This window comes from Vanellus vanellus (assembly GCF_965231255.1).
Source record: "Vanellus vanellus genome assembly, chromosome: 8".
In the NCBI taxonomy this organism is placed as follows: Eukaryota; Metazoa; Chordata; class Aves; order Charadriiformes; family Charadriidae; genus Vanellus; species Vanellus vanellus.
In genome coordinates, this window is record NC_138913.1 from 12,330,509 (window position 1) to 12,466,157 (window position 135,649).

Genomic DNA, 135,649 nt, shown 5'->3' on the forward strand with positions numbered 1-135,649 from the left:
CTTTGATTGATCATATTTTTTCTTCTTTTTCACCTCCATTCTTGCAGAAGTCCCCTTCCAGCAGGCAGGCAAGGCTGCTGTGCACACATGGCCTTGCACAGGCTTTGCCTTACTCCTAAGGTACTTGGGCGGAGACACCTTTTCAGGGAGGTGCTGCCCAGGGTTGAACACCCACCTGCTGGCCAGAACCTGAGAAACGCAAAGCTTGTGCCTCAAACCTGGAGAGTGGGACTCTACTTCCCTGCATGTCCAAGGGAGGACATTGATCATCACCTGGGGCATCACCCCAGCTCCATCATTTAGGTTTTTTCTTGGGGCAGGTGTCACTGCCACCTCTGCTGAGGGCTGAGCATTCCTGTGGCTGGGCCACCGACTCTGCCAGCTGCAGGTCCCGAGCTGGATCATAACCTGTTGCTTAATTGAAAAACAGAAGGCTGTTCTCTGTGCCCAAGTGGAAGATTTTGCAGGAAATGTCTTCTTGCAGTAGCCTTTCCAAGTGGCTGCATTAAAAATAAAAGCAAGCAGGCAAGAGGGGAACATTTTTCAAAGCTTAAACATCCTGTTATTTTGCAAGACAAACTTCAGCTTTTAGTTGCCAAAAAAGATTTCAGTTTGGATTTTCAATGAATACTTTGAAGGAGCATTTTGGCAATAAATAAATAAGAAGTCATTTGAGTTTTTAGTTGATGACATGTTATTGTTGGTTGGGTTGGAGTACGAACTGGCTCCTACTGGGACTGACTGGGGGGCAGTGGGGTTTGCTTGGACCAACGTCCTGCGCTCGGGCAGGGCACTTCCCGAGCAGCTCAGATGCTGCTCACATACCGAATTACACAGCAATGCTTCCCCAGAGCCCTCTGCAAGGAAAACCTAGGCAATGGAATTGCGAAACCTCTCTGCTTTCCCCAGCATCAGGCTATCATAAAGCTGCTCTGTCTGCCTTGGACGGGGCTTGTTTAGCTGCTGCTGAGCCTCGAGTTTCACCTCTCCCAAGAAGGATGTGGTCAGCCCCGTGCCAGGCTATTTATATGCAGACCCTTCTCCAGTAATTTCCTGTAACCAAAGTCCCTGACCAGGAAAGGCACAACAGAGACTTTGATTTTTTTGCCATGGGATGCATGAAGAAGGCGACAGGGTGAACTCAGCTCTCCTTGAGATCCAGAAGCCTCTTGGCCTGCTCAACGCAGAGCACGGGGAGGGGAGAGACTGGCTGTTGGGTCCTCAAAAAGCTCCTTCCAGCCCCATTGCAAAGTAGTGAAGGAGGCTCCCAGGCAAGTTGCACTCCAGTGTGGAAGGAGCCAGAGCTTTCTCCTCCCAGCTTTTCTGCTCCCTCCCAGCAGGACTTTGCAGATGAGGACAGGAGCATCCAAGGCCTCAACCTACCGCCTTGCAATGTCAGCCCCCCATGTCCCTCAAGTCCCCACCTGGAGAGGAGATGCTGCTTTCTCCAGCCTCTACAAAACCTTCTTGCTGCTGCCACCACCCAGGCTGGAGGAAGGAGAGAGTCCTCCAGCACATTCTCTGCTCCTCTGTCCCAGTAGATCAGCCCATGGTGCCTTTCCAGCCGTGGCAGAGATCACCTTCAGAGATCCCTACAGGGACAGAGGTGACAACCAGGAGAGACTGGCTGCCTTTGTGGAGCTGGGGGTGCCTCCGTGGGGGATGACAGCAGCTCAATGCCCCAGGCCCAAACAGGGCCCCAGCTGGGCTTTCTGGCATGTGCTCATCTAAGACATGTGTCATTAAGCCCCCTACCAAGGTGGACATCAATACGTGAGAGGTCTTGGCTTGCAGTAATGGCAAGGCTTTCCAGACAAAAATGTCAGGAGTCTGGGAGGAGGGAAGAGCTAGAGATGCTCCATTAAAAAAAAATATATATGGAGAAAATAGCCTGGGAAACCGAGTGCACAGAAACAGCAGGGCAGAGGGCTTCATCGTCAGGAGAAACATCCCCAGTTCCAGTGACAGCCCCAGGGAGCCTTTCTGCCTTCATCACATGGGCACAACTTTGATGCTGCCACCAACACAGACTGGTGGCAGGCTGTCCCGCACCACCAACACAGACAAATGGCCACTTGCCTGATCACTCAGGGACAAACTACAAAACCTCCAGGCCTGCAAAGAGGAGCAAGCAGCAGGTTTCATCTATGAATGAGCCCATGAACTCTGCTATCCAATGTAAACGTTTCCAGCAGATTGTTTTCAGCTGCTTCTTGTTCATCCCTGAACCCCAGATTTCATGCTTAAGCTAAAAATAAAAAAGATCTCTGTGTGAAGTTACAGTAAACAGAGAATTTGCCCAGCCCTACAGGAGCTATCTCAGCTTCTCTGGGAGGACATGGTGGGGAAACAAAAAGTTAATCCATCTTGGTTGTCATTGACAAGGAATGGAGAAAAACAATTAAATGGGAGAGACAGCCTAAAGCTGAGAACAATGACACCACACCAATATTTCAGGTCTTTTTCCTTCAATCTGAAGGGGAAAAAATTGCTTCACACTTCATCCCTTGCAGGTTATCTTTGGAGGAACAATGTCCCCATAATTTCTGCTGACAATTAACCTTGCCTGTGCAGCAATTCTTCTCTGGGTCACCAAAGCAGCTATTTATACCCTTAGCCAGGGATGCTGTTGCCACCAAATGATTGCCTTTAGCCAGCCCTGCACCAAGGCTGCAGGCAGCGAGCCCCAAGGTGTCCCCCATGCACCCTGCCCTGCTCAGCAGGACCTGCTTCACCTGGACCCTTACAGTATGGACTCTCCACCATCCATTTTCTGCTCATGCTTTGTGACCATAATGAAAAAAAAATAAAATACATGTGTCACTTAAACACATGCATGAACATGGGTGTGAGGTAGCAGGTCCATCAGACCAAGCCCACAGGGTTGGGATGTCTGGGGTTCGTGATCTCCAGGACCTCTGATTAGCTGCTTTCCAAAGGACTTGGGCAGAAACAGGATCACCTCTCTGCAATATGTGGCTAACACAGATTCCTCTGTATGCTGGAAGAGACATTGATGACTTACCTGACCACCTGCACAGTAGTACTCTGAGCAAAAAGCAGATCTTCAGTTGGGCGGCCAATGCCAGGAACCCACACAGAGCAGGATTTCAGAGACCGAGTCAAGCCAGTCCTGAGATGGAGCCTAACAGCAGGGGCTGGGGCAGCTTCTCCTCCCAAGCCACAGATCATGGGCCAGCCCAGTCCTGCCAGTGCTGAAGGAAAACATTGAACAAGGTATGCCAAAACCAGTGATCGTCACTGAGGGAGCAAAGAGCCTTGCTCTCATATGAAGCCACCATGGGGAAAGATCAGCATCCTTGGGTGAAGGCCTTCAGACTAGTCCCATCAGAGGCTGCAAGTAAATATGACAAGCTTTGCACAGTCCTGAGATGTCTGTGCTGCCCATCTCCCCAATCCTGCCACTGCTATGGAGTTAAGGTGTGCCCAAAGCTGGGCTGAAAACCCAGCCTATGACCAACACCGAGAGCAGCTGCAGGGGAAGAGCCTGGGGCAGGCCGGGGTCTGGCAGGGGCAAGGGTGGGGGATGCTCCAGCCTCCAGGATGCAGGGAGATAAATGGTCAACATCATCATTATCAGCGGCGCCCAACCTTCATGTTGAATGATGGGGAGGAAGAACTTTGCCTGGCCCTGGAAGGAAAGGGAGCGATAGGCAGGGCGGCACCGCTGTGATGGTAAGAGGTGGGAGAACGAGACCTCCTGAGTGCCCACCAGGGCAGAGGAGCAACGCCGGGGGACTGCTGGCCTCCTCCTTGAAGACTCCTTGCCCTGGGACCTTTACCTCCAACATCTCCATCCCCACTTCTGTCCCCAGCATGGTGCCAAGCAGGGGGCTTGTACCTGAGTTAACGAGTGGAAAGGGGAGACTAAGGACATGTCCAGGGCCTCCTGGAGAGACTGTGGGATCTGTCGGAAGCGGCATGCTTTTGAAGTTATTTATTTCTCACCAGGGTTAAGGGGGACCAGGCCCATTAGTCAGGAGGGACAGAAGCATGCTTCCTGCCACCTCAGCCTCTCCCTCCGGCAAACCCAGGAGCATTAGGTCCAATTAGCCCCTGGCAAACACCCCAGGGGTGGGTCCCTCTGCAGCATCCCCAGACAGGCCCAGGAGAGCTGCACTTCCTAAGAAATCAACGCTCAGGAGTCACTGTGGCTAAATGACATTATTTAAAGCAGTAGCAAAAGTTTCCAGACTCCCGCCATGCCTTCTCCAAACTGGAGATCAGAAAGCCAGCGGTGGTCTCAGTCCCCTAAACACAGCACTGAGACAGTCCCAATAGTGACTGGCCCCATCTGTCCCCAGGGAATGCAGTCAGACATCTCAGCATGGGGACAGGATCCAGCCCAGAAGGCTTTCCAGAGTCTGTCCAGAGGTTTTCTAGCACCTTTCCAGAAGATTTCTGGAGGATTTCTTCCCATTCCCTTGATTTTTTTTTTTCCCTAGTCTTTCTAGAGGTTTTCTGCTGCATCTCCAGAACATTTCTAGACTCTTCCTAGAGGTTTAATTGACCTCTCCTCAGCCAGTCACCATGCGACACTTCAGGTGGTCCCAAAGCAGCATCTTCAGCTGCCTGATCGGTAAACTGAAGAAATATGTAGAGGTTAGAAAAAAAAATAATGTACGTATGGGATCATTCTAGTCAGGACACGTTGTTTTGTACCACAAACTCTCAAAAACTCCCCATGGGAGCACCTCTTGTCCTTGTGCTGTCTGGAGTGTTTTAAGTGGTGTCCCCATGCGAAGCCAGCCTGAGCTAGATGCACTTCTCACTAAGGCACGGCATCAGCATCCCCCTCAAACTGCAGTGTGGGTGGAAGAGCTTTATCCGTTAGGAACTTACAGGGCCACAGCACACACAGGGGCTGCTCACTGCGTGGGAAGCTGGGAAGGACCTGGGCGCTGCGTGGCAGAGCAGGCTCCAACTGCAGAGAGCTCAGCTGAGGAAGTTCCCAAAGGAAACCCCCATCTACTGATACCAAATGCAGGAGCGATCAACGAGCCGGTCACTGCGTGCACAGCCTTCTCTTCAAAAAGGTGCAAACAGGCTGAAATCCCTGGAAGCGACTTACTGTAGGTACTCCTGACCAAGAGAGGAGCCACTTCTCAATCATCAGCCCTCTGGCGAAAGGTCGATTTGCACTTGCTAGAAAATGCTCATGTTTGCTCTGTCCAGAGGAGAAACATATCTTCCCCTTGAGCACCATCCCACCGAGCTGCCCCTTCCCACTCCCCCCTGAGGTCACAGCAACTCAGATTTGCTGTGTGGCCATCACCTCTCCTCCTTCACGCTGCTTATCCATTTGCTCTGCTCTTTAACCAGCAGCCACCTCTATGGATGCTCCTCCAGCCTCTCTCCCCCCTCCCCTGGACTCCTGTCCAGGACACTCTCCCAAGCAGGAAAACGTGGAGCAGCAGAGGGAGAAAGCCAAGACAGTGGAAGCTCTTCTGTGTGTGATCTCTCTGCCGTGTCAATCCGAAACCATGCAGTTCCCACCTGTGTTTACACAGTGAAGACAAAACACAGCAAGCGGCAGAGCCTGGGAAGCGAGGACAGGCCAATTCCCAAATGTCCCTCCTGGCATTCCCAGCCTGGCAAACAGTGCCTTTTTCTTCCACAGCCACCAAAAGCTCCTCTAAAAATCTCACTGCCCGAGTGTAACCTTACCACATGGCCCCAGAGTAGCAGCTCAGAAATCAGTTTGGGGCTATCTGAGGTTTTTACAGTTGCTTGTGCCAAGGGAGCTCTGGGAAACCTCACTGCCAGAGGCAGGAGTTATCTTACAGGCACAAGAAAATCATTTAGCACAAGAATCCAATCTCCTGCATGGTGCCCCAGGCAGTACATGGCTCAGTGGGAACTGCTCTGTGCATACAGATTTACACAGCCACACTGAGAACCAAACCTGTAGCGAGCGCCAGGAATATACCAGTGACCCTGAAACATGTTATAGTATGAAAAGCTCAGCAAAAAGTCCTGCGAATAGAAGCAGACTGTTCACAGCTTGGCCAAGGTATCGATATAGGATTTCAGGTCTAAGCCCACTATTCCCAGCATTTCTACTTGGACTCTAGAAACCTCCCAGCAATATCTGGCTGTCCAGCAGGTTGCTGAATGACCCAAAATTATTTTTTTTCCCCTCCTCCCTATGTCCTCCCTGCAGCATGGTATTTTGTGAGATCACACAAGGCATTACTAAGAAATTACCTGAAAACCACCACATACCACACTGGCTGCCATCAGCAGAACATGCAGGAGGTAAGGGATACAGGTACCCATTCCAAGGGAAGGCATTCCAGCACCAGAAAGACTCAAACAATGTACATTTGTCCAACTTGTGTTTCTTACACTGCAATACCAGGTCTCACTTTGAACAACCATGGGATTGGAACAGTGATTCCCTCTTTGTTTCCAGTTTTACTGGCAGTAACGTCTGTAGCCATTTCAGGTTCATTCTTGGCTCTGCTGCATGGGAGAACGATCTGGATCATGCTGAGAACTGCGAGCTCCGACCAGCACCCTTACTGAGACAGCATTTCATCTTCAGGGACTTCTGAAGCCTAGGCCTCTAAAATTGGCTTTCAGTCCCATACCTCTGCTCTGTATTGCTAAAGCTTTGCAGAGAACAAAGGCAGACTATTCTATTGCTATAGTAACATTCACCAAAATAAACCATCTGCTGGAAAAGCTCCCAGGCGCTACATGCAAGATTTGTCTTCCATTATTACTGATGCACATGAGCTTGTGGTATGTTCACATGGAGCAAAACACTCCCAACATACATAGAATAAAAACCTCATTCCGTTTCAGTGCTGTTTCAAATGATGGAGCTTTCCCCAGCATTTGGCTTACAGCTGACCAGGGCCGCAGTCTCTGACTCGCCGGTGATGCACCCTTTGAAGCGTTACAGCCCAACAGGTGAAGGGCCAGCAGCGGTCAAGCCGCATTCTTTCCTTCTGACTGCTGCTCATTCCATACCCCTGACTGTAAATCCCCCCTTGGCTAATGATGCACATCAGTGTAACAACTTGCATGTCTGGATTCACCCCATCTAGGCCTGTAACGTATTTCCAGCTGCCTGCTCGCATCAGCTATTATGCTCATATTTGGTGAAAGCGCCGAAAGTACACAGGAAAAAAACCACAGAGATTCTGTGAAACTAAGAGAAACATGCCCCGTTTCCCCATCACTAACACCCAGAGCCCTTCTGTCAGCCTCACACTGTCACACGAATACCAGGATGAGCAAGGGGGAAAAAAATCACTGCGAAGTCAGTATCACAGAGGTAATTTGGAAGCAGACCTCATCTGGACAGCTGCCGGCAAGTAGAGACCTGCCCTCTCTGTAGCATCAACACTATGGCTGGGCCAGAATGGAGTTGGTAATCTCGCTCAGCCTAAACAAGTGCTGGAGAAAAGAGATGTGCACGGATCCCAATGACTCTACAGAGGAAGAGAGTCAGTCAAGCTTTGCTGGAGAAAGATGCACGACTTGGGCCTAGGTTTTAACATTTGGGGTGAGCGGAAAAGAAGTTTTTTAGGCTTCCTTTTTTTTTTTTTTAAAGCAGCAAGTTTTCTGTCAAGAATTTTTAATATATTTATTTGAAAACAAGGTTTTGTGAAAGAGTACACTAAATAGCATATATCTGTTCTTCAGCCATAAAACACGGACTATCAGCTTTAGCTCAGCACAGATTGGGGCTGCATGCACTGAACAGCAGATCTCGATAGGAAGGTCTTCATGTCTGTCTTTCTGATATCAAGCATAGTGTCTTCTTTAGAGGACATGATCCTGGAGGAAGGGGAGAGAGAAACCAGAAATACAAATGTATTTAACTAAGGCTTCTTGTGGTTGGCCCCACACACTCACCCGAGCCTGCCACTGACGCAACATTTACAGATTTTAGCAAGGAGTTTGTTTTCCTGCCCATCCACCAATTCAAGTGCATAATCTTTGCTCTTGGGAGCACTGGGACATGCCAGCCCATATTTGGAAATAAAGCAACTGAGTTTCTGCCTCTCAGTGAGAAACTTACACATCAGTTCAGGCACTTTAACCAAAGAACCTGAGAACCGCACCATTCATTGCCTGGAACAGATCTACAGGTATCCTTATGTTGAGCTCAGAGAGCACCACAAAGCTGAAGTGTCTTTAAATTCTGCTCAGAACTGCTGTGAAGACAAGACAACCCCAGAAAGCAGAGCAGTTGTCTTTCGACCAATCCTGCCACACTGAGGTCAAGTAGATGACAGCTTTGTTACATAAACCACTTGCCCCTCTGGGACCATCTTTCATGAGCTGATTATTCCCAGCTCAGCTGTTGCCTGTGACCCCATGCACTGCTCTAACTCTGCCCAGCACAGCTCTACTCAAGAGCAGCCAAGCATGAGAGATTAGAAACCAGATCCAGTACGACTGGGTCAGACCTGATCCGGAAGAGTGGGTTTCTCTTTTATTGCTGCCAAACTCTTCAAATCGGGACAGGGCATGTTTCTGAATCTGGCACAGAAGCCATCAAAGAGCTAAAACAAGACTGCTGGGTGCTGGTAACTGCTTCAGTTGATCCAAAGAGGCTTTTTCTTCATTGGGACTAACAAAGATGACTCTGCACACCACACTGTACCTCAGGTCTTAATCATCAATGTACTCGAAGGGCTCTGGTGGTTCAGGTTCCTGCTCCTCTTCCTCGATCTTTGGACCGTGAGCTGCCACAGGTTCAACCAGCTCCTCCATATCCTCACTGGTGTCCTTCAGTATGATGATGCCTCCGATGGAAAGCTGCAAGACAAGTGCAGTGAGCATTAGAGCTGCTCACCTCTGCTTCATGATGCAGTGTTGGTAGCCACAGTGTCTATCCTAGGCCATACAAGACACCTCAGCTGGAGTGAGTTGCAGAGAGCAAAGCGTCTGACGCCCACCCGGATCCCTGCCTGATAAGGGAACAGAAAGAGCCCATCCAGGCTACCTTTTGTATTTCCACTATCTAAGTCTCAGTTTGATAGAAAATGGCATCTGGATTCACAGCTTTACCTCAGTCCCAGTCTGGGGCTTTCCACATGAAAACTAATTGAACCATAATTGCTTTATAAGGCTCATCTTTTCAGAGCAACAAAGCTTAGTGAAGCCTCTCTGTGTAGCCACCTCCCAGGAGGCTATCTGAAACAGAGACTAATCTGATCACCAGCTTCCAACAACTGAAGAATCCTATTAGCAGAACCTCATAAAACAAAGGGGAATTAATTACAAAGATCACAACCACACATCCTGGCAGACTAAAGCAAATCGGTGCATCTAGGACTGAAACACAAGGTGCGAAGCGGCACTGCTGTGTCATGCCTGGCTGGGATCAGAGCTTTGACCACAGCAGGATTCCAGGCTATAAACAGCATTTCAAAGAAGCCTTTTACTCTGGCATTCCCCAAAGCAGAGCAAAGCTCCAGAACAGCTCCATTTCGAGAGCCTCCCTAGTTACACAACCTAAATAACAGCAAAAAACTTGTGCCGTTCTGTTCTCTTAAAAATCTTTTTATGGGGGGGTTATGGCAGGAAACTACACTCCCCTCACCAAGGACTCGGCTTCTTTTGAAACTGAAGCAAACAGCTGCGTATGTCCACATTTCACCTGTGTAAGTGGACACTTACTGGACCACAGAGCAGATCTTCCCAATCCAAATACCAGTTGGGTCACGTCTGCTTTTTAAAAGGGTAGAAACTGAAAAATCCTTCCGCAGCTTTGCTAAAGGAGATGTTTCAAAAGGGCATGATGCATAGAGAATTCCAATGTGCTGATGGAATTCCAGGAAATCCATTTATTAAAAACATGACTATTTTCCTGGAAAAAAATATTACTACTTCTGAACACCGTTTCCCCATGCATAATCCTGCAAATGGGGAAAGTCAAGGGTGTCATTTCTTGACCAAAAATAAAGGCCAGGAGAATTTGACTCGGGAGGTTTAGAAGTCAGGAGCAAGCTTATTAAGCTTTGCAATATATTTGAGCGTCTCACAGAAAAGTTAGTTACCCCTTGGGCTAATGCTAAAAGGTCTTTTTCATTCTCCATCTGACAGTCATATGCTATCTCTTCTGTAGGTTAACGGGAGATGAAGGCACTTTTCTAAGGTCAGATGTAACTGAATAAGAAATCTGTTTAATGAAAAAAAATGCCCCATTTCCATATAAATGCCACTGCAGAATAACAAAGCCTCAGCAGAAGTCCTAATGTATTTCATTGCTTTGACGACGAGCCTGTACAACTTCTCACTGTAAAGATCATGGCTCAGTCTTTATGTCCTCAGCTATGTCATTAATGCACAGAGCATGTCTGGTTGACTTCCATGTTGCAGCATTTGGCATATGTAGAAAAAGAAAGAGAAAGAAAGCAGCATTAACATGGAGAAAAAGTTTGCAGTAGCTCTGCCTTCCCCCCAACTAGAACTGCATGTGATCATTTGGAGAGAGGGACATTAAAAAGCAAATATGACAACAGTGAAGTTGCAGATCTCTAAACCACATTGCAGTGATGCACCAGCTGTAAGTGGCATTCTCATGCACACAGAACTTCTGGGTCCTTATGCACATGCTCAGCTCTGGGAACGTTCTGGAAGTGCACTGACTAGGAAGGTAACACTTACTGGTTTGAAAGGCTGATATCGGCAGCTCTCTGTCATAGTGAGAACTTTGAGCTGAGCAGGCATGACTCTGGCTGGGTTGTCCAGAAGCTGGAAGTTGGGTTCTGGCTCCTTTTTCTTTTCTTTTTCATCCTTCTTTTCAGTCTCATCCTGTGGAAGGGAAGGAGAACATCAATATGATTTTAACAGTTGTCACAGGCAATGCCAGTGTGGATCTAAGGACTCTCATCATGGCAATGCCTCGCTCTCAGCTGTAGGTGAAAAAAGTTCAACAGGTAGCAGCGGAACAGTTTACCTCTGGCTTCCCTTTCCCTTTCTAATACTTCCTCTGTAAACTCACCGCTTTTTGTTCAGAACTGAATATTCTTTAATACCATTACTAAGCATATGAAAACTGCCAAAAGCTGCCCTTGTATTTTCGCAGCTATACAGCCATCACTGACAGCAACTCAACCAAAATGACTCGACCTCAGTGACTCCCTAGGGAATTGCAGTTAAAACCTCCTTTACCAATGACTCAGCAGCTGAAGGCAAAACCTCAGAAGGAAAAAACATAGCATCCTTCACATACTTAAGAACATGGATCATGTTTTCCCTCTTGCCCAGGAACATCTGAGTTGCAAACAAAAAAGACTGCAGAAAAATGGAACAACCAATAGGAAACGATCAGGAACACCGCTAAATACACAGCACCTCCTGTAACAGCAGACAGGACTTTCTCTGGCACAGTGACTGCTCGTCGCTGTGCAGATCTCTTGGAAACTATGGATTACTAGTCGTATAATGGGCATAAAAGAAAAAGAAGAAAACAATTATACCTCTAAAACATTAGGACAACGGCAAAACACACGACTCAAACACAGCAGGTGGCAGCAAGCTCCCTTTTTACTATCCTCATTTTTTTTGCTCGATTCAGCCAAGATGACTTCTCAGACATATGAAGCATACACACACACACACAAACAGGATATGTGAATCCCTTCTAATATATTGCTTCCTCTTAACACCTGTATTTAGCTGTAGGTTGTAGCAACTTTGATGAAATGTGCATCTGTTCAGCACATTTTGCTTAGTATATAGTGCTGCAAGAACAATTCAAAGAAAAGGCAATGTTTGATGACAAGGAAACATTGATAAAGGAGCAAAAAGACAAAAACAGAGATTCCACCTTGCATGCATGAGATGATTGTTTTTCTGGGCCAACTATATAAAGTTTGGTGCCTACAACATGGCTGCATTTAAGTAGGTCTAGGGAGGTTATTTTACACATACACCACCCTCCTTTCACATATCATTTGTGTGTTCCTTTTTAAAATTACAGAGGCCAAAAATTCCCTGACCACGCTGCTTTTCTCACATCAACGTTAAAGTGGAATCAGAAAGATTACTACTGCGCTTGTCAGCATAATGCATTTTCAGTTTACAGTTGTTCTTGGTGTATTTGCACCTGTGAGCAGAGCCCAAAAGGAAGGGCCCTTTGTCAGGGTACAGCGAGAATTTTAGCTGCTATATATTTTCCAAAGTACAGCAGCCACCAAGAATTCATTATCTGACCATTTGTCTATCCCTCCACTTGCTGCAGGATGACACATTATTCACAGATGAGGATGACAAGTTCCAGTGTCAGGTCTATGAGCTGCAAGAAATTATCAGAGGACCAAGCAATCACCGTAACTACTGAGCAGTTGATGGATCCTGTACTCAAAGCTCAGCTGGTTCTGCACTGGGTGTGGATAAATGTTTGGCATTTTGATAGATGGACAAAGCACATAAGAGATTGCTGCCAAAAAGGTGAACGTTTCAGAATAGGGGGTTAAGCATATGCAAACCCAGAAAGTTTAAACTCTTCAGCGCTCTCAACTGAATTAGATACCACCAAGCAACCACTACAACGCTGAGTCCTTTTTAAAAGGTCAGAGTTACCAAGAACATGAAATTAAGACTTTTTCCACATTAATAAGAAAAGTACACGGATAAGAGATAAAACTCCCTTGGTCTAAAGACAGCAGGCAATGAAGTAACGCACAAAAGGTTCATGCAGTTAAAGGCAAACAAATTTGTCAAAACAAGCTCCTGCCTTTGAGAAAGTCAGTTACTTAACAGTATCAAGGAAGATTTATTTCTCAGAAATAATGGATGCACAAATATTACCACCTCTCGCTTTTCACAGCACAGACAAACACAGAGTAAAGAAGCTAACCAGTGTATGCAGTATACCAAAACGTGTGTTAATGCTTTGCTCAGAACTAACATAGGTGGCAGGGGGGACACCGTTAAGTGGGTGCCAGCTTTCGTGACACACCTTCCACATTTATAAGGGGGGGAAGAAGACATTTAAATGTCAACGTTTGCACCCACCACTTCCATTTTCTCCTCTTCCTTCTTCTCTTTCTCCTTCTCCTTTTCCTTCTTCTTGGCTTTTGCAGTGATGGACAGCACAGCAGTGGAAACCTAGATATGTCAACAGAGGAGGCATTCAGTGTGACTGCAGCACTCTACACTGCACTTCAGCTCCCCAGGCAGGGGAACAAAGGGCAATCAGTCTTAGGTCAGTTCGCAGTGCAGATGTCAGTAAGATCAATTCCACTTCCTACCCACTGCTCTGTTTAAGAGACAAATACACCATCATCAAAGCAAACAAATGGCACAGATGGGACAAAAAAAATGCCATGAATGCAGACTGGGTCCAGCCACATATGCAGAAGGAGAGTAAATTTCCTAATTTACAGAGACCCAGAGAGTAATGATTAATCTCTATGAGAGGTTTATTTTTAACAGAGCAACAAACTGAATTCTTATTACAGAAAAACCCATTGCCAGAGTCCCCAAGGTAAAGAAACATGTATATGGATACTCTTCAGAATGACCTAAAGCTGTTCCACCGTCCTAATCAGACAGTTGTATTTTTCATTGATCTAAAGAAGTGGATATGCAAAATGCCCTATGGAGGCTTTGGCACTCCTGAGCCAGAAAGTACCCAGAAGCAACACTCGCATACAAGAATTCAGCCCGTCTCCCTTCCAGTGAGCACATCTCTCTATCCACAGTAACTGTCTCTATATGGCAATTAATCAGAGGGACAGGGAACAACCGCATTTATCACATTGCTAGTGAGGCTTTCTAGGCTACATATGGGCTCACAGCACATTTTCATTTTTGCCAGGGAAGTTGAAAAGAGGAAAGGTTTGCCCAATTCCCATCCTATTCCAAAGGTGAGAAAGCTATGAGCAGTGAGCTTTGTCTTTTATCAGAGTTCACTTCTGGGTTCCTCAGTGGCTTGGAAATCTGTCCTGTGCAGCATTCAATTCTGGTAAAATGTTTTACAGTTTTCACACAATGTCATTCATCAGCATGACAGGCCTGAGGTCTCCACTGCTGCAATTGCTCCCCAAGGGCTGCTCTGCCTGCTGCTGTGGTCTGCTCAACAGCTTTTACCATCTTCTGCCAGGAGACAAATTGCTTCCACTATTGTCCTGCTTGTCATCCCAGAGGTCTCATCTCTTGCTTTTCAATACCTAGATATTCTCAGTTCCACACTAACCTTTTTTGCAATCTATGGGCCTGACAGCTATTATTCTAGCACATGGCCCCACTGCCCTGAGCCCAGGTACACTTCTGTCATTCCATACGGGACTATTTGAGAAGTGTCCCACCTAATATTCTCAATGTTTGTACTGCAGTAGCATTTTGAAACCCAAGTCATGAACAAGGACCCCACTGTGCTAGGTGCTGCACAAAGACAATACACGTACAAATCAGTAGGGCATGGAAAACAGTTTTATTAATCAATGCTTCTGCTTGATCACTGGAGATAAGGGAGGTTCCAGCGACTCAGTAGCACAGCAGTTGTATGCCATGATCAGCAACAGTCCAAGGCACAGCAGGAAAAAATAGCTAGAATTCTCTTTCAGAGACAATAGCGCCTGCCAGTTTTTCTTTTGCTCTTTAGATTCCCTGTTAGTGCCACCAAAGTCAATGTTTATACTAGGAGGGAGAAGGGGTTAGTCTTTACACCACAGAAAGCTAGCCCAAATACCTTTTCTTTCTCCTTTTCCTTTGGTACCTCAAGAGGTGGGGGGTAGGCAAATGTGGACGGCTTACAGTTGGACTTGTACTGGACTTTTGGCATCTAAGACAAACAGTTTAAAAAAACAAAACAAAACAAAACACATTAGAGACGAGAAAAGCAGGGGAAAAAAATGCACAGCAGAATAATTGCTTTAGCTTCATTTTCCTTCCAGCAGAGACAAACACAGATCCTCTAAAGAATACAAGCTTCCCCTTCTCCCCCTCCGGAAGCTGAGAAACTGTTATCAGTGGCAACAGTTCAACTAGAACAATGTTATTTAATTATTCTATAATTTGACTCTGGCAAGCTCTCCTAGCCTTCTCCATACACTCCACACTATTCACACCATGCTTTGTTTTCATTGTTTCGAAGCTTTTGTGGTTTTGATGTTGTTGCTGTGCCTGCTCATATTAACACAAAATTGGTTTAAGATCTAAGTGAAGATCTGCTCTGTCAACGCACGCTAGGACAAACCAAACACCGCCTGACATTCACCTCTTGCAAAAGGACAGTACATTTTGGGGGTGGGTTACCAATTTCACATATTCTCTTACTCTTGGCTACTTAAGCAAGGGCAGAAAGAATCTTTTGACAGCCAATCCAAATTCTTAAACTGAATTTCTGCAGTATCTCAAGTCTCTCCCTTTGTGACACATCACAGAGCAACAAGAGAACAGGGACTGCTCTGAGGAAGTGAGGTGGGTGTGGTGCAGCCCATAATATACATCCATCCTGTAGCTGGTTTAAGTATGCAAGCACACCCCTGCACTGCCACATTCAGAAGTTTTTTTTGTGGAAGTTACTAGCCCAGTTTTTCAGCACAGGAGACCCAACATGGTACGCAGCTTGAAGGGGCCATACCACAGCTGATCAGCTGGAAGAACAGATGCATAAGAAAAGTGCAGTACCCATGACTGCTTGGTTTAATGTTGACTCCCCAAGGAATCCAAACAAACCCTGCTTTCCCATCGCTAGCTTTCCTAGGGGAGAATATCACATAATTTATTTGGGAGCAACACTTTTTTTTTTTTTTAAAATAACCTTGACCTTCTGGAATCCTAACAGGGTTGTCTCTGCCCGCATATACTGACTATAGTTCCTTTCTTTCTAAGCTACTTTGAAGTAAAGGGGTCAAAGTCTGCTCTCTACATTTTTCTTGTCCCTATTCCCACCACCAGCCCTGCAATTTAAGCCTGCTTTTCAGACTTCTCCCAGTTAGCGCCCTTTCTGGCACAAACAAGCTCAAAACATACAAAGAAAACCAGCAAAAATCCATGCAAACCCCTCCCAGGCCACTCCAGTCTTCCAAGCAGCTATCAGCACTTCTCCTCTCTGCTTGTTACGTACCTTAAGATCCTTGTTAAGGCCAATGACACAGGTTGGGGTGAAAGCCAGCGACAAGAAGTGTGACAGGGGGAACCAGAACCAGAACTGGGTGAAGACCAGAACCCCCACCACGGAAGGCATGTGAGTATGTCCCGTCCTCGACTGCAGCGAAATGGTTACGTTATGGCCCCCTGTAAGGAATCATAAATGAAACAAGTTAGTTAATGCATTCCTGGGAACTCCACAAAGACACCTGAGCAATGCATCTCTGAAACAGCTGCTGTGAAGAGGGCTACACAGCACAAGCCAGGCCATGATGCTGTCGGCTTTCTCCTCTGGAATACATCTTCCTCCGTCATTCTGACCTCTGCTTACACAGCAAAACAAACGGGCAGCGTAACAACCAAACTGTTCCATCTGCTAGATATTACCCAAACATCATCAACGAATACAGCCCTTCCACACTCATTTTGCCAGGATACAGGTTAAATAAAAGTAGAATGCAGAAGGCAGGGAGAGGGGGAGAAAAAGGCAAACCTTTGTCATAAGTAGTTTTAAAACAGAGCATATAGACGATCCATAAGACAAGACTCACACGGAAAACAGTGCATATAAAGCAGTGTATACAGAAACTTTTCTTTCTGTGGCTGCGTCCCTGAACTGTCAGTTATTCAGAAGAAATATGCCTAGGTTTTTATCCTACACCATCTCAGTAGAAAAAAATGTAAACAGTAGCAACTTCAGAAGTTGCTTCTAGAGGTTATCAATCTAAGCAGCAACGAGACAAGCTCCTGCAGTCTTTGCAGCAAAATTACATCTCTGCGAGACAACCAAGTCTTAGCTTTGTACTTGCAAAGCAGAGACCAAAACAACTCCGTATGTTGATGTAGCGCAGAAACATCCAGCTAGAAACCAAACTGAAAGATCTGGTTTGCAGACAGAGTGAGAAAGTGTTAATCTGATCTTCAGTCTTCTGATGAACACAATGAATTGAGTTGAAGAGAGCACCAGGCAAGTCCATTACTGCTGACAAGACGAAGTGCGGGAGGTTAACTTTGTTAAAATACAAACTCCCCCTAGTTGCAAACTCGGGGGGCTTTGTAGGCAAAAATCCCAGACTAGAGTACCATTCTCCTGCCTCAAACAAACAGCCACCTCAATAGGGCCAGGCAGCAATAGAGCTGTCTCTGAGTTTTCAAGACAAGCAAAATTAATTTTTGCTGCCAGAACTAATGAAAGCCCTGAATGAAGCAGTAAACTCATTTTAGGCATCTGTCAGTGTTAGTCCCAGGAGAAGCAGTGGAAGATGGAGGATTTTGATGCCCTCCTATAGGATACATACTATCTCCTTGCTTTTCCTTTTGTGGTAGCAATAGATCTCCGGCTGTTTGACAAGAAAACTACTTCTAGCCGCCTCTTTGAAGAAAGGCAATGATATGGTCTCATCTTTTACTACTGATAGGTCTGCTCTGCTTCTCATTATTTTCTCTGATACTAATCTCTTGCTCTTATACTTGAATTTGCCTCAGCATTAAGGAGGGACTGCCTGAGGTCTTGTCCTATCCTTAAACATGTCAAACTGCACACTCAAATTTCTGGTCTTCTCCCCCCTCTTTACTTTAAACTTTTCTTCACTGCATCAGTGTATAAGGGCCAGGTTAGTGATCTGCAGATATGCTGGATTAAGCAGCCCAGTGAATGTTGCACAAGCAGCTTAACTAGACTTTATCAAACTTTTGGACTTTAATTTTCAGAATTTATTTTAACCTTTAGAATTATATTATCCACTCTATGGAATTTCCTGGATGAGTAACAGATTTCATATTCAAAAGATGCTGTCATGCTACTTCTTTCTGTTGTTTGACACCCCCACACAGCCCACCCTCGCTCCCAGCATTCTGCAGGGAGCAGGAAAGGTGGGGAGACATGATATTGCACAACTGTGATTTATCTTCATGATTAAGTAGCAGCCCTGACAACCTGGAAGGGAACACATTCCAGATCTTTAGCTGGATGGATGAAAGCTGTGACATGATGCCTGGAAAAAAAAATTCAAAAAACACACAAGAAAAATTTTCAGGGTTCCTTGGGTAGTACTATAAGGTCCATCCCCCACAGTTCAAACTGCCACTGTGGCAAGGTTTGCTGGAATTAAAGTGGCTATTCTGAAGGCTATGAAGATTTGCTGGTTCAAAGTTTAATGTCAGTTAATAAGAGGGGGAGTGCAGCAAGCAGATTCCGATGATTTCTATACTTTGATGAACTCACTCTTTATGTAGTAATTGTGATACTTCGTAATACTCCATCAGCATAGCCCAGGCCAATACACCAGCACAACAGTCATTCGATAAAGATGCTTTGTGGATCTTAGAAATTAGTTTCCAATCCTTGCCTAGGCAGCATCCCATTTTCAGACAATATCATACTGTTTCTTTCTCTATCAGTAAAGATTTATAATTTGCTTCATCTACTCAGTAAACAAAGATGACCTGAACTCTTAGCAGCAGTACAGAAAAGTCAAAATCCCACAGGATGAGCCATCAAAACCCTGGCAGAGTTGATTTCGGCATGTGCTAGTGACCTGATTCATGTGGACAATGAAACACAAGGTAGCTCTAATCTAATGGACAAAAACATTAGCATAGGAGAATGGCTTTTTTCCTAATTACCAGAGAGCTAGACCCAACTTTACATGAAGGGCACATGAACAGGGACAGGCAGGAGAAAGGTAGGAAACAGTAGCGCCGAATTCAACATGTCGGAGGGAAGACCTTCCGCATCAAAGTTTATTTTTTGTACTAAAGTCTTTAACATCCAAAATACAACACATCATGCGAGACCCATATTTGGAGAGACAGCAATGAAGAGATAGGCAATTGTTTCCTCTGTAATTTGGATGACGCTTTCTTTTTCGTAACTCATAACAAACGTCTCCACACTGTGGGAATCCAATACGTTCACCATCAGGTTCTAAACAGCACTGGGCAGTGCAAACTGTAGCCAAAGAAGCTACACCCTGTCCCCTGCCCATTGCACTGCTCAGCCCACCCAAACCTTTCCTACATATCCAGAAAAGGACTTTCCACATATACTTATTAGGTATTTGTGTAATGACTGCTGCTCCTTTTTTCTCACAGAGTGAGAAATGTGGCATTAAGAACCAGAGAAGATACCTAGAGTCCAGAGGGCAAATTAGTTTTCAAGCACGTAAAATGCTGACATCTAATTAGATTAGTATATCCCTTTTGTAGCTCACATTTACAAATACATACTCCAGAAAATAAAGCATATTGATTTTTCCAAAAAAAAGAAAGGGGGTCAGCAGCCTGGAACAAGAGAGCACGTTCGTACATGAAAGGTGAGCATTATAAAAGTTCAGAGGCTTTGGGGGAAAAAATATCTCTAAGCTAAATTTAGAGTGTCTACATTTTTCTTATTTTATTAAAGAAGTAAAACTGTAGTTGCTGAGGCCTAACAATTAGACTACGACCAAATGCTTCATTTCCACTTCAGTGCTTCCAAGGTACCCTGCTCCTTCCATAAAACCACCTCCATCTAACGACTGCCTCATTGTTAGAGCAAAAAAACCCACCTCCAGTGCATCATTTCCCAGTTGCACACTGGAAATCTTGTACTTTTGATCAAAGCCTGTCATTCCAAGAGAATTATACTTTTGTCTTTCCCCCACCAAAAAAAAAAAAAAAAGAAAAGAAAAGAAAAACCAAACTTAATTGCCCCAACTGTGGCAGATGACACAAAGAACCTTTTCTTCCTGGTAGTGATAATTGAATTCTATAGCTCATTGTTTCAGATAAGCATTTGTAGTTGTACGGGAGAGATAAAAAGAATTTATTCTTTTAAGAGAATCTAATGAAAGTGACAATAGGTTAAGAAAGGGAAGTTCACAGCCTTCCCCCAGCTGCTCAGCAAGAAACAGAGAGGTTAAAGTTGGCACAAATTCACATGTAGTTTATTAAAATTGAATGCTTCTGGTTTCCAAGTCATTATACAATACATGAGTGACACAGGAAGCAAATAAGGTTTTAGCTGCATTTTTATGATTTAATCTTAAAGGTAGGAATTTGAAGCAGGTCTGTACTGCTGACAGAAAAATCTCTTTGAGCTGGGATCTGGCTTCCCAGCAACACAGTATGAGTATGGGAATGACCAAAATTACCGTAACAGTCTTGTGCCAAGAGTACTGCTTAGGCTGAGCTCCAGGAGGGGCACCGGGGAGGCAAGAAAGATAAAGGAGGTGGTTCTTGTTGCTTCCTTCTCTGAGTAGCCCTAGTCATAGAGCACAGCCCAGCCCGACTGCCACGTGCTCACCAGGAAGAGAGCTTTTTCAACATGTTTCCATGCTGATAGGTGCAGGCAGCCCTAACTTTTTCTCCCTCCACCACATGGCTTGGATATGTAGTAATTTCACACAGACGCTGTGTAATCGCAGTGCATGTTGCTGTGCTTAAGCGATGCCACAAAGACAAATAGATGAGACTTCTTTGCTTATGTGACTTCAGGACTAACCCGAATCTCAGAGCACCGGGAAAACCAGCTTGTTTCTACCTACCACAGGGAATAAGGAGGTGCAAGAAAAGGCCACAGGATGAGAGACCAGATGGGAGAAACTGTGTTTGGAAACTTGGAAAGGGGGTGTTATTGACACACACAGCACTGTACAAGTCTTAACTCCAGCAGAAGGAAAAATTAAAAACAAAACAATGCCTGTCCTCTTTCCTCACAGAAACCTTACTTAATAGGCCCTGCAATTCAGTCCTGGTGAATGCTAATGTCTTTAGAGAATCCTACGCTTGGCTCAACATTTAGTCATTCATACTCATGAGATGATGTTCCCTACGCTAGAAAAAGGTAGTAGCCTGTGAAATCAAGTCTTCTGATGTAACACTGATGCAGATAATTGTGCTTCCCTCTTTATGCAACACCTCACAATAATCAGGAAAGAGGCAAAACTTAGTTATTAAAGAACATATTTAATACATACCTATATATTCTTTTAAAAACTGGTTATGTCAGATTTTAACAGAAGCAGCAAAATATGAGGACTAGATACCACAAAGTTTCCAAATTTCTGGAGCAGTAGCTTACTTTGAAAAATAAAGAAACAACCTATTGTGCTATAAATCAACATTCAGGGTGACAAAACAGACAGAGAAAAAAAAACATATTTGTCTTAACTTCTGGACAAGAATTCTGCTCCAATGACTGTGTTGAGTCTCTCCTAACAGAAGCACACTGATATAAGCTGAAACTATAAAACGGGGTTTATGTCTTTAATTAGATAAAATGACTTGAAATAAGTGATTTCTCGCTACTATTACCCGACAGGCACAAAGTCAGCACCTCATCTCCCAAATGAAATTTGCTATTGTAGCCAAAAAAGTTTAAGAAATGTTGACTGCTTTAAATGTTTGAGGAATTACCTGCATCCAAAATGCCTTGTGCCAGGATTGCTCCAAACTTTGCCATAACATCATCATGCTTATCATTGATCACTTTGGAATAGAGCTGTCTGAACTGGCTGACCTGTATAAAAAATAAAAATAAAAAAAGAGAGAGATTATAAAACTGACTGCATGAGTCTAATATTCTGTCTTTACTGGAAGCATCCTGGATTTCTGCATCCTACGACAACATTCATCTTTTCAATGGCTTTAGTCACTGGTGTCACAAGTCATACACTAATAATTAATTACAGAGGTTTTCCCCACTTGAAGATACCCATATAGCGATTTTAGAATAGTCAGGATGGATGCACATTTCCAAACCACATTTTGCAGGCCTTACAGGAACAGCCTGAGAATCTCTGGAGGGAAGAAAAGACCAACTGATGAGTTTGTAGGAAGAACTACTATATGTTCTTAGGTGCGTGACACTGCACTTTATTAAATTTCCTCCGATTCCTACTGCTGAAAACTTCAAACCTATTCTGTTTTTCCTCTACAATATTTCTGCTGTATTGATAATGCCCCTATGGTGCGTCATCAGCAAATTTTGCTACTGTGCTCCTACCTTGTAAGTGAAAATCATTATTGAAAATATTTAATAAAGTAATAGCTTATGCCACTGTATGTTCACCACAGTATCTTAAGCACGCATTAGTAAGGGAAATTGCCCAACCTTTGCTTCTATCACCATCATTGCTTCAAAGAGCTTCACCTTTCACTGGTTCACCAAGTGTTGATGACACAGAACTGTACCACATCCAGCAATATCTAAGGCTTTATCACAAATTAATAACTGCTGTCTTTTAATATATACAGTGGAGCAACAATACAGCTCAAGTAGTTTTTATAACTGAAAAAGCAGACAAGGATATAGCAATCTGCAACTCAGTCAAAACCTGGGAAGCTGCATTCCATCGAAAGCATGTCTCGAAGACTCTTTTATTCCTTTTTCCTAAATTAATTTTAATCCAGATTTCCATACGACATTTTGTTTTCATAATAAGCCTTCAGTTGAAATTTCTTCACTGAAAGGGTTATCAAGCATTGGAACAGGCTGCCCAGGGAAGCAGTTGTCACCATCCCTGAAGGTATTTAAAAGATGTGTAGATGTGGCACTTAGGGACGTGGTTTAGTGGTAGACTTGGCAGTGTTAGGTTAATGATTGGACTTGATCTTAAAGGTCTTTTCCAACCTAAATGATTCTATGATTCTAGGCTCAAAAGCAAAGGAGGTCTTTTCAAAAAGGCTCATTCCAAGACGTCTTGAACAAGCTTCTCCCCATTACTGGCCCACTTTGTTGCTGGTATCCCGAGTCCTATTCCTACATCTGCAGGCACAGATGAGAGGACAAACTTCTAGCTCAAGGCAGCAGGGCCAGACACAGCCACCAGAGACACAGAGCAGTTCTTAGTATTGCAAATGCAGTTAAAGTTTCCAAGAATAAAACCCTAATAGGAGACAACCCCCTAACCACTTTTTCTTATCCAAAGAACGTATGCCTCTCCAGGGACGTCAGTGATATTTGCTCAGTGACAAGCGTCTGAAGAAAGGTCCTACCTTTCCATTGTAAAACACACTCGGCATCTGCTGTAGGCAAAGACCACAACAAAGAACGTACTCTTGCACAGCCTCTGATGCTCCCAGCACCTAACTGTTTCAGTGAAGGAGGCTTAAACGCTAACTACAACACTCAGGAGGTTGTTCTGGCTGATAACAGCACCCAGCGAACAGTCGGTACCCCATCCATGCAGGACACCACAAGCTCCAGAGCTGGGCTAAGGGTGGGCACCACTGAGCAACAGGAGCAGCCTTCAGAGGCATCATTCCTAGCACATGTGGCCTGTCTTGGGGTGCGCTGGGGAATCTCAAAGTGCTTACAGAGAGTTTTCGCACCCGTGAAAAAAGCAATCATTCATATGACTGAGTCAGTGACATGAGAAACATACTGAGAATAACATTTTGTTAAACTGGGATTCATCAAGGTAAAAAAAAAAAAAAATGAAAACAGAACGAAGAGCTGCCTCAGGGCAGTAAATCAAACTGCAGGGGTTTCTCAGCAAAGCATGAGATCAGATTCTCCAGTAAAAGCACATCAGAGCCATGACGTAATCCTGCAGCCAAGGTAATGCTAGCAATAAATTTCACCACATTTTATGTGTGAATTTTTGACCAAAGACAGTAAGAAGTTGAGACTCTACCTTTGAGAGATTATGTCCAATGTCTGGGATGGAAAGAAGACAGAGGTTGCCTCTCCATCCCACAAGCATTATACCCAAGAGCCACAAAGCTGCTTGGCAGACCTACACACTCAGTGAACAGTTAGATTAAGACCATATGTTTTCTGCAAAATAGCTCTCAATGCACGTTAACTCATCACTCCACTTAATACACAGGTGCCCCGAAGGAGCAGACACTCTCTGGTTGATACCTTTCCTGCCTTCACTCTTCCAGCCACTAACCCAGCCGTACTACTTGTTACCTCAACTCCTTCAGCACTGATGGCATCTACCCTGATGAGACTTAAACCAGTCTGTGACCATGGAATACACTAACATTCATACGAGTAATTCATGACCTGCTGAACACGACTGTATTAAAATTACTTTATTTGTTTCACACAAATGGACAGTCTCACAACCATGAAGCACCAGAGCAGCCAGCCACTTCTAAACATGAGCAGCGAAGCTGAACAAAACAACACTTCTCCGGTAGAGCAGGAGGCATTTATTAAAACTGACAGGGGAAAAACAGCAGCTATTTCCATTTTTTGGTCTAAGTAAGTCCAACAATTTGTGCGGTAATACTAGCTCTGTATTCACCAATTCCCCTTTGCATTAAAAAGTTTTTAGTTCCTAGTCCCTGTCCCCAAAAGGAGGTGACTTAAATTTCCTTGAATTTATTAAAGCTAAGAAAAAGGAGCAACGTACGTTTTTGGGGCAGCCACACAGACAGATGTGTGGCAGGGAGATACTGCACACACAATACAGGTTTTATTCTGGATATACTGACCAAACTCTGCTCTTGCTTCACTCCATTTATGCTTTTTCACGCTCTCCCGATTTTTATTTATAAAAGCTTACACTGAGGTTTACACATTTAATATAAATAGTTTGTTTCTTACGCCTGACCTCTTGCACACTGGAAAAATACCTTAGTTTGCATTTGCAGCCTGGAACGGGGCCTCGTGCAGTATCAAGGGCAACCACATGCAGACTAGGTGAACCAAAGCCGCCAGATATCATTTAGGACAGACACACAGAGACACAGAAGTAACGTGTAAAACTATTCCTCTGGTTGCGAGCTAAGCAGTAGGATTCCAGTGCCTCTGTTTAAAGCACATCATTCCTGTGACTCTGGGCTCAGCTTCTGGCTTTGGAATATTTATAAAAACAGACGGATGTTACAAAGCTCGTTTGGTGGACTGTAATCTGGAATTTACACCGTAATCAAATCTTCAGAGAACAAACCCCTGGGTGAAGCGAGAAGACATTCAGCAGAACTGCTAATGTTCACGCTGACATCCGAAGTCTGATGGGGCAGCACCTCAGACCAGAGGGCAGGAACGCTCAGCAAAGGTAAGGTAGGGCTAGCAGAGGCTAGGTCATCCACCTTCCCTGTCCGTGGTGTGCTGCCCCTGGGAGCACCCTTTCCCTAATATGCCTTCCATTAGCTCCTACTCACATATACATTAGTCCAGAGCAAATGAACAAAACACCTGGGCAACAAGCCCACCAGGAATCCACCAGCTGTGGCACCAGGACACCGCACAGGGCGGCGAGCTAACTGGGCCACTGACAACTGGCAGGGACCAAGGGACAGAAACCTGGCTGCTAAACCTGAGCAGATCAGTTGCCACCTCTCCAGGCAACGTGGACAGGTTACGGCAGCTGAGAGCAGGCGTTCAATGAACAAGTGCTGAACAGCTACAATAAGAAAGAGTCCTTATACCCTCTACTTCTTAAAATACAAAATATGTAGTGCCATAGCAAGAGTGTTCTGCTTTCAGATTAATTCTGCATACCTGTGCATCGTGAGCCATGGACCACTGCCAGCCCTAGAAAATGTATTGACACTGCCCTTTTCAAAGTTTTACTTTAACATCAGCGGAAGCAAAATTGTTCTATGAAAGCGTAAGACCACCCCGCTTGGCCTTAAGAACCAGGTAAAGTGAGATCAAAGGACTGCCTCAAGACTGAAATGCACGGGAGGCCTGTACGCTGATTCCGGCTGTTCCTATAAAGCACATGCTGCACAGGAGTGGATTTTTGACTGGATCAGGTCCCAGATGTAAAATCATCTTTGCTGCTGGGGAAAGCCTGCTTTGGCAGCTCTAGCTGTAGTGGTTCAGGAAGGTATCATCCTCACATGGAGCCATTGCTCCATCTCTTTGGAGAAAGCAAAAGCGGTACAGACAAAAAATTCGGTTCTGCCTTTGCTATTGGGGCACTCGCCTTCTACAGAATAGAGCAAAATGCCAACAGACAGCTTAATTTCTTAAGCTGTTGAAGCAAAATCTGCCAGAGTTTGTCTAGCAGGGCCCTTTAATCTGCTACTATTTTTTCTTCAAACCACAGCAACAAGCACATCCCAGACTACTGAATAGGTCTATTTAATACGTTATGAAACCCACAAGCTCTGTTTCTCCGTTGAAATCTTCAAGCACTTTAAAAATTTTATAGCATTTGGAAATGCTATCAAGAAATTTATTTGGGTGACTTCCAGGAGGAACACTAAAACGTAGGCAGTGACTCATGTCATCTTTACTAACAATACACACACCCCATTCTGATAATTAGTGCTGGCCAAAATTACATGCCACTGATCTCAGACGAAGCCAAACACGCAACCTTGGAAACACTGAGGAAACAACACAGGCTTTAAGACATGAGAATGATACAGCACCATTTCCTACCACAAACCCAAGGGGCTGTCATTTATTGTTTATAAGGCTGTTTACCACTTCTCCCTCCACCAGTCAACATTCATGCACATGAAGCCCATGAGATTGTTAAGAATAAGACTTAATAAACAGTTAACTAAGGAAAAGAAGGCCAACCGTATCCTTGGCTGCATCAGAAGTGTGGCCAGCAGGTCAAAGGAGGTGATTCTGCCCCTCTGCTCCACTCTCATCAGACCCCACCTGGAGTACTGCATCCAGCTGTGGAGTCCCCAACATAAGAAGGACATGGACCTGCTGGAGCGTGTCCAGAGGAGAGCTACAAGGATGATACGAGGGCTGGAGCACCTCTCCTATGAGGAGAGGCTGAGAGAATTGGGGCTGTTCAGCCTGGAAAAGAGAAGGTTCCAGGAAGATCTTATTGCAGCCTTCCAGTACCTAAGGGGGGCCTACAGGAGAGCTGGGGAAGGACATTTTGCTAGGGCATGTAGTGCTAGGACGAGGGGGAATGGCTTCAAATTGGAAGAGGGCAGGTTTAGATTAAACATTAGGTAGAAATTTTTCACTCTGAGGGTGGTAAGGCACTGGAACAGGTTGCCCAGAGAAGTTGTTGAGGCCCCATCCCTGGAGGTGTTCCAAGGCCAGGCTGGACGTGGCCTTGGGCAACCTGGTCTAGTGGGAGGTGTCCCTGCCTATGGCAGGGGGGTTGGAACTCGATGATCTTCAAGGTCCCTTCCAACCTAAACCATTCTATGAAAACAGTGGCAGGTCATGTGCATGATGCTTTTTGCAAATGCAAGTTCTTAAGAACAAGAGTATTTAGGAATCTGTTTTTAATAAAACAGGTTTTAGACAGAGCATGCAAACAGTTTTTCTTTAAAAGTTGAAGTTATTCTGCATATGCATGCTCTCTTGAAAGAGCATACAGGATGCAGAAGCATCTAACAGTAACAGGCTTTGCACAGGTGCTACTAGAATATTGCAAAAATCATTCTTGCATCCTACCAAGACCAAGCGTTTCATCTAATTAGGGCAGGGGGGAAGAGCAATCTGGTCCTGGTTTCTTCACCACATCTTAAAGATAATAGGCTAGGATGAATGAAGGAGAATGGAGGAAAAGCCTTGACCTTGCTTATTATCTTCTCATTTTCCAAGACGACTATCCTAACACAAAACCAGGAAAAAGTAAATTCAATTCAAGATGTTAGACGTGTAGTTTGTCTCCAGAATTGCTGTCTTAATTGTCCTGCAGGTCACAAATGCATAATGAAGTTGTCATTGATTTCTGTTACAACGATCTCATCACATCTATAATTTAGGATTCCATTTCACGAAATAAACTTGTTATTGTTCTATATCCTGCACTAATAGGGTTCTTAAATGTATCAGCAGAGGTCAGGAAAAATCATGCTGGCTGCACATGGAGGAATTGTGTTTCTACTCCAAAAGAGGCCAAATTAGCTTTACACAAGATTTGCTACCCCTTTTGGCACTGAAGCAACTTGCAGTTCAAGGGACCTCCATATCATGACAATTCTTTAGTTAAACTCTATTTAAATTTAAACTCTTTAAATTATTTGTTTAAATAAAGAGCGAGCACAACAAAAAGGAAGATGAATACAAAGGAAAGAAGACAGCAAAAGTGATTCAGAGACATAGATCTACATCTTCTCACAACAGAAATGGTTTCTTTTAAACTGAAATACTTTGATCCTTAAATCAAATCACACAAATACAGATTGTGGGATATGAAATCTATCATGCTCCTCTCACTAGCTGTTTATCCAGCAATGCAAACACTCACATCAGGTTAGACACTTTGGCACGCAGTGCGCCAGCATGCCATTTAGGAATCTAATCAGATCAAAATATGTCACTGTAATCCAAAAATGGCTATTTTCTGAACTCCACCCTGTCACATCAGGGTAAAATAATTTTTCTTCAGACTGGCAGAGAGCTCCAAAAAAAGTTTCCCATGGATAATAAATAACTTCATCAGCACTATATTCCTCAAAATATTCCTTTTACTTTTGAGCAAGAAACTATGATGGTTCTAAGTTTTGGGGCGTTGAAACAAGTAAAATCGATATATTCTATATGTAGTTCCTAAATTAGCAGACTATTTCAGGGACGCCTTATTTGTTCATAATATGTTGTTTTTTGAGGGATTTTCTGTTTGTTTTTTAATATCTACAGTGCTTCTATGACTGGGTAATGAAATGCCTTCTATATTATGTAACACCACACAAATTTTGGCTCAAAGAGGGCTTTGGCATAAAGCTTTTTCAGATCCTCTCCCCATTTTTAAACTATACATTTCATCACCCAATTAACAAGCCCAGGTACTACACGTACCTCTGAACTCACGGTTACCAGGCCTGCTTGGGGAAAGAGATCTGACTTATTACACACTTCAAATAATCTGTATTTTTGCTAGCTGATTTCCTGTTTGCACTTTTCTTTAGGACACACAGATTAGTTCACCAATCATCTCAAAAGGACTGAAACTCCAAAAGACAAACTCGGCAAGTAATTCACAACAGTCTCGGTTGTCTGACTGATTCAGAGCAGCCTGCAGTTCTTACCCCAAGAAGATCATGGTGCTTTACAAACTAAAATTGATTTATTCTCATAATGTCATTTCATAGAAGAAAGTATCATCCTTATTTCTTTCAGGTGGGAAAACTGAGGCACAGGAGCGCTACACAATTTGCCCAACATCAGAGGAGTGAAGAATGATTAAACTTGATCGCCTATACTGAGGGCTGGCATTCCAAGCACCTGACCAGGGACGAAACGATAAAAAACAAGCAATTTCTTTCCACAGAAAGATAATTCAACTTCACATTACTGAGACTTCATATCTTGCAAGATCGGGGGATGCGACAGAACTCTAGTGTTCTTCACTTGCTTATTCAGTTGCACTAAAATTTGGATAATATAAACAACACTCCCAGATTCTGCTCAGTGAAAACTGTTTTTTTGTTTTGTTTTGTTTTTAAATAATTCAAAGGAACAAACTGTCTGCCAGCAAATCTTCAAGTTCCATGACTTGGAAATACCCAAACACCTGTGTTTGTAGATTTCCTTCACTGACTTTCCCAAGTAAAATTTTCCACTGGACAAAGAGGTTTTTTTTCATTTCTCCCCATCCAAATGCAGTAAAAAAGTGGCTGTTTTTATCACAGTTCAACTTCTAAAGTGACATCAATAAAAGCAACACATATATGACAGATGAGTAGCAAAGTACCAGCTACTGCTCTGCCTCAGCGCTTACCAGCACAGATGAAATGTGGAACCTCAGACCTTCTATTAATGCAGACTTTTAGTCTGTACAAATGTTTGCATATCATCATCTGTCATATATTCACAGGGCAATCTGTTTTTAAAAACTAAACACAGCATATGCAATCCTTTTTGCCTTCTGAGCAGAAAGTAAAACTCCATTAAAAAAAAAAAAATGTATTTGATATAAAGCCACTAAGCCATTTCTGACAGCAGAAACTATTTCACCTGAAAGGTGTAAGACTAGCTACTAAAGAAACATAGCTATAACAGGACTTCCCTGCACAGTGACCACATCCAAAACTAAGTTTACTATCACAAAACCCAACTTCTTTATTAAATCGTGAGCATACAGTACATGTTAGCGGAAGACAGTCACTTTCATGTCATTACAAGATGCTTTTAGACCTTTTCAGAAAGAGTATTTATTTTTGTAACACCTAGAGTTAAAATGCTGCGATCTACGAGGCATGTTTTGATCAGCGTGCATCGCTCCCCTATTCCAAAGTGCACACTCTCAGCCTGCTGTGCATTCAGCTCGGGCTCTTTACAAGGCACGTACACTCTCACGCCAATACTTACGTCCAGTGCCAAGCACTAAAAATTTGGCATCCAAGACCATTTTTCCACCTAACAAGCGGTATGCAAGGTATGCCACTTTACCTTTGGGCAGGTAATCTCAGTCTGCTGGATCATGATAAGGGCAGATGCAATCAGAGCTCCTTGACGTACATAATTCACAGGATCATTTGTCATTGGCTCAAGCAAATTAATTGCTTCCTAAAAAAAAAAAAGCAAGAAATAAGCAGTCACAAAGTTAATAGTATTATTTTTAGTAACCCGGGATTCAGGACTCTAATGGAAGGTTATCAGATTCATGCTATCAGATATACTTTTTAATGTATTTTGCCTGTTCCTGGTAAATTAATCGGAAATCTGCATATCTGTGGATTTTCAATCAGGACAAAAAAAAATACAAAAAAGAAGTGATGGATGGAACGAGATCTATCTGCAGAAACATGGCAACAAATAAACAACAGCTGTTTTAAGCAACAGATGCATTCAGCACATTAGAACTACTGACATGTCTTAAATAGTACATGTAAATTATTCATACACTTTATTTGCCATTCTTTCCAACAAAATACATCAGCATTACTTTCATTTTCTGCGTAAGGAACAAATGAACCAGAGATGTCAAACAAACCAGAGATGTCAAACAACATGTTGGAGGTTATAAAACAAGATGGTAAACCAATCCAGGTCCCAAATTCTTGGCTTTACACTTTATTGTTAGAACCTGCAACATTCAGCATTACATGAAAGCACTCATTTCAAAACTACATCAAGTGAGACTGCCTCTGAACACCCACATAGTAAACCTAGGTTTTTAAAACATTTCAAAATGCTCTATTGCTTCTTCAAATTCAGTAACTTCCCAGCTAAGCGCAACAGGAACATGACCCATGATGATCATTGAAAGCAGTCCTTTCAACGCAGTCGTAGATTATGAAAAGCTATAAGAGAGTCTATTGTAAAAAAATGCTTAGATGTACCCAAGACCAGCATGTGCAATTTGCAGGCACCTCAGACTCAATCATTTCTTTAGGCACATTTTTTTAATTTCCGTTTACAGTTCTGCCACGTTGAAAGTCTAGGTATGACTTAAACATATATAGAATAATCACAGACACAAACTAATTTCTAACCATACAAGGTCCTCAGCACATTACACAAGACTGAACTCACCTAAACTCACCCCTGCCAAAACGAGATCCCCCTCCTTCCTCAATTTCCCTTCAGCTATCCAGTCTCTCCCCTTTCCCTGTGCTAGCTGCAGCCCTTGTCTCATCTCTCAATGAGCTTTTCAAGCTCGACAATTCAACAGAGAACTGTTCCCTTATTTTGTTGTTATCTGGGTCAGTTTTCTGTGAGTTTGTGTCTGAATCAGCTCACTAGGGAGCTGGACATGAGATAAAGCAAAAGGTGTCAAGAAGGACCAAGACTACCTGTTTCAACTGCAGCAAGTCATTAGTGGGCTCAGCTGGCCTTCACCAACCTCTTCAGATCTAAGTGGAATAAACCTTTGTCCTGGTTTGACGTAAAACAGAACCAATTTTCCATTCAGTAATTTTACTTTTTAGCTGGGCCTCTTCTAACTACTGAAATTAACAGCATATTGTGCAGAAACTGTTTGCTCTCTCAGAGTGTAAGACCTATATTTATAGGTGATGCCCAGGCATGGTATGCAGAGAGGCTCTTGCTTATACTTATTGCCATAACCCCCAAGGCCAACCAACTTTGTTATTTGCCCTGTTGGGGGGTCAGAAGCAGAAAAGCATAGTGGAGTCCCACCTGCAGGGAGGAGTGGACAGGACAGGTGACCCAAAACTGACCAACAGGGTATTCCATCCCATCTGCCTCATGCTCAGTGTAAAAGCTGAGGGATCAAAGGGTCAGCCCTCTTTCTTCAATGGCCAACGACTGAGGAGGACCCTGTCTGTTCATCTGCCTTTGATCCTGATCCCTGCATTCCTGAATCCAGATCTGGAATACAGTCCAGTCTGGGACTTTCCCCGTGCCTGCCAGTGATGTGACTGTCATCCTGGAAGCTTGGTAGGCTTTTGTATACATTTCATTATTTCCTTTTTATTATTTTATTATTAATGTTTCATTAAAGTAGTTTAGTTCCTTCTAAATTCATAAGTCTCTCTCTCTGCCCCCCCCACCTTTGGAGAGAGAGGTAGGGGAGAGCATCTATCGTTTCTTATGTACAGCCACGGGCTGCACAGATAAATTTGGTCTGCAGCAATGCAGGGGCTTTCTAAAAGCATGTGAAGCAAGCTGTTAGACAGCCTTTGGAACAGGAGAGGTAAGAGTCAGACATCCACCCTAAGAAGCTCAACGGGCTCTTTTAATCTATTATGTGATCTTCTGATTACAGAAGTCAGACAGAATCACTTGGCAATCTCTTGCATGGAACTCTCTCCTGTCCATACTTAAATGGAGGACATGAGCAAACGCAGCTGAGTGCATGAGTCTCGCAGCACAGACTCCTCTTGGTGTTACTTCTGTCAGGGTGAGGCTTTATAAAACAAGCTGATTTCATAAAAAGACTATTTCTAAGAACCAATTCTAGAATCATATCATGCCTTCACTTAGACCACTTTTGGCAATTGAGCTATTTTGGAGGCTGTGCTTCTCCACCTGAAGGTGACTCACTCATTATTTGGCATGCATTCAATACCGTGTATGGAACATCCAGTATGATAAGAAGCTGAACCTTCTGATCTTGAAAGCTGAATATATTTGGGCCTTCAAAACCTATTAATATAAGCTCTAGAAGACATGTCTGCATATAATCAAATGGTTTAGGTCTTTATCACATGGTGTATCTGGAAATAAAACAGACTTCTTTGTGCAACTAAAAGCATTTCCACTTAAATCAACTTGTCAGATGCAGCAGGTTAAAAATAATTAGCTCCTTGATTCCACCTTCCACTTGAGAATAAAGCAACCTGGATAAAAATAGGACTTTCAGTTTGCTTTCAAGTCTGCATGCTTTAGATACTAAAGATTGCAGGTGGCACATGGCAGCATTCCGTGCATTTCGCAACACAAGTGACATGCTGGGAAGCCCTCACTTGCAAAAGCCACAGACCAAGTGTTTAATACTAGCTGAGGAAGGGATACAGATAAGTGTGAGATTTATCAAAGACTCGGAAGGATGAAATATTACTTCCGCATAGACTGTGCACCTGTTTTGAAACTGTGATTCAGTATCAGTACAGATTATATACACATGTGGGTGAAGTAGAGGAAGCTTATCCCCAAGTTTACTTGCTGCTTGTCCCAAAGAGCACTCACTTCCCACAGCAGAAGTGGGAATACTTCCACTCTAAAAAGTCTCTGATATCATCTGTGAGAATTATCCTTCACCGACACTTAAACAGTGAGAATAAAATTTACTGGCTGTGAATTACACACCTGAAACTACAGTGAATTTCATCAAATTTCATTGCACTTGGCTTTTACTACATGGACCTTCCATGAATTGTGTTGCACAGGAAAGAAGAAAGGAGCTAGAAGTTATGCAAGACACATGCTGTTTTCCTGTCATTGGTAGCCCCTTGCTCCCCCTAAAGCAATCTGTAAAAGATCAACTCAAAGGGAGAAGGAGTATTGCTTTAGGAATGCTGAACATACATTTGAAGTTCAGTGGAAACTTGACAGTAAGAAAACTCTAAGAAAAGTTTGAAGACAAAATTCCAAGAATCTGGCAATAATGCATAAAAACATTCTTCTACTTTTATCTATTCTGTACAAGGAGGAAAAGAATCTCTATGCCCAGGACAGCTGAAGAATTTAAAGAAGTACTGCTCTGCTCCAGCTGGCCAGCAGCGTATGTGTGTAAGAAATCTGATCTGTGCGTGTGTGATGTTTCCACACAAATGTCTCTGTGGCAGGAGAAAGCAGAAACAGTCTTGGCAACGGATGGTTCTGGTCCTCACCTTGTTTCCAGTGCCCGCACAGCAGATACCCAAAGCCATGGCAGCCCCATAACGCACATGGGGATTGTAGCTCTCTGACAGCAAAGAAACCACACTCGGACACTGCTCAGGAGTCCTAAAGAAAGGCAAAAAAAGAATGTTGTTTATTATTATTGTTCTTCAAAATATGGAGACTTCACTCATTTCATACTGTAAAATTTAAAGCTGTCCTTCCACACCGCATGTTTTGCATTTCTCAAAATGCAACCAGAGGGGTGGAACAAATGGACTAAGGAGAATGGGGAAGTGCACAAATGAATAAACTTCCCTATCACTGCAGATATCACACACAGTTCCCGCTAAAGTCTTCCTTTTTAGCGCATATTTTCTGCCTTTAAAAGATTACCCAGCCGAATGACATATCTGTTGAGATCTTTATGTGTAGAAATTGTGCTGTTGTGACAGACTTTGCACCAGCAGAGGTTTACTCTCCATGAGACATACAGTACTCAATCTCCCATCAGCAGACACAAACCCCAACTCCAGTATTCAATCAACCTTCATGGTTGGGGGGTCCCAAACTCCCTTTCACAACCACTGCTTCTGCTGATTCCTCCTCACCCCCACCTACTGCTGTAAACCAAAGTGCGTGAGGAAATGATGATACAACACACACTTCCAATCAGTTCATCAGCAATGTCTGCTGTTGCCTCCTTACAAGACAATACCATGCTGTGATGTCGCTGCCTTTAAGAGATCTGAAATGAGAGTATATGCTCCATGCCTCGCGAGCTGGGAACCAGTGTCCTGTTGGTCATTACAGCAACAGAACTTCTAGCCCAGTGTGGGGTAGATGAAAGGGAACCCTTCATTTCCTACAGCAAGAAGCACATGTTGCTAATGCACACAGTCTCGTGAATATTGAGTATTTCTGAAGCAGGGCAGAACTCACAGGTGTGGATATATTCATTTCCCTCCTGTCTTTGTAGTGACATTTATCACTCCATTAATTTTGGTGACACACAAACCACTTCATAATATCGTACACTGCCAATTTCAGCATTTCTAATGCAGCAAAAGCAAAATTATTTGTAAAACAAGCATCTCTGCATCAGACAAGTCTGCATTCTGAACTCATAGGCATCGCAAGCACATCCATCACAGCTAATCTATTAAATTTACCCAATCTCATGACACCACGAACACAAGAGTGATGCAGGACTGTAGTTGCCAAGTACATGCTCATGAAAAAGAAAGATGGGAAACTACAAATTGCAAGTGGTTTAATTATATCTGTTTTCAAAGTGCACATCATCTGGTTATCCACTCCATCTCACCCTGTCTTGCAGCCCAGACTAGCTTTTTAATTGTCACATTCACAATCCTAAAAGCAGTCTTGCAAGCCATTTACTTTGACTATAAATTGATTTCAGAATGAAATGTACAAAGGAAAAGACAAGAATACCTTAGTTTTAGCTTCCCTTCTTACATTTGCTATACTGAAAGATGGAGGTTAGAGGGCAGCAGCAGTACCCATTGTACGCAGGAATTAGAGCATCATGTAGGATTCATTAAATGTCTATCAAAGCACTCAACAACTCAAGAGGTAGAAAAACCATTATAGAGTACACTCCAGCATTGGTTTTATTTAAATGAATACCTGAATCGTAGAAAATAGAAGTAAAAAAGAGCTTAAGCAATAATCTACTTCATTCTCTCATTGTCACTGAGGACAGAAGACATGCTCATATAAGCACACGCACATCAGTTATACTGTACACATAAAATCAGTTAATTTCTACTCTAGCTATTATCTCATCCCATTTCAATACTTTCCCATAGACTCCTCTGATATATAGTCCTAACCTCCTCTTTACACTTCTCTCTCCTGCTCCAGTTCATCACAGACAGGCAGCACCACCACAGACAGGCAGCACCACCACAGACAGGCAGCACCACCACACAGGCTCCAGTCCTCCTCCAGAATTGCTGAAGGGACCCGAAGGCACACAGGTTTCAGAGGGTACTCAACCCCTCAGCAGTAACGGCAGCAAGTACCCAGATCTCCTACCTCACCCTTGCTTCCAACAGTCTGTTTCTTTATGAGTTTTCCTAAAACATCTGCATGGGGAAACAGTACCATCTACCACCATCACCACCTTACAAAAAAATCCCCATCCAAACACAAGCAAGAAAAAAAACACACACATGAAAGAAGAGAGGAACAAACACAAAGTTGCTGGAAACTCTGCTGCCTCTGAGATGCAGGTGGGATGACAAATGTCAAAAAAGGGGGAAGAGCTGGGAAATTGAACGATTCTGTTCTGCAAGCAAGCTGTAGAAGTGAAGACTATAAACTAAATGACACATTTAAAACTACCTGTCAGTCTCTTGCTCAAGTAACAGCTTGGATGCTGATGATGTTTTGTTGTTGTGGTTTTTTTTTTGGGTTGGTTTTTTTTTTTTTTTTTCAAAATGAGCTGATGTGGAGACCAGGAAACACAAATCCTATAATAAATGAGCCCAAGCATTCAGCTGCACAGAAGACTTCAGCTTTAGCACGAAGACTCTTAACACCTTTGTGTTTGCTTTACTTCAGCAAATGTTAATCAGGCAGATTGTGAGCCAAAGAAGAGAAAAGCATCTTCTGGCAAAGATGTGATTATCCACTTCGAAGCATTAATTATTAAATTCCTCTTCAGAAAGCTGGATTTTATAGAATCATTAAATTGGACACATCTTTGTGTCTGAAGGCTCAGAAGTTCCAACACAGTTTTTATTATACAATCAGGATTAATGTACACTAATTGATTTTGGAATTCTTAGCCAGATTTACATTACTCGTGGCCATTATTTTAAACACACTTATCTCCATTCTATCCATAAAATGGTCAAATATTTTGATGGGGGTGCTCTGTAAATTGACTTTGAGAGGTAAAGCTACTTAAGGTGTCCACCACTTTCCCCAGTAATACAATATTCTCGAACCCACAGTCTTCAAGAATTGTCTTCCCATCTAATAGAGAACTAGAAGACAGAACCACAAGTGGGTTGAGGAAGCAAGAGTCTTGTAAAAATGCTTATCAGAGGAACAGGACTTCAGTACACAAGAGCATTGTTGGCATCAATGCTTAAGCAATAACATTTGCTTGCTCCTTTACTGCTGAGGCACTTTACAAAGTCCTACACACTGTTGCCAAAGGTTAGCCTGTATAAATCCAAACCCACACTTCATAAAAATCCATAAAACGCAAAACAATTCTGTCAAGTAATCAAAAGAAAAATTTAAAAGCCCTCTTAAGCAGTTACAGGCTGCAATCGTGCTCCCACGGCATTACTTCCAACTGCTAATCCACTTAGGGAATATGTTTAAAACATGACCACGTTCTCCTCCCCCTGGCCCAAGGCTTTCACCCTTCACTAAGGGCACAGCTGCATGAGCTGCTGACTTGACATTCAACACAATGGAGGGGCAAGTCCTGCTCCTGACCGAGGAAAGCTTCCACTTCAACTGCTACCAAGCCCCATGCCGGTTCCCAAGTCAAGTCCACCCCTCTGGCTCCCTGCTGGAGACCTCCACCACTCCATTGTGCTGATGGCTGAATCAATGCGGTTACTGAGTAGAAAAACCTCTGGTGGGAGAGGGAGAGAAGTAACGAAGAGTGTGAGAAAACTTAAAAACAGTACTAAAGAAAGATAAATGGCTTAGCAGAAGCCACACTCAGCAACTGGCTACTCTTAGTCCTAATACGGACATCTGTCATTACTACAAGTTAAACACAGAAGATAACATCACATGAAATACCACGATAACATCTGGAGATTTCATGAGCAGAAGTTTCATCTCCAGACACGATTTCCCCCCACCCTCTTAAAAGTCATAGTCTAAACCTGGAGTATATTTAATATATTTTGAGGCCAGAAGCAACATACCATAGTCCTGTAGTCTGACCTTCCCATAACACAGTCCAGTAATTTCATCTAAACATTCCTACATTAAAGACCAAAGCACGTCTCTGAACTGGGATGTGTATCTTAGAAAGATAGGCAATGTCTATTTTTAAAAAAAACAAATTATCTTTAATGCACTGGTTCCTTCCTTTTTTCCTAACACTGGTTTTGCTCAAGTAGTTTGATTTTGCTATTACATTTTACTACAACAGCAAAATGACAACAAAAGAATGGCCTGATTATTTCCTTCATTTTCATCTGAAAATTGCTCAACTGCTCCTACATAAGCCATCAAAACACAGATGTCAGTGAACCCAGACCCATAGACAAAAACCCAACATCACAACTAGCTTCAACTTTGTTCTGTTACCAGGAAACTAAATGAATTAAGAAGCCAAAAAAGCCTGAAAGTTTCTTCTATAGGACTTCAACACATTAGTCAGCTACAGCTTTGTTTCCACCCTACACCATGATAAGTTCTACTGTTGGGATATATGGGCTGCAGACAAAGGACTTCCTCCAAGATCCAGTTTGGTTTGTTTCAAAGTCATAAACAAAACCATAAAGAAAAATAAAGATGCACCAAGACAGCAACGAGAGATTCTCAACAAAACATAATAGCTAGAATTTTATTAGTTTTACTCACCAAATGGTTGCTCTCAAAACTTCCACGAGAAACAAACACCCTATGCAGCTAAGGATTTTGATCTTCATGGAAACTGGAACCATAGAGAACACAAAGGAGCTGCCTAACTCTTGCCCCATTCCTGGGGATGTTCATCTCCTGGATATAATTAAATATAAGTGATGTATTTATATACATATGAACGTTATATTGTCTACATAAAAGCTTGTTACATGTCTTAGAATTTCTGTGAAACCAAAGAAAGTTTTGGATTCTTCAATTACTTCCACAGGAGAGGAAAGAAAGCTTTTCTTAAGCCTCCAGTGCAAAAATTGGCAAAATAAAAACCCAAGATGTCCATGTCAACATGGATTAATATGAACACATGCACCCAGATCAGCTGGACACAGAAGGTGAACAGTTTTCCTTTCAATCCATGATGTTGACCATGGAAGGTTCTCCATAGTTTGAAGAGAACCTTGAAATTGAATTTCCTTTTCACCACAAAACATTTCTTACAGCAGCATTATTAGGAATCTGTAAGGGACCTAAACTGGTTCTTTTTTTTCTGAAGCTAATTACAACTGCAACATCTGCAGATGCTGTAATTCTTAGTAGGCTTTGCCTACAAGAGCCTTATTGGGCTACTGTAAGTTGAGGAACGCTGTTAGGCACATTGACTGTTCAATAATCCATTTTAATCTTTTTTTCCCCAAGAGGCATGCAACAACACCACAAGACAAAAAGCTTCGATTGCCCTATCTTGAAGCATATTGCACTTATTTTCTCAGATCACAGCCCAGTTAGAATCACATTTGTGCAGTTTATCTCCAATTCTGTAAGTTGCACATCTTGAAGGTTAGAGAACTATTGCTATTTCTCTTTATATTTCAGCAATATTTAAATATGAAACCCTGTATATGTATAAGGTAGCATCAATAAGTAAATAAACAGAATTCTGAAAATAAACCATCACACTGGTCTTGTGATTGAGACTAAAAATGGAAGCATCTGAAGCATCACTAACATACACTTTTTAGTCTAAATATTTAAGGACTTTACAACTCATTGAAAAATGAAACGTCAGAGACTTAAAGAACAATGTCAAATATATACTTTAAATTCCTCATTAAGTCTTCCCAGTCATATTTCAAAAGATTCTAAATATTTATGACTTTCTAAACTATTGGACATGAATTAATCATTCGATACAGAACTATTTCCACAAGTTGCTTTGGTAGTGCAGTGACAGATAAAAAAAGAAAAGCTTAACAGAAGTTTCTTTTCATCCATGAATGAGTTAATAAAGGAGGAATGCAGATATCTAATTGCACAATTTGCAGTGATTTCTGGAGGGGGCGAGAGAATGTGTGTAGCAGAGGAGGGAAAATACAGAAGATGGAAAACTTGCAGAGAAAAACACAAGAAACTGACATATTTTGGTTTAGACTAAGCATGGGTGTAAATCCCATCTCTTTCTCTCTCAACAAGAAGAATCTGAGCTGTTCCCTTGCCAGGAATTCACTGCAACTATCTCATGTGCAACACAGCCTCCTTCTCCACAATGTTCTTCTCTGAAGTGCCTCCTGGTTGCCTAAAGCAAGTCTTGCTAAAGAATGAGAACTTCTAGGAGGTCGCACACTGTGAGGAGGGCGAGGCTGAGCGCTGCCAAGAGGCACAGCAGATGAACTTGAGGGATGAGCACCAACCAAACAACACTGTCAGCAATGTCAGCTCATGTCTAATGCAGACATGGCTCCATTCAAATGGAATAGTATTGGCAACTGAAAACCAGAAATGACAGCAAGGGGTGGGGAAGAAAAAAATAATATCTATGCATAGTCCAAATATTCTGGTTCTGGTGGACCAGGAGTTGGGTCTAACAAGGTTTATCATCATTAACACAGGAGTGGAGCTGGACACCGGGCAGAACAGAGGCCTGCACAAAAAGTCTGGCCAGAAGCATGCAGTGAAGAACCTGTTGCAGATCTGTAATAGATATACAGGAGGATGTGTTTCTCAAAAATTATTCAAAGTTGGGAAAGTTGAAAAAAACATCACAAAATGCAGGTAAGTTTTCTAGCCATCTGAAATGAAACAATGCACCAATGCAGTATATATGCTATGCAAGCCTACATGCAACTAAACTCGTATCATCTTCCTCTGTAAGTTCCTAAGAAAACTCTGTTTTCATCTGTATTTAAAAAAAATAATTTCCTTTTCAATTAGATATGAGTGCATTTATACAGCTTTCATCAAAACAATTTGCAGGCAACAGTACAGCCTTCAGCTGGTGCTTCATCAAGGTGCCTCCCCCCCAATTTATTTAATTTAGCCATTCCAGTAGCTAAAGAGATGATTTTGTCATATAAATGACATTATAGCATCCACTGAGGCATTCCAGAGAAGTGGGAACGCTTGATTTTCACTTTGACCAAAGCAACTCTTTACTGCAGTAGCCAACAGTGATGCTTCTCAGACTGTAAGATCTGTGAAGAAAATTTACAAAGAGGTAATACAGAACTCAAGTTGACAAAATTACACTTCTGTAACTCTGATACTTCCCCCCTCCCCCCCACTGAAGTGATTGAGGGAAAGTGTCTACTGCACTATTAAAGAGAAAATGTGAAAAAATAAAAAAAAAAACAACCACCAAACCTCTTTCAAGATAACGCTTCAGCTCCAACATAGGCTTGCATCAGTAACTGATGCTGATGATTAACAGATGGCTCTGATAGATGCATTGTCTATTTTTTTCCCCAGAAGTTTTAATTATCTTCTTCAAATTCAGAAATGTGACATGAAGATCTGCACATAGCATACACCCACAAGTACACCACTGAAGTTAAAGGATTAATCTATCTTTTACTATACTTTGGTGGTTTTACTCTGGAACATTTTTTTTCCATTTATGATGCAGACATACTGCCAATAGCTCCATTTCCATAAAGCAGTAATAATTCCAGCCACCTTTCAACAAGGAAAAAAATAGCTCAAGTGTCAATGATGAAGGAAAACAAGCTTCATCTGTACAATCAGAAAGAGTGAACACTGGCTGCGTTTAATCCAATGGAAATTTTGGTAAAGACTTCAAGTACAGTTAGCTTAATGCCCAGAGAGCCTTTGAGATTTATAAAATAAAACAGAAGTTAATAAGACATAGTTGAACTTAGGGAAACTGAGTCCAAATGCTCATTAGCCCCATACAGTATTGTCCTCTCTTGATTTCTACCTTTTGTATGTTTTCATGTGCTCTACTCTCCCAGTACCGTCAGGGGTGACAATGGGGAGGTGGCTAGACAAGGAAGCAGAATTACCATAGCTGGATTACGTAATATATAGCTTTCTGAAGAAGAAAAGCTATCAAAAAGTCAATTGCAAATGAATACAGCATGGAATCTTACCGAAGGTTTCCTTTAAACAGGAAAAATAAGGAACAAGTGAAAATTACTTTGCTGGAAGTTATATTGTATAATCTGAACACAGTTTAAGTCAAGTATTTCTATTAATTTCTGGTAGTAGCTTTCTCTTTTTGACCCCAAAGTAGCTATAACCTGAAGATATGAATGCTTTTTTTATTTTTTTAAACAAATATAAATTGATTCACTGTTCACCGAGGGCCCAATTCCCAGCTCAAGCCTTGTAAGCACTAGTAATTCATGGAATGTAATGGCCAGTGACATATAGGGGTCAGACCATAATCTCACGGTCTCTTCTGCTCTTAAACTCAAGGTCTCTATTACACAGTTGTCCAGCTAATGTCCTTGCAAGTGAACTCTATTTCCATTTTAATGTGGATCTATAAGACGTACACACATCTGACTAAAAGTTGGAAGGTAACAGAAGAGAACACTCATGATAATAAAAAGCAGCTGCATGAAGCAAGATTTAAAGTAACAGCGCACACGCTTAAAATAATGTGCCAGACAATACTTTCATAAAGTTAGTAAAGAAGAGAATTGGTATGTTTACAGGGCAGCAGAACTTTTTAGGGTTAACTGTGCTTCCACCCAGAGAGCGTGCGAGCGAGCAAGAGAGAGCGAGCGCGCAGGCATACACACACGCTATGGTGCATATAGCTACAATATTGTAGCGTGAAGGGTCGTTTGCAGGATCCGCACAATCCCGATACAGCTACAAGGCGCACACATTATAGTACTGGAGCACTGAGTCAATTAACCTTCTCTGGCTCTTTTCCAGCCAAACCCCGACTCATTTACTTCCCTGCTTTTCAAGCACTGAAGCTGGATATACTGGAATGAGTCAATCAACAAACACGGGCAACCGCAGACTGCAAGCTTTGCTAACGAACAAAGAGAAAACTGCACAAGGACTCTGCTAATCACTTAAGTAAAATCATCGAAAGAATGGAAGAGAAAGGACAGAAAAAAAAAAAGAACACAACCTTATTTCTATCTTTTTTCAATGTGGCAAGAAAAATTCTTCTCCTCCATTCAAGAGCTGGAGAAAATACCTGGGTAAGAAATACAGTTTTCCCAAAATAGAAATTCTTAATCTTGGTGTTAGAAGAAATATAACTGCTAAACAAAAGCATACAAAGAGACAAGCTTTAGAAAAATTATAAAAACCAAAACCAAATGAACAACTTGTTATCCCGAAAGCAGTGAAAAATCTTATCTTAAAATCCACCAGGTGATGAAAAAGAAAATTACAAAGGATCTTCCTGGATGCAAAGTGAATTCTACTAAAATGCAAGAGAAAGAGGTAAGGCTTTCTTCACCTGAAAATTGCAACACATCAAATCTTCTCAGTAACTGACTGTTCATTCAGCTTAACGCTGTGACAGCTGTGTTAGTCTCTGCTTGAAGGGCGAAACGTAAGTGTTAAAGTCTTCAGCAGAGTTGAGAAAGAAAGAGAAAGAGAGAGGGAGAGAAAAGGCTGCGCTTAATAAAAGCCCTGCTCAGATTACAAAAACAAGTGGTTTACTCACCCACCCACCCCTCCAAGTAATGGGTAAATTTAGATGGCTCCGTTCCATAAATCTTTACGGTCGCCTTGAGACTGTCACTGGTGTTTTATTGTCTACAGCTTCCCGACTTTCACCTGATAAATTAGGAACTGTAGACATTGAAACGGAAACCTCATACATCATTTCTGGAGATATTTTTGGGGTCACCCTCTGTGGAGAAATAAGATTCTTAATAAGGGGAAATATGGGAACTGCCGTCTGCCTACGCACACACTGCTGGAGACTAGATACTCAGGAGAGGAGGAGTTGCATACACACAACGCGAGCATCTGCCTTTGCATCAGTTTGTACTTACAAAGAGCAAATCTACGTACACTGTATCTAAAGGGAACCACCTGGCATCCAAATTCATCTAGCACTTTTTACTGCTGTAGAAACAAACAAACAAAAAAAAGGAAGCTCATGCACCGCTTGTTTTTCACAGCTATTGAACTGTCTCCTATAATCTTCTGAAACCTGAACCTCGCTATAAAGGGGAGACCAGACCACTGAATCCTAGCTACCAGCGATGGACACAAGACAGGACTTTCATTTTTAAGGCTTAATTTCGCCCAGCCAGGCACAGGATAAAAAATTTGGATACCACCTTGGACATGGTTACTGTATCTCAAAATAGCAGATGACCAGTCTACCATACTGACCATGCTGGCCTTTCTTCAGGACCATCCTGGACCAGAGAGGAACGGTGAACTCATACACCGTACACAATTCCTGCGCAAAATACAGCTCCTGAATACGTTCTGCTGGACACAAAAATGTCCTACCCTTTGCATTTCTTGAACGGGTCTGGAGTTAGCAATGGATCTTTGTTTCCTCTCTCAGTAACAGGAGAACCCAAGCAGGACTACCCAAGTGACCAACAAGGAAACAAAGTGCGCTGGGCAGCTTTACTGATCCTCCTGGTGATAATCCCCACCATTGGGGGGAACATACTTGTCATACTGGCGGTGTCTCTGGAGAAGAAGTTGCAATATGCTACCAACTACTTTTTGACATCCTTGGCGGTGGCAGATTTGCTCGTGGGTCTGTTTGTGATGCCGATTGCCCTTCTCATAATATTATTCGGTAAGTACAGCGTGTTTGTTTCATCAAGCTAGTGTATGGCGTATAAATTTGGGGGGGTCTAATTTAAACAGAAAAACTGTTTGCTTTCCACCATTACAATTTTTAAAATGACTTGGATGAGGGCTGCTAAATCTTCTCTCCCTCTCACCTTTATACAACTTAATGTATTTATGGGGAGTATACCCACTGTGGGTATTCTTTCCTTTGAACCAAACTATTCAAAAATCACCTGAGACTCAGAACAGATACTAAATTGGAGCTGGACATGGGAAATTACATTTTGTACAGTGGAGTATTATTTTTAACCACATCAGCACAATGTTGGTATCTGTTCTATTGGAAATTACACTAATTGCAGGCAGTCTTCTCTTAAAAAATGTAAAATGAAGAATAGGTATCTGTTCTGTACACTGAACAGGTTTTGAACTTTCTAGGAGTCAGGCACCTGATTTTACCTTAGTATTGACTCCAAGCTCCATGAGCAGTCAGAGATGGACCCTGGCACCATCAGCGACAACCAACTTCACCAGTATCAGTTTCAGAGAAACTGATTTTCTCCCACCCTGGGGAAAGCAGCAGGTTTGTAAAGCGTCCCAAAGAATTAACTCATCTGTCAAGCCAAGGAAGCCTCAATCCATGTATTAGTGTTTGAGACTCAGATTTATCATTTAGTCTGGTTTATATGGAATAAAATAGGTATTTTTGACATGAACATACATTGGGTGTGACATTTTCTTTCTGGTTAGTCATTACAGAACAAGCATGACTTTTTCATATTCTCTTGTGCCCAGCTTTGTTTCAGATACTGCTTTTGACAACTAATCAGAGGCAGCTCCATGGGAAGGTTTCTCCCCTAAAGTTTCTTTAAGAATACATTTTAAATGGTCTATTAATATTAAATGGTCTATCATACAAATGGAAAAAAAACAACGTGAGACGAGTTTTTGAATAAACTTACGGATTTACGTGGTTATCTTTAAGGTATAGATACCACTGGACCCTAGATAACGAAAGGCTGCAGGAGTTCATTTTTCCTGTGCTAGATCTCTGAGTTGCCTGAGCAACAAGCAAACACAATCATAAACTGTATTTCAGAAAGGCTATCAGTAGCTTTTGTTTGCTGCAGAAGACTGGTATCACTTTATTAACAAATGTGTTTATTCACTAAATGCCTTGAGACTGAATTCCTGTGTATTATAGACTGCTTCTCCCTAAACAGAGGTACGAAATGGAGATCAGAATTCAGTGTTGGTATCATAAAATAGTCTTTTTTCAGGCAACAGTTTCTAAAAAGAAAAATGAATGTACATGACCAGGACAGTGATTTCTAACTTAAAAACCCCCAACACACTTACAAAAAACCTTGGTATGTCATGTATGTGCACATGTGTGTCTAGAGGCAAGAAACAGGTATGTATATACACACTTATGCACGGATAACTAACTGCTTAGTTACTGCTAAAAGCCTCATTATTAAAAAGAAAACCACTAACCATAAAAAGTACTAGTATTGGACTAGTAATCCTTACAAAGGGAAGGCAAGTGCTGGATTTTGTGGAGTTGTTTTCTGGTGGTGGTGGAGTTTTTTTGATTTTTTTATTATTTTCATTTTGCTAGATGAATAAATCTTTTCTTTTTAACGTTATAAAGAGACTACTGCTTCTTAATCTCTCAATTAATCCACTGCTAAACCCTGGCTACAACAGTTCAAAGCATGTTAGGAATCTTAATTTAAAAGTCAAACAAAAGCATCTTTCACATTGCAGGAAATTTACAAGAACATAGCAAAATTAGTTGTAATTGACTAAGTAAGATTGCGACCAGCCTTTCACATAGCAGTGGTTAAAACTGAAATTTCTTGAATATAAACCTCTCTTTGGCAACCACCCAGAAAAACTGCTTTGCTTCTTCACCAACTGGCAGAAGATGCTGAGGTGTTTACAGAAGTTCAAAGCATGAGCAAAACACGAGGAGGTAACAGGAACGAAGCAAGAACAGACATTTAAATACACAACAAGTCTAAATCTTGAAGCTACATTAGCCAGATAACTACTTGAACATAGAATAATCATTGATAGCCACAGAGCAAATCAAATCCAGCCTCCTGGCAATTCCACACAGGAATGTTTCCATAATAATGAAATAGCTGGGTGCAGCTTCTAGATACAGAATACAAATATTATGCTTGTGATTTGGGACTGATAACTAATTAGGTGGAGACTGTTTGAGGGAAAAGGTGTGAACTAAAATGCAGCCACATTAAATGACCCTGACTGTAAAAATTAATGTGTCACAGAGTGTTCCAATTCAAAATCTACTACAGATACCGGCTCCATGCCCTGAGGGTACACCCACCGAAAAAATCTTCAGAAATAGACTGTCTCTGTGATAAGGAGTTGTCCCTTTTAAAGATAAATAAGTAAATCTGTAACTCACTCACAGGTATAATACCATGAGTAGCAGGTTATTTGTTCTCAGCAGAGCAATCAAAATGTACTCTGGTACAAATATACACTGCAATTTTAATTTACGAGTGTGAGTGTCAGAATATACAAACAGTTCATTGCTTTTATTGCTTGCTAAATTCTTCTCATTTCTTCCAAAAAAAAAAAAAAAAAGGAGGGCACGCTAGGAAATAATGGCATTCTCTGAAATCTAGCTTTCAAAAAAGTTATCCAAATTTCTAACACTCAGAACTACCAAAAGAAAGCAAAAATGTTGCTATTCATTGACTCGTGAAATTAGCAAATAAACTTAAGAGAGAGCCTCTCATTTGCAAAGCCTGCAGCAGGAAGAAGTCTGTTGTCCACGGCTAGGTCGGCTGTGGGTTACTTGCAGACAGTGCATGCACCATCTATCAAAATATATTCCCTGTTCCTCATATTCATACACTTAAAAATCAAAGGGTAATGCCGATCGTCCTAGGCTGCAAACCAAATTTTTAAAAATCTATCGCAAGCAATCGCCGTCTCACTCTTCCCCCATTACTGATGACGAACCACAGAAAAGCTTTCCTTCTTGCTTGTGGAAACTACCGGAGAAAACTGCTTTAATTGATGGCTACTTTCCGAAATCTCAACTCTAAAGATAAGTAAGAAAGCAAAGGTTTATTCGTCACAAAGCAACTCTAATTAAGAAAATAATAAATTGCTTTGGCTAAATTAAAAAAACCTACATGACAGTAAACAACTACTGTTGAAACTATAATTGTAGCTAAGAAATAAAGGCAGACAGCCATGGGGGCGAGACAGCGAGACCGCAGCCTGGGAATGCCAAGCCTGGGAATGCCAAGCCTGGGCAGTCCACAAAGCGGAATACCCACACGAGGGTGAACACTGCGCACACAGGCTACAGACACACGCACACCCATTTGAAGACTGAAGCCTAGGCTTAAGTCAGCTACTGATTAAAAATATCCAATTTCCATCTCAGTAAAAGCATCATTATCTAACAGCAACAAAATCCTTTACAGGCAACGCATTTCAGAGGCCCTTATAGCAGCAGAACAAACGGTTTCCAAGTCTATTTAAAGATGTCTCTCAATCATGCTTATACATGTACACAAGCAGTGCTTTCTCCCAAGCTTTCAAAAAAACTTTTGGATTATAGCAAGAGCAGCTCTTCTATACTGTACTTTGTTTTAAGGAATACACATTTCCAAGGTATTTCCTATAAATAAAGCTTTCCTTAAATAAAGATTTATCAAGGGTAGACAGCTGTGGTAAAAGCTCATCTTACTTCTCTTAAGGTGCAAGACAAATCTTAAAATTTATTTTATTGACTGTATTGACTCAAAACACAGAAAATAGTCTGCAACAGCAGCACGGCTGCAGTTGGGAGTATCTGAGGCAAGGTTTGTAGGAAGGAGGAATATATTTTTATCTTATACCACCTGACAGCTGGAGAAACCAGACAAGTTTTCAGGCAGGCATGTTTGTCATGTAACCTAGGCATTTAAACAAAAATTTTAAAATCCGATCCACTAGCTTGTTTAAATCAGCATTTCAACTCTCAATGAAAAAGAAGGTGGAAAATCTCAGTCAGTCCTGTAAATGCTCTGGTCTGCTTCACCAGCGTGGAGCTACAGTAGGATAATCAGAATTTGTAACAATCCAATGACCTGCTAACGGCTTTGTATTGCCGCTTGGCAGGACATACTCATTTTATCTTCAGTTTGAATTATAAGGCAGGTCACCGTCATGTTCAGGGGTCAGAGATGCTTTCTGAGTCCTGAGGGGAAATTAATATTCCATCTTTTCCCTACTCCCAAACTAATAGAATAGGCCAACCGTGATTCACACCATCGCCACCAGGGAAGCACAGAATCTCAGCCCAGAGCAGTCCCTCAAATGCTAGGCACAGAGCTTCTGTGTTACTGTTAAGTAAAAGCAAAATACACCACAAGATGAATCCTACACAACTACGTGACTCTTCTGGTCTTTAAGGTATCAGGTTCACAATATTTGTTTCGTTTAAATAACAACCATATTCTTCAATTCTCACCAGCTACTGCATTTAAAGTCTACTTTGATTTTGTTTGGACAAAACCCATCATCTCATACACACAAATATAACAGTACATAATGCTATAATCACAGATGTGATAAAATTACCTCCTTCTGCACCCAGTTCAAAACAGGACAAAAATAAAGAAAAGACAAAGTTTTCTCTGTTCAGTTGCACAGAGCAACAAAAGCTCTTACAACTCATAAAAACATACAAGGTTGCTTTGCATCAGATAGTTGTTTAAATGCATCTATATTTAAAAGAAGGAAAAGAGCTTTTTGTTGCAAAATATCTGAGGGTTTTCTTCTGCAAAGAGTAAATTAACTACAAAAGGAAAGAATTTATCACACTGCAATTCTCCAGAAAGCAAAGCAGTTATAATCCAGGGAGCAGTGTTTAAGTACTCTCAACAGAGGCATTAGCTGCTCACTTGAAATCCAGCTGCATTATCTGCCATCCTTCAAGATGTAGAATACACTTTCTGTTGTTCATGTTTTATCTGAACCAATCCTTCACCACAAAGTCAGAAGAAGTAGTCTTATTTTTCTGAAGGGACCAAAAACATTTAAAGCCAATAAAATGTCTTTCAATGATTTCTTTTAACTGTTTTTTGTTACAGCCGATTGCATAAGCCACAAGATATTTTGCTTTTACTTTTTTTTTTTGTTGTTCAGAAAGGCACCATACCTTACTGCCAGCTGAAAGTGTAGATAGAAAAATTAAATATGAGTAAGCATTTCATAATATACTAATTATGACTTTCTCATACCTGCCTGACAGGATTTTTTGAAGCATAATTTCAACCATGGTATCTATTTCAGAAAATATGCAGGTAGACTAAAATCTACTGTTTAATGATTTGAAAATAGACCACCTCTCTCCCTTCTGCCTCACTGCCTACATCACCCTCACCTGGAGTCCACTGCTTTGGGGATGGGTGAGGTTCAGTTCAGGGCTCCATCCATCCATTCCCTTTGTTTAACAAGCGAGGTTTCCCAACGTAGGTAAGAGTGCAGACAAGTACGTGCTATGTCTAACTTTATAAAATTTTCCATTCTCTGGAGTTTATAATTCAAGTCAAGGCAGTACCGTTATCGTTTCCATTTATCAGTCACATTATGAAAAAATGTTTTAATCTCAAACTACTGCAATATTACCACATTGATAAGACTGGGCATTAAAACAGTCCAGCTCATTTGGCATTCTCAGCATGCAGATCTGTTTATTCAGAGAAAGGAGATGAAAACCAATCTGATTTGTTCGAAATGTCCTTTTTATTTTTCCCCCTGAATCGTCATTCAATGAAAAACTGATTTCTCTGGCAATACTATTAATGTGCCTACTGATTGAGTACAGCTGAACTTTATAAGGAAGGAGAATATATATTTAGTAGACCACCACCTACCATTAGAAACAGAAAAAACTTCCGTGTTCACACATTCTTCCCTAGGACTACAGAACATTCTTAAAGACACACAACACTAAGGTGCATCTCAAACTGAACACTGCTAGCACTGGATTACAATACAAACTCCTTACGAGTGAAAATAAAGCAGTTAAAAAAATAATCAGAGTTTCATTAAAGTTCATTTGATTTGGTATTGTAAATATTGTTAGGGGAGACCCAGTTCTCAAAAATATGAGCTTTTTGAAAAGTTTAACACTACAACCCTTTATCTGGGCCACAATGCAGTTGACAGACCCTACGCTTGCTATAAAGATTAACATTAAAGACGGATAACTCCTGTAAAAAACAGGGTGTCAGACTTAAAATCCAAGCTATCAATCTTGAAAAAGAAACCCAAAACATAAAAGAAGTACACAGAAATCCTTCAATTTTTATAAAACTGTAGCGGAGGCAGAAGAGCCCTGCTTTGCCACATTAGCGGTTAACTGTATCTGGTCAAGTGACACAGTAAACTCATTTTAAAACTGTATGAACTAGATTGTTGAAGATCACCTCTAAGATTCAACCACCGTTCTGCAATGATTGATGAACGCATTGGTTATGACCCGTTATCTCCTCCATTCAATGCAACCCTGAACCACAGGACTATCAAGGAGACAGCTGAAAACAATCATTGAAGAGCAGGGCGCAAGGAACAAGCACAGTCATGGCCCATTTTTTAAGAACTTTTTTACCCACAGTCCTTGCCACAAAGAGCTTATGACCTAAAAAGAACAAAAAGACAGGGAAAGGTTTATAGTACACAAACAGCCTTATCAGTATGATGACAGCAACTGAAACATAAGACAGAATCCAGCTGAGGCAGTGGCAAAGCTTGGTTCCTGTAGGATTATGAGCTTCTCAAAGGTTCTGAAGCCAAGGGAAAACCACACACCAAAAACTCTCAAAAAGCTTAGATTCTAATGAGTTTTCTGTTCTCTTTCAGACAATGCCTGGCCTTTTCCAACTGCCTTGTGTCCTATCTGGCTGTTCCTTGACGTCCTCTTTTCCACAGCTTCCATCATGCACCTCTGCGCCATCTCACTAGATCGCTATATTGCGATTAAAAAGCCCATCCAGGCTAGTCAGTACAATTCATGGGCTACAACAATCATCAAAATCATCGTGGTTTGGCTCATTTCAATAGGTATGTGAGATTCGGAGACTGGAAAAGGAATACAGAAGCTTTTCATGTCCAAAACAATAGGTGAAAGCTGGGCAAAGTGGAAAATTTGGCCAAGTACTATTGATTAGCAGACCCTAACACCTGGGCTGGCCTAAGTCCACCTCTTGGACCATACATAGCTCCATCATAAAAATCTGCCTGAACCACTGCTCGTTACCAGGCTTATCAGAAAGGGCAAGGATTAAGCAGGGATAATCATCACTCTTCTTCATGGTCCTGAACATCCAAAAATCAACAAAAATCAAAAGGCAACATCTGCATGCATAGCATGTTTCCCCGGAAAGCAAGATTTCATGTTCCTGTGGTAGAATGTTCTGTCCCAAACACAATTTTAAGCCTTGAACAGATGCTACTAAAATCTGTGCCTTACAATTGTCCCACGAAGCAAGTGAAAAATGCTAACACTTTTATCAAAGATTGAAAGATAAGCGAGTGGCTGGTAATATTCACAATGAAGACTGAGATGCGCTGGCAATATACCATATAGAAAGGCTAACTTCTAAGCAAAAAACAAACAAAACCAAGCCCCAAAAAGTTTATATAAAGGATGCCAATATATAAACTTTTATGATATTAGCACCTCTGTGCTGCACATGTGGCCTCTCACCCGTCTTTAATGCTTAAAAAAATAGATCTGTTAAATGAGCTAAGAAGGTGAAAACATTTAATTCAAATAACACAGTTGTGGGCAGCCATAGGCATAGTGCTGTATGCTCGTGTGCAAGGAAACTGTTAGCATGACAAGCCGCTACAAGTTGACCTTTTAATGCCTGATTTGTTATTAATCAGTGCTGTACTTTTTCATTTCTTTTTTATCCAACACAAAAGCACTCTGCAGCTGAGCCAGGATTCTCCAAATCAAAGGTTAATTTGGTTCAATCCTCATTTTAAATGTTTGCTGTATCTAAAGGTGTGCCTCTTATTAAGAAAGGGATCGGCTGAAGGGTAACCTGTTTAATTCCTGCTGCCTTCAACCAACTTTAGTAAGCAGAGTAGCAGAGGAATACAGTAAATCCCTATATCTCAGTAAGTGGTATCAGGAAACATAGCACAAATAACCTTCACCAGACAGCAAGGAACCTGTTGTTTTTGTTGCAGTGTCAGACTGCTGGCAAATTAAGTGCTGACTGTAATTTAGTGGTTGTAAAAAATTCATTTAAAAGACAAGACTGCTAACTTTTTTTAAAACGAGTGGTGAATTACAGAGCTAGCTAGCCTCATTTAAACACTCTTAAATATGCAAGAGACTTTAAACAACAAATCCATCTCAAACACACACTGCATAATTCTGGCATCTATTTAACTACTTGTATATATGAAAGAGTCAAGCAGGGTGAAAAAAATCAGCTGTCTGTGTCCAGTCACTTGATGCGGTTAAGATAAGAGGGAAAGACAAGTTTTATGTATTTACAGAACTGCCCTTCAAAAAGTGCAAAGGTTACCCTGGCGAAAAAAAAAGCATTAGGGAAACACATTTCACAGAGGAAAAGCCATACCAATTCTAACAAGTAGAGTCAAAGCAATTCATGTCTTTTACACTTGAGAACTTGGCAACTTTATACTGCTTCCTCAACACTACGGGTTGGGCCCAATCTCCTTAGAAAGGGCACTCTGTTAGAGCTGAGCTTGCCAAGTCTCACAAAATACTACTTGCCCAACCACCCATGTGATACTCTCAACAGTTCACATTCTCTCATCATCCTGTGCCTGCTGCAGAGCTCAGGAACTACCTTTCTTTAGAAACGCCGAGGCTTCAGGCCCAAAAAGGAGATTGCAAGCAATTACCATATGCTGAAGTACTTGGTTTTTCTCCTGTAGGCATTGCTATTCCGATCCCTATCAGAGGCATTGAAGATGGAAATGGCAACTCTACAAACATCACCTGTGTCCTGATGCCTGATCGTTTTCATGACTTCATTCTGTATGGATCAGTGGCTGCATTCTTCATTCCCCTCGCTATCATGATAGTCACTTATTTTCTGACAATCCAAGTGCTACGCAAGAAGGCCTACTTGATTAACAAGCCACCCCAGCGTTTCACTTGGTCAACAGTGTCTACAGTATTTCAGCGTGACACAACACCTGCCTCCTCACCAGAAAAGGTGGCCATGCTAAATGGTTCCAAAAAGGACAAGACTTTGTCCAATGATATGCTTATTTGCAGAACATCTATGATTGGAAGGAAGTCCATGCAAACGATAACCAACGAACAAAGGGCATCAAAAGTTCTGGGGATTGTATTTTTCCTTTTCTTGTTGATGTGGTGCCCATTCTTCATAACAAACATAAGTTCAGTTCTGTGCAACTCCTGCAACAAGGAAATTTTTCAAAAGCTTATGGAGATATTTGTTTGGATAGGATATGTGTCCTCAGGAGTGAACCCTCTTGTCTATACACTCTTCAACAAAACATTTAGGGAGGCTTTCAGCAGGTATATCACTTGCAACTATCGGACCACAAAGCCTATCAAGGCCCTTCGGAAGCGCTCCAGCAGGATCTCTTTCAGAAGTTCTGTGGCAGAAAATTCCAAGCTTTTTGTCATGCATGGGATGAGAAATGGGATTAACCCCATTATGTACCAGAGCCCAATGAGGCTGAGGAGTTCACCCATCCAAGCGTCATCAGCCATTCTGCTGGATACATTGCTGCTCACAGAGAATGAAGTTGATAAAACAGAAGAACAAGTCAGCTACGTATAGTGGAATGGCAGCCATGTCCATATCATAGTATTACTGTATGTATTATTCTAGGTAACTGTGCTATAAGGGGGTATAAATACTATTGTTTTCTGTTATTTATACAAGCAATAGCTTATAAATTTATATTAATTCCTCTCCTCCAAAGTCTCCTCTACTTTAACCCCAAGCCCATGGTGGCAACCACAACTTCATTCCATGAAAAATTACTAATGCAGAACTGTAGCCTACAGGAAGAGGGAAATAAATAAAAGCTAAATCAGTTTGAGTATCTGACTTTAGTTCTCATCAAAGTACATTTTTATAAGAAAAGTATCTCTGTACAAACACTAACATTCACTCTGGCAAGAAGACAGAACACTGTAGGTTGATGCTCTACAGTGAAATTAGCAGAGAGATACAAGCTTGCTGGTTTTAATTTAAACCCACCCTTACGCTGTGTAAACAAAACAGCTCACTGCATTGCCTCCTGCAGCTACACTCCTCTGCTGAGACCGCGTATCCAAATATGCACTTCTCTTGTTCTCTGTGGGTCTGTATATCACAAGCAAAATCACTTGCTCCAGAGACCAAAAGGTGACCGTGCCCATTCCACAAGGATAAACCTGGTTCTTAGCAGAATGAGAAAAAATTCCATGTGCTGCTGAAATTATCCCTTTGTGGTTTTACTGGGGGGGTGGGGGGGTATACGGACAGAATTTCTCACCCACTTGAATTTCATCTCTCACATACACATAAGCCTGGTATTGTCAGATTTGTCACAGAAAACTGCCCTTTGTTCTTTTCATACTAAGAAAATGAGAGCATTTAACCAAAATAGAAGAAAACCAAATCAACAACCGTGAGTAAAACAGGACAGGTAGTGCCTGGAACATCCCTTTAATTTACAAACTTCCTTTTTTTATGACCATTGGAACTTCAGTGAGAGCTTTCCCTCACCCAATATAGTTCACACAAAGTAGAAAAATCACAGATAAAATAGCTATTTCACTTGAAAAAAAGAGCAAATGTTTAAGAGACAGCAGAGGCAACAGTATTATCTAGACCTGCACGCATTCAGAGTTTATCTTAGCTCAAAACAATTTCACTGGACTAATGGCATAAGGTTACAGGTCCCAATCTGCACTCGCTCAAACATGCTCAAGTCTTCCATCAGAGCACAAAATTCATAAAAAGAATTGCTCATCACAATCTGTAAAAGCTACCAGAGTCTATCATCTGGGTAGTCAGAAGCTTCTGACAGTTGCAGACCATCGCTCTTTGGGAAGGGAAATTGGATTTCCCCTAAATATTGGAGTTCTTACAGTAAGCAGCCAGCTCACCATTTTTTTTCAATAGCTTCCATTTACAGTAAAATTTTCAGCTTGGGCTTTCTTTTCATTGTTAAATGTTTTCAGAACTCTAGTTACACACTAAAGTTATGTACAGCAAAAGGCTTAGATTTTTTCATCCACAGAACAGAAAGTACTAAAGATAACATGTCCTTCCAACATTTATTTATATATCTTTAATTTAAAACATATGCAAGTTCGAAACAGAGCCTAATGTAACAACTGCCAGAGAGTTCCAGGAGAAAGTATTAAAAATACTTCTGTGGTACTTACAGTAATTTGTCTCCTTCCTCCCCTTTTTGGTCACAGTCACTAGCCACTTAAGCTAGAATAAGCTCGAACTGCTCTTACTTCTCTTTCGTTAATCAAAATGTGTTTAAGAGGATCCTGCAGTTAAAAGCCAGGATTAATGGATTGCTATAGCTGTGAAAGATGCCTATATCTAAAAATATTTGAGAATCAAAAGCCTTTAATAAGACCTAGATTACTTTAATGCTCAAGGGGGGAGGAAGTAGGAATAAAACAAACCCCCAAAACTCCAGAACTTCCAGGTAGCTGAAAACGTCACAGATTAGTGTCTCGTTTAACTTAAAGCAGGCACTTTGGAACCAGGTGCAATCACAACCATGCACAGAGTGAACAAAGCAAAAAAAAAATAAATTAAAAGCAACGTCTGCAACGCAGGAACCGGCCTTCATGAGGAATAACACCAAGTGGCAAATGGGCACAGCATCGTTCTTGAGGGGTTATTTCCCAGCAGCCAGACAGCAAGAAGCAGTCACCTTTGAAAATTCTCTTTTACTACTTAAATAAATCCATGCTGATTAAACAAAAACCGTTCAGATAGCAGGCAGCAACCATCTACTTTCAGCAACAACTTAAATTTTCCCTTTCCAGCAGGTACATCACAGCTGGCTCACAGCATCTCCTGGAAAGAGCAAGAGGTAACTTAGTTCTCTTCTGTCTGACCCTATTCTTGTGCAACTGTCAGTCCGCAACAAGCAATGACACGAGGAATTATTTGTCCTAAGTGTCCCACAGAGAACAATTCCAAAGCCTCTTCGTAGCCAGTGGTTAGACTCCACCAACAGGAAACAATCCTTGAAGTCTCACCCAGCAAAGATGTATTCTGTCAAGCCAGCATAGATTTCTCAATTTTAGTAACCATAAATAGAAGCTCAACATGTTCCAGTTACTGAATTTAGTCAGCAACAATAAACCTCAATCAAAAGGAATAGTGACCAATCAAAAAAATCCAGTCTTCCTACAGAGAAAGGAAATTTCTCCATAGACAGAAACACATGAAGATGCACATTCCATTTAACACACTAAGTGTAAAAAGAAATTGCTTGTCTACTGACAAAGCAAACAAGCTAAGAATTCAGGTAACTGTCTTGGAAAGTATAAGGACAGAGGAAGAAGGAAGATGAAGAGAAGATGCAGAACTATGAAATAAAAAGACAACGTAATGGCAGCAGAGTTCTTGTTTTAGCAACTGTATCTACAAGAACAGATTTGAACAAAGACATTACCTTCATTAGCAAGACATGATTGAAAATACGAGAGTCACTGCAAGCTACTGTAAGAAAGCACAAGTCTGTTGTATGGTAACTAAGGACAACACTGCTCATGTGGTACTGACAGAGGGAGACAGAATGCTCAGGACTACATCCATGAGCATCATCTTTAAGCAGCACAAATATATAAAATATATTTTCACATGCTGGCTGTGAAGTGAGCGCATTGTTATAGCTTCCAGCTTCCTTCATAAAGATAGCAGCCTAAATAATAATTGATAAAAGGGTTGAAGTCACTTGCTAGCAGAACACAAGAACTTTTTACAGGAGGAAAGGGGTCATGTACTTCCCATTTAATCAAAAAAAAAAAAAAAAGAGGTTCCTTTCTCTGGAGTGAAATGCTCTCAATTCTTTCAGAATCTGGCCCATGTCAAGCCAACCTCCTGGCCAGCTCTATGGCCTCTATAGGCTACATAAAATAATAACCTACACAGTTACCTAGTTCAACTTTGCTCATTAACACTAAAACTTTTACCTGGTATATTTCATTTCTTTTGAAACTACTAGAGAAGCAAGAGAGACAAAAGTCAAAGCTGATCTGCAACATACAAGCACTATGGGAAGAAACACACTTTAGAAGAGCAATGGACAAGTATGGGGGGGTGTTCAATTATTTAAAATACATTAGGAGATATTTAGTCAATGTTCTGGCTGCCTATCTAATTAAAAATTACAGCAGAGACATGGACAGAAGGACTACCTATAAATGCATCCAACTCAGCAGTCTTGCAGAGAGGAAAATAATGGAGTTTGAAGCCTAACAAAATGAGTGCCTTGAAATGCAAATAAAGGGAATACCTTAAAAAACCCCCGAACAAAACAGCAAAAAAACCCAAACAAAATCAAGCAAAATCAGCCAAACAGAATTCCAACCTTTAAGCCACCCTAAAAACTCAGCTAATCTCAACTGTGGTGATATAAAATACATTTTGTGAAGCCAGTCCCAAACCATCTGGGGTTCTGTAAGCTGCAAGCCCTCAGTTCAGATGCTATCAGAAAACTTTTAGGCAGACAGAAGAATTTATTCATCACTCATCTTGTATTCTCCAAGTGTAAAACTCTTCCTAACCATACCATGCCTGGCCATACTCATATCAATTTCAAATGCATCAAAATACAGTTAAAAAATCCAGTGTTACATAGAAGTTAAGGCACTGAGATGAGAGATTGATGCTGTAAAGCTGTTCACTAGCATGCAGGAGGCGCACTGATTTCTTATGGTGCTTCACAGAAAATGTCTTTTTCCTACACCATTTTCTTATTGTGGAGAAATCCACAGCACTGCAAGCTGGTATGAGAAAGTAAAAGCATTACTCCCTAAATTTTTTTCTAGGCTGTCATATTTAACATCAACCTTAAAAGGTAATGTAATGTAAGGACACTAAACCTGGAAAAGGCATACTGAACAACCTAGGACACCGGAGCCCCAAAGAGGCGGGATGCTCACCAGAGCTCTTCTGGCTCTTTGCTTTGCAAGCTAGAGCCAGGAGTCCCAGAGTTCTGCCCAGTTGTCAGGACTGACTTAATATTACCATGAAGCATTAGATTTCTTTCATCGTATTGATAAAGATGTGTACGTAACACTGCTAAGAAGCACTCCTTTGTTTTATTTCTCCTTTGTTTCACTTCCCCTTTGGCTCTCTAGGTAAACATCAACATGGCAAAAACAGCGGGCAGGAGAGAAGTTACTTCCATATTTTTGCTTTGGGATTTGACATCATGGTGGTTATTGTCAGTGTCCGTTCCTGTGAGACACACTGTTTTCCCCAGTTGCAAAGAAAGGCTTTTGCCCTACAGAACAGGAAAGGAAGTTTTATAATTTTTAAATGGGAAGCTAGTCACAAAAAAAGGAAAGATGGCTTGCTGAAATGTTCATTTTTACTTTTACTTTTACTAACTCATGTCAAACCCTATCTGTCTAGCCAGATCTAAGATTCCTTGCATCCAGGTATTGAGGTCCTTTCCAACCTCTGAAAAACAACATCATGCTCTTAAAAATGAAGAGCTTCTTGCTCTCTGAAGGATCCTCTTTACAAATGCTCGACAGGTGACAGAAACTCATTTTCAAATTCATTAAACGTTGCTCAACAAATGAGCCTTTTATTCTGCAAGATGCACATCAATATTCCCTAATAAAATCCAAACGGAAGGTTTTGCCATAAAAAATAATTCATCAACTTAATTTAATAGCTCAAAGAATCTCAGCATTTTTGATAACTTAATTTGAAACTATGGTCGCTGAACAGTAGCTTTTAAGCAAATTCAAGGATTTGGTTAACCAATTCAGTTATAAATCACACTGCTTAAAATCTTTAGTTACTCAGTTAAAAAGCTTCAGTGTGCAAAAAGCTTTAGTGTGCAAAATCTTAGAAACTGAAAATATTTTTCTGAAAGCTAGATTGGTTTCTCTCTCTTCTCGTGCGCACTGTGATTCAGTGATCTGAAAATCTTTATATATAAGCTTGTAGGCTTATGATAGGCACTATAGGAAGTATTTTTAGGCCCTAAGGAGCAGGTGACTTCCTGAAGGAATACTTTTGAGTTTTCAGCAGGGTACAAGCTAGGCTGAAGAAATTTAGATTTAAACCAATCATATTAATTTACTTATCTGTGTAGACATTCCAGTTTACAATAGGAAGTTAAAACACTTGCTGAGATTTTCAAAAGCTCTCAAGTAATATAAGGCTCTGAGCTCTATTTTCCAAAGTAAGTAAAAGCTCATGCATACAAATAGTCTAGAACAAAGATAAAATAATAGCAGGGAAAGAATTAATGCAAGATGTGTATTGTTTGAAACAATTAATGTATCTGTGCAATCTGATTGTACAGCTACAATTTTCATTAGAAGTTAGATTAGTTTTGCCACAGATGCCAAGGGACTTCTCCAATGCACTACAGTTTGGTCAATGAAGACACAGCTCTGTTTCCAGTTTCAGACCTGCAGATAAAGGCATTTTCAAATCCAAAAAGACTTCAGTGAAAGTCTAAGGCTTCTTCTGATTATAATAAGATTTCTGTTACTATTAACCTTTCACTGAAAGGGAACCTGATTCTCCTCCCCCAGGACAATTGAATAAGACAAAGTTAAAGTAGGTTGGAGGGTAAACAAACCCCTTTTTAATCTTTCCTATGTAAGAATTAACAAGCAGGTATGTTCCACTAAATTCCTTCTCTTCACAATTAATACATTGAAAAAGTCACTGGTACAGATCACGTTAAAGTGATTGTTAGCCTCATATTCAATTACCCTGAAGATCTGCCATCTGCCTACTAGATAAAGGTAGGTTGAAGGGTTAAAGAAAACAAACTGTCCAAGTCTTCCTGGAACAAAATTCAAGTGTCTGATCTGTGTTTGCTTCAAAACAAATATATAATGTTAAGATATCAAAGGCTATGTAAACACAAAGAATACAAAAGCAGGAAACATTAATATTTCACTTACATCATCCTAAAATGAAGAACTGAACATAAGCCATACAGAGTTCTCCATGTTTGGGTAGCCTACACTTATCAGCAGACACTGCATCTTCCTTTCGCGACTCTCTAGAGGCTGCACTGTTCCCTCTCTTGCCTTTCGCCTTATCCCAATAACATTGCCCCAAGGCAGAAGCAGCATCCCACAATTTAAGTCCTACTTCCCCATGGCTCTTATTGCCCTGGACTTAACAACTGCAATGAGAGCATTAAACCTTTTTAGTTCATGCTTTCAAGCACTGCTGCATCCCACGTTGAAGCCTTCTCCCTAACCAGATTTGTTATATCTATAAAACTTCGACCTCCTAATTTCATATATAAAGTGTTTAGATACAATGCAGCATTGCTCTACCATATAACAATATGAAAATAAAGCTGACTACATAAACCAATCACATCTCCCTCTGTAATATAAACAGAGATCAATCGTGATCTAAAGTAGTAAAAATTAAGATAAAAATAATTCTTTCCAGTTTTAAAAAGTAAGCCACTTTAAATTTATCATGTTTTCCATCTCATCATAATAGCTTTAATAAAAGAAAAAGGCTGACCAGAAATCACAAGCGCCAGTGCCTTAAATGCTGTTTTCCAACAGCCATGATAAATATTTTATAAACCACTTTAGTAGAAAGAAGGACTAATATATAAACATCAACAATTAGGTAAGTTTGCTATCTATGATCACTGGCAAAAGTATCAGGACTGGGAGAACAGAGATACATTACAGTAGCCAAGTCAATACATCACTTCTCTTCTTGCTATTTCACAATACAGCTTCTTGTACAGCCCTGCATCCACACTGCAATCTCCAAACATCTCAAGGTTTATTCATGCCTCTGTACCATTTTACAACAACATTTTATTTAAAGGTCTCCTCTGTAAGAGGTGGCCATTTTTAAAAAGAGAGAAAACGTTAGAAGTCTCAGGTTTTTACACTCTACTACTTTGACTGCCTTGCTACTTGTGAAGAGGAAGAAATAGTTTTGAATAGTTTTGAAACACCACAGCATTTTCTGATAATTTAATATAGTGGCATGAAAATGATCAGTTGCAAAATACATACTAGTGCCTAATTTTTGTAAGGCACTAAGCCAAGAGGGGGAAAAAAGCCATACCGAGTCCTATAGCCAGCAAGCTGTGCTTTCGATCCCCAGCCTGCAGCCCTGTGGACTGCTTCTAAACGGTCAGCAAAACCAGAATTAACAGCAGCACTGCTGGTCAAGAAACTTCAAACCTACATACGTGGTCCCCTGGAAAGCTTTAGGGAGTCCAAGAACAGAACAAGGTAGTTAGTGTTGTGCTATATGAAGAGGACCCCACAGTTTCTGCAGCTCAACCAGTAGGACTGATTGCTATTGCTATGCTCCCGAGAACGACTTGCCTGCAGACGTTCACACAGCAAGGCATGCATGCATCCAACATCCAAGCGTGTAACTGCTATAGCAGCATTAGCACCTGCTCCCCTAATCCCTTCAAAACTCTTGCACCATGGCTGATGTTTTGAGCAACGCAGAGTCCATCAAGGCTCCTTACATAGCTTACCCTCAAAGGACCGCAGGACTTCCTGAGCAAATACAGCTTGTGATCCTGTTGCAGGAGCAAGAATTTCACCAACTTTCCACATTTGCTTCAGGCAACAAAGACAACTTTGGAAAAGACTGTAGGAAGAAAACTCCCGAACACTGCTGAAAGTGCATTGTAACATTTTTTAACTTATCTGAGAGGACAAAAATGTACTGCAGTTACAAAAAAGCCCAGTTGATACTAATTTAAAGAGAGCCATAACTACAGAGTGTTTTCACTTGAGATGTTAAGGCATATAGAAATTCTCTTAAGGAATTATATGCTAAGGAAAGTACTGAATGGTGGAACTGGGTAATTTTGTGTCTTTCATAACACACTAGAAAATTTAATCTTGCACTTCTTAGGCAAAACTTAATAACCTAGACTAGAACATCCTATCTAAACCTCAATTCATGAATTTTGAACAATGAAGTAGCCACACACATTCTTTTGTAGACTTTTCCAGTAATTAAAAAATGCCAAAAAATAATTTCTGTGCTTAAAAAAGAATACAAAAAGTTAATCTTGAAGTTAAAGCAAAACCTTGTTGCTTTAAAAATTAAATGTCATGTTTTATTACATTATGTTCTATCACATTTTACTCTGTTACTGTGCTGCTTTCATTAACTCTAGCCATAAAAGCCAAGCTGTGCTCTTGAATGTACACAAGGTTGCATGTATGTGCTAGCAAGGAAGACTCACAGAGGTAAACAAGGACAGAAAAGCTTTATAGAATGTTCTGCTACACAAAAGTATTACCTAAAAATAGCTTGCTTTGTGATGTTTATGACACTTTTAGTTCAAATCCAAGAGGAAGAACATTTATTCACAGATAGCTGTAACAAAAGGAGAAAAACTAGGTGACACCAAGTATGTTTGTGGGCTCTAACTCTTATGTTCACCAACGGTGCTTTTAAGGAAATTACCACCCTCTGACTGTGTAACCTCCACCCTTATATGGATTTTATTATTCCTATAGGAGAAACAGGCAGAAGCATGAGTCTGTGCATACTCCTGCTGCTGTAGTATAAAACCCAGCAGATGAACTATACCTCTGGCATGTTCACCCTACAGTAACAGCATGAATTCCCCAAGAAAAACCTAGACTGCATTGAACAAATTTATTCTCTTATTTCAATCCTGATGGCGCAGCTCGCTTTCTAGAACCACATACAAAGAATTCAACGAGACCTCTTCTCACAGGAGCTTTAGTCATGTTCCTCACCTGAGACGAGATTAATTTCTGGGGCTTAGCCCACTGTGTTACAGACCTGCTCACCTCCCATCACAAAACACTTCATTCAAAAGCTCTGCATGCCTCGCAGCTGACAGATCACTGACTCTCGCCAGTGTTCAGTGCCCTATTAGTGGCCTTTAAGACAAGTAAATCCAGTTAGATTTCAACAAACAATAGTTCTAAGAAATAGATGTCATTTCAGTCATGAAATCTGACAAACTCCCAGCCCATTTGGTCTTTATGTCTCTGCACACCTGCAGTGTTGAGATGGGCCAGAGCACACAATTAGTGCTAACTAGCAGTTTAAGCAAATGGGAAAGGTAAATGTAAAACCAGCTTCTAGATTCCTACACCGATGGACAATAATTCTTTCCAGGAATTGAAACATGGCTTTTGGTTTATAATTACAGAGAGTAATGCAAGGGGTAATCTGTCGGGCCCTCTAAGCAGAAAATCCCTTCTATCACTGCACATGAATTCAGAAGTCTGGGCTAGACAAACCAAGGGCTCCCTCCAGAACTGTGTCGTAAGGCAAAACAACCAATCACGTATTCTGTGAAAGTTATCCAGTGAAAAGTGTTAGCAACTGCAACAGCCTAACACAAGCCTTTTGCCTCCAGAAGCCAGTGATAATAAGCTGAAAAGTTTTAGTCCTTTGCTACCAAGTAAAGTGGACGCTGGAATTTACAAGGAAATGTTCCTCCCTATTGTACAAGCAGGGTTTGGACTGTACCTCTCCAGAAAGGGAAGGGAAGAGGCAAGGTAATATCTGAACTACTGCAGAGCAGGTGAAAGAGTCAAACATGTCACTTATTTCCTCATTGCTGGATATGGAGAGAACAGGCTCAGAACTATCTTGCTCCAACGAGATGCCAGCACATGGTAAATGGTTTAGCTCAAAGCCTTGAAAGCTTCTCATTTTGGTAGGAGCTATCAGTGTCCAATTATGTTTTGCATTTGTTGAAAAGAAAAATTACATTGAAATCAGAGATCAAAAGTGCTTTGTCACAACCTGTTTGGAAAAAAAATGCCTGAAACTATGGAAGGCCTGCATGGAATTTTCCTTCTGTACACAGATGCAGAAGCCAGTTAAACAGACCCTTTGGCTTCAGGAGAGACACTGATCGCTAAGCAGCAAGGAACTATCTGTGCTCATTGAAAGCAACAGAGCAGAAGCTCTTGGGAGACGCCTGCTGCCTACAGAGAGAATTCTTTCTGTTTGTAAACTACGTTTAATTGCAGCCAGAATATGCTTCAGATAAAACAGGATGGAACGGAGTACTTTCTATGTGAGGAACAACTTGGTTAATGACAAATTGACTAGTCATATCAGTAACCTAGTTTTTTGATACCAGCTTTAAGCACCTCTTAGCCTGCTTTTTAAGATGAATTTACAGCCTGCACTAACCTAAAGAAGATGCAAAGAAAGATTCTTAAATGACAGTCCTGGACCCATGTACGCACTACCTCCTCTCAGACACACTCAAAGGCTGCGGCTTTGTGCTGCTCAATGCTTGGATTACACATATTACTGTATTAACAGATGAAGGTGTAGTCTTTGGGGAGCCTTCTCATTCCCCAATTTAATAAAAAACAGCTCCAAACACCTTTTACCTAGGGAACTAAAGAGCACTACAAAATACCATTTCAGCAACAGATTTCACTTTAGAGAACCAAAGCAAACATCATGACTATTTTGTGATGGGTTTACATCACCACAACATAAGCCCAGTAACCTGTCAGGGTTTAACAGTGGATACTTAAAAAACAATGAAGACTATTTCAACATCCTTCTTCAGGTTATTTTTACTAAAGTCACAACCTCCAGGAATGTTTTAGATAACAATTAGGTAGACATATTTGTCTGAGTACTGCTGCCTTTAAGAGGCCTGGCACAAGCACTGTATACTTAATTTTTAATTAACTCTCAATCCTGCAAATACTGATTTTTCATTCTATTTGGCAACTTCATCTAACTCTATTCAGACAATTAAGCCGTAAGTCCGGAAACCTACACAAGGCTCATTAAGCATCTGCTGAACATTAAGGAAGGCTTCTAATTCTGAAGCAAGTTTTATTCTCTCTCAATCTTTTGACTTTTCAACCTCCATTCACTTAGCAGTTGAGTCATTTTGTGAAAGCAATAGCGTATACATTTCCTGAAAATGCAACAGACATCAAATTGAAGGCTGCAGAAGTGACCAAGGAAAATACTGTACCTGAACAGAATAAAACCAAGTGACTCAACAGCTGCCCGCCTCACGTCATCATTCACATCACTCACCTACAAAAGGGAAAAGAGGACGTTCAGAATATAGTTCAAACACTTGAAGACTCTGCAACATTTCAGGCCAGGTGTCAGACACACAAGTTAATCAAGAAGACAGGATTATAAATTAACAATCATGTTCGGCCTTAGCTGAAACAGCCTCACCCTTGTTCATACACTGACTGCAAGCCTATCAAAGAGCAGCAGACCTCATCTTTTACAGCGGAAGTTGTTTCTTCCCCAGCCCACCATTACACAGACTATTCACTGCAAACCCATTACCAACTACTTTAGGATCGTGGTTTACTTTTTAATAGATTCCTTGTTTGTGACACCAGACTAAGTATCCTCCTGCTGAAAGTCTACTTATCTTAACGTCAGTAGACCACGTTATTTCTACTCATAGCATTAAGAAAAGCTTTCATCACTTCACACGCTCTGATTTGAACCAGAACATTAACACTGTAGACACAAAGCCTGTCAAAGTGATGTGCTTACTCTCTCACCACAAATTTCTTGCTACGTGCTCCTAAGCCCACAGTACTTACGGCCACATGCAGTAGGCGTCTGATCGCCTTGTTGTTCCCTGAGCCACAGTATGCCATAGCAACAGTGTACATGCCAGAACGACGGAGAATTGGATCCTGGAAGAGAAAGCATCAATATTTAACATCCATCCAAACAGGGACTCAGTAATTCTGACTTTAAATCTCTTCCACTCTTGGGCCTAGAATCTGCAAACAGGTAGCCTCACTGCTCAGTTGTTTATTAGGGATGAATAACAGGACAATCGCCAAAGTAGCGCTGTCATTACCAGTTTCAGGGGAGCAGAAAGCTGCTATGCCACAGGCTGCCAAAGAGAGTATCTGGCAGATGTGTCATTCTGCTTTTTATTCACTATCTGCTATTGACGACTACTAGATCCTTGAGAACGACCCACCCAGACTGAGCCTCATCTGGTTTTAACCATTATACCCTGTTCTGCTCCTTGTTGCTGCTCACAGGGCTATGGAGATTGAGTGTGAGGCTAAAGAAATACACAACTAAGCACCGCTGTTCTTGTATTTTTGATCAGAGTGAAGCAACCTGTGTAACTGCCCCACTTCAGACCTAGGTAAGAACTTCCCTGGTTCAAAACAGCCAACCCACCATAGCTGGAGAATTCACAAAAGGACAGGAACGTCACCCATTTAACAAAAGGGCCAGGGAGTAAGTCACAGCTAAACTTACCTTATCCCTGCAGAGACTCTCAATGAGAGCATCTGCCTCCTCCATCCTCCCGTACATGACCAGAGCAATTCCAACTGCGAGGCCTCGCAAAATCTTTTCATGCTGGGTTTCCTGTGCGTAGCCAACCATGTCCTCAATAGCCTGAGCATTTTTAGATCCCAACATAACCAATCCCAGTGCTAGCCCAGCTGCCTCACCTGCACAGCACAAAAAAGTGAAAAAATGAAGCAAACTGTTCCCAAAAGCAGTAAATATTATATCTAGAGAATCACACAAGATGTAAGCCAACAGATCACTTCTGGACACCACCATGCACAGCAACCCCACTATTAGTGGCCATATGTGCTTGTAATGATACCCCACCAGCCACAACTTAGTGGTCTTCCCTACCAAGTTAACTTTTCTCTTCCTTGGGCCAAGAGCTGCTGAGATAATTTTCCTGTGAACCCCTCCCAATGCAGCAGTAGCCCCCACAAGGTTCTCCAAAGCTATCTCTCAGCCAAAAAAGTGCACACGGCTCTGGAGATCAACCACACTAAATAAAAAGCATATGACAAAGGAAAGAATAAAGCAAAATAAGGGACTGCTTAAAGACCTAGCATGTCTTATCAATATTTGGCATAGTGCCACAGACCGGTCCTGACAGGACCTCTGAACATTACTGCCACATAACTAAAGAACCATGCTGATCAGGAAAAGGTCAGCAAATAAAACACAGTGCTAACAGAAAACCTGAAAAAAAAAACCTCCACCAAAAAAAAAAAACAAAAAAACAAATGCCTGATAAGGCCTCAGATGGTTATTTGCTTTGAAAGCAGAACATTTACCTGTCACTGCATCATCCTGGTATAGATTGGTTTTCAGCAAATCATACACATCTTGACGTGCTGTCCCCATGGCAGCCAGACCCAAACCCAGGCTGCCACCATGTCGGACAATCTAGAGAAGCATATGCAAGTACAGTCATAATAAAACAGGGAACAATATGTCTTCATCTGAAGTAGACATCTTTCCATCAATATAAAGCTGCAAACTTTTAGCCCCAAACCACCCAAAATCATCTCTTGATCTGTTAGAAATACCACTTTTACCATCTCAGGCAGTAACTGATGAAAGAGGCAAGAAACAGAATAGAAATGACAGTTCAAAAGCACATAAACAATGAGCATCAGAAGTTTTACACATAGCACAAGAGACTTTCTAGTATCTTTAACGTCTTTTTCCCCACAGAGTGATTTATGCAAAATCATAAATCTGTGACATGTAAAAATTGCTGCCTAGTAATAGTTTTGAATAGAAAGGTAAATCAGTATCCAGTTAAACAGTCTACATCCTCTTTTGTTCCAACAAAAGATACAGAAAAGGCAGTATATTTACAGTAAGACAAGTGGGATCCATTCACAGAATTTTTAAAGAAGTCTGAAATTCCCCAAAGAGAAGAAGGGAACATGCTGGGAAAATATTAATCTATTTATTCCTAACTTAAAAAGAGACTTTTCATAGAGGTTGACAAAAAGTAAGTGGTGAAGTAAAGCACTGTTTGGTTTTTGTTTGTTTGTTTGTTTGTTTTATAAGATGCATTAAACCTACAGGGCAGCAGAAGCATTTTGTGGCTTATTTCTTTGACAGCTAAGCCTCAAGCAATAACAGTGCCCAAATACTGCACGTCCATTAGCAAAACAAAGTAGATATGCAAGTAGATAAGAAAGATGAAGATTCACTGTCAAATACGTAAGAATTTCCTAAAAATCTTACCTAAACCTTAAGCAGTAAGTTGTTAAACCCAACTTTATATTTAAGGTCCACACGAGGTGCAAGTATCACACTACTGCCACAGTCTTAATTACCTGTAACCCCCACTTCTCCACGAGCTAGCACTCTACTGGATATTCCAAACAAAACAAAGGTTCATTACTGAACCCAGTACCTACATCATTACTGGCATTCTTCAGCTGGTTCAGCAAATAGTCAATGATGTCCCCACCATGGTTAGCATGAATGAGACCCAAGGCGTAGAGACCTCCGCCTTCCTGGTAGGCTGACCCTGGAGAGGTGTCCTTGGGTAGGTATGTTGCCATTAGCTGTAACGCTTCTTTCTCATGACCCTGTATGTTCGGTGTCCAGCAGCAAGGCAATTGAAAGGTGAAAAAACAGTGGATGGAAACACTTCATGATAATATTTAAACAAGTCAGGAGAAAACATGTTATATCCATTACTTTCTCCACAAAAATCAGCCTTTCAGTGCTGTACAATCAGCAAAGAATCCTTCTCTACTGGGGTTTTATCAACCACAGTACACAAGTATTCACCAATCACTTGGTCACTGATATAAAGCAGGACAAATCTGGCCTGAAGCTACACCTATTTATTCGCTAGAGCACTTTAATGAGGGTTGAGGCACACAAAGCAATTACAAAGACTTCTTGCTATTTCAAAACAGCTTTAAATATACCCTCCCTGTGAGTGAATTCGAAGAAAATTACCACTACTTAGGTCACCATTCAAACTTACTGAAACTTGCTACAGTAAGGACTTTGGTACTGTCTCAAAATCACTTAAGAAATACACACCTGCAATTTTAATAGCTAGAAACTACTGACTCTGATCAACTCACAAAGAGAAGAGCTAGGAAGAAGACTCTCTCCTTGAGCCATGTTATCCTACCACCTTTTTGGTGCTCAGCAAAACATGCCGTAAACTACATCGGATATCCGATGAGATGGACTTGATAAAGCAGAGCTTTTCTTTAGTGTAAACACACAAACTACGTTACAGCTGTGCCTTGCAACAGACTAGGCAAATTGGAGTGCAGGTATCATTCAGAATCCCCATTTCAATGTTTTCAGTGTTCCCAAGTCAAACATTTATATTGAACAGAGGGAAATGAATGCAACGTCACCTTGTGTATAACACCCAAGCTGGCAGTAGCAGTAAACTTAGCCCAGTTAGTGGCCCTGGCCAGCCACTCCAAATTGTCTCTGGAACACAAAAAGACAACAGTTACACAAAGTTTTTCATACAGCCCATTCCTCCTCCTGCAAGCATGGTTTCACAGCACTAAAGACTGCTTTCAAAGCACGAAGCAGCTCCAGAAGATTACCCACATTTCCACTTTATACCTCTCTCCCCTTCATCAGCCCTGATTTTTGACTGGACATAGTCACGCTTCTAGATACTGGTGATCTCAGTGAAAGATGGAGAACAACTGCTCAATATGCAACCCATCAACTCTCTGGGAGAAACTCAAGCAGGGTTTCCAGAGCTTTTCTCAAGGCCCTGGTAAGGTCAGTCCTTGACATTTCCTCTCCAAGAGTCATTCAGCACTGTCAGTCTCTACCAAAAAAGATACATCATCTCAGAAATTCTCTAACTAGTAAACAAAGAGAACAGAAATTCCAGATCTCCACGCTCCAAACTGCTCATATGGTTAGCTGTCAAATAAAGCCAGTTTGTGAGGTTAGAGAAAAGGAAACAATTTCAGCTTTTTCCCTTTGCCTCCACATTAGCTTTCAGACCCTTTGTTTATTCTTCTCTGTGCCCACCAGAGTTCTGCTGCCACCCTTTAGGAAGTATCAAGCTAAGCAAGGCAACAATGTTGTTCAAACACCTCTAATGTCATTGGAGGTTCCTTGCCATAGATTTACCTAAGGAACTGGTCACTGGTTGTACCACAATGCATAAAGGAGTTTGCTATAACCGTTGCTGTATGACACACTGAATTCCGCACTGCATCCTGAAAGAACAAAAATAATCAGCATCACCAGTCAGCAAAAGATATGCCCTACGTCACTTAACATGCTTGCCGGTACACTAGAAAAATGGATTGTAATTATGCTCAATTTAACTGGCAATTTCCCTTTAATCAAAGTTAATAGATTTTTAATACATTCTAATATATCCTCAACCCATATTTCTACTGCAAACCAATCCTGTCTACGAGTTTCTGTCAGAGATGTGATTATTTCAATTGCAGCTTAACTGGAGAACCCCACCTTCTGGTTCCCAGAACTGAGCACTGCAGACCGTGTGCTGCTGACGTTTTCAAGACATCCCTGGAGCACTATGCAGGATCACTCTCAAGCACTTAACAAGCAGACGGAAAAGATTTTCCAATACATTTGAAGTGCCTCCTGAAATAGATGAACCCACTGACAAGCATCCCCTACTATTTTTGCTGATGATGTGCATCTTGTTTCACATCTAAAAAACTTCTCCTATGGTTTCTAATAATCATTTAGCTCAAGAGAGTCTAATCTACCTGTAAGTTTTCATTTGCCCACCCTTGAGTAACACCTTCCAAAACAAAATCAGTTATGCAATTCTGCACTGCCTACATTACATTATCTGATCAGTTTTGTCTTCAATGTGGAAATATTAGTCTCTAAGCACATTTCAGGATTTCTTTAGCCAAGCTGAAAGTGTGGTCTCACGTAACACCTCAACCAAGATACCAACATACTGTAACCTACAGTCCTGGCTGACTCCCTCCTTCCCCAACCAGCAGCACCTGCAATGGATCAGTCATGGAGCTGGCGGGTAAGTTCATCCATCTTACTGACCAGATGAAAAACAGACCCACCAAAAAAAGGGAGGAGAAAAGGATTAGTTTCTATAACCAATCAGGAAAAAAAAAAAAAAAAAAGAATCAACATGCTAACAGCAGCATGTCATTAGGTCATACTAGCTGTAAACTGAAACAATCTGATTATATGGCCTTCTTTGGGTGCAATCAGCTCTTCTGCTTCACAGGTTCAAGTGTTAAATGTGAATTTATCATGACTAAACCACAGATTTGTATCCTCAAAACCCAGGGAGGCCATGCGAAAACATAAGATGATGATGTAAAACAACTTCTTGGTCAAAACAAACACAGGATGAATCAGATGAATCCAAGACAACCATATCTAGCAACAGTTCTTACCTTTGTGTTTTTGAGGATCATGAGGTCTGTATTGTTGTTTCGTATTAAAAACTGCAGATGTAACTCAATGGCCATTTCTCCACTTAAAATTTTAATCATTTTTGAGATCTGGTCCTTAGGCTCTGGGTTCTTCACATACAAGAAAAAAAGAAGAAAACATGTGAAAAATGAATTGTATTTTAACAGAGCCATAGTTGCTGAGAAGCCACTCTGGTATGTTCCCATCACCATATTCCAAAATCTATCAGGTGTTAGGACTAAAAGGACATTGTTTCTGCCCTTGCTGCAGAAGCCCAAGCCTCCCAGATAATCAAGTCCCTTTGTGCACAACAGTTGCAGGTACAATAAGAGACTCTTCAAAAAGAAATATATTCTTTCATTGAAAGCAAAAGGATATAAGTGACATCTGGTATTCTGTAAGCTGCTGTTTGGCCTTGCAGATACAATAAGTCTCCTGCAAGAGGCAACCATTTTATTACTGTGAACCTCTATTTCCATGGAAGTTTTAATGAAGAGGACCACAAAGTCACAACACTTTGCATGACCCTGCTGAGCTGCAGCATCATTCTTGTGAGCTACAGACTTTATTTAGAACAATGGCTACTAGAACTAGGAATCTCTAATACATTCATCTTCCAGAGCTCTTTGAGAAAGCCTTCTTCCTCATGATGGAACAGTTTCCACAGATTAAGTTCCAACTGAAGTCTTTTCTGAGCAGGGTGAAAAGTACACTGCAGCTTTTTGTACTGACATTATTAGCTGGTCAGAGACCAGCCAAGCGTGAGCACTTCAGCCCTTAAACTAATCCCCTCAATTATTTCTTTGTAGTCAGCATTCTGAATTGTGGAAGATTAAGCTCAAGAACATTTCTGGCCACACAGATCGTTTTAATGTGCTTGTCCCTTGGCACAGTCAGCAATGCCAGTGCAGCAGAAACTGATTCAAGACACCTTTCCTGCACAAAAGCACTGTTTACAGGTTCCTTGATGGGGCAAGTAACTCGACCCCTTTTGTTCTCCTTGTGGAATATAATTTCAAGAAAACACTTCTGTTTGCCCTTGATTAATTTCTAAGTTATCCGCAAGAATCTCTCAAAGATTCACAAGTCTAGTTTGCAAACATGCACTATAGGGAAAAGGGAAAAAAACTTGTCTTGGGTTTTACTTTCCTCTCTAGCAGCATTTTCTTTCCTCAGCATTAGAAGCGTCAGAACTGCATTAGCTATTCTACATGCTGAAATGCAATTGTATGTGCATGTTAGAAGTGAACTCACTTTCTCCAATACTTAGGAAAAGAAACTAAACAAAAAGATTCTAACCAGCTGGCCCAGCAACACAGCCACCATGCCAGCCAGAGGCAACACCTTCCTCCGTCATGGAAAAGAAACTATGTTATGTCTGTTATGTCAGCACAGCATCAGTTCTATCCAGCCAGAACTACAGCTGGATTTCAGAAAGAGAAGGAAAAAACAAACAAACATCAAGCTAATTCATCAGCTAAGGTTCTCAGCAACAGTCAAATTTCAGGCCCTTTCTTCTGGAATGAGCTAATTATTGCAATATCAACAAAAAGCAAACACATGAGCCAGATTCTTCTGTCCCCTTTTTTGGGGCTCAGTAATTCCTACTAAGATCTACCCATGTTCCACTCCCCCTCAGCTTTCAGCATCTGAACTGCTGGACTTTTAGACTGTCAGATATTTGGTCCTCTAAGACCACCTGTCACCTCGTCTCCAAGCAAGACAGAAGTGGAATTCCATTCTTCATTAGCCAAACTAATTTAGCAACCCCAGAGATTCAAAGAGAATGAGCAAGAAAAACTAAGCAAGGCATATTTTGGAAATGGCACTCACGATTTCTGCAGACTTCCCTGTACAAGTGCTTCCTGGTTTCTCTTCTGCTTCCATAGCATCACTGAGATAAAATAAAAATGAAAAATGCAAGCCGGTTCATCACTCGTAACTAGTCAAGCACTGTAATTATGGCTGAACACTGTCCTGAAAGAGTGGTCTGGGATTTGGAGATGATGATTGGAAATAGGACTTTGACAGGACAAGGGCTGACTATCTGGAGGTTACTGCTAAGAAGCAAACTCCTTCCCAGTTCAATTTTCCGGGAACTTAAAGACAAAGGCCCGGAAAACCCGACCCTCTTATTCTATCTATAGAGACAACAAAAACAGAGATGCTTGTAGGGAATGAACAGGCAGAGAGACAAGTGAGAAAACAAGCTCAACAAACAAGGCAGCAAGGATAATTATATCCTCACCCAGAAGTCTTGAGCTCATCACTATTAGGATGGATGCTAGAGTGTTGAAATGGAAATGAAACATATTAAGCTGTTGTTAGCACCTTGTCCTAATGCTTCACAGGCTGACTTAAATTATTCTGTGCCTTATCTTTTATTTCACTGGAAAAGACGACAGGAGAATGCTTGCTATGCCTGTATCACTGATTCAAAAGTATTTAGACCCAGTTCCTCACAGCTGCATAAGCCCTTACATTTAACTAGCCTTGATCTAGGCAGCACTCTTCATCACACACTATCAAAGCCAGTGAAGGGATCAGGTTGTGTACAGACATGACAGCTTTGGTAATTAAAGAGCAGATAGAGCACAAACTTCTACAGTGCCCCTAAACTGGGCACCAGACAGCATGGATTTGCCAAACCTGTAAAAACAGAGGTTTAAAACAAAACTATCTATGTCAAGTAGGGTTAGTGCAAACTTTGCTTTTCTCAACAGCAGCTTCATGCAGCTAAGATCCAGTGACACTGAGCACTGAACAAGTTTTAAATGTCCGGACTTCAACAAAATTCAGACTAGATTTGAAGTAGCTCTTTTCAACTGCAAGTACAAAAGTGTCTATAACACTACAGTATCATCTGAGCTCAGTCTTCCCACAAGCAGGTAGCAGACCACAAGCTATGATGTGGAACCAACTTGCACATAACTGCAACGAGCTTTTTGCTTGAGCTCTCCCCTTCCTTAGCTTTACAAGTTGCTGCGAAGACCACACAACATCAGAGAGCTCCCAAGCAATTCACACTATGGCTACAATTTTGCCCTGAGCAAATGGCATGTCTTGTCTATTACCCTGACTTAAATGAAGGGGAGTAACTCGATTCCTTGTAATGGGCATCCATACACAGAACAGGAGGCTTCATCAGAGCAGGACTGTAACCGAACAATTAGGCTTCTTCTCAAGCTACTCTCCCCACCTGTCTTTCTCCGATCCAGGGACAGTGCCGGTGTTGGTGGATCCAGGCACGGAGGCAATGGGAGTGCCAACTGTGCGGAGATTCTGGATCACAGAAGACAAGAACTGCTGGCTAGCACTTTCATACAGATCAAAGCAAATTTGGTAGGCCATGAGAAGGTTATCTTCCTTCACCAGTTTTTCCAAAATGTCACTCACAGCCTGTGGGTCATCCAGGAATATCAGGCACTGAGCAGGAAGAAGAGAAGAATAGAAAAAAAAAAAATCAGGAGAAGACATTAAATACTTCAGAATGAAAAAGCCACACTACCCAAGGTCACAGTCCGTTTTCCCCATCCCTCATCCGCTGCTTCCCCAGAACACCCCTTTAAAGAAAGAAAAATTCTCTTTCTCTCATAGGAGTTCATAAAAATCTTTGAAGAGCTTTCATAGGTCAGTATAAAAACAAGCCCAATTACTACAAATTCAAGACACACCATGCAAGCCTTCCCATTTCTGCAGCTTTATCTTTGGAAGCTGAAAATGGTGTCCTAGTAAGCACAGAAACTTCAAAAACAAATTGAAGCATCAGTCATTTTGTAGGGATGTCTCAGCTGAAATGGAACAAGCATAACACTCCTGAGTCACACGTACATGGCATACCAAGACTGGCAAACGCCTGCAAACATCTGAGTAACTTCATAATTGGTTGTCTAAACACTTTCAGACAATGGCTTACCAAAAAACAAAGCACTGTAAATGTTCTTTGGAGGCCTAAATAAAATTCCAAGCTGTGAACCTACCATCTGATACTCCCTACATAGGCTTGAAATATTCTGTCAGAGTTGTCTACGTCCCCAAAGGCAGTTGCCTTTGAACGCATTTCTTTCTCTATAAATTGACCAAATGTGCAATATTTGCATTTCTTTTTCAAGTTGATCTCACTTTGACATATATTTGATGCATGCAACCAGGAAAAGGTATTTCATTTAAATGAATAAAAAACAGATCAGGTAGATGTCAAGTCAAATATCTCTAAAGAATAGTAACTTTTGACTGGTCTTTAAACGTCACTTGGAGAAGTTTACCTGGCACACGTTGATAAAGTCTGGTTTCTCCAGATTCATGTAGATTTTAACTAGAACTCTCAAGACTTTATTACGGAACTGTTTATTCTGCATCAAAGACATACATAGCTTCAAGCTGTAGGCTAGCATCCCAGGAACATCATTCTGAAATAAAATTCAGGGATATTAAGTCTGGGTTTGGACTGAGAAGCAGGATTTAGAAACTAAAATAAAGCTATCTCTATTTTAAAAGCAGAGCAAAAGACATGCACATATAAACTTTCACAGTTTGCCATTTTCAGAACAACTCATATGTAGCCGTATTGCAGTTGAAAGAAAAAATACTACCAAAAATCTATAGGACCAATATTTAATTCAGTAGTTAAAACATGCAAAAGATTCATTTTAAAGTTGAATACCTATTTCCCTTCCTTCACCTTTCTTGTTTGAGTAATCATTCTCAAATGCAGTGACATTCACTGCCCTAATATAAAATGCCCATGCACCAAGAAAAGATCCCCAACACACCTATTTCTTGCTAGAGACTGAGAAACATATTTGGTTACTAGACTTCAGAAAGGCAAATTGAAATTAGGACTTATAGCGGGCAATTAAGTTAGTAAATGCATAGGACAGCAAACAGAACAGAGAAAGCAAGATGGATGCCTTATGATTATCATTCCCATATACAGAAATGGGAGACATCCAAAAATATGGGAAAGCTGTAAACTGAAAAAGTAGTAAAATTTAAAGTATTTAAACCATGTGCCTGGCATACGACTGAGATACTGCAGCGTAACAAGATTACATGCAACCACTGAGCTGCTGCAAATGACTACAGGCATGCTTCTCTTGCTGCCAGTACTGGGTAACATGACTTACCTTAAACTCTCAGTGAAAGATGTTCAAGACAGTCTGTACTGCCTTGCAGTCAAGGCAGGCTAAGACTGCACACAGTCACTTACTGAAAACTAGAGCAGCTCACCCAGCTACTGGATTTTTTTTTGTTTTTCCTGCCATAAATAAATCACTTACCTAGCCCTAAGGATCCCTTCCCACAGTGAATTACAGCAGATGACAGGCACAACTAAATAAAAGAGCTGTTCTTACATTACGCTAGATCTAAGGTCTGCCTGGTCCAGCATCGTATCTCTGCTAGTAGCTGACAGGGAATACTTTAAGAGGGCACATAGCCAAATTTCCTGTGAATATTCTCCCAGCAGCTTGCAGCTCAGGGATTTCTTACAGGCAGGGGTCTCTCTATACTTGATAGCCCTGAGTGGCTCTGCCTTCCACAAACATGTTGAACTGAACACTCCCGAGTTCCATCTTTTATTCCATTCGTACAAACCAGGGCAAGTTCCATAGCAACGTAGATCCTGCATTTCACCTCTGGATCCATATCAGGAAGAGACTAGCTACATGCACCTCCTGTCTCTTGCACGTACCGATTCAAGGATGGTTTTCTCAAAGATGTCCAGCCTGCGCGTTTCGAGAGCAATGCCGATGGCCTGCTTGTACTTGTGGTCATCCAAGCACCGCTGGAACATTTTGTTCACTATACCTTCTAGCCTTTCATCAACAGGTTTCTTCTCCCCTTCTGGCAGCTCCGCGTTCTCCACACACTGCTTGGTATAGTGGTCAATACATTTTGCTGAAAAGATATTGAACAAATACAGTGGGGGGAAAAAAGTCAACTCCCTAGATTCCTGCAGTTTTTTTACAGATGAAGAGACCAGTGTGTCCATACACACATTCTACCAGCAAATGCAGCATATGGGAAAGTACACAAAGGTGACTCACAAAGGTGAGTCAGAAGAACTATTTGTGTAGTCATGTACAGATAGTAGTGGAAGATACTTATATTCTGTCCTAACAAAGTCTGATTTTAGTGCTGAAACCAAGTAGATATTTTTAAAATGGACCCGAGGACATGATCTTTTTTCAAGTGGCATGATATTTTAAATAAATGAGGAAACAGCAGTGGGAGACTTCCTAGCTCCACTGTAAGCACTAGCCTGGGAGACTGAAAGCCAGCCCTCGTCCATCATATCCTGTACAACATAAGCGATACCAGCAGACGAGACTTTTAAAAGACATTCAAATTACACATGCAATTCTGACTTGCTATCTTGTTAAGGGTGGATAAAAAAAAATTGTTCCCCTCACTTAGGTGTGCAACTACACTTGTATTAGCATACAAATGACAGAAAGGACAATAAACCACCAAAGCAATTTTCCTATTACAAATTGATGACAGAATAAGGGTTAAGAATAAGAAAAAAATGCCAGAACTCCTAAGTCAGTTCCACTACAGAATCCCAAAGCAGCAGAAAGAAAGCACAAATAAGCTGCAGCATCAGTTTAAATGAATACAAGGAAAGAAAGAGGAATATGGAGAAAAGCAGGAAAATCAAGTAAAAATCTCAAAGTTACAGCAGTTTTGACAACACAAGAGCTTTTCTTTTGCAGCAACAGTTGTTTACCAATGATCGTTTCCACATATTCTGAGTTGTCGTTGACATTGAACAGGTCACCTGCTCCCAGGGCATAGTTCAGCGATTCCTCAAAAGCTCCCAGGTGGTAAAAAACTTTAGAAGCAACTAGAGCAGCAAACTGCCGGCTCCGAAAGCCCTCATCTTCATAGAGAACTTCACTACAAAGGAAAGACAGAAAAGTATCAGCTCTATTCTCAGTCCCCTTTAAAGCCACGACAGCTTGATTGTATCTTTGGGACTACAGCTCCAACCCCACATCGCTTATATTAGTGCTTTCCAGAAAATATGGAGCTAGATGCTGTACTAGCCAGTATCAAACAACCAGAACTACATCCACTTAATAGCTCATGTTCTTTTTAAGCAGCACACCCTGAAGCAATGTGTTTTCTCTTACATTTTGTCCACTGACTCAGAGATTTCTGCCCAGAAGTCATTGACAACAGCATTCAACTTGTGAAGAGCAAACTCCTACAAAAAAAAAAAAGTTATATTACACAAAAAATACATTTATTACCTTTCCTCAGTAAAAATTAAGTAGCACCTTAGACTGATATCATAAACACTTACCCATTTCAACAGCAAATTCTACTTTAAAAGATCTTTTCAAGCATTCACTAATCTTTGCAAGTCCTTTGCAAGTAAAGGGCTGTTCATTTAACAAGTAAGACAACCCTGATGTTCTTTCCCATGGCCTCTCTGTGATGAATGACTGGGTAAGATGACTGAGAAGTTTAATTCCTTAAAATACAGAGTTTTCAAAGCTTTTGTGGCAACCTTTGTGTAGCACATAGAATTGGCCTGTGCTCTACGTCAGACAACTCTATTTATTTGGGCACAGTACACTGGCAAATAAACAATATCTGGACTATAACAGTCCACTTGTGGTCAGTTCAGAGCAAAACCAGGGCTCATTGGGATCTATCACCACCTATGTCTGTTTCCAAGCAAAACATTTAGAAGATTACCAATATTACAAGATCCACCTCCCCCTCATAAAAGGGGCTATGTTAACTATTCAAGTAACTAGCAAGCATCATCAGTACACCACCACCTCAAGTGTTTGGTGTTGTCCTATGGATTCATATACTCGGTGGACTGTAAAGTTTCTGTTGCTGTTTTCTTCTCCTACTACCATTGTGATTTTTTTTCCCAAGTGAGAACTGTAACTGTGATTGTGTTTTACATTGCTTAAATTATGCTAAAAACTTGAGATGTTCTTCAGCTTTGAATTTTAGGTAGTCAAAATGCAGTCTCTGGAACACTTTTAAGTAACAAAGCCCCATTATCATCAGAGAGCTGGGAGCTTCAGTGAATAGAGATCTTTGCAAGTGAAGCTCCAGTTTGATCCATGTTCAAAACAAGGGAGTTTGCCATCTGTTACCATGTTATTTAAGCCCTTCATTTCAGCTTTCAGGCTAGATATGATTTGGCGCCCACCTGTTCCTCTTCAACCATTAATTATCGAGACCCACTCATTTCTGATATTAAACTCTCAACATAATGCATTTGCTGCTATTTGCTCCCAGATCTAAGAGCTTACCTTGAGCTGTGGCTCTTCTTCATCCAGAAGAGAGATAATTCCAGCTGCAAAACAAGATCATAGTCAGTTTTAGACTCTCTCTGTTTCAGAAGTGAACATGTTATTTAGTTCAAAACCAAGAGAACAGGAAAGAAGGCTGTCTCTGGAATGCTGGTTTAAAATCTTCAGTGTCAAAATTCAAAGAGCAGATCCAAGTTTGTATTAAACAGGATATAAAATAGTTCAGAATTTATAACTGAAAAGGTACACTGTTTATAAAAGATTATACTTCTTAGAGGAAAACATATTAGACAGGAACTTAGAGCGGGATTTACTTCCAGCTCTTCAGCTCCATCAGTCGTTTGCTGACTGCTTTCTAGCAAGTCACTTCCCTAAGGGGCACAAAGAAGATCATGTCAAAACATCCAAACTTTTTTCATGCCAAGGAAACAGGCCTCATGGCTGAGAGAAGATGTCATATCTCGCAACTTTAGCAGGACTCTTGACACTGTCCCAGAACGTTTGTACAAACAGCTACAGAAATATCGTTTAACTGACAGAACTGAAAGAGAGGTTCACAGTTATTTGGGGAGCTCAATCTGAAGAATGGTTATAGATGGTTTCATTGTCAGACTGCAAGGATGCAACTGAAAGGGTTGGAATTGGATCTGATCAAAGTCCAACACAACTCACTGCTTTTAATCTTTCATCTGTTGTATAGATCGATAACCTTTTAAAATCTAAATAAGACATCAAATTGGAAAGGCCAGCAAGCCTACTGGAGGGCTGAACTGAGCTTTCAAAAGTTCTTGACAAATCTAAAAGGAGAGTATGCAGGTCAAAACGTATAAATATAGAAAGGAATCTGAACAGTACAGTGGATTAAGATGAAACATGATCAATAGTATCATATGGCTGCAGTGGGAGGCAGAGAACCCCAACTTCACACTGAGATGTGTAAGTGAGAGGCCTTCTTGGCAGATATATGAGGCAATCCTTCCCTCTGCTTGGCACTGACACACCTGAGCCAGACCGCAGTGTCCAGTGCTGGACACCAAGTTTTAAGAGTTATGAGCAAATCAGGGTGTTCAGAACTGAGCAATAAGAACAAACAGTTCTAACAATCGGGACTTACAAAGGTTGACTGGAGGTCTGTAACTGGTTAGTTAGGAAATCTGGGAAGGGTACAGAGTTCCTACATGTACAGGGCAGCTGCCAGCAGAAAAAGAATAATCTGATCTTTGTGTCAGATATGAACAGGAATAGTAAAACCAAGCTTTATTTGGAGTTTCAGAGACTGAGGTTTGATGGTAAGAAAAGTATCTTTTCTGACAGGAAGACAGTTATTCATTTTGCCTAACAAGGTTCCAGAACCTTAATTATCAGAGATTTTTTAAAACCAGGTTGGACACATGTCCATTAGTAACAACAACTGAAGAGGCACTGATGTGTAGCACTTAGGCAAGGAAGGCAGGTTCAGTAGCCCATCCCACAGTGCTCCTTCCAGCTGTTTTCTGCAACTTTACTCCAAATGTATGATTTTTTTTTTTTTAATAAGTTCCTGCATTTACCTGATTTATCAGGAAGAAGCAATCTCACTCCTATTCAACATACATTTCTAACTTTTTAAAACCCCTTTGAAATGAATTCCTACTTCTCCTCAATTAAAATAAGACTTAAACATAAAGCAAAGGGTTCAGAAAGAGAAAGCTACTTTAAGACTACTAGCCTCTGTACTGTTTCTCTCACAAAGCCACAAGCAATCACATATTAATTTCTGATCTAAGTACTTTTGGAAATACTTCTCATATTTTCTTACACTATGAAGTTTTCAGCAGATCCAGAAGCAGTGTTTAACATCTAATTCCTCACATCCCTCATTAGCCTGGACCCTTCAGGCTGGCTTTTCCTCTGCAAAGCATTTGTGTTTCTGACCCCTGACCGCCCCCAAAGTTCAAGTCTGCCTCTTCCCCCTTTCGCATTCCCTGCTAATCTCCTACAGACCCCTACTGCCCACCGGTTTTACACCTCCCATGCGTGATTCCCTTTAAGCAGGTGAAGACCTTCAGTTCACCCCAGTGTCCGCCGGGGGGCTCGCAAAGCCACCGGAGACCCCCTCATAAAGTACCGGCAGGAGGTGGACGCGCCGCCGGGACGGGCAGGCAGTCAGCCAGCCGCCTCTGCCTCTCGCTCGTCCCCACCGAAGAGCCGGCCCCGCTCAGGCCGCCGCAGCACCCCGGGGAGAGCGGGAGGCCGCCCCGGGACAGAGGCGGGCAGCTCCCCCTCGCCTCCCGCGGCTCAGGCTTAAAGTGCCGGTTGTGACGAGCCGCCGGGCACCGGGGCGGCCTCCCGCTCCCGCCGGGGCGCACGGCGACTACCGGCCAGGGGTGAGCGAGGCGGAGGGAAAGCCCCCGTGATTGGCGGCCCTACGGAGCGCTGCGGCCGGCGCCCCCGCGGCCTGCGGCGGTGCCCAGTCACGGCCCTGACTCAGCGAAACACCGGCGGGCAGCGCTGCCCCGCGCCGCTCCCTCACCGGCCGAGGTGATCATGGTGCCGCCCGCCCGGCCCGCGGAGGCAGGTGGGGTCCGCTCCGGCCCAGGTGCGGTGGTGTCGCCTCCGCCGCCGTCCGGGGTCCCCGCCGCGCCGCTACCGCTCCGCCGCCGCCCGGCCCGGAAGTGCCGCGAAGGGCCCCTTCCGGCAGGATCCCGCTGCTGCCGGGGAAGGTGCCCCTAGCGATCGCCTGAGCGGGGCGGCGGAGAAACAGCCAGGCGCGAAGCGGGACAGCTCCGCCCGCCGGGGCCTCGCACCTTCCCCCGCCCCCTCACAGACACCCCAGGCACCCCACGGGCCGCGTCGCGCCCGCGTGGCACCCCACGGACCCCACACACCCCGCGGCCTGCACAGCGGGCCCACAGGGCAGCCGCCTCACGCTTAGCCTGGGAAACGGCCCTCCGCTGCCCGGGGGCGGGGAGTGGTGGGGCCGAGGGCTGTGGGATCCCCGCGGGTGACCCCGTAAACTGCGCCGCGCAGGTGGCAGCTCCCCCGCCCCCCACCACCAGCACAGGCTGCCCGCAGCGGGGTCCGACGGCGTTGCAGGGATCAGGGATTTTACACCATGGGTTTCCCGCTTCGCAGGCCGCCTCGGTGGGCCCTGGCTCCTCTCACACGCATTGTGGCTGTGGGGAAAGGACTCACCCGAACCCCTTTCCCCCTTAGAAAGAGAAGCATGTGTACAGGTGCATCCGACAGCCCCTCGACGAATCCTTTTCCCTATCCGTCACTTTGCGGGCACAGGGCAGTGCCCGGGTCTCCTCCCATGCCCCTGTGTACCCGAAGATGCCCCATTTGTGGAGGAGCATGGCATCATTCAGGCTCCTGCTTTGCACAGGTGGGAAATTCAAGCACAGAGGAGAGCCCAGCTCAACAGCAATGGTACTGCACAACAAAAGATCAAAGCGCCCAGGCTTCAGCAGCGCTGGTATCTACCTGTTTCTACCCAACAGGAAAAAATATTTTCAGAAGGGCGTGAGTTCCTTGAGGAAACCTGGTCTTTCATCCCAACAGCCTCAATGGACTGAAGCCAAAGTGGCCTCTCAAGTCCGCATTATGATTTGCAGCTTCTCCAAATAACGTATGTGCTAATCACATATGTGGAAGTATCTGTGTCCTCAATGCATCTTATAGAAATAAGGTCCTGTGCTTAAGGACCTTACAAGGACTCAGCAGAGGTAAAGTTTCTTTCCTGTTATGTCATAGGGTATACTCAAAAGCCCCTCACCTCACTGAGGTGAGACCTCTGTTAGTGAATGTTATTAATTAAAGTTATCAGAGCCTTACTCACACCACCAAGGTGTGAGGGTCAGCCACGCTCTTCTCAGGCAACTGAGGAGGTGTCCAGCCTTCCCCACCGCCCACAGGTGAGCAGCCTATTTGAGCCGCACACAGACCAATTCTGCTGATCTTACGGATGCCATAAACTGGGGTCACTTCCACTGCCTCCCAATATACCTTTGATTTAAATGAAATGTCAGTTAAAGCATGCATAATGCTACTTTAAGGATAACACCATGGCAAACGAAAAACAAGCAAGCACGTTCCAATTCAAAAATTAAATGTCTTTATTCTTTACAGCAAGCTCATACGATAACAGTGCCCATAAATTATTAAATCAATTAAACATGTAAAACTATCTGCTGTACCTCTGCATGCCCAGCTAGTAAAAAAAAAAAGAAAAGAAAAAGAGAAGTCAAGTCACTTTTATTCCTCAGTCAAAGGAAAACAATACTTATGGTCAAATGTACTCCAACTCACACCTCCTAAACCCCAAGCCATTCATCCATGAAAGTCTCACTGCAAAGGTAAGGGTAAACTTGCATGATTTACTTAAAAATTACTAGTGAATAAATCCATTTTATTTGTAGCACTAAGATAGGTTTAACTGCAAATCTGTACTCTTCGACCTCTTCTTCATTGGTAAATTCTAGGTGGCAAAGGCAAAATACTGCAAGAAAACCTGATCATAGCTGATCACCTGATCATACTGTCAAGTGCTACCGGACTCACCCAACCAAGGGCTTTATTGGGAAAGTACGTAACTGCCCAGCGACCCAGGCTCTGCCGTGAAGACGAGCAGAGGGACTCCACCACACAGCAGACCTACGCGCTTATGCCAGGGACAGAGCGGGGAGGATACCGTCATCTTGCTAAGATGTACTTATTACTCAGTGCTGAAGCCTGGGATCATGACTACAGCCACCGACACTAAGTGACTTTATTAAGTCACTTGGTTACATTTGTATTTTCTACCTGGTCATAAGCAAAGAAAACGTACAGAAATCCTTCAGGATGGAAGGAGAGCAGTGCGCTCTCTGCAGACCAACGTGCTCCACCAATGTCAAGTATCTCCTAGGTTCACTTTCCCCGGCCCACCCACACACAGGAGAGCATTTCTGCTGTGAAGAGATGCGACATGCAGTTCCCCAAACGCTGCTCACAGGGACCTGGCATCCACCTACTCCCTCTCTCCTTCCCACCTTCTTATGGAGCAGCTACAGCACCTTATGGCTGCATTTCAGGCAAAGCTTTCCTACATCGACCAAGCCAAACTATCCCAACACATTCAAGTGAGCAGCGTGATAACACAGAGACTTGCTGAGCACACCTGGAAATGCTCCTTCCTTTGCCAAAAGGGCAAAGCACCACCACAAAAGGGACCAAATCAAAACCCAAGAGCTCCGCTCCAGCATTACCATCATTACTTCAGCGAGGTAGGTAAGAGTTGCTGTCCCCATCCTACTGTTGGTGAAACTGAGGCACAGAAAAATGCTTTGTTGAAAAATTTTGAGGAACATGATCATGAGCAGAGCTGGGTAAAAAAACCATCCCCTGCTCCAAGTAAGAGCTGGAGAGATCCTGAAGGCACACTGCTGTGAGAGAGTACTGGCCGGAGCTGGCAGGACTGCAGACACTTCAGCTGCTGCTGGGAAAAAAAGAGCGAGAGAAAGGACAGACATGCACGGAGGACATACTGCCATAACTCAGCAGCTAACCCAGAGAAGAGGTAGGCAGGACATGACAGGCTGAAGTTTCTGGCCTGAAACTCCAAAAAGACAGCCAGTCCCAAACAAAACACAGCTTATGCTAAAAATAAAACAAGACCTGTTTTATGTTGCATTAAAGTAAAAATAAAAAAGGTATTCTTACCATTACAATAATATTACTCAGAAACTAAGGATTTGTTATTGATTATGTTGCCCCACAGGCTACAGGCAGCCCTTTGGAACTACTTAAACAGATTATTTTTATATTTATTTATGAAGCAGACACACCTTGTTGAGAGGAATGTTGCAGGCCACCTTCCAAGACCAGCCACGACATGGGTGTGGAGATGCCCCTACCTGGACATTTTACCTAGATGGGCCTCGCCCATAACCCCATCTAGCATCAGCCACACCGTAGTGTCTGTCCGCCACCCCCTCCAATCCAGGCAGTCCATCAGTCAGTCTATGAGCACCAGGACAAGCCAGAGGGACGCCTCCTGCTCCCAAATCACACTCTGCTCCAGCTGCCATTACTATTAGTATCTTTTGTGTTATTCTTGCTACCCACCAGTGGGCTGTTATTGCATTTCTTCACATTAGATAGTTACATTCAAGCCTTTTCAGTAGCTGGTAGATCCGAAACCTCATATTTTATCCCACTGCAGTCTTCCATGCCACTATTTGTCTTCCCCCACCCCCCCCCCCCCCCCCCCCCCCCCCCCCCGCCCTCGATCAGAGAGAGGGCAGGAACTTCAAAGCAGCAATACAGCAGGAAATTAAGGCAGCAGAATCTGTTTGCCAGGGAGGCCAGCCCTGGCAATCTCAGCAGGGAGCTTTGCTCAGGATTAGAAAACGTTCCTCTTTCTTCAAGCAGGTGGCTGCCTTTCACATGCAAAGTCCCCACATCATCTCACCCAGGACATGAGATACATCCCCAAAGGGCTTCTCAGAAGCCCAGTGTCCATCAGCAGCTCCAGGCACCCCCAGGCAGCAGGGTGCAGCAGGGGATGGCTCTCTGGCATGGACCTCAGAGGCTGTTGGCAGCTACAGAAGACCCTGGCAAGTGAAGCTGAGCAGCTTCTCCCCAGAGCAGTGGGTCCTCGGAGGAGAGGGTGAGTGGGCATGCACCAGCTCCTCCTCCCACTGCTCCAAATACACTGGGCAGATCTGGGACACGGACTGTGCTGGGCGCCCTGCAGCTCTAGGTGCCTGTGTCTCCAGCAGCTTCTTCATAGTTTCCATTGGGAGACAGGCTGGTCAGGGCCACTTCTTCCTCGGGGTCCTGCAGGTCATCTGCAAAGAGCAGAGAGAGGTGAAGGGAGATCTGAATGGGAAACTCTTCTTCATGTAAAATGCAACTTAAAACAACATGAAAAGAAAGTATGAGACGAAGCAATTGATATGTACTCATGACCTAACCACAGCTGATTTTTTTCATAACTGATTTTCATTTCATTTTACAAACTCAACATTGCTTCAACAAACAGGGGTGATATTTGACCAAAGGAGCATGGGGCCCAGCTCCCTGGCCTCCTGCAGTCTCAGCAATCTCAGAACAAACTGTGTGGCCGTGAGGTGTCACCTGCCTGGCACTGACCGCAAGATCAGACACTTAAATTTTCTGACTGTAGAGGACATGTCTTGAAGTTGCACAAACATTTCAGTTGTTTTCTCAGACCCTTAGGCTTTTTACAGTGGAGGAGCTGCCCCTCATCTGTGTGCTCCATAGAGCAGCCTGGATGTCCACACCACACATCTTGTAGCCTCCCTGCAATGGGAGCTCTCGGCAAAAAGACAATCACTGCTGGGAAAGGTGAGCAGAAGTGCCAGTGGTACAGCAAAGACTAAACGCCAGGCTATTTGGTACCTGAACAATTTCCTTTTGAATCAGCTCAAGGCTGACCGCCCTCTTCCTCCTCCCCTGCAGCCCCAAATGCAAGTGGTTTGAGAACACTTCTTCCAGACATGTTTGCAGAAAGCATCATGTAAGATCAGGGTGATGCTTCCAATTCATTGTTTGGATGGACAGCAGTTCTGCTGCCAGGAACTCCTGCAAAGCGCAGATGAGTGCAGCCGTGCTCTCAGGGGTGTAGTTGGGCACCGGACCCAGTGTGTATTTAGCCAAGCGAAAGGTCAGAAAACAAGGAGACAGCTACACAGCAGCCAAGTGTGTGCTGTTTGTCTTCAGGTTCTGGCCAAGCCACAGCTAGGGAAGAGACGTCAGCTGTGGAGCTGGAAACAGCTTAAGAAGGCCACCAGCAAAGGGTTTGGGCACCAGGACCACCAGGGAGTCAGTGAAGAACCTCTGACAGACAGAGCAGGAATACAAGGGAGGGAGCTGAGCATACCTTCATGAACATTGTTTGCAGCTTTTGCTTCGTGACCTTTTCTCCGGCTCCTCCGGCTCCAAGAAATGCACCTCAGGAAGGATAGGAGCCTCCATCTCTCCCTGTCTTTCCCCTCTTCTGGATAAACCAGAGGAGACAAGTTCAGACTGGCAGCGGGTCAGCCCTGCTGCTCCCCCACCTTCCCGCTGCTGACTCACAACTGTCTCCCCTCCATGAGCCCAACTCCTTGCAGCAAAACCAGGTCTACTCCACAGAGCCCACCCCTCAAAAGCACAGAGCGGCTCCTGCCAATCCTTATTTCAGGCTGAAAACTCTCTGCTGCCCTGAAAATTTGTCCCTGGTGTCAGTTTCCACTCTGCCACCTTGCTGCCAAAACCATACCTGGATGCAGCAGCCCAGAGCGAGCGAGAAACCTGGCAGGAGCTCAGCCGGCACACGTGGCAAGGCTGGGGACTGACAGGGTTAGGGCATTCCTACAGAAGGAAGTTTTTCTTTGGTATTATCACGCAGCTTCTGCCACATCAACCTATTTACTGCTCCCTGCTTTATTAAGCAATTCCTCCCTCCCACGGAGACCTGCTGGACACACAGACTTGCAGCACACTGAAAAGTATAGCTGTAACTGCTTGCAAAATGCAGAGTGCACGTGGCCTCCATCAATGTATAGTATTTATTCTGGAGGACAACAAAGGTCACAGCAAGTTACTACAGGCTTTCAGGCCATTATAGTAAAATGCTACAGCAGCTTGTAAAACACTACACCAGCCTATTTTATATGGGCTCCAACAGGAGCAGTTCGGCATCTCCATTGAAATATCATCCAGCCTTTCACCTCCTAATCAGATAACAAATGATAAACCACTTCAGCGTCCTTCAGCTTATCAAACCATTGCGACACTAGAGGGTTCACAGTGGCTGTGTTTCCTGCAGTCAACAAACCAAAGCCTCCAGCCGTAAACACATCCCCTCTTCGCAGTGCACGGGGACTCTGAACACCACTGAGGCACGGCAGAATAACAGCCCAGCACGTTCCTGCTGAGACCCGAGAAATGCAGTAACCCCACTGCCATTCCTGTCCCAGCTTCCCTGCACAGATGACAGTGTCCGGGACATTCCCGGCATGGAAGGGCTGCAGCTCCAGAGCAACTGTCACGGGCAGAGCTGGGCAGCGATGTGTGTGGAAAAGGAAGAGGCTTTTAAGCTGGGCTGAAATAAAACGGGCACAAGCACATGTACACAAACCCTTCCCCTCTGTACACCTCCCAGCACCCTTATCCAGATGCAAGAGCATCTTTTTTTTCAGCTTAGCACAAGCCCTTTTCAAAGTGAAGAGGGGAAACAAGACAAGCTCAGCCCTGGCTGAGGACATCTTTATGGTGGTATCCCTAGAACCTGCTTTGCAGGGTGCTCCTCTGTCCCACACCCATCTTTGCCTCAGTCCTCCCCCACATTACATTAAAGATATTATTCCCCTTGTGCTTTGCTTGTGGCGAAAGCCACGGGGTGAAGGAGACTGCAATGAAGCTGGTGCCTGGTATTGCCAGGCCCCCAGGTCTTCGGACACATGGCTACGCTTGGCATCCTTCTGGCCACATGGAGATTTTGGAAGGTAGTGCTCAGAGGGGCATGGAAAGAAGATGCCTCTGCCTAAGGCTGAACCTTACAGCTGATGAGTGTCCTCCTTACGCATGTAGGTCCTGGGATATTTACATGACTAAGAGCACCAGGCAGAGCATGAGGTGAATTAAAGCAACGCGCTGAGTCCTTCTAACCAACGCGCTTATAAAGCACACACAAACAGGCTGCAACACCACTCTGGCTCCTTCTGCTCCTCTTTCTCCACTGCTGCCTGCTATGCTGCTTCCATGACTGCACGAAGGACAAAGCCACAGCTAGCCACAAAAATACATGTACTGAGCCAAGCAGCAGCACTGTGCAGAGGTAGAAAAAGGTCACATATGCAGGGATGTTCTTCTGCCTCTGCAGCTGCTGTCCCACCAGGCTGCTGTGACCAGAACTAGAGGGCTCACTGGCGTCTGGGAGCACACCAGAAATTCTTCCAGCAGGAACAATGTGAGGAATACAAAAGCATGCGAAAGGAGAGAAGCTGGAAAGGGGATCGTGTGTGCCTCAGTACAAAGAGTTAGCAGAAGACAGCCCTGCACCCTCGCAGTGCGTCCAGGTCATCTCAAAGCTCAACGTTCAGATCCAGGATTCTGGACTGAGCTGATGGAAAGAAGCACCTGAGCTGCAGCTGACCATCCCCATGTCCCAGGGATCCCAGAGGACCCTGTTAATGAGGTGCTGCAGGCAAATGCCAGGACCCTTTGGGGTAAAGGCAGCAAGAGAGCAGAACACCAGAGCACTGGAAATGATGGGGAGCAAAAGAAAAGTGGGGAAATAAATGAAAAAGGGAGGAGGAAAGGGAAACAGCCCAAGACAAGCAGTGCCAAAGATTAAAGCGAGCCCTGCTGTTTGTAGGGCTGCTGTGACGGCAGAGCCTGCCCAGCTGCCCATCACTCTGTTTGCACACAAACATGACTCGCCTTTTGCCCCAGGTGCACTGCACCTCAAGACCTGTTTGACACTCAGCTTTCATCCTGCCATCCTCATGTTGCTTAAATTGGCCACCAACAGATGAGTGGTTTTAAACCCAAACACCCACTTGCTGTTGTTCTTATTCATTATGCAAAGCCAGCACAAGCACCTTCCTCCCGCAGGAAGGTCAGGTCCTGCGCACACCCTACAGCAAGGGCTGAACCCTCCTGCGTCCCCAAGAACACTCATCCATAAGCATGGATGGCCAACACATCACAGCCATCAGCTGCCACATCCCTGCTATCCATGAGCTGCCCTCATGCTTCCCAACCTGCTGGGAAGTTTGTTTGTCCTCCCCCGCTGCCAGGACTGGGAACCCCACCAGAAAGAGGCAGATCCCATTGGGAAGGCTCCGGTCCCACCAGCACGAAAGAGATCCCATTGGGGAAAGCCAGATCTGATTGGGTCGGGGGAAGATCCCATTAGGAGTGGTCAGATCCCAATGGGAAAAAAACAGACCCGATTGGGGTGTGGGGGAGATCCCATCAGGAGTCATCAGATTCCAGTGGGAAAAGCCAGATCCCATTGGGGTGGGATCCCATCAAGGAGTGGTCAGATCCCAATGGGAAAAAACAGACCCGATTGGGGTGGGGGGGAGATCCCATCAGGAGTCATCAGATTCCAGTGGGAAAAGCCAGATCCCATTGGGGTGGGATCCCATCAAGGAGTGGTCAGATCCCAATGGGAAAAAACAGACCCGATTGGGGGGGGGGGGGGAGATCCCATCAGGAGCAGTCAGATCCCACTGGGATGGGGTAGATCCCACCGAGGACGAGAAGATCCCACCGGCAAACGGAGCAAATCCCATTGCCAAAGCCCACAGCCCCCGGGTGAGGGAGGAGAGCGGCCCGGCCACCCGCTGCCCCCCACCCCTGTCGCGGCCGGTGCGTGTCCCCCCTCCCCCGGTACCTGCGGGGTGCTGCAGGGCGGCCCGCAGGGCGCGGCAGGCGGCGGCACGGCAGTCGCGGAGGGCGGCGGGGCTGCCGGGGGTGTACCGGGCCGCCTGCACCGTGCCGGACGCCGGGAAGTGCCGCCGCAGCGCGGCGTCCAGCACCGCCGCGTCCTCCCCGTCCCCGCCGGGCAGGAGGACGCCGACGACGGCGGGCGGCGGTGCCGGGGGCAGGCGACCGCGCACGTCCCGTACCACCTCCCGCAGACGGGTCCGGGCCCCGCGGCCCCGCGCCGCCCCTCCGCGGCACAGCACCAGCAGCAGCCGCGCTGCCAGCGCCCGCCGCCCGCCGCCAGCCCGCCGCCGGGACCGGCACCCCGGCACCGGTACCGGCCCCGGCCCCGGCGGCGCCTCGTCGCCCAGGAGGTCGCGGGCGAAGGCGGCCAGCGTGGCCGCTGCCGGGGCCCCCTCGGCCACCTCGGCCACCAGCAGCACGGCCCGCCGCCCGCCCGCCCGTTCCACCAGCGCCCGCAGCTCCTGCAGCTCCGCCGCCGCCATCCCCCGCCGCCGCCGCCGCGCAGCCTGCCTGGCACCGCGCACCGCCCCCGGCACCGCGCACCGCCCCCGGCACCGGCACTCCGCACCGCCCACCGGCCCCTCGCACCCTGCATCATCCCCGTAACCGCTCACCAGCTCCAGCACCGGCCCCTCAGCGCCGAGCGCCACCCCCTGCGCCCACCCCCACGCAGAGTGGCGGGGTGTGTGTGTGTGTGTGTGTGTGGAGTGTGTGTGTGTGTCAAGGTTACCCCCACCGCCCCACGCAAAGCACCTCCAGCCCCGTCCCGGGACTGGCACCCCCTTACCCCCCTCCAGCTCCCTCTGGTGAACAAGCCCTGCCTGCTGCCAGAGGGGGTACTCGAGGGGACCTGGGGGCCTCCAGATCTGCCACGCAATCAGCCTCAGGAGCCCTTGCACAGGCCCCCTGCGAGGCTGGTCTTGTTTCCAACGAGGAGGTGATAAAAAATCAGGCAAAACCCATGCTCTGTGGAGGGGGTAGGAAGCTGAGAGAGGGATGAGCAGAGGCCGTGGTGCCTGCAAAGTGGGGCACACATAAGGCCGTGACAGAGGAGCAGCTGATCACACATCCCCAAGAGTATAACGTGCTCCCCAGGGTGTAACATGCCATTCCCCAGGGCGGCGATGGAGTGGCATCATGTTCCATAGAAGGCACTATACTGCTCCACAGCCTGGCTAGGTTATAGCCACATTTGGTAAACAATTCCACTATGGGAAACAATTACCCCCTGAAAGCCATACTCTTGTGACCCTCACTGGTCACAAGTTCCCTATTTCACGCACAAGCACACAGCCGAGCTGCAGCTCCCGCCCCCCACGCTGCACCTCCGAGTCCCTTCCCAAACCAAAGTGACTTTGGCTTCCTCTCCGCAAACACCACATCCATCCCCCTCCACGCAAAACACAGCCCACAGTCACTGCCCCACAGCATCGGCACCGCTCCGCAGTGACCTGTCACTGTCAAAGCACAAAATGTTTGCAGGGACAAGTACAGAGCTATAATCAGGACTACGGTGCTGGCACGTGTTACACAGCCCCAGCGTGGGGAAAGGCCCCTATCCCACGACCTGGCTCTGCCAACGGTGAATGAAAGCCACGTGATGGCAGTCACTGTGCCCAGCCCTGGCACTTGGATGATGTTGGTGTGTTTGTTTGTCAGATGAACCAGGAAGCTCCGATCCACGGCACATGGTAAATACTTCCCCTGGGCCGTATCAGAACAGGCTCCTCCAAATGTCTTATCGCAAGAACCAGGGATGGGATAAACAGCTCAAAGGTGCAAACGGCCAGAGTTACCTTGGCCAGTCGCTCTTTGAGGCTGTTCAGAGCCAAACCATCTCTGCAGGATGGATGGAGGAGGCTCCAAGAGCACTGGGAGTGAAAGCAGAGCCGAAATCCACATGCCTGCCCTAGATCAGTGATTCCTAATGTGTGCGTTGGGGCACACTCGTGCCATGAAGGCAGCTGAGCCAGTGTGCCTGCTCCCTGCCCGTCCTCGAGGCCACCCGTCCCCAGAGCCCAGCAGATCAGCAGCCACGACAGTGAAGGCATGTGCCACAGGCTCGTCCCCAGGCACAACAGAGGTGTGGCAGCTAGGGAAGGTCACTGTGTGCCACCAATTTTAAGCCAGGAAAGCAGTTGCCCCAGCTACGATAGGCTTAGCAAACACTGCCCCATGCCCGCATCGCGGGGGCCAGACAGCCCAGGCGAGGGTTTCAGAGAGACTTTCTGCCTTGGGTCCCTGGGTCTTAGCAAAAGCAATTTACTCATTGACAAGCGCTGATAAGCAAATCGGGGGGAGATAAAACAGAAGGATTAGGTCCCCTTTCCAAAGATCAGGGTCTATTGTTGCAAGAGCCCATGCTTCCATGCCAGCGTGGTAGCCCTGAGAGCAGCTGCCAACTGGCTGGGCTACAAAGTCAGACATGATTCAACAGCCAGGTCCGGCCTTACGGTTGCCCAGATTTTATATTTGTAAGGATTTTTTCCTCACTTGTTCAGAATCCTGCTTATGGTCCCGTGGAGAAAAGCCCTGGGTATAATCAGCACCATGAGCTGTGCCAGCAGGAGGGGACAGGAGCCGGTGCTCGTCCCCAGGAGCCCTCACTTAGGGATTTCTCTGCTCATACTTTCCCCCACTACAGAATTTCAGGTACAGCCCTCACACAGATCTGTTCATAAGCCAGTCACAAGCAGAAGGTCTCTGGGAAGAGGAACCAGCGGCTTTGGCTGCTCCCTGCAAGGAACAAGCCAAAGATGGACACCTACTTCAGCCAGTTTGTCCAGGGAAGCCCAGATCTCTTGAAGTCGGCTCCGAGGAGGCGGGATGCTCCCTGTAAACAGCCACAAGACCCACTGCACGTTTAAACTCCACGCAAGCTGCCAGCACAGCCTGCGGTGTGCTGATGCCAAGTTATGCCCTGTCTGATGTGCAAAGACCATTGCAGCATGGGGCTCACAGGGCTCTTTTCAAGCAGTGCTGTGCCAGTGACTCACACAGAGACCCCAGAGCTCCTCGGGAAGTGGGCTTTCAAGCAGGCGGTTCCCCAAATTTATTAAGATGATTCCTGCAGACAAGGTACAGAAAAAATTGAAATGATCTTCCCAGCTCAGCTCTGAAGGAACACCACTGGCTGTTTCTCAGCAGTGGTCCCGATGTTTAAGCTGCCTGCACAGCCTCTAAAAAATAATATTTAGGAAGAGATAGGGCTGTTCTTTGTGGCCACTGCAATTCTCTAGTTAATTTTGGGTACACATGTACCTTTGCCAGCAGAGGCTGGTTGGAAAGGGGAATATCACCCACAACACCCAGACAACCTCGTTTACATTCCTTTATTCATTAACAGAGGTAAGATCTAATAGCAAATACAACTTTATCTTCCTTTGTGTTGCTTAAAGAGGTACAGCTTAAACAGTTCAGAGGCAGTTATGAGCTCAGCAGTATTTGTAGTCCCCGACAAAGTGACTTCAGAGCTCTGGCAGGCATCAGAGCAGAAACACAGATGTATTTACAAGGCATGACACTCCTTTAAACATCCATCTGACAGCCACATTTGTCAAAAATCTCAACAGATAGCCCTAAATGAGGGTAATCACATCTCTTACATATGCTCGTGACTGTTCAGAGCAAACACAACATCTGCTCATTTTGGACTTCAAAGGAGGAAGAGAAGATGCTTTGTTCAGAGAAATAAATTTATCATGTGTATTGTTAGTGTCTTGAGGTCTAAACAAAACCAAAGGTCCATTAGATTAGGCCCCTTAAGAGATGCATTTACCAAGATTTCTCTTCTGAAGAGAGTGGAAAGAAGATGGGGAAAAAGGATTCTCATGCCAATTTTGATGATAGGAGGGCAGAGATGTTAACTGAGCAAGAAAGAACCTGTGGGAGCAGCTCTGAGCCCCTGTGTCCAATCAATCACCCAGCCCAGCTCCTTGAACTGTTCCGCTCAGCAGCCTCAGTGTTCACGGGGGCACTTGGAAAAGCTTTTGAGCCAGCTAGGAGCAGGAACAGGCTGGTGACAAGGCTAAGCCTTAGCAAACCTTTGCACAAGTGCTCTTTCACAGACATGTTCTCCACACCTGCTTCTACTTAGTGCTTTGGCCATTATGAGATGCTGGAGAACATCTGCTTTATTTGTGCAGCGCTACCAGCTGCCACCAAGAGTGTTGCGGTGGGGCACCAGCACTCGCCAAGCTCTTCATTCATGGAGATGTTCTTGGTTGCCCCAAAGAAGTAGCAGATGAGGTAACTGCGAGTGAAGAAAATACCCCAACCCCTCATGTATCCCCTTGCCCTGAACATCCCAGTGCTCCCCTTCTAGCCCCTGTCTCCTGTTCCCTTCTCCATGGCTCTTCCCACCTCCTCCACTGACCTTCCCCAAACTCCCCTCAACCTTTCTAGCCCCTGGACCTCCCCACTTTTCACCCACTGAAGCTTGAACTGTATCAAACCAGACATGGATCCTTCCTGTGACAAGTTCAGTCCCAACTGAATTCAAACTGGATGGTGACTTTGTTCTGTCCCAGCTGCCCATGCCCCAGACCCAGCTACCTCCAAGGCAGCCCCAGTTTTGGTCCCCTGGCAGCCTGTGCCGACTCAGCCCTGGCCTGGATCCATCCAAGTCATCACACACCTCTGAGCTCTGCTCAGCAGAGGTTACACCCTGTAAGCAAATAAAGCTGGGAAGTCCCTGGCTGCCCCACTGCTCGGACACAGCCTGGCTTCCTGATGGGGAACCCAAAACCTTGCCCTGCCTCTCTTCTCCATTCCCTTTGAAAGCTGTGCCTCATCCTGCCCATCTCCACAGTTGTCCTAAGTTTCCTTATATTTCTTTGAGTTACCAACCCTTTCTGGATGGCAGAGGGGTATAGGAAGGTGTTTCTGAAGAGGAGGATGGGGACCTGGCACAGGGCAGCATGTGGAGAGCTCATGGTGTTGGGGCAGTCTGACCACAAGGTAGGAGGGATGTCTCTACCTATGCCCTTAGAGAGCGAGGGAGGCTGCCCCTCAGCCTGCTCAGCTCTTTGCTTCCCCACTGGGAAGATGTTCAACAACTGGCTGGCAATATCAGACCCAGTGACCTGGCTGCCCCTTCTGGCCTTTTTCCAGCTGTCCTGCCAGAGCCTCAACTGGACCCTTGCCTTTGGTTTGACAATAGGACCCGGGACTGGCTGCTCACAGCTACCAGCCTCCATTTTTTCCCAGTACACATGTGCTTTTGACACCAGTAGTCCAGCTTTTTGTGTGCTTACCCTTTGCAGAACCTCTTAAAAGTTACCCCAGACCCTACTGAGCTGGACACCTGTGGTTGGGAACCACTGCATGCAAACATGGCTCCTCCTGCCTCCCTCACACTCCCCTCTTGTGTTCTCCTGGGCCAAGCCCTCAGGTTCTCTGAACTGCTCAGCTCCATCAGCTTCCCAGGCTGGAGTTGCTCCAATGGGTGCAGCAAGTGGGTTTGGTTTGACACTGTTGAGCCCTGAAAGAGGTGACAGGTAACCTGCTCGTGAGGTGCCCTCCTGGCACGCTACAGGATCACACCGAAGGGCAATTGCACTTTGTCCTGGCACATAGGCACGACATGCCAGATCAGTAAGGAGCATGGCTAGGCAAGTTTTTTTTGGAAATGGTCAAAGCCCGGTCTGGATGGCAAAGCTTGGCTAAGGTGCTGTCTTGATCAAGATCTTCCAGAGGTAGTATTCAGATGCTCATATGCCAGGAGCCCACAGAACTGCTGCTCCCTGCTGCTCTCACAGGGAGTGATGCCAGCTGAGCAGAGCAGGTTGTTCTCCTCTGTCCTAGGGAAAGACCTGTTGCACTTGGCAGACTTCTGGGCCATGCAGCAGTGGTCCCGATGCTTGCTGGTGCACCTCCTCTTTGGGCTCTAGCTGAGCTGGCTGGAGAGGTTTCAGGCCACATCTGCTTGTTCCTGCTTTGCTGGATCGCAGTGCTCCTACCAGCCTGGCAGCAGAGCTATTGCATGAAAACTCGCCAACCCTGCGTTAGTCAAAATGAGAAGGGTGTTCGACATTTAAAGAGCAGATCACACATGACTTGACTTTGTTGGGCTGCAGCAGGTTGGGGGAGCAGTTACAGGGGCAGAGGAGGGAGCTACACGATTCCTATATATCCACCCAGGATCAGCTGGAGAGCAAAGTATGGACGCAGCTTGAGAACAGCCATAGGGTTCTGCCTCCTCTCCTCCTTGGCCATCCAGATGACCACACTCCTCCCTGTCCCAGCCACACATCTCTCTGGCTACATCACTTGCCCCTGCAGGGCATCCCTCTGCTTCCAGGTCCTCAGCCCATGCCTCAGAGCTTCTCCTTCCACCAGCAGCGTTTGGCAGTGCCACACATCACCCCCTGCAGAAAGTGCCTGGACACAGCATGAAAACATGCTGCCAGAGGGCTGAGAGCTGCAGGGACCGTGCCTGGGTTGGGATGGTTAACCCCACGTTTCAGATGCTACAGGAAATAATAGAAACACAGGAACTCATCGTGGCTACTCGTGTTAAGGATGTCCTTAGGTGCTAACCAGGAGTCTCTTAAAGCCAAACTCTCTGCACTCACGAACAGCCTGAACTGTACACATCTTGCATTGACTCAAGGGAACTATTTCTGCATTACCTTGATCCAAAAAAAAATAAGCGTCCACTCTAAAGAAAGGGGGAATTTATCTTAAAATGCCCAATTGCTCATGGAAAGTCTCTTCCACAACAGAGCAATTGGGTCGTGTGTTATAATTATGTTTACACAACTGGACAAGGTTGGTTTCCCCTCATCCTTTAAAACAGTTTTGTTTTTTTTTCCACGGAAACAGCACCTCATCCAAGAGGCTGCCAAGCACCAGCACCACCCAAACACCTGCAGCAAGGTTGCTTTGCTTTGTAAAGCCACACTGTCCTTAAGGATGCAGAAAGAATCCCTACTTGAAAAATAACCTGGGGGATCCTTTCCCTGAGAAATGTTGGTTCAGAGGCTCTGTACCACCCTCAAAGCCCACCCCTTCTGTGCTACGTTGCACAAACCTGCAGCTTCAGGAGGAGTTTCAGTCTTTGATGTACAGCTTTAAAGCTTATAGGTACACACAGACACACAGAGAAATGAAATAAATACCAGGTTTTTAATACTTCTTTTGGTGATAGTTAAGATCTTAGGTGGATAGAAGATCTGTAAAAAAAGGAAAAAAAAAGAAATAGCATAGTGCCTTGCCATGCCCAGAGAGGATAGGAATTGAGTTCAGTTATTATATGGGCTATTGGCCTTAGAAACAGAAATAATCCACTGCTCCCACAGTTCCTCCCATCCAAAATAATCCATCCCAACGATTCAGCCTGCTGGATGCCTACTGATACCCACTTGTATGCAAGGCCAGGTCCCTGCAATAGCTCCTTTGGCCAAGTGTTGGGGTTTCATCTGCATAGATGAAATTTTAGCCCCCCCTCCCCCCCCGAAATGAGGGGGAGCGAACACAAATGTACTGTTTTACTTGCAGTGCCTGCAGTTTGAGGTGGCTGCTGATGGATTTTCCTGTTACAGAAGGGCTCAGCAGGGTCAGTCTGCACTCGGGCACAGATCAGGACCGTCCTCCCTCCAGCTGATTCTCAGCCCTGTACCCACTGCGGGCTCAGCCCACAGCTCTCTCACTCCTCCCACAAGAGCTGTGCTGACACCTCTGTAAGGCACCACTCGGACCCTGATCTACAGACCTCAGTGGAGTTTGGGTGAAGATACAGCAAGCTGCTTTCACCCATCGTATTGAAGGGATGGGACATTCATGAGCTGCTCTGGCAGCAAGCATGAAAACAGTGTGAATGACAGCAGTGTGTCGTGTGCCCAAACACACCACGCTAAACAACCAGGCACATCTGGAGCAGCTGCCTGTGAAATAGCAAGTTGCAGAGCATACCACACGCATAACCATCCCCAGGTCCTTCCATCAGGGTAGGTGGGAAGGATCCCATGGATTGGTGTAACAAGTTTAGACAGCTCATCCTGGACCCTTCAACTATTCTGGTGTGAGGACAGTAGCTTGAGAAAGGCCAATGCACTGATGGCAAATAGCACTGCAACAGAAGATGCATCTTCATCTTGTTTTCAGCACCTTATCCAGTAAGCAAGAGAGGGCAGCAAACTTTGCTCTCCCACCATCTGTGACTACAAGGAACCCCGGGGAATTTCAGGAACTTTGTGCTGATGAGAACTACCAAAGACACCTGCATTCAGGATCTCCTGGGAAAAAGCGGTCTTACGTCTCACCTCTGGGTTTCTTTCACTATCTCAGTTTTGGAACAGTTTAAAATCCAGAGGCAGCTGGCCTGCTCTGACCCTCTCAGCTGACAGCTGGTTTCTTGGGAACAGCCCAGCAGGTTTCTGGGGGACATTTTGATATTCGAGCAAGACACTTCATGCAAAACAGAAACTCGGTGATTTTTTTGATAGAAGTTTCCTGGGGTAGATCATTCAGCCAATGCAGCAAAGAAATCTGAGCTTTGTAGCAAGGACAGTGTGATGCTGAAGGAGCAGTGTCCCCTTCTGGCAGCAGCCACATACTGAATCGTGTTCGTGCAGAAGGACAGGGCAGACAAGCAAGGCACCAGGAGGGAAGTATTTCTACAAAGGGGCATCCAGGTGAACAGCACTAAAACCAACCTGCCAGGTTCTGCTGCCCAAGGGAATTCATTCTCCATCCGTCTCCGATGCTTTGTGTCGCATATGTTCAGGCGGAGCACAGCAGTAACTGAACTTTGGGAGCGAAACAATAATTGGACCCTGGGAGTCGACTTCTAGGTGAGGAAACGCACATGATAGAACAACAGCAGACATCATTCTGGTCAAAGCTTTGGCCTATGGCTCCCCCAAAAGAGTTGGCACATCCCTCCAGTGAAGAATGCAGGGTCAGCGAGACTGTGAAGTTGGTAATATAATCACAGAAAGCTCTGGCGGTGGAGTCAGGAATGCAGTTGTTACACTGAGCAGCATCTCCATAGCCACATGTGTTTTGGGGCAAGGAGCAAGAGCCACCACCACCCAACTTGGAAGAGGGGACACAGTTGGCGCAGACTCGCATTGTTCACCCCCATTCCAGCACTTAGGCCCTTATTCTTATTTCCAGCTCACAAGGTCCATCTTATCTTCCCTCCTGTACCTGAACCCAGCCACCGAGCATCACTCTGGTCTCCACTGTCCCTCAGACCCTTCCACACCCCACCCTAAGCATGTTTTTGTTTCCAAAAAGCCCATGTCTTTGTCCCTTGCCCCCGTGTTTAGCTATGCCCCAGGATACCTTCATGGCAGTTTAAGACTTCTCTCAGTGCTCTACAGGCAGCTCTCTTTGCCTCGAGGCTACCACCAGGCTGGCCTGGGCTGTAGACCGCTGCCTCCACCACCAGTTGCCAGGCCCCACCCAGCAGGCACTGCATTCTCCTAAGCGCTCTCACTGTCTGGTCCAGCTGCTCCTGGGGGTCTGGATGGATCACCACAAGCACCAGCACGTCTGGCAGGCAGGGGAGGAGGTTCCTCACATCCCAGAGGGCCTCATCCAGGTAATCCCACCGCATGAGCTTCTTCACCATAGTTGCTTGCCACAGCATAAAAACCAGATGGGGCCGAACATCACCGTCTTCCATCCTCTCTGCCTGCTGTAGTTTAGCCCTGATGTCAGCTGTACCACACAGGTCCTGGACAAAATCCACCAGCACCGAGGGAGCTCTCATATTGTCATCATCCACCTCCACCACCAGCATCCGTCCGTTTTGCCCCCCCACTCTGTCCATCAGGTTGAGGAGCTCCCAGGTGGTTTGGTCCACAAAACAGCAGACAGAAGGCTTCTCTGATGCCATAGCTTCCTCCCAGACACCAGTTTACTGTGCTGCTGGGGAAAGGAGTGGAAGGGGGTTGCTGTAGCAAAGGCACACAAAGGCTTTGAAACAGGCTGTGCCTGCTGCTCTCGGCAGCTACCAGGTACAAGCAAACACACCAGTGAATGGGAAAGGAAGTAGCAGAGTTTTGACACAGATTCAAAAATTGCAGCCATAAGCTATTTGATGTTGGACCTCCCAAGAACAGGCTTTGTACCTCACCAGTCTGGTACCATAGAAAAACATGAAAGGGGAGAGAAAAGGGATCATTACATATTTTTGGGCATCTTACTTCAAACACAAGAGTGCTTATTACCTTCTCATCAGCAGAATCCAGCTAGGTGATAGGGACCAGTGTCCCACTAACCTGCTGTAACAGTCCAATTTGCACACTACGTTTCTTCCTCCTTCCTCTGGTAACGCCTAGAACTGGAAATTCAATTTGTATTCCACCCCCCCATCCTTCTTTGAATCCAATGGGTACAACCTGTCGGTATTTGCAGAAGACTAAAGCCCGGCTTGACCTGACCCAGCATCCCATAAGCTGCAGTTTCTCTCCACACATTGAAAAAAAATGCAGCTTTCCACTGAAATTCAATTTTGTTTGAATTGCCATTCAAGAGAGTCTTGATTTGCTCAATACCATACTCTGAATACATGACTACTTCCACCTCGTTCAGAAGGGTTAGTCTCAAAATACCAGCCCGCTGCAGGAGACAAGGGAAGCCCCCAGCTCAGTGACATTCCTGCTGCACGCAGGGAGACTGAGGCTCTCGCTCACAGGGAAGGACCTGCGCTGGAGCAGGACCAAGGGAAGGTTAGGGATGCAACTCACCCACCTCACCGCCTAGGGATGCTTTCCAAATGATGGGACGACACAGAATCAGTGTTATCACCCACCCAGGGTACTGAGAGGTCATTTTGGGACTGTGACATCAGCAGTAACCATGTCAACCTGCAGCTGCCTAAAACCTCCCTTAAAGGTACCCAATATTTTTGAGGGATGTACTAAGAAATTCTGAGACTTGCACTTTTAAGAATCCTTAAATTCATATTTTACCACCTTACTGTTCAACATACCATAAAGAACACCCAAAAGTGATACACTAGCCTGATGTAAAGATCCTCCCCACCCCACAATACACACTGTGATAAGGCTGGACAGGAAACCAGCAAGTATTAGCGCTCAAACACTAGAGTTGTGTGATGAAAACGTGCCTAAATAAGTTTCACAGAGCAGATGCTACAGACATGCATGCTACCCAGGTACATATGGTCTCATTCTTTGTCATTCTTCTAGGACCACCATTTTTAGATGCAAGCTAGGACTTACACCTGTGAGGATTTAGTGTCCCATTACACAGTTTCGTCTCAACAGAAGTCTTTGCCAAGTACAAGAGAAACAGGAATACAAAGTTTCCCTCTAGTAGGTAGGCAAGAACTATTTCTCATGTTCTATATAAAGCTTGTGTGCACAGTTGTAAACATTTATTGTTTAGCCCTGCAAACCAGTCAGATTCCACGATGGAAGGCACAGACAGGTCTGCAGTAAAGGCTGCCAGTTATTTGTCTTTAGAACGTGGTCTGCTCTATAAATGCCTGGCCAAGCATGGGTCGAATCTCCATTTCGTCTACCTTGGAGTCAACTACTCCAGCCCTGTGCTGTGAACTCTGACAAGCTACTGAAAAAGTCCCTCAAAATAGTCTGAGGGGATAAAAATCAGAAGTGTACAAAAATTAAACAGATTCTCCATTTTATTTCCAATAAAAATTTAGATCCTAGATGGATACAGCATCTGTAAAAGACAAAAATAGATAGAATCATGTTAGAAATCTTGTTATTGAACTGTACTACTTTAAAAACAAGTTTTGCAGTTACAATCCAGATCATCAATTTCTTCAACTACCATAAAAGTGACTCCACATTTACACAGAAAAGGTGCAAGAATGGAAAAGCGTTAACGACTAGTTCAGTGACTTGAAGTAGCACTGTGCTGGTGTACAGGCTCCCGCAGCAGTCAGCCCTGCTGCTCACTGATAGAAGAGTCCTCATGGGTATAGTTTCAGGATTTTACTGTGCTGCTCCTGCGGTGCTTTTTCTAAGGTACGGGAGAAAAGACAGAAAGGAAGGACTGCACCCCTCTGATACTCCATTTGGTAACATCACAAGAAAGATACTGCATCAACACTCTGGGTGAGGGACCTAAAGGGACAGTCTCCCTGTAGTCTTGTGGCTAAAACATTGACTGTGGAGCAGGTACTAGTGGATCTGTCAGAAAGGCAAACCTGTCAGTTAAAACACTTGGGAGGTAGGATGAAAATCTATCAATGGTGGAAACTGGAGTAGAAGGGTGCAAAAACACACGTACAAGATTCAAGGAAGTCAGGATAGCTTTAGAAGGGAGCTGAGTAAGAGCCCCAGAACTCAAAGACCCTTTCCAGACAACCTGAGCAAGCACAAAAGACCCTTGACGAGACAAGCAGCCAGCAATAAGCCTCCCATAGCTCCAAAAGGAGCACTTATCAAAGAGCCATGTTGAATACACAACAGCAACAGAACAAAACCATAGTTCAAGTTTTTCATTCTTACTATGTGGGATTAAAAAGCACCCCAAAACCTGCTGATAAATATCTTGTTGCTAAAATAAATCCACTTACCACCCGGATTCTGTGTCCAATGGCCTTGGCAGGAAGGTTGGAACGGAATTTGGCACGAACCATGCCACTGTTCCCATGGGCGCGGGTTACCTTCCCCCAGATCACTCGTGTCCTGTTGGGCTTGCCACCGGGGGTTACAGTGTTGCTGAGGAAAGAGAGAAGAACTGCTGAGCACATCCGTCACAGCTCCGTACAGGGCTGACCAGTGATGGGGCAGACAACACAGCCTCTTTTATTCCACAGGAAGGAATAAATAAGGCATTTAACTTCAGTCCACAGCCATCTTCAATTGGACCACCTTCCACTTTTATTTACCTGTGAAATTTGCTAGGCATGGGATTTTCCCTGTACCTTCCAAATGGGTAAGTATCACAGCTTCTAATTTATCAGAAGCTCCACTGGAGAACTACTAACAAGTTACTAAGCTTAAAAATTTGGAAAACACTGATGCTAATACGATCAAATCAAAAAGTCATCAATTTCAACTCCAAAGAAAATGCAGTATCTTGTCTGTAAGATTTCTCCAGGCACACCAAAGGCAGGAGAGGCCCAAGCCATTAGACAGACTGCAAAAAACTGCTTTAGGAAAAAAGCCATCTTGGAAATTATGATGGTCAAGTTAATGGTCTGATCGATTTTTTTGAGGCAATTCTGAACTCTAACAACTACACTCAAAGAAAAAAATTAAGCGGAAGGTAATAAGTAACTGTTCTTAATGCCTCTGTCAATGCCAGCACAGCAGAAGTGACAGTGCTCTGACACAGGCACGCAAAAGCCAGGACACAAATTCCTCCAGGGTTCACAAAATAATTCTGCTGTTTAGTAACTCAACAGCTCATAGTACTTGACACAAATTCACCTCATCTCAGTTTACTCTATCAAGCCGCCTTCGTTTTTTGCCACTCTCAGGCAAAATTTGGTTCTTATCTTATTTACTCTCTAACATATCATTTATAACATGATTATTTCACATTATTTCATGATCTGAATTAAGGACACATAGGCTAATTAAAGCAAAACTAACCATGGACTTTGAAAACAAAACCAACCCAGGAAACTGGTCTACACAGTACTCCATGGACGTCCTATTGATAAATTGAGCCCAATTTCTTTTTGCTCTAATAACAGCTCTGTAAACAGAGTGCTCACATCTTGGCATTTGCAAAAGCTGATAGAGGAATTGGCTAATTTAGCATAACAATAACAAGTGACTTACTTTTTAGCTTTGTATACATAGGCACACCTCTTGCCCAAGTAGAAGTCTGTCTCCTGACGTGCATAAACACCTTCAATTTTCAGAAGGGCAGTGTGCTCCCGCTGGTTTCGGAGGCCACGTTTGTAGCCAGCAAAAATGGCCTTGCACCACAGCCTAAAGGCATTGAAAACATTTACAAATTATAATTCACTCCAAAGTGAAATGTAAAAAAAAAATCGTGCTGTTTCAGCAGAAAGTATTTCCACACCAGTAGAAATTTAGCTGAGCAAACACACCACTGCTTTTTCTTTTACAAATTACTGCAAATCCTTACATTAAGCCAGCAGAGGAGAGCTAAGTAACTGGGACACGAAGTGTTTATGAGAACTTTATATATTTCTGCTTGTAATAAAATTCTGGCACTACAGGCTTTGTACTAAACCCAAAGTGCTTCAACATTAGTAGGTGTTATGTTTTCAAATGTCTACGAACACTGTAATGAGTAAACATTACTTTTTTTTCCTACACACGACATAAACTGAGTCTCCTGTGTTGCAGTAACTACCACAGAAGATATTAACTGCTGTTAAACTGTAGCCTCAAAGGAATTAACTCCAGTCTATGGGGACTGTCAGAGAGAAAGCCCCATGTACACCAGACAAGTGACATCACACAAACTTCTCAACAATTCTTCACAAGGACCTGTCTGTACTACCCAGGTAAAGCAATTGTAAGGCTCATTCCAAACATCATGTGCACATCAGGACTGTCTCAACTGCATGCAGCAAGCGTCCCGTATTACAGCAGTTTTAAACTAAGCTACCCTGTTCTACCTTCCACACATACACAACAGAAGATGAACTCTGCAGATAAATATTAAGACAAAAAGCTGTGATTCAGATTCAATCCCTCCACTACTTACAACCTCGACCCCTATATCCCTAAGAAAACTCAATGGCATAGTAGGCATTGCTCAAAGAAACAATATGGAAAACCTCTACTGTACACTGAAGGTTCACAAACACTCTGCTAGCAAAAACACCATTAGTATCCCGCATCTACTGACAGGCTGGGGAAAGTGTGACGCACCACATGAATAGCTACAGCCAACTTAAGGCAGCGGCTTCAGAATAGGAAGACACAACTGCGGGGGCTTACAGGGCCTAGTAAGATACTGGGTAATAGAGCTGTCCTGGAAAATCACAGCAGCCACAGGAAAACGGATCATTGCCCGCTTTAACAAAACACTCTCAAAAGTGCTCAGTTTGCAAGAGGACTTGTCAGAAGTACACTCTAACAGCGAGCCGAGAGCCATCTCAGGGCAGGTCACTCACCTCCCGGTCATGGTGTCCTCCTGAAGCCCTGGTCCCAGCAGGCCTAGAAACGACACACAAGCCGTGAGCCTCCGACCAGCCCAGCGAGCGGGACCTGCCGCAGGCCCGGGCCGGGGGCCACCCAGAGCAAGGCGACGAGGGCACGAAGGCCGCCAGCCTCCCCAGGACGGGCTGCGCCTCACGGGGGAGGGAAGGGGACCCCTCCGCGTTCTCACAGCATGGGACGCTGCAGGCGCCTCAGCTCTCCCGTTCAGCTGCGGGCCTTAACCTGCGGCCGGGACCATCCGCCACACATCGGCACCATCCCGCCCTCTACCCGCTCCGCACAGCGGCAGCCGCAACGCCCCGGGAGCTCCGCGCCCGCCGACGGCCCCATGGCGGGGGCAGCTCCCCCTCCTCCCTTCACCCCGCGCCGCCGCTCCCCTTCTCACCCCCACGGCGGCGAACCAAGATGGCGGCGAAAGAGCGAGCCGCCGCGCTGCCTTCTGGGATATGGGCCGGGAAGGACCCCCCGCGGGCGAGCACCGCCTGAACGGGCAAAACCGAAGCGGCCCCGGCGGGATGGGTACATCGTCCCCCATCGTCGTCCTCCACGTCCCCTTTCCCCCCCCGGTGGTTGATCCGTGGCGGGGCGGCCCCGCCGTGCAGGCACCCGCCTGGGCAGCCTCGCGAGGCCCCCGGAGCGTGGTGGTCACCATGGAGACGGGCGCCACCGCCACCGCGTCCTGGTGAGCGCCGCTGCGGGCCGGGACCGGGCCGGGTCCAGCACCGGCAGCGAGCGGGCAGGGAGTGGGGGGACGGCCCGGTACAGGCCCAGGCGCTGTGCGCAGGGTCTTGCGGCCGCCCCGGGTGGGTAAATCCCGGCGCGGAGGTTGAGGAGGGGCCTGGAAGGGCGAGCGGAGCCGGCGGCGAGAACCGGCTGCGGCGGGAGAAGACGAAGAGCCCTACGAGGGGGCAGCGAGGAGGTGAAGGGCAGCGGTGGGGGCTTCTGCGGTGGACATGGCTCCAGGCCCTGACTGCCTTCCTCCGCTCTCACCTTGAATATGCGAATCATCTTAACATTTATTTTACTCCCGGTATGGCCTCACTGACAGAAAACATGCATTTCTGGGCTCAAATCCCTGTAATGAAGTCTCGCATTCCTGTGTTTTCCTAAATAAGAATAGGTGGAAGCATGCACTTACCCATTTTCCCACATCAGTGTCATTCACTGCCGACTTCTGTCACTTCCCTCACACACCCAGAAACTCAGGTGCGTTTTTAGAGCACTTTAAGTGATTTAGGAACTTACTCCAATACAAAATGTGCCCTGGCTGTCTGCACTTTCACTGTAACTTTGTTCCTAAGTGTCTTAAGCTGCATTTGAATGTGTGCCCAGAGTGCTTTTATGAAAAATTGGATCTCAGGAATGAAATCTACTGTCATCTTGTCACCAGCTGGGCTTGGAGAGCTTGAACCTGGACTAAGGAATTATTTCCTGATCCAGGAGGAGAATTAAGTCTATCTGTACTTTGCTGGGCCAGGGTAGAAGCGCTGAATGCCTTGTGAGCAGAGTTTTTTCTTAGAGGGATGAAATTGTTAGGAAGTAGGAGCAAAGAAGGGATGGAATACTATCAATCCTCCAAATTATTCTGTTGGCTTCTGCAGAAAAGCAAAGCAATACTCAGTAATCTACCCAGTTAAGAGTGTCAAGTGTGTGCTAGGGACCTCTGCTCAGAGAAAGGACACAATCACTACTTTGAGGAGAACAAACTATCTGTCAAAACACTCTGTTTTCCAGCAGTAGAGATGCCACAGCCAATAAATGCTCCCTAAATCTTATCTTTTCCTGTCCCATACAGATTTAGTCCCATATGGGACATACAGCTAAAAGTAGCACCATGTCTTTCATTCCTGCACTCAGTTCTCCTGGTTCTCATCAGTACAGCCTCAGAGAGCGGAAAGTCTTTCTCTACAGTCAGGATGAAAACTAAATTGCATCTCTAAGCCAAAACAAAGATTACCTCAGCTTTTCTTTTATATATATATACCTTTTTTTTTTTCAAATGAGCAACTTATGTTCTAACATTTGTAGTGGTAGGCAGCATTTTGTAAGGCCACAACTACTTTGCTTGCCTAAGAGACCTTTTTTTGGTAAAAACTAAGGCATTTTGGATTTATGGCCCAGCCACTGCTAACGTGCATATTTGGAATCTCTCTTTGCCAGTCATTTGCAAAACAGAGCTAAAGGAGATGTGACATTCTCAGCTTCATATTTTCTCACTGGAATTCATCGGTATCTCCTTAATTGACTAAAAGGAATGCTGCAAAAAATGCTGCCTTTGAAGACATTTTAGTTTGTCAGGCAGCAGGGTGGGAGAAATGTGCATCCAGGGCTCTCACACAGCAGAGGGAGTTGTAATCCCCAAAGGAACAGGAGGCCAGACCTTTTATACAGTTGTTTTAAAAATTATTTCTTGATATGTTTTTCTTTCCCTTTAGATCAGCAGGGAAAGAATGTCAGCCTAAACTCTTGGGGAAGCTGAATCCTTTGCATACCTCTTTTTTTAATTATTATTATTATTATTATTATTATTATTATTATTATTATTATTATTATTATTATTATTATTATTATTATTATTAATAGAGTTTAATGAAGGAGTTAAGCAAAGTGCAATGATTAAGGTTGATGCCAATGGCTGAATCAGGATGGTCTGTGGGCACTGTGTTAAAGCTAAAACCCAGGGAGAGCAGCTCACTATTTGTGGTGTTTGTTAATGCCCCAGATAGCACTTCCCAGTCAACCCAAGCTCAGAGCGTACCGGCTTGGCACATGCACATGCTGAGTGAGTATATGGTTAGAAGAAGAGATATATAGGAGCAAACCAGCAGGCTTTAGAGAAACATTCCAGCTGTGAGCTTTCTTAACACACATTAATATCTTGAGTTAATTCTCTCTCGGACAGAAGCTGCTGATGGCATAGAGGAAAAGCTATTGCATCCTCCTTTGTTTCCAAATAAGTCACTTTTTCCTATGAGAGCTGCAAGTGTTATTTCTTCTTTCAATAATGCTGTTGTAATCATCTGTCAGAGCTCTCCCACAACAAATCTTTTTTCACCATATTTTTAGCATTAGGACTCCACATGTAATAGATTATTCTCATGTTGTTTAGACTCAAAATACGGATCATAGATTCTTAAAAAGATAAAAATGAGTAAAACATTTCAAAAGTATTTTATTAGTGCCTGTTGACTGGAAAGAGACATTGTCTGACTTTCTCTATGCAAAAATACTAAATTTGTGCATCTCCACTTCTATCACTGATTCCAAGTTTGAAAAGAAACGAAAAGTGATGCTTTTCGTTTATTATACAAATTATTAGTTACTTATTTGTTAAAGGTATTATGAGATTCCTATCTCAAGCTGTAGCAATTTTTTTTTTTTTTTATAATTAAAAGAAAGGAGAGAAGAAGTCTCAGAAGTAAAGAGAAGAAATCAGTGTCTTCTTAGTCCTAAGCGACCATCAAAAGCCCTGAACAGTGGGATTAATTAGGTAAGTCAGTATAAATAGTTGAAGGAGGATAGCAAACATATTGATAATATTCAGAATCACTCCTTTGCTGTTATCTTTTCCTGCCGTGATTTAAGCAAGCTTCTTCTTGAACTAATTTAGGGTGCCTATGCCATTATCTTTTCTGAAAGGCTGTTCCATATCTTCATCCATCCAGAAGTTAGAAACCTTATCATAATTTCCTGGCTTAGGGGAAATTACACTCCTTTGACCCTGGACCAGTATTATCCTTTAACTTAAATAGCTCTGTCTCTCCCTGGTATCTACTCTTCATATGTATTCACAGAGAGTAATCACAGTCCTCAATTCTTTTAACCTCTTGTAAAATAGAATTTCTATTTCCATGGTCACCCCGCTAGTCATCTTCTGCCTGTTTTTTAACACAAACGACTAGAAACATGCACCATGCCTTACCTGACGTTTACTAATGCCTTATGCAGCAGCAGTAATACTCCTTTATATCTGCTGAAAATAGCAGTCCTGCTACATCATAGAACTTCGTATTATTCATGGTTCATAACACCGGAGTCATGCCACACCTGAACCCTTTCTGCCACCCTGTGTTCCCAACGTCATAGCAGAAATTCTTGTGAAAACTCTTAATGCAAGACTGTGCACCTGGTAGTCTTGCATTCTGAGTTGCTATTCAGTAATCGAAGAAAAGGGTCTAGGCTGAAAGGAGCAATATTCCAATCTCATTGACTATCCTTGTAGCTGTCACGAAAAAGACTGCCACTCACACAGTAGGCTGTCTAGTTGTAGTCTTATGCATAAGAAAAGCCATGTCCTGTTACAAAGGACAGTACATTTCAAGACGTTGCATTAAACAACTTACCTCAAGAGGCGGGGACATCAAGAAAGAAATGCATAAAATCTAAGTTATTTTTGTTTGGTTTACCTATTATGATACTAATAGACACCTAATAAACCTGCACTGAAGAGTGGCTCACAGTTTTCTGCCTAAGTGGAATTCATTTCATCTTCTCACTGTAAATTAATATATTTTCTTCAACAAAAACAACAAAAAAGGATGAGGACAAATGGTAACAGTTTCAGAGAGGTTATGATAAGTATGCATTTTTTTAAACAATTGTGAAGTTGCTTATGAAAAATCACAGATTTCCAGTGATCCAGAACATACCTGCATTTAAACCTCTTTAATTTTCATTGAATGGTGCCATGTCTTATCCTGTTAATCATGCTAACAGGCATTGTCTGATGTATTTCCTTAGCATGCTTACAGATTGGACTGTAACATTCTGCAGACCTCGAATATGTTTATTCAAAGGTTTTACAGATGGCACAAATCTAGTTGTAGGTATAGCAGCCAAATGAAGATTTTGTTAGTGGATGTTGATACTGCCGTTGCAATGACATTCAGGGTCTCCGTCATCTCAGACTCTAGTTGTGCTAGGTGTTATACAAGAAATAGCTGTTTTGTGGGTATAGAGTTTGGAGGGATTGTCTAACAGCTTACCAAAACATTCAAAATCTCAGAGAATTTTTCCATTGTCATGTATTTTTCTAAATGGACCAATTTAACTTGGATTAATAGTGAATTTCCACCATTCCCTATATGCATTTTCAACATAGTCCATCTGTAAGCAAGGCAAAGGGATGCTTAAGTGTGTATATCAGAGCAGTTTCATATTTGAAATAGAATTTAAAATAAAACAACATGGAATGTTAAAGATAGTTTACTTAGTCCAGATATTGGTTCTTGTCTGACTTTCAACATCTTAAGGTGGTAACAGTTCCTGCTGAGGGGCTTTGGATCATAAAAATGTTAAGGCTACACAGTAATAATGAGGAATGATTTAGAGCACGAAGGTTCGCCATCTGAGATTTTATGAGAGGTGTGGATTTTTTTTTTTATTTTAAGAAGGCACCTTCATTCTATTGTTTCTCAAAGAACAAAGTCTGTCATGAAGCACTGCTCCCCCTTGAACTAAATGATGAAAACACCTCACTCAGTTCATTCCCTTTTCAGCCTGTCTACCCAGATCTGCTGTGGGAGGGACCAGGACCTACTTTGTTTTGTGAAAGCTAAACATTCCCACTGTCCCTGAATGCAGCCATTAGCAGAGAGTGGCTCCTCTTATAAACAGTGTATGAAAGGCTGTAAACAAAGCTAGGGAAGTATATGAAAGGCTGCGAGTAAGGCTATTTCAGGTCCACCTTTAGTTTAAACTGCAGTTACTAACACCATACTGTCTTTCTCATTAGTATCTTTTGTCTTTGTTCCCCTTAGCAAGAGCACAGAGACTAAAGAAATGGAAAAATTCACTCATCTGGAAGCTCTGCTGTTTACTGCCGTGCTGGAGAATTGTGTTGATCAGCTCTCCATCCTTGGATATATCATACCAGTTTTGTATGAAGACAAGACAGACATCAGCCATGTATGTGCCTCTGTCCTTACTCTTTAAAGAAATCTCTTTTGGTTGTCTTGGTTTTATGTCTTCTAGCAGCATTTTTTAAAAATCAACTCAGATATTTTTTATGCAAAGTGCTCCATGACCCTTGGGTGAAGAAACACAATAAAAGTACATGGATGACCAACTTCAATAATTATACTGCAGCATCACTGAGAAGTCTTTGTCAAGACTTTGTGCAAAGGGCCCTACTGACCCAAAATGAGGTTCCTGGGCTTATAATTTTAAAATCATGGTGGTTAGATGACAAGCAAAGGATTAGGGAAAAGGGAAAAAAAAAACTATCTATGTTCTTATACAGATACGCAGCTATTTTAAAAATGAAAGAGAATAGGTTATTTGGAAATACTCAAAACCAGGGTTTGTCCATGCTGAAGTTCCTTTAGTCCCCACAGACAATGAATTAAGAAAGATTCCACTTCAAAATATATTAGTAACTTCCCATTCTTAATGACCATTATTAATTAGTTGATTTCTCAATAGGCAGCATAACTAAGAGGGTTTGGGCAGAGATATAAAGAACAGAGAAGAAGCCCTAATGCTCAGGCAGAGCTTTGTTGCTGTGGAGGAAAAGTGTGATATTTCTGGTCACTGGTAGACATAGGAAACAGGATGGGACCAACCTGAGGGGTAAATGGTTCTGAGTTCTGTTATATATTTTCAGTAACATAGCAGGCTGTTTCCAGTTTAAGCAGGTTTGAAACTCTTATAAGAGGAACTGAAAAAAAGTGTGTGACAAGGATGGAAATAAAAACCGGGATCCGAGTTTTTAGATCTAATGCTGTTGACTCTGTCTAATGTACCGCTTAAAAATTCAAGAGGAAGTTAAATCAATATGGTGTTTTCTACGTGTTTCCTTTCCATACTACCTACTTTTCAAAAAATCCATTGCAAAGCAGCAGAAGCTGGTGTTACTGTAAATTTCAGGGCGCGAACGATACTTAGATTGTGCAATAGAGGGCACTCTTCCCCTTAAAACAGTCCTGTGAGCCAGCCTCACCTGTTTCCAGAGGATGCCTCTCCCTCACAGAGCTGGGTGGGAAACCTCGGTTGTGCCAGCAGCGAAAACACAGAGAAAGAGCATATCTCTAGGACGGTAGGAGTTGTTCTCTTTCAGACACACAGACTCATGTTGATGGACCTGCTAAAGGTACACTTTAATTATAGAGAAAACACCTTAGCTTTTCTCTTCAATCACAGATGCTCATTTTTTCCGAGTCACTTCTTAAAACGCAATTTTTTTCTCAGACTATAAACCCTACCTGTGTTGCTAAAGATGATGTTGTTAAAGAAAGCAAGAAAGAAACAATTTAGAAACAAGAAAATGGTTATAGAGAAGCTACTTGCTAATTTTGGTGCTCTGTAATTTGCTACTCCTCTCTCTTTCTCAGTTTACGTTTGGCTGTTATCATTGGATTTGTAGACAACCTGTATTTGCAAAGCACCCTGGAGCTCTGTCAGCCAAACAAATCAATGACATTTTCAGAAACTGACATCTAAATTTCAATTGATGACATTTTTGAGAGGATTAATTACAGTGTTGTCCAGCACCTCATTGATTTTCCAAATCTGGGACTCTTGTACATTGCTTCACGCAGTGCATCCCCCAGAGGAAAGCAGCCTGTCTATTTGCTGAATTTTGGGCAAAAGACTAGCAAAAGATAAACGTAGATGGTAACACATGCAGTTTACAAACTCCTTGCGCTAACATAGTTATTTGGTAATTGTTAAGTGTGTAAGTCCCTGCTGTTTACAGACAATCCAGTTGCAGCCTGCCTTGAACTTTCCCAGACATTAAATCTATCAGAACATTCATAAAATCTACATATTAAAGCAGTTTCTTTGCCAAAATTAGTTCTTTCTGAAGTACAGCCATCACCAGCAAACTACATAAACCCTATTTTTTCTAATTAACTATGTAATTTTCATTGGTCTGTGTATACTTTGCATGCAATTCATTTAATGTAAATTTAATTGTCCAAAAATTACACGTGTAGTCAACTAGACTCCTTCTGTAGTCAGTGGTGACTCAGGCACTGCCAGAGGCAGATTCATCCCATCTGGAGGTGTCCAAGATACTCAGAATGAAGCAGCCCCTCGCAGTGCCCTGCAGATTGCCCTCACAGACTACAACAGTTTCGCAAACCACTAATGAAGCCTCACTGGACGAGTAACTCCTTGGAAGTACTACTGGCATACACAGTTGCTGCCCTGACCCCTTGTTTTTGCTTTGCCCTCTGTGCTGTGTTGGCACAAACGCGTGTGTGGTTGTGTAGGGATCTGGACAGAGAACTGGTGCTGCTAAAAATAAACTTTTTTTTTTTTTTCCTCCATTTTGCTGGAAAATGTGTCAGCTCAGTGAGTTCTCTAATCCATCTCCCTAAGCAGCAAGGGCGGGGAGTAGGCAGCTATGGACTGAGATGGTGCTGGCAGTGACTGCATTAGCTGGCTTCAGCAGTACTGCTATTAAGTGTTCAGCCAGAGAGATGTCAGTAGGAAGGCAAGAAAATTTTCTCTTTTAATGTCCCAGTGTATACACCTGCATTCTTACCTATAGCATATAAAGCAGAGACATTCCTAGAAGCAACAGGCTCAGCTGATTTTATAGTGCACTTTTGCTTTTCTGGGGCTTTTTCTTTTTTAATAAAATTGTGCATCGCCACAAGATACCTTTCCATGTAGAAGAGAGCTGCTAATATTTTGAATTTCTTCTTTGAATTCATATGATACTTCCTCTGCTGTGACTTTCTCAAAAAAACCCAGCTAAGCAGATAGCTGATGTCTATCACTTTTATTTCCACACATCTCAGCTCTTGCTATAACAATAATATTGCAGGGAAAGGTCACGGTGACAGGCAGTGGGAAATGGCTAAGATGGAGAGAGGCGGAGGGGAAGCAGGCTAACAGCCTTCCAGTACATAACTGCTGCAAAGAAGGAAGGAGTGATTTGCTCTCTGTGCCTCCAGAGACTAGGACAAGAAGCCAGGGATGCAACTACAGCTGAGAAGAAAAAAACTTTCTTATGGTAAAGATTGTTGTGTTGTGCTGGCACTGGTAGGAGGGTGCATAGTCTCCATTGCTGGAGGTCATTGAGAACGTCAGGAATTTCACAGTCTGAAGTGTCATCTCTTGGGGCAGATGAATTCAATTTTGAGGCCTTTTCTAGTATTGTCACTTTAGGACTGCTGATCCCATAAACTGTAATAAGCCTACATTGTGTGCTCAAAATTAACCAAGATACATGTTTCTGCTCTTCTACTCTTTGCAGAATGTAACATATGCTATCAACTGCCCTTAGTATAGCTTCATTCTAGTTTATTAATCTCTCTTCCTCTCATGTAACGTTGCAGAGCTTTTATTTCTACTGCCCAACATGCAAGCACGTCTCTTATTCCCTTTTAGACTGGCAGCCAGGAAATTAAAGAAATCATAGAGACCCAGAAGGAGCTGGACATTAACTCCCAAGAGCTTATGTCAGCAAGGCAAGGGAGTGGGGAAACAGTTACCTCCATGTCTCTGAAAAGCATCGAACACAAGCAGCACCTGGGGAAAACTGAAGAACTAAAAAGTACTCATCGTCTTTCCAATAGGGCCATGAAACACAGTGCTCTGTCTGTAGAGAATCTCAGAAAAATTCAGGCCGATAGGTGAGTGAAACACAAATATGGTGACTGTAAGGGATGCTCAGAGCTGCAAAGTTCTCAATCTATCTCTTGACAGCAAAAATACAAGCTTCCTGCTCTCCCACTGCTTGTGTACCTCAGTCTTGGTCTGGAAGGAGAGCAGTGGGGTCTAGCTTCACAGGCCATTTAGTTCTGGCCTTTGCTTGCCTCTGGATGCCAAGCAACGATAATCAGTTTATTTTGAATGGAGTTGCACAATGTTACCCAGTTGATAATGGTTGCTTGGCTGGAAGTCATGCCAGGTACTAGCCAGTGCTGATGTTCTGGTATCTGGAGTCAGGTTTCTCTAACAGATATGTACAGGCAAAGTGGGATCTCAGCATTGTCTCATGAGCTCAATTATTCCGCAGGGTACACAGAGCCTCTATGGCAGCTACAGCCATTCCCCTTTATAGAACAGATAATGTATAAAGACCAAATAATTTATTTTTTAAAAAAATAAATTTTATTTCTGCACCTAATCCAGTGCATTGATTTGCAGAAATACCAGCGGCCTTTGGTTTAAAAGACAGACTGGGGAGCTGAGCATTCAGTATGCATTTTTCTGCATTCTGGCTTTTGTCCTTTAACGTTATTTCAACAAATGGCTTAAGGAAGATCCTAACACAAATGAGGGTAATGCAGCTAATGAAATGCACCATGAAATTCAATAAACTGGACAAGCCCATGTATTTGTTAAGATCAGCTTAGGGCTTTACTGGGATATTTTGGCACCCATAGACACACTTGTCTGCTTCCCCAGGTCTCATTTTCCAAGATCCACCTGTCTGTCATTACTACTGCAGGCCAGCAGCCTTCTTCCTAATGGCAGCACAGTCCGGCACTGCATGGATACGTTTGTACCTCTTTGCTGTTTCCTAGAGTAGCATTCAGGGCAGCATTTTTAAATTATAAACTTCAACCAACTCCTAAGACAGAGTTCTCCAGATGTACAAGAAGCAGATACCACGGGAGAAGCACTCCTGAGTATGATAGGACATAAGAACAGAAATGGAATCTTATATTTCCTTACCTTTTTAGCTGTAAGCAATAATGGCTAAAGGTGCCAGACTGTAGTACCAGCACCTATAAATTACTCTTGTGTTCTTTTTCTGCCTGGCAGGCAGTATGCAAGTGATGTAATTACAGTTACTATGAAAAAGATGCAGGAATCGGGAACATTTAATAGCCTAACAGAAGCTAATGAGAGAGAGAAGGAAAAAAAGAGCAAGTTTCATGACATCCTAACCAGGTCAGTGTTGTGTTCAGTACTTCCCTGCTTACCTGCTGAAAGTCGAAGCCCATTCTTGCTCAGTACATACTAAAAAGGAAAAAGCCCTCCAAGTACAGAAAGGATTCTGCTTTTTCAAATTGAACTATTTTGTCTGCTTTACAAACTGCAATTCTTCCTCCTTCAGAAATAAATAACTGATGGTTCTGATACTGATCTGAGCTAGGAATTGCCTGAGCTTTGACCACAGTGGACACCAGTCAGTGTCTGCATTAATGCAAATGCTACCCCATATCAATTAAAACATAATGTGATGTAGGAGCTCCCTGATCTTTAACTCTTGTCCCCAGTGAAAGCCAGAGCAGCAGAGAATCTGTTCAAACCAGGGCCAGCAACATATGGTCTTTAGGTTATGTGATGCCCAGGAGAATCTGCTCTGACCCATATGCTAATATGTTCCCTTTTCCCAGTAGCAGCAAGGGGCTAGCACAGATGGTGGCAGAGGCGGTTGTCTTATTTAAGGCTAATCCACCAGCCGCTGCACTATAGATCCTCTTCTGTCCCAAATCTTACAGAGTACAGATTTGTTATCATCTCAACTCAAAATGGTGATTCCTTAGCTCAAACTTCTGTGCGCTAGAGGTTTGGAGTTTTTTTTAGCATGGGAAGCTCTGGTTCAATCCCAAGCCTGTCAGAGAGAATAGCAGTCAGAGAAGCATTTGACTATTTTAAAGCTACTTTTTCTATGCAGTAGCTCAGGCCTATCATTCAGAGTAGACAGCAAAGCTGCTGTAAGTCATGATTTGTCATGAGTCCAACCTACCGGAACAGTTCTGGTGTGGCTCAGGGGTCTGCCTCTGGGAAGTCCCCAGCTTCCAGTGAAATGTGCGATTCCAAGCACAAAACCTGACTCTTCCACTGTCTAAAACCAAGGGATTTATTGTTTATCCATGGAAGAGACAGAAAGCAAAAATGAAAGCAGCAATTGCTTGTGGAGTAACTATCCAATACTGGAAGGTGGAAAGGAGCAGACAAATTATAATTGGAAAGACATAATCCTTTTTATTCCTGCCACTATGTTGTCTGTTCTACTATACGTTCTTTTCATGGAATGAACTTCATCTGTCTTTCAATATAATATATACTCACCTGTTTTTTTGTCAATATACTAGTCTGAAAGCAGCCTGCAGTAAGACTGGAATGCCTTATCAGGAGCTTTTGTTCATCGTGATCACCCAGCTAAGGACTCTTGAAAACTAAATGCATGTTTGATTGTAAGGTTGGGATATGGTATGAAGTCTCAGGTACCAACTGTAGTATTTACTGGCTTTAAATCACATCATATGCATAAAAACTTAGAAAAGCACTCCAAGTGAAATAAGATAATAAAACCTAAACGAAACATATCTGTTTTGTTTTAAACAGGTAAACACCTTTCTAGCTTTTGGCCTTCACTCATATCCCTTCGTGGATCTCAGAACCTGAGGCAGTGTTTTCTGAAAGATTTTGTCTGTTATAAAAAAAACATTCTCCATACATATAACAAAACTTACACAATTTGGCACTGTCTACTGATTAGGCATGCTTCTGCACAGAATCAGGGAGATTTTTGCCTGAAATGCAGAAACTGTGGCTGAATTACAGGCATCATGCCTCTCTGCTATAGGAATCACATCATCCTCAAGTCCCCTCCAGGCTTTCAACAAGACCATCCCCTGTTTTCTGGCTCATTCTCCCTTTCGTTCCCATCCTCCTTGCTCAGTCTGTGCACTTCTTCTCTCAGGATTTACTTACCAAGTCACCAGGTTTGGTGAGAAGTCTCTGTTTCTGACTTGCAGAAGTGCTGCCTCCCTGGGGCTCAGAGCGAAGAGATGAATGCCTTTTTTGCTACTTAGCCACGGGAAGCAGCTTGTCTTCTCCTGGTCTGAAGGAGCAGGCCAAGCTTTTGTGTGCACTTCAAGTTCAGCTGCTAGAAACTCATTATGTGAGCAGGGTAAGCGGGGCAGCGCTCAGCTAGGTGCCACACTGTATCAGGAGACAGAAAGATCCCATTTAGGTAAACAGCTCTTGTCTTTCTTGATATATTCAAGTGATTGTATTTTCCCATTTTTCTTCAGGGAGGAGGAAGGAAAAAAAGAGGTAAAGTCACTCGAGAAACAGCTGCAAGATGTCAAGAAACAAACTGAAATAGAACTTCAGGTGAGATCACTTAGCACTGGGCATCACGCCAGGGGGAAAGCCTGCTAGCAAGCTCGCCTCTGCTGCCCAGGAACTAGCACTCAGATGAGAGGACATGTGGCATATATAGTGATCCATCATTTAGGAATATAGAAGCAGAATAACTGCAATAAAGATTTGTATTCTGAAAAAGCCTGTTAATGACTTTAAGACCAAAGTCCAATGGTTTTCAAGTGGTAGCTCAAAATGCTCATAAGCATGAGAGACTATGATCAAATTAGAATAACCCCAAAACACTGCTGGGAGTGGCAAAGCATGGACATCTGCCATCAGTAAGGAAAAGGTTATCTGCAGATAGCTGTATCTAGGGTTCTGTCATGCTTACTCACGCAGATGTGACACCTGGCACAGAACAAAGTGTGACAATGAGGGAGAAAGACAGACACCTGACATAGGGGCATGTCATTTTTCTACTTTAAATTTTGTTTGGAGAAAATGTCATTATTTTAATCTTTTTCTAGGCTTCCAGAGATTAGAAAATCCCAAACGTGGGAGTCCTATACAAGGGCAGATCAATGTTACTGCACATACACTGTCAACTTGATCTATCTGGAAAGCTTCAGCCCTTCTGTCTGCAGCATGCAAATACTGTGGGCATGCACAGTAAATCTGGGGCATTCTGGAAATGTCAGACTTGCTACACAGTACAGATCAATTGAATGGCATATCACAGGTCACTTTGATGCTCACCAGACAGCTCAGACTTGATGCTCATGCATGCTTTAGAGCAAAAGCACATAGAGTTCTGTGCAGAAACACGGAAGCGTAGCCTAGCCTTGCTGAGGCAGGAAAGAGTGTGTGATAGAAAACAAACAAAAGGCAGGGAGGTTCAGAGCTATACAAGGACTGGAAGAAGGAACAAGAATCTGATGCTTGGTTCAGTACTGAGCAAGAGGACAGCAAAGGCATCTGAGGAAAGAATTGGTATCACTGAATTTTGTCTTTGGACAAAAGTGTGGACAGTAATCAAGCCAAGATACAGTTTTCTGCAGAGAGGAATTCTAAGCCACTGACATGCTGGTGAAGTACAGTTTATAGAACATGAAGGTTTTGTGTTGGCAGCCTGGATGCATGTACAGTGGAAAGTTTAATTGTAAATACAGGATGGTTGTGAGAACATGAAGGATCTATTTGCACTGGTAGCATATGCAGCTATCTGTAACTGATGAAACGCCAGAAGTCCAGGGAGACATTAGAACAGCAGAGAAGCAAGCAGGAACGTACAAGATGGGAAAATTCATTTAGGTCAGTACTCATCTACCAGCAGAGATCCTGGAAATGCATAATGTACACTGGGAAGTGTAGCAGGATGAAAACACTGGAAAAAAACTGTGGATGTAACAGAGGAGAAAGAAGAGGAGTCACTGCAGGAAGCGGAAAGTTAGTATGTTAGGAGACAAACCAAGAAAGAATAGTTGTGGGAACTAAAAGAGGAATGCAGGATGAACTTTTTTTTTTCCCTACAGATTTGAATAGTACATCTAAAGGATGTAGAGGTCAGCACCAGGACTGAAAAGGGGAGCTGTATACCTCAATATAGACTTACTTACTGCCACTGGAAATGGCATGGGAGCCTATTTCCAGGCCCTATGAGACAATCCAAAAGTCCCTTGGCATCTGTGTGGCAGTTAAATGAAATAAGCTGGATAGTTTGTCAGGCTCAGAGACTGTAAGTTGTCCATTTGCTTATGTACATTGTCCCTTCTCAGCCAGATTCTGATGGCTCCTAGGAAGCTCCTGTTCTCCTACTCCCCAAGTTAGTGAATATGATGAGGTAGTTCTCCTTCTGTGTAGCACTCCTCAAACCTCACAGTGTCTGTGCACACAATATACATACCCGGTTCTGGTTTAATGCTTTCCCAGGGACTGGTGTATAGGGGACTGCAATCATCCTGTCTCACACTAGCAGCAATGTCCTGGCACTGTGTAGTCAGGCTGGGCACTTCTCTGTGTCCTTCCCTGCACCTCTCCTACCTCTTGTAGTCATAAGAAGGTGCGTAGTTCCTATGCTGAGAAGGTGGTCTTGTCTGTGTTCTTTCAGTACCTTCTGCTAATTCAGTTCTCGCTTTTTGCATCATCAAGTGGGATCTGCACTCATCTGGGATTTTGGTTTTATATTTCCAGCTTAAAAGTCCTTTTCTGAGCTTCCTTATAGTTTCAGCTTTGATAACAAATCAAAGACAAGACTACTTTCAAGTATTGCTTTCCTCCTGTGCCAAAAATAATGGTGTCTCACAGTGTCTCCCAAGGGAGAATAATTTCTATTCGCTTCATATGGGATTTTCCCATAGGCAGTTTTACAGACACTTGCATGATTTGTCACCTTGCCAACTAATTAAAAACAAAAATACAGCTTGCTGATTTTGGAGTACTTTGAACAATAATAATGCACAGACCTGTAGACAAAAGCCGACATGGTTGTCTCCAGTCTAGTGGGTGAGAAAACAAAAGCGAGCAAATCTAATCATGGAACCAGAAAAACATGGTCTTTGCTTCACGTATATTGTCTGCGTATTTGTATTTTCAGCCTTGCTACCTCATAATGAGATGCTAATTAATGCTGCATTACCCTGCTCAGCTCATTTTTCTTTCTAATGGAACACAAATCGAGTGCTAAATGCTCTTATTTCTTTTTCTTTTTTTTTTTTTCTTTTTTTTTCCTCTTGGAAAAAAACTGATGTCTCTAAAGGAGCTGAAATATCAGTCTGGTTTTGCTCTTACCCCTCTGTGCAGGAGCATCACCAATAGCTCGAGTTTGGCCGCAGGAGTTCGGTTTGCTGCTGCAGTGTCCATTTTCTAGCTTGTACAAAAATACTCACTTTCTCTGGTTTCCTGAACAAGTCATGGCAGTCTATACAGATTTTGAAACAAGTTAATATTGTACAGGATTATATAGTTTAACATAAAAATTTAGGAAACGTAAACTTTAGGATTCCTGCATTGCTATTCACCTTCAGGACACTTTATGTCCTGTAGTTTTGTGGTATACTTATGCCATACGTGTGTGTAAATCATAGTATAATTTTGCAACAAGCAGTAATATTGCAAGCTACCTACCTGACAGAAAACGAAGATGTTGGACCATGGTACCAGTGAAAACAGGTCCGCAACTTTTATTCTTTGTGGGCATTCATAACACACTCAACTCCGCTGTACCAGTGCACCACTTGGTAGTGCTTTTAGTAGTGCGACTAAAATCTGTCATGTTTCTTCCCTTATCCTCTCCCAGGAGGACAAATGCATCAAGGACATGTTCTGGTGGAATGTTTTAAACATATATACACACACACTGGTGCATGTTTCTACTGGAGAAATGCACCAGGTGACTTAAGTAGAAGGCACAAGGTTTGTGATGGTCCCAAGCTCCTGGGTGACTTCATTCCACTGCTTGCAGAGCCCCAAGTCAGCTCAGCAGGGCCTGGAGCTGGTACACTAGATCCAAACCTGGCTCCAGAGAAACAGGACTTTGGACAAGAGCGCTGCTCCTTCTGTGCTGGTCTGCGCCTTCTGCCAGCAAACTGCCCCTCACACAGCTCGCTCCCGCAGTTGTCAGGATTGGAGGTGAACTAGCGGAGGGGCTGCAGAAGCTGTTATGTCAAAGCTGGGTGACCTTCCAGGCCTGCTGTCCTTTCGGCTGAGGCATTTCTCGGGGTGTGCAGCATGGGGATGTTGTGGCAGCTGGGACAGAGATGCTGGCTACGGCCTTATTGACATGCCTGTAGGACTGCATGTTGCGGTTTCAGGGGGAGCGAGTCTGGGCTGCGGCAGGTGTGTAGATCTAAGCATATCTCCAGGCTTTGCAAGCTGAGATAGCGCAGCTGCCAGTGGACAGACTTGAGCTCGTACGCAGTCGGTGTGGAAGCAAGGAGGCAGGCAGCAGGGCACTCTGCCGGCACGCTCGCTGCCTGCACGGAGCATGGCGCCCGTTCCCCGGCCCCCTTCCAAGCGCCTGCCAAATGGTGGGTGTGCTGCTGGCGGCAGGGGGTTTGTGTGACTGCTGGAGAAATTCCTCATGCTGTTCACTCCTGTTTGCTATTTTTGTAACCAGCTGTATTTTAAGTGACTGTAAATACTAATTGCTGTGGGAGAGCTGAGAGATCTAGGTGGCACTTGCAAGAGAGATAAATCAAGTAAATGAAAACACAGGAGTGCGCATACCCTCTCCAGCTAAGCGCAGTTGCTTTTGCAGCCAAATGGCATCTGTGGGACAGACTCCTATGGCACCGGATAACAGCAGCAGACAGGCCTCTGAGCTGATGTCTGCGAGCTGAGAGATCAGAGAAAATCGGCTTGTTTACCTGCTTGTGAAGCAGACTGGCTCTTGACAACTATTTCCTGGGTTTTGATCTTGGTCTCTGCCAGTTTTGTGATAGTTTTGGACACATGAGGTATGATTTTGCATCTTTGGTTTGGCAGATGCAACGCTGAAGTCATCCCAAACAAGCAGCTCAGAGGTCTACTGCAATAACTATGAAAGCGCTCTGTGTCCTGGCTGGGACCTTTGCTATGACAAACCAGAATGAATAAGTATTAACTCACTTTCCCAGTGCCTGTCCCTGAAGTTCAGGGAACAGCATACAGAACTACATCTACAGGTGGTGCCCACAGTTTGTGGGCATTTACTACTGCCTTTACTACCTGCGACCAAATAGCAAATGTGCCCCAGTTCTGCAGCGCCAGGTCCATCAACTGGGCTCCAGTAGCTGCCCACATGCCTGCTGCCAACTTTCCCTCTCCGAGCAAATGTGCTGCTGTAAACCACCAGTGGGGTTTTGCATTTCACTTCCCGTCTGCTTTGGATTGTGTAACCAAGCCCCCAGACTCCCCACCTCTAACAAAGATGTTTTACAACACCACAGACCAAATCCAAACCACAAACATGCCATACAACAAAGAAAACAAACAGAGCAGATGGGACCCTGTCCCAGCTGAGGCCTGGGGCGCTGGAATCAAAAGCACTTTTTCCTCTGCTTTACTAAAATATGAAATGAAAAAGAAAATAATCTGGTGAAGTGTTCATGCTCTGCCCCACCTTTCTAATATCCGAGTACTTTGTAACCTAGGCTGAACCCTTATTTTCTGACCTGTTTGCAGATCCTTAGCAGATAGGCAGTAACACACTGCCATCAGCACTGCTTGGCTTTGCTGTGCCGCAGCACCACAAAAAATCAGTGTTTTTCATTAGCACCTCCCCAGTCTCTCTGCCAGCCCCTCAAATTGAACACGACTGTACCATGATACAGGAAGAGAATCTCAAAATAAGTGGTACAGTCACCTCCCATGTCTACTGACCCCACACAACCCCTCCCAATGCCAACCAAAATTTCACACCAGGGAAAACAAAGGCCATTACCAGAAACCTTAATAGGGCACAAATAGGTCATGTCTGTAGCTGTCTTCAGTCATATGATGATATGGCTGTAAAATACTATCTGATGTTGGAAACCTTCAAAAAAATTTGAATGCATGACTTTTAAACCCACAAAACAGCATCAGCCAAGACCCCTAATTTTCTTGAGCCTTATAAATATACTTTACTCTTCCTAACTATGTCCGACAAGGGGTGGAGAGGGAAGAATTTTCCTTTTAACTGTTCCAAACTCTTCTTATAAAGAAACCTTTTCCAAATGAGTCATGCTGCATAGGCTTTTAAACGCAGCATTATTGAGCTGGCTTCTTCCTGTGGCATTTTTCCATGTTTACACAGCTAAGGAATGCGAGGGTGCTTCAGAGACAAGATATGTGGGCTTCAAAACATTTAAATGCCAGCACTTTGGTATTTCATCTTCAGCTGCAAGGTTTGGCTGATGAATGTCAGACCTGTCATGGCATGGCAGAAAAGCAAAAGGAAAGGCTGTAATGGAGCAATCAGGCGCCAAACCAGAGGCATTAAGGTTGATCATGCATAATTGCAAGCAGACTTTGATGACCTTTTTAACTCTTAATACAAAAGTCTAGAGTTTTTAATTTTACAGGCAGTTCTTCCAAGTTCCAACACCAGATTAATGAATTTTTATCTGTTACTCAAATAAATTCATTAAAAAGGAGCAAACAAAACAACAATCCCAAATCAAGCAAATGCACTTTTTGCCTCCTGAGCACACTCCAGAAGCTGGACAAACAGGGCACGATGGCTCAGGATTCTTGCCCATGGGGGAGCTCCTGGGGAACATATTTCCCCCCGGAAAGCTCAGTTCCATTGCAAAACAGGGCATGGGGAGAGGCTGGGAACTCATTGCCAGCTTTTCCTTGGCCCTTCTTACTCATCCTGGGTGTACACTTTTACAACAAAGCGGGCACCATCTGCCTGCTAAGATTTCAAGAAAGAACTGTTTAAACATACGAGCAAGTCAAGATTAGATTTTCACCTGTTCTTAAGATTGTGTTTATACAGTTGCTGCATAACTAGAAAAAAAATGAGTCCAAGGAATAGAGTATGCATCAGGAAATCAAACTTTGGGGTATGTGGGGCTGAGGCATTATCTTCCTTGTACAGATGCTCACTCATTGAGATGGCCTAATCCAAAAGGTTAGTAAAGCCTAACTTTCAGCAGTTGGAGTTATTGGGCTTCTTTCATGCTTATAACAAGCACACCTGAATGCATTCCTGGACCAGAGGCCAGAAGGTCTGGCTTCTTGTCCCACTCTGTTCATCACTCCACCCTCTCCAGAAATAATCACTCCTCGCTGGTGGGTTTATTGCCTTCTGTATGGCTTACAAACCAAACCTCCCTTTGAAACAGAGGTTGAAATGGGGCAACATTCAGGGAAAGTGAATAGCCTGTAGCCTTTTCTCTTCTGAGTTCATCAAGGAGTGGAGAGATGAAGAAACAGTGCGCTGACCTCAGTCTCCAGGCTTGCTTTTTTGTGCTGCTTCTCTCTCCTCCACTAGAACCGAGATGATAAGATTGCCTACCTCAAAGACAAGCTCCAAGAGATGAAGGCCAAAATTAACATGGAGACCTGCTACATGAAGAAAAGCACAGACCTCCAGGTCCACCAAACCCAGAAGAAGTGCAGCAATGCAGAGAATGTCCTGGACGAGGAAATTCAGGTAAGCCCTTCCCCACGGCCCCTACTGGAAGGCATCTCCAGCTAGTAAGGAAAGAGTCCTCCCTCTCTTTCCGGATGCCCTTTCTGTTCTCCATCAGTCACCAACACCACTGTTTAAACTGGAACAAGAAACTCATCCAGGTTAGAAATCTATCTCTTGCACTGCTTCTCTGTATGGTCCTGCAAACAGCAACGGCACGGCTGGCATGGCTGCAGGAGACTGGCTGGAGGCAGGGACTGCTTAAACTAATACCATTGTCAGAGAAGCATGCCCGTAACTATGTCCAAAGGGTGCAGTTACAAAGCTATTTAGCAACACAAGCAATCCCAGTATTGCCCACAGCACATTATGCTGATAGAGCTGTTTGTGCGGCCATAAGGTGAACTGGACTAGAAAACTGTTCTGGGCTTGCAAGCATTTTTTATTATTTTTTTTTGACTGATCAAGGTCTAATCTAGTTGTCCCTTTCTCACGGATGGCCCAGGGGCAAGGACTGCCTCAGTTAGTTTTGTCACTGGGAAAAACATGCGTGGACTACATAGACAGCTCCTCCACACTTGCTCACCAGCTCGGCTTTCAGCAGCACGTGTGTGCACACACGCATGCACTGATATGGCCTCTCACGTTTTCTCTCTGCACCGATCACAGAAGTTGAGGAGCAAAACTGATGAGGAGATTCGAGTCCACACGGAGATTGAAAATTTCCTCAGGCAACAACATGAGGTAAATGTGACTTTCTGCTAATGCTTAGAATAGCAACTGATAAACATTATATCATCAATTAGTGCCTAAAGAAAAACAGTTATAGCTCTTCCAAACTTACCAGGTTCATGATTGCTGCTGTTTGATTGACTAGTTATCCACAAGTCTTAATTAACCCAGATCTCCCAGACTTGGGATTTGCTACATTTGGATACATTTCCTTAAAATTAGACTTCAGGTAATGATTGGCATTATTTATTCAGGTGTTACCTCTTTTTCCTCCCTTAGATAGTTGTTACTTATTCAGCTAATTGAATTTTATTTAGACCTTCCTGGGCAGTAGCTGGAGCTCCCAGTAGCCCAGTGAAGGGTGCTACTGCACAGAGGGCAACAGTTTCACAGACACGTATGTTGCACGGAGGGGGCACTAAAAAGGAAACGGCAAACAAACTGCCAGCCTAGTTTTGCTTTGTCTTAATTTGAGCAAGAATCAGGGTTGGATAATTGCTAACTCATGATTATTGTACCCATTTTCAGCAGCAAACATCCATGAATGTCCTTGTGCTGTTGATCGAGAGGTTCAGAGCTTTCCTATCATCAACAGCAGTGCCCATTCTGGTGAATAGCACTGAAAAGCATCTCATAAACTGTATGACTGCAGAGTACCTAACATCGCTGCCAGTACGAAATTTAACTGAAGATAATAAATTTAAAAATATATAATTTGAGTGCAAAAAAGTGCTGTATCTTATGAGAAATTAAATAGTGCCCTCTACATCCCGGAGCCTTAGTCTGACCAATGCTTCATAGTGAGGGGACTTTCCAAGTACAAGCTGCAGACCTCTACCAGAAAGCAAAGTGCAAACCTCTCTGTACTCAGCCAGCAGCTGGTGGCTTTATAGGGGCCCACAGAGAAGAGGATGACCATGGCCTCCATCTCCCTTGTGCGTCCAGCTGTGATGCCATAATGAGATTGATGCTTTTCCTCAGATTATTTTTCCATGCAAGCAATCATAGTTGTTGCTATGGAGAAGTTAGTCATGAATGGGAGGAAGTCATCTGGGTGACTGTTTCAGCAGCACCTGCCCTCCTATTCATGAATGAGACAAAGCCAAGTTCACAACCTGAAATAGTGTAAAGTGCTGTCCCTTGAGACCTTATTCCCGGTGCGCTGAGATTATTCCAGAAAGCTGGTAGGTAGTCAAGCAAAGGATAAAAGCTTTCTCACTGCCAAATTCTGTTTCTTAACCCCCCTCCCTCTGTATACACACAAAGGATGGATTCTGGTTGTTGCTACACCAGGATTGACTGCACAAAACTACCCTCCAGTGCTTCTCCATTCTTCATGCACCTCTGAAAGCTCAGCCTGGTCTCTCTTCATCACCAGTCCAGAGCTGCGGCTTCTGTGATGAACCCCCACTGAGGGGCCTGCAGGCCACCAGTACTATATCACTAGTCCTAAGGGTTTGACCCTTTCAAAATGAGAAGGAAACATTCACTGTGCAAAATTTATGGGACTACTACCACCATCCTGACAGCAGGCCACATAATATTAGCAAACCTTTCTCCTGTACACTCTTTGTACTATGCTGAGCACCGCTCTATCCCCATGCAGAAAGTGGAAGAGAAGCTGGAATACTGGGTGGACAAGTATGAAAATGACATAGATGCTAAAGACGAAGAACTGGATGCCCTAAAAGCATTAAAGGCAAACAACTTGGAAGTGCTGCAGAGACTTGCCACAGAGGTAAGACATCAGCAGCATCTCAGTGCTTAGCCATGCAAAACTGCATCCTGGCTTTTTCCTACTCTGGTTCACATAAGGAACCAGGACTATGGAAAAAAATGTCAGTAATCTTGAGGTATAGGGTGCGATTATAAGCACTGGTCCTGGGAAGGCAGGGACTGAGTAGTCATCTTCTATTTGCCACCTGTGACATTAAGGAGGGATGATGTTTCCCGTATGGCTATTTTCAAATACCAGCAAGTACTCGGAGCTATTGACAGCCTTTGTGAAGGGCAAAGACACCCGTATGTCTCACCTTAGTTTGTTGCCACAGTCTGCACAAATCTGCTCCTTTTAGCAACATCTGGGTGTGCCAGGCTGAGACTGGAAAAGGCAGCTCCATCCCTTCCTGCAGACACACAGTACTGTTATAAGGGAACTGATTCCAGTTAAAACCATTCCTGCTCCACATTGGTTTCTTGGTTAACTGCTGGGCTCTCATCCCAGCTATGCAGGCACAGCAGAGCAGGTAGCACAGGGCAGAGAGAAGTGTCTAGAAAAAGGGGTGCTTTAAAGCCAGAAGGAATGAACTTGTAATCATTCCTTATTGTCACTGGATTTGAGATGATGGGACTGAGTTAGATGTTTCTCTGCTTGTGGGCTCATTTTTCACTCTGTACACTGTCATCTCAGTGTCCCAAGTGCATTTGTACGTCATCTGCTGCCTAGCCTCGGGGAGCACGGCTCCTTCCCACCACCATCTGTTGCCTGAGACGCCATCAGACAGCCATTTTACAGCACAGGATCAGAGGGTTAATTACACCCAGGCCGTGAGAGGTTTCACTTTGGCAGCAGCTCTCAGTGCCTCAGGACTGACAATGGTAATGAGCACTATTTGCCATCTGGATTCAGGGAAGATCAAATAAAGGATGTGGGGGAGGAAGGTCCACGCTTACACATTACCCTTGGGCTGCCGGGGACGTCCTTGGTGCACAGGGTGGGCACCGTGACCCACGGGACAGAGCAGCCCCAGTGGGGCTGTGAAAAGTGTGTAGCAAGGATGAGGCCAGAGGAGAAGACTCCTTGTACCAGGGTCCAGGTGAGCCCTGCCCTGCTGCTGGGCAGAGTGAGCCTAGAAGGTTGGCCCTACAGTTTATGGGATGTGTTTTTCCCACGGCTGTTGCCGCCCCTGTGCTATCTTGCAGTGCTGGATGTTTGAGAAAACCATCATCACTGACCGGGCAGAAAAGGAGGCTAAAAGAAGACAACTAGAGCAGGATGCCCTGGAGCTGAAGAGCATCCTGAAGGTAAAGGGGAGTAAAGCTGCGGCGGTGCCGTTCCATCAGCAAGTGGCAGTTAATCATTTGCACCACAGACTTTGTTTGGGCAGAAAACGGCCTGAGAAAGTTGCCTGGTGTGGGGTGGCACAAGCAAAGGACACAGAAAGCCTGTCCCTTTCTTCTGGGGCAGACACAAAGCCAGCAGCTAGCTGCAGGTTTGAGAAGGGATCAAAGGGCACAAGCTAGTCTCCTCAAATGATCTGGGGCCGTGCTCCTTACTCCAGCCCCACTGCATGGGGGGGATACAGGGAGGGTCGCGGGGCAGTTCCCCTGCTCATCTCCTTGCCACCAGCAACAGATGCCCTCAGCCCAGACACAGATACCTTCACCATAACCAACACAGGCCCAACTGCTGCTGCGTGGGCCGGGGATTCCCTCCTGCAACTGGAGAGATGCTGTGGGTCATTGAGCTGTACCAGATACTCCAGCAAGTGATTTCCCCTAAGACCTCTCTCGCTCTGCCTCTTGCTTCCAGCTGCAGGCCTGGTGGAAAGGTACAATGGTCCGCAGAAACCTTGGCCCCTACCAGGCCCTCAGGAAGATTCGGGAGAAACAGCTATCAAAGCAGACAGAAAAAGGGCAGAAGGAAAAATATGGAGCAAAGAAAAAGACACGATAAGTAAAGAAACCTGGCTCCAGGGCTGTTGCTGGGCAGGGCACTGTGGTTGGACGGTCTATCTGTCTGACAGCACAAAATAAACCATGTTACAGAGCTCAGGCTATTCTGGAGAACATTGTTCATTACAGACACAGTTAAGGTGAAGCTGCAGTAACTCTTACGATCTTGATGCTGCCCTTGTACAGCAGAGACACAGTTTCTCCAGTAGAAAAGGGATTTGCATCAAAGCAGTGAGAAACGCTGTATCCCCAAAGTGCTTTATGCAAACGTGACAGCTAGCGGGAGGTAATCCTGTTAACAGCCCCGTAACTCACCAGCATGGGACGCTCTGCACTGAGGACAGCCTCTGCAGACCCCAAAGCACTGGCCGTGGCTGCAGCACTGGTGTTTGCTGTGGCTCCGAGTAAGGCAGGGAGGCCAAGTCACCCACATCTGGGCTCAAGCAGCACTCTGCCTGCTGTCAGTGCTGGCATTGGGACGGCAGAGAGAAAACTGCTGACAGTTTGCAGTGTAAACACAAGGGCAGTCAAAGCACAGAGGTTTCCATTCCCACAGTCCTGCAAAACGTCAGCACGTAGACAGAACAGCTCCAAATACCTTCCAACCGAGGGAAGCAACAATGGAAAAAGACAGCCGGCTGCACTGCCTGCAGGAGCTGGTCTGTCAACAGCCATACCCACCACTGTCTCTGCGCAGCGAGATGAGGCAGCGGGCAGGGAGCGAAGCTGCTGGGGAGCAGCGTGCATTTTTAATCAAGAGGGGATCCCTCTCTCCTAACACGACTGTCAATCGCATGTGGGTCTGTGCACAAAGCAGAATTAGCCCCATGGGTGAGCTGGCTGCTTTCTGACACTCCCATGCAGGAGAGCGAGCTCAAACCATACAAAGCCTGCCGTGCTCTTTGTGACCAGCCCCTGATGGCCCCGTCCAAACATCCTCGTGCCCAGGCTGAACCGGGCCAAAAGCACTACAAGTTCAAGTGAGATGATGGAAATCACGAGCAGAGAGCTTTTAGCTCAGAACTCCCTCAGAATGGGAGGAGAGGGGCTGGTGCCCGATGATCAGGCAGTGCCGATTGTCAAGGGAGCACTTAAATTTCAGACACTCCAGACAAACTTGCAATAGAAGTATTGGAATTACCGCTGGAGCACTGCCACTTACTTGAAACCAGGACGTGTTCCCGCTTTCCGTGGTCCCCACATGGTGGTAAGGACAGGGATCGCTCCAGTCCGATGCTGGCAGGAGCTGAGCCAGGACTGTGCTCACACCCCTGTCTGCACCGCAGCTCCCTGTCGCAGGAGGCACCGAAGGGTAACCATGGGAGTTATGTTCCTAATTTAACTCTTCTTTTTCATGCGCTGCTGACTTGGTACATTTCATTTAGGACTAGTATTTTCCATATGTGGTGGGTGTTAACAGGTGACATGTTTGGGTGGAAGGAATTAAGTTTGATTGTAAACTCCTCTGAGGTTTTGAGCTAAGGAAAAAGTGGGATAGAATGGAGGGGTGGGAGATCTCCACTGTTCATATCAAACTCTAGACACACATTAGTTGTACAACCAAACAACTGAAATCTGAAGCACGGCATCGGCTGGGCTCTGCTTGCTTTGCAGCAGAGAACAATATACAACGTAATTCTGAAAAATCCTCCACATCCAGGGATTCTGCCAAGGCTGGGCATCCCTTCAAGCCCCAGTTCCCGACACCAGTAGGAAGTTAACACACTGCACTGGATCATGAAATAATTCAAAACTTCCATTTCAGTGACCAGTGACCAAAGAGAAAAAACCAAAAAAAAACCCCACCCAAAGCATAAATTGCAGGGGCACAGCAAAGTTTGCTTCCAAAACCAGGAAGCTCTGTGTCTGTGTGTACAGGGGAAGCGGTGCTTTTTATTTCAAAAATGAAATAATAATAATAATAAAAAAAGCAACAGTAGAATTGGGTTTGCTATTCCAGTCAGATGGGGGGTGCTGAAATGTTGCTTCCCAACACAAGCATCCTGACCACTGGGTCACAGTGTGACAGGGCCAACACTTTTTAACCTGACCAAACCTCCCGAGCTTACTCTTCCCAGATAAGAAGAGCGGGCTCTTCCCTGGGGACCGTGGCCAGGCTGCCATCCATCCGCCCACTTCCTCCTGGCCTCCTCTGCTGCACCGGCCTGCCCCAGCAGCGCTGCTCTCCTTACGAGCCTTACCTTGCTCCGTCAGGAACCACAGTGGGTTTCTGTTTCTTGGCTGTACGGCTGCCAAGTAAACAGGCTGAGTGCATTCAGTGGTGGAAGCAGAGAGGTGTCCCAAACCTCAGCGCTTTTGAGGAACTTTGCCAGGGTTGGCACTGCTTGTTTTTTTCCAGCTATAGATAGATGGGATCAAAGTGCACATCCATACCTTCTGCAGGGAAAACCAGAAATCACAAGCCCTTTGGAGAAACCGGTTTCCAGAGGGGTAAATGGAGAAGAAAGGCTGGAGACTGAGAAGCTGGTTAGAAGGAGGCTTTAAGACGGAGGGACAGAAATGCTCACCCGGGGAGAGCTGGGCAGCCCTGACAAAGACTCCCCAGTGACTGGTGGAGTCACCAGGAGGTCAATAAAGGGTGCTGCAGCAGCTCGGTGAGCAGGGAACAGTACCATAGGGGTACACAGCATGTGCAAAGTAGGGAGGGTTTGTGCATCTCTGACAATTTCTAGACCTTTTTTTTTAAAAAAAAACAAAAAAACCAAAAAACTAGCTATGAGGAGGGAAGAAAAGAGGAGCAAACATTTTGGATAATAAGAACAAACCTTTCAAATGCTGCAGGGGCACGAAGCCAGGGTGCAAGTTTTACAGATCAAACCCAAGACAGAATAAAACCAAGCAAAAGATAAGAATGGTAAGGAGCACCAGTACTGGCAGCAGCAAACTGCCCAAACTTAGACATTTTACTTTGAGAAGGGTAAAAAAAAAAGGGGGGGGTGGGGTGGGGAGGGAGGAGCAAAGGATCCTGTACAAAATCACTGCTTCTCAGTGTCTGGGGAAGGTTAAAAATATCCCCAAGAAAAAGCTTCTTATGTGGCTGCAGAATGTGGGTAAAAATGCTGGATTTTTTCTATTCTGGTTAACTACGAAAACTAGAGAAACAAACCAGGTCCACTAACTGCCAACTGTGACAATGGGGAAGGGGAATCAACACCCAACAGAGGATGGATGTGACATTCGTTGATGCAACAGAAAAACAGCAGGAAGAATACTATAATTCATGTAAGTTTTAAAACTTTATTTCAAATTACCCATGGTTTCCTCTCATATTATTGATGTGCTAGAAGTTCACGCTGCTGGCAGAATACAGGCAATTTAAAATAAAGTATACAATATTCAGACACATTTATATGTAACAGACTTAGAAATTATGGAATGTATTTACAGACATACAGCATGGGATGAAGCTTTAAAATCCTTTACTCTATTAATTACACGTTTACACTGTTTTCAGAAATAACAAAATTAGATCGCTTTGTAAAACACCATCATATCTATACAAAAGAAGTTTTTAGATGTCCAAATTCACCTTAAAAGTCCTCTGTTTCTAAAACACTTTTTTCAAAGAACCATTTATAGTCATAAAAGGGTAAAAATACCATTTGCCATTGTGTCACACCAAGAGGTGTTCTCGGCGCTGTAAGAAGTTGTCTCTGATTTATTTTAAGCAGGCCACCGAGGTCGGGGCCTTTACAAAAGCCTCCCCCTTTGCAAGGGGGAAGACCCAAACTGCGGCTGTTTTGCCCTGACCACGCAATGCCATCAGGGCCTGCCGAGCGCCCGTGCTGCTCCATCGTGAGTGCGTACCCTTGCTGAGCCTCAAACGCTGCTCAGCGCTGGACATGGTTTGGGGAAGGATGGTGACACAATGGAGTCAGTGTACAAACACCAGCAAGCACGAAACACTCGCATTCCTCCCACATCCTCCGACACAAATGCCCCAGAGAGAAAAGACAATTGCCTCTTTGCTTTAACACACAAAATAGAATGTTATACATGTTTTCTTTAAAATATTTTTTTTATGGGATACAACAAAA

General features: G+C 43.8%; 5 protein-coding genes across 5 annotated transcripts; 2 read left to right on the forward strand and 3 right to left on the reverse strand.

The window, feature by feature from the left end:
* Nucleotides 1-7,604: 7,604 nt before the first annotated feature.
* On the reverse strand, nucleotides 7,605-83,192 carry PSMD1 (proteasome 26S subunit, non-ATPase 1). Its single transcript, XM_082487059.1, has 25 exons — nucleotides 83,065-83,192; nucleotides 80,553-80,596; nucleotides 79,407-79,480; nucleotides 79,001-79,170; nucleotides 77,963-78,168; nucleotides 76,536-76,679; nucleotides 75,470-75,696; nucleotides 74,104-74,164; nucleotides 72,252-72,380; nucleotides 70,975-71,063; nucleotides 70,230-70,308; nucleotides 69,261-69,434; nucleotides 68,157-68,268; nucleotides 67,330-67,526; nucleotides 66,648-66,743; nucleotides 66,050-66,114; nucleotides 34,204-34,318; nucleotides 30,356-30,472; nucleotides 21,487-21,589; nucleotides 16,067-16,236; nucleotides 14,687-14,779; nucleotides 13,009-13,101; nucleotides 10,654-10,800; nucleotides 8,645-8,799; nucleotides 7,605-7,812 (listed from the first exon to the last, which is right to left on the reverse strand). The coding sequence occupies exons 1-24, from the start codon at nucleotides 83,078-83,080 to the stop codon at nucleotides 8,653-8,655; spliced, it is 2,868 nt and encodes a 955-aa protein (XP_082343185.1). The 5' UTR covers nucleotides 83,081-83,192; the 3' UTR covers nucleotides 7,605-7,812; nucleotides 8,645-8,652.
* Nucleotides 44,504-54,700, forward strand: HTR2B (5-hydroxytryptamine receptor 2B; the record flags this gene model as incomplete). Its single annotated transcript, XM_082487083.1, has 3 exons — nucleotides 44,504-44,813; nucleotides 51,713-51,913; nucleotides 53,771-54,700. 3 exons carry the CDS (start codon nucleotides 44,504-44,506, stop codon nucleotides 54,649-54,651), a joined length of 1,392 nt encoding a protein of 463 aa, XP_082343209.1. The 3' UTR covers nucleotides 54,652-54,700.
* Nucleotides 83,193-87,272: 4,080 nt separating the features above from the next.
* Nucleotides 87,273-92,464, reverse strand: LOC309675211 (uncharacterized protein C2orf72; the record flags this gene model as incomplete). The annotated part of the gene is made up of 3 exons (XM_082487445.1): nucleotides 87,273-87,364; nucleotides 88,420-88,536; nucleotides 91,927-92,464. 3 exons carry the CDS (start codon nucleotides 92,462-92,464, stop codon nucleotides 87,273-87,275), a joined length of 747 nt encoding a protein of 248 aa, XP_082343571.1.
* Nucleotides 92,465-103,584: 11,120 nt separating this feature from the next.
* RPL35A (ribosomal protein L35a) lies at nucleotides 103,585-107,511 on the reverse strand. Its single transcript, XM_082487126.1, has 5 exons — nucleotides 107,466-107,511; nucleotides 107,035-107,077; nucleotides 105,722-105,874; nucleotides 104,506-104,650; nucleotides 103,585-103,643 (listed from the first exon to the last, which is right to left on the reverse strand). Exons 2-5 carry the CDS (start codon nucleotides 107,043-107,045, stop codon nucleotides 103,620-103,622), a joined length of 333 nt encoding a protein of 110 aa, XP_082343252.1. The 5' UTR covers nucleotides 107,046-107,077; nucleotides 107,466-107,511; the 3' UTR covers nucleotides 103,585-103,619.
* A 219-nt stretch (nucleotides 107,512-107,730) lies between these two features.
* On the forward strand, nucleotides 107,731-131,592 carry DRC9 (dynein regulatory complex subunit 9; the record flags this gene model as incomplete). The annotated part of the gene is made up of 10 exons (XM_082487125.1): nucleotides 107,731-107,762; nucleotides 112,840-112,987; nucleotides 116,423-116,667; nucleotides 117,806-117,934; nucleotides 120,031-120,112; nucleotides 127,044-127,205; nucleotides 127,854-127,928; nucleotides 129,523-129,654; nucleotides 130,839-130,940; nucleotides 131,449-131,592. 10 exons carry the CDS (start codon nucleotides 107,731-107,733, stop codon nucleotides 131,590-131,592), a joined length of 1,251 nt encoding a protein of 416 aa, XP_082343251.1.
* Nucleotides 131,593-135,649: the final 4,057 nt, after the last annotated feature.

Excerpts from the sequence above, each read along its gene's own strand:
- PSMD1 (XM_082487059.1), bottom strand. Across the intron at positions 21,590-30,355 it reads CTGAGATTACCTGCCCAAAG|GTCAGCCAGTTCAGACAGCT; the intron begins GTAAAGTGGCAT and ends TTTTTTATACAG. Across the intron at positions 16,237-21,486 it reads ACAAGGCATTTTGGATGCAG|GGGGCCATAACGTAACCATT; the intron begins GTAATTCCTCAA and ends GATTCCTTACAG.
- RPL35A (XM_082487126.1), bottom strand. Across the intron at positions 104,651-105,721 it reads TATGTATACAAAGCTAAAAA|CAACACTGTAACCCCCGGTG; the intron begins GTAAGTCACTTG and ends CTCTTTCCTCAG. Across the intron at positions 103,644-104,505 it reads TTGGACACAGAATCCGGGTG|ATGCTGTATCCATCTAGGAT; the intron begins GTAAGTGGATTT and ends TGTCTTTTACAG.